This window comes from Rhinopithecus roxellana, chromosome 2 (genome assembly GCF_007565055.1).
Source record: "Rhinopithecus roxellana isolate Shanxi Qingling chromosome 2, ASM756505v1, whole genome shotgun sequence".
Classification (NCBI taxonomy): domain Eukaryota; kingdom Metazoa; phylum Chordata; class Mammalia; order Primates; family Cercopithecidae; genus Rhinopithecus; species Rhinopithecus roxellana.
In genome coordinates this window covers 10,821,467-10,965,645 of record NC_044550.1, presented here as the reverse complement: position 1 = coordinate 10,965,645, position 144,179 = coordinate 10,821,467, and the positions used below count along the sequence as shown (strand labels likewise).

Sequence of the window (144,179 nt, the reverse complement as noted above, 5' to 3'; positions counted from 1 at the left end):
GCTCCTGCAGACATTCTCCTCCTCTTCCTCCTCCTTCTCTGTTGGTACTGTCTTTCTGCTTCTGCAAACATCCTATTTTTCTCCTCCTCTTCCTTCTCTCCACCTCCTCCACCTCCTTATTCTTCTGGGTCAAGAGTAGGCAAAACATCTTTCCTCTCCAGGCCATCAACTTCATCTTCATCTGTGCTATATTCCTTCATTGTTTCAATGCTAACAAAGAGGATGGCTCTTTTTGGGACTTTCTTCTTTCCTCGTATGACTCCCAGTTTTATATTTTCAAAGCCTCTTTTGTCAGTCATCCAATCTCATGTTTCCCCTTGAGATAAAATTTGGTTTATGCTTTCCCTGACATCAACGGTTCCTTTTGGACCGTCTAAAGTTTAAATCTTTTAAGTGGGGTTTTATGGGAACACATCAGAGGACAAATTGACTCAACAAGTCAGAGACGGCTTCATGGAGAATGTGAAAATTAAGCTGAATTCAAAGGCCAAATAAACAGCAAACGGGCAAATATTCAGGTACGTAGAGATTTAATCTGTGATTTAAAATGGAGAGTAGGCGGGGCGTGGTGGCTTACACCTGTAATCCCGGCACTTTGGGAGGCCGGGCCGAGGTGGGCAGATCATGAAGTCAGGAGATCAAGACCATCCTGGGTAACACAGTGAAACCCCATCACTACTAAAAAAAAAAAAAAAAAAAATTAACCAGGTGTGGTGGCACGTGCCTGTAGTCCCAGGTGCTCAGGAGATTGAGAGAGGAGAACCACTTGAACCCGGAAGACAGACATTGCAGTGAGCCAAGATCGCGCCACTGCACTCCAGCCTGGGCAACAGAGTGAGATTCTGTCTCAAATAAATAAATAAATAAATTAATTAAATAAAATAAAATGGAGAGTAAATGGAATGGAGGATGTGCCTGACACTGTCCATTTAGCCTTTGGCTTCCCTCTCCACTGTGCTCCATTCTTCTCCATCATGCTCTGTGCCCTGGGAAGCTTACCTGGATTGGTGGACTTGCTTATCCTCTGGATTCGAGTTGGGTTTAGCTAGCTTGGAGGTAAGAGGGTAGGGAGAGAGTGAAGTATTCGAGATATTTATTCCTTTGTACCCTTCCCTACCATGTTTCCATGGCTCATTCACTCTCTCTACTGAAGTCCACAACTTCTGTCTAGAGTCCTGCTCTGTACACTTCTCTCTCTGGGTCCTGGCAGAGTTCCTTCCCCTCAGCCTTCAAACCTAGATATTCAGTTGTAACAGTCCCCCACCCACCCTAAAGCCAGCCTGCGAATACTATACCATGTCCTGTTGGCTCCCTAAACTTTGCCCATGTTTGTAAATAATTCCCTTACTAAAAATCTCCTATAATTATGCAGGCTAACATGCCACCCATTTCTTGCTGTTACCTTAATACTGTTGCTGTGATTACAGGAATCATTTAACATGCCTCTACATTTTCATAATTGTGAAATCACAATGTATCTTATCAGTGATGCGTAGGTTCCATTGTGCCTCTTGGTCCCTGACCCAAAGCTGTTGTGAAATCAATGGCATATAATCATAATACATAGTCATATAATCAATGGCATGTTAGAATTGAGGAACTGTGGTATATAGTGAAAGATACTCTAGTGAAGGGCTGAAAAGGCCTATCTCAGATTATTGTGGAAAAAAGACCATTTGAATTTTACTCTATAGGCAACGGAGAGCAATTGCTTGGCTTCTAGAACAGAGTGCTGTAATTAGGCTTGTGATATAAAAAATAATAAACTTTCAACAGTATGAAGGGTGGACTGAATATAGAGGTCTGAATACAGGAAGGCCAATTAGGCTGCTGTTGCAGTAATTCAGATGAAAAGCAGTGAAGGTCCAACTAGGGCAATTAGAGTAGAAATAAAGAGGATGAGATAGATATAACAACCTGATGAGCTGCTACAGTTGCAAGAAAAAGTGGTTAAATCATGATAGCTCAAGTATTGGGTTTATAACCTACAGCAAATCTGAAAGGATAGGTACAGACCCACAAAGCTTCCTTCTCCTAGGCGCTAGGAACAATAGCACCATCTATGTGGAAACCAGGGAAGAGTTCTCAATCTTATACCAATAACTTTTTTTTTTTTTTTTGAGATAGGGTCTCTCTATATCATCCAGACTGGTCTCAAACTGCTGGGCTCAAGTAATCTTCCCAACATACCAAGAACTGTGAAGGCCATAAGATAATAACAATTAAAACTGGATGATGGGACGGGCATGGTGACTCATGCCTTCAAAACCCAGCACTTTGGGAGGCTGAAGCAGAAGGATCACTTGAGCCCAGAAGTTCAAGACCAGTTTGGGCAACATAGTGAGACTCCGTCTCTATTTTTAAAAAATGGAAGAAACATAACATTAAAAATGAAACTGGATGATGGGTAAATGAGATTTATTGTTATTCCTCCAGCTTTTGTTTAATGTTTGGAGATTTTTATATTAAAAAATTTAAATAATTTTTTAAACTTTGAGAAACATCTCTCAAATACAGAAGAATTTGTACTAAATTGAAGAAAAAATAGAGAGACAAAAACATTAGAGGTTAGGAACACAGTCTGTAAGCAAGACTGAGTTCATTTCTAAATCAGAAACCAAGACCCACAAAATACTCAATCTTCCCATAGCTTCAGCCCTCTTCCTCTCTCTCTTAAGCCATAGAAGGGGATAATCCTAATTCTAAAACTTATAAAGGCTTGACTATGTACCAGGAACCATTTCATACATCTTACAAGCATTAACTCATTCAATCCTAACTGTATTCTCCTGTTACAGATAAGGAAACTGAGCCACAGAAAAGTTCAGAAGTTCAAGGGCGGCTGGGCACGGTGGCTCATACTTGTAATCCTAGCACTCTGGGAGGCTGAGGCAGGTGGATCATGAGGTCAGGAGATCGAGACCATCCTGGCCAACATGGTGAAACCCCATCTCTACTAAAAATACAAAAATTAGTTGGGTGTGGTGGTGCGTGCCTATAATCCCAGCTACTTGAAAAGCTGAGGCATGAAAATCACTTTAACCCAGAAGGCAGAGGTTGCAGTGAGCTGAGATCACACCACTGCACTCCAGCCTGGCGACAGAGCAAGACTGTCTCAAAAAAAAAAAGAAAGAAAGAAAGAAAGAAAGAAAGAAAGAAAGAAAGAAAGAAAGAAAGAAAGAAAGAAAGAAAGAAAGAAAGAAAGAAAGAAAGAAAGAAAGAAAGAAAAGAAATCCAAAGGCACACAGATGGTAAACAACAGACAAAATCAGACATTCTGGTTCCAGAAGCTGAGTTTGTACACACTGCATATCACAGAGTATAGTGTAGATGTTATTACAAAAAGAATATACCCATTCCTAATATTATGGTACAGTTTACAGTTCCCAGGTAAAAAGAGAGTGGACAGTCAAGCAGATTTCACCAACATTTTTTGGGTGAAAAGCGGATTTGGACGGAACTGCTCATAAATGAACCATGGAAAAAGTCTACTATAATAAATAAGTACACAAACTAAAAGAAAGAAAACATCATGGTACTATTGGATAGTAGTTAAGAAAAAAATAAAGGTTTTTATATAAAAGTTTTTATATAACACACTATATAAAGGTTTTTATATAACACATTAAGCCAAAAAAATTGCTAAACAATCCAAAGATTTAAACTTAAGATCTAAAAACATGAAACTGCATAAAAAATAATTAAATACACACACACACACACACTCAGTGTGCAGATGGGTGGATTAAAAATATATATATATAAATAGGGCCAGGTGCAGTACCTCACCTGTAAGTGCCTGTAATCCTAGAACTTTGGGAGGTTCACAAGGCAGGAGGATCACTTGAGCCTGGAGTTTGAGACCAAGCTAGGCAACACAAGGAGATCCTGTCTCTACAAAATTTTTTTTAAAAATTAGCCAACCACGGTGGTGCACATCTGCAGTCCTAGCAACCCAGAGGGGTGAGGTGGAAGGATCACTTGAGCCCAGGAGGCCAAGACTGCAGTGAGCCATGTTCACGCCACTACACTCCAGCATGGGTGACAGAATGAGACTTTGTCTCATAAAAAAGTATAACATGCATACTTTTATATTATAAATATTTGTATATACTATAAATATATATTTATATACATATATTACTTATAAGATATTTTTAAAATATTGATAATTATTCAAGATTGATATTTGGTATTGAGCATAGCAATGGGAACATGGTGAGCATATTCAGGGAGGTAATGAAAGACAAGAGTTGTTAAAAAATGGAAAGATTACATAAGTGTCTGTAAACAATTATTCTTCATTATAAGAATCAATAACAAGGATGCATCAGCGCAAGGCTGGACAGGCAGTTGCTAGGCAGATGTACTCACAGAAATATTTTTTGTGTACTGTTGTGATGGCTTTTGTGCAAGGTTGTGGTTTTTGCAGTCTTTTTTGGTAGTTTTAATCAGGTATACAAGCGTGACAACCCTCCCTTTGTGGCCTTCTCTGGCTCCATATTTCAGGGATTGACATGAGTGACTCCTTTTTGATCCTGACAACTTTCATATGTCCCCCTTTTGATCAAAATCTTTTTCTACAAGCATTGCTGATCAGTTATCCCATAGTTAGGGTTTTGTTTTGTTTTGTTTCTTCCCACTTTTAAAAAAAGTAGGCCAGGCGTGGTGGCTCACGCCTGTAATCCCAGCACTTTGAAAGGCCAAGGCAGGCAGATCACTTGAGCTCAGAAGTCCGAGACTAGCCTGGCCAACATGGTGAAATCCTGTCTCTACTAAAAATACAAAAATTAGCCGGACATGGTGGTGCATGCCTGTAGTCCCAGTTACTCGGGTGGCTGAGGCAAAAGAATCGCTTGAACCCTGGAGGCAGAGGTTGCCATGAGCCAAGATCGCACCATTGCACTCCGGCCTGGGTGGCAGAGTGAGACTCTGTCTTAAAAAAAAAAAAAAAAAAGGTATAAACAGTGTCTTGATATGTTTCCCAGGCCGGAGTGTCTGTTCATAGGCTCAGTCAATGTGCACTATAGCCTTGAACTGGGCTGAAGTGATCCTCTTGCTTCAGCCTCCTGAGTAACTGGGACTGGAGGCAAATGCCATCACACCCAGCTATGGAGTTAGGTTTTGATTGTCCCTCAATGCCAAGACTTATGTGTCCCAGGTTGTTATCTAGTCCTACATTGGAGGGAGTGACTCATGACTAAGAGTGGCAAAACATTTTTAGCGAGGGAGGTTTGGAGGAAGTGACTCTCGGGCTAAATCCGCCGGGAGTCCATTGTTAAGTTTTTGTGTGTTCCATAAGTGTTGTCTATCATCTCAAAGTGCTGGACCAGCATTATTGTGCAAAGAGTTGTATATCTGCAGAAATGTGACAGGCAGTAAGTACAAAGTTAAAAAGGAAAACACTAAGTAAAATTAATAGTAATATGATAATCCCAGTTTGCATAATGTTTTTAAGCCATCAGCCTAAGCTTAAAGGCAACCAATTGAATAAATCAAATGGCCATGGGAAATTGGATAAGACCCTGGTTTGTTTTTTGTTGTTGCTGTTGTTGTTTGCTTGTTTTTTGAGACTGAGTCTCATTCTGTTGCCCAGGCTGGAGTGCAGTGGCACAATCTTGGCTCACTGCAACCTCCGCCTCCTGGGACCAAGTGACTCTCCTGACTCAGCCTCCTGAGTAGCTGGGATTACAGGTGCATGCCACCACACCCAGCGAATTTTTGTATTTTTAGTAGACATGGTGTTTCACCATGTTGGCTAGGCTGGTCTTGAACTCCTGAGCTCGTGATCCATCCACCTCAGTCTCCCAAAGTGCTGAGATTACAGGTGCAAGCCACCGCACCCGGCCATATGAGATCTGCTGTAACCATGGCTTCTTTTCTTATTTTGTGTATTTGGGTCTCAATGTCCCCAGAAGAATTTATCCTGGTACAGCATGTAGTGTTAGTGTTGATACAGATATCTCTGTTTAGCTAGTAGGTAGCAATCCTGTTAGTTAGCATTCCATGGCTTGGTTAAATTAAAGTAGAGAGCGCCAGTTCAAAATTATTAGCATAATATGAACAGAAAGTTGTATTAGGGATGTTGCTGAAGTTATCCATTAACTAAAGGATTTCTTAGATCAGGTTCTGTCAAGTTACATGCAATAGCTACTAATTGTGAAATTTCCATTACACCTGTCAAAGACAGAAGGTAGGCATAAGCAAAGCAAAAATTAATAGGGATAAGAGTCATTATAATGGAGAATCTTATTCCATTGTCTTGGGAAAACCCATCCACAGTATGAAACTGTCAAATTCATATCCTGGTTTCAGTGTGAATGTTTCTGGTCATGGCACTGGGTGGTCCAGTGAACTTTTGGGGAAGCCCTTACATTAGGCATGAGATTTGTCCCTTAAAAGTTATTTGGTGTTATCTCATAAGTCCTGAAAAACAGAGCAGTTCCTTTTTTTTTTTTTTGATACAGAGTCTTGCTCTGTCACCAGGCTGGAGTACAGTGGCTCAATCTCAGTTCACTACAATCTCCGTCTCCTGGGTTCAAGCGATTCTCCTGCCTCAGCCTCCCAAGCAGCTGGGATTAGAAGCACGGGCCACCACGCCTGGATAATTTTTGTATTTTTAGTAGAGATGGGGTTTCACTGTGTTGGCGAGGCTGGTTTTGATCTCCTGATCTCGTGATCCGCCTGCCCCCAAAGTGCTGGGATTACAGGCGTGAGCCACCACACCTAGCCTAAATTATTTAAATATAACATCCCAGTCAAAATCTTGCTAGTAAAGCCAACATTTTCAATTGTATCCTGTTACAAAGAGAACTTATGCAAACTATTTTACTTAATTTATCTATCATTTATTTGTTTGTTTATTTATTTTTTGAGATGGAGTTTCACTTTGTCACCCAGGCTAGAGTGCAATGGTGCTATCTCAGCTCACTGCAACCTCCGCCTCCCGGTTCAAGCGATTCTCCTGCCTCAGCCTCCGGAGTAGCTGGGATTGCAAAGGCCCACCACCACACCCAGCTAATTTTTGTATTTTTAGTAGAGACAGAGTTTTACCATGTTGGCCAGGCTGGTCTGGAACGCCTGACCCCAGGTGATCCACTTGCTTCGGCCTCCCAAAGTGCTGGGATTACAGGCGTGAGCCACCATGCCTAGCCAAAACTATTGATTTTTAAAAATTTAAACTAAAATACAAATAGTTTCCGAATTTTGGAGGAATCAAGTAGGAAGAAAAAGTAAATTCTTCCAATTTTATTTACAAATGTATGCATTATCAAATTTCCATAAATTATAACTAGTTATGAGAAAAAGTTTCCTTAAATCTGGAAAACAAAACATTTAAGTAAAGAGCCAACAATGTTTCAAATGAAAGTTATAAAAACATTATCCTTTTCAGTTATACAATCTCATGTAATTAATTTTTGTTTTACTTGGTCTTGATGAACAGTTTCATGAACTCATCAGTTTCTTCATTAGAATTCTGTAAATTTTTACTAGAACCATTGATTTTAAAGTTATCAGAAACCTGTATTCAAGAGCATTTGCTAGAGTCTTTCCATGAATTTGATTGCAGATGCTTTTATTTTTTGTTTATTTTATTTTATTTTATTTTAAATAGAGACAGGGTCTTGTCATATTGCTCAGGCTGATCTTGAACCTGTAGCCACAAGTGATCCTCCTGTCTCAGCCTCCCAAAGGGCTGGCATTACAGGCATAAGCCACCATACCCAGGCTGAATGCAGATGCTTTTAGTGAAAAATCAAAACTGTGGATGACAGAGACTTTGAATAACCATGGTGAAAAATCTGACAAAAGTTTAGCAATTGACAAGGAAATTCAGTTATTTCCATTTCATATATCATTTTAAGATAACCAGAATCATGACTGACAGCAACACATCAGGATCATCGGACTTTCAGAAATTTTACATAATCTTCAGAACAGTCACAGTGTTAATATATAGAATATCAATATCATATTCATATAAATATAACTTTAACAAAGATTTAACATCGTTTATTTGACAATGCTTCCCATACAATTTAATACATCTAACAAGCCTAATTATTAACATTTCTACCACAGAGAAATACATTCTTGGAGGCTCTCCAGAGGTCCAAGTGGAAAAATCTCAAAGTTAATTGTAGGTCAAGAAAACTTAATTTAGAAGTTTGACACTGAGGAAGCCTGCCAAAGATGTCAAAAGGTTTAAAACATCTGATCAAAATGGGATCACGTGTCATTGTGAAATAATAGTCATTCACTTAACCAGAATGGTAATTAAAATATTTCAAAAGCAAATACAGAATATTACATAGATGCAAAATAAAAACAAAAACAAAATAAAACAAAAACAAAGGAACTTTAACTCTTTCAAAGCTCAGTTTTCCTACATAATAAAAAACCTAATAAAAACAATATGATACACAGGAAATTATCTTGATAAAACACCAAATCTTTGTTTCCTAGGCCAATTACCAAAGCGTAAAGAAAAACCTCCTGTATTGTGATTGCTTTTCTTTATGGGAAGCACATTCAGATAACCTGGAATTCAGATTTGATATAAAGGTACTTGAATTCAATCAGACACTGGAAGAGTGTATGTCCAAGGTTATGAGTGTACACTGCATCATGTAAGTAAACAAGAAAACCAGTCCCTTGAGCACAGAGAATATATGGCTCTTAGAAAAAGCAAAAGCATGTGAAATTTCTTGATTACATGGAACAATCCAGATACATCAAGAAAAGTCAAGAGTACAGAATCTAGTTGTATTGGAGGAAAGCATTGCTCTCCTAGGCCTTCAAGACAAACATATTCAGTGTCAGGTCACAACAGCAGAGTTAGGACTGGAGAAAAAAAGTTACAATAGCCGACAAAAATGCTGAAGGCAAGAGTCATCACCCCAGCCAAACAAAAAGAGTACCTTCTCAAGGAGAAAAAGAAAAGAAACAGAAGGTAATGATGCCTGACCCGCAAATCACATGCAGTGAGATGTAGCAAAATTTGAACTTCTGAGATATGAATCTGAAAAGCTTCCAAAGAAAAACTCTGTTTTGAGAAATTAAATTACTATTCTAAATGAAGAAGATAGCATTTTTAACCTGTAATTACGGAAATTAAATGGAGACTATAAAACAGAAAAAAGCTTAGTTTAAAAGATGGTTAAAAACTTGAAACAGATTTCAGAATTAGAAATCAAAACCTCTTACAAATTGTATGAAGAGCAGATCAATACTCCAAAAAAAGTTGTTCTAACATAGGGAACTAAAATTTTAGTTTTGTATCCATAACATATTTGTATATATGTATACATATGTAGCCATTTTTATTTAATAATACATATAATTAAATCTAAGTCTTCAGAAATATTTATAAATAATTCTCTTCTAATTTTAGCCAACTTCATCACTTCTCAGCCTTTTTGCTAAAACCAAGTGTAATTTTAGCTAACTTGATCACACACAAAATTTCTTTCGTAAGAGTCATCTTTCAAAAAAATCTGTGACCTACTCAGACCTTTGGTTTTGTCCTATTTATAGTTGCTTTTCTTTAACCACCAGTCATTTTACTTTAGGACAAAATTTACTTTTTTTCTTTTGATTTTGACCACTTGAGATTCTCATACCAAAAAAAAAAACCTCTTCTCTTTTTAACCTCCCTTTCCAAAAATATATCTTTATACCTATAACTTTCTATGCAAGCCTGTCTTCTACCTACTGGTTGCTTTCTGTCTTGCTGCTATCTTCTTTCTAAATTTACTTTTAAAATAACCTTAAATAACCTCTGAATTTAGACAAAACTACTCTTTTCTTTTAAAAAATTCTCATCTTCAAAATTTTTCTCATCAAAACACAACTTAATTTCTTGCATATCTTGCATGCAGAATCACATATGTTAATTAGAATTTTTAACTCTCAGTAACCCTAATTTCTAGTGAAAGCCCAGGAAGCAAGCAAACTCTGAACTATCTGACATACATCAACCTCCTATGAATATGTATTTCATAATCTGTAGAAACCCGTGCTTTCTCATAAAACAATTTTCCAATGTGAAACAGAACGTATTTATCAATAAGCCCAAATACCTTTTCTCTTTCTTTGAAACTTAAAAAGCCAAAAGCAGGCCAGGTGTGGTGCTTCATGCCTATAATCCTAGCACTTGGGGAGGCTGAGGTGAGAGGACCTCTTGAGCCCAGGAGTTCAAGACAAGCCTGGGCAACATACAGAGACCCCCCTCTCTACAAAAAAAAAAAAAAAAAAAAAAAAAAAATCAAAGGCCGGGCGTTGGTGGCTCACGCCTATAATCCCAGCACTTTGGGAGGCCAAGACAGGCAGATCACTTGAGGTCAAGAGTCTGAGAGCAGCCTGACCAACATGGAGAAACCTCATCTCTACTAAAAATACAAAATTATCTGGGTGTGGTGGCACATGCCTGTAATTCCAGCTACTCGGGAGGCTAGGCAGGAGAATCGCTTGAACCTGGGAGGCAAAGGTTGCAGTGAGCTGAGATTGCACCACTGCACTCCAGCCTGGGCAACAAGAGTGCAACTCCAGCTAAAAAAAAAAAAAAAAAAAAAAAAATCAAAAAATTAGCTGGGCATAGTGGTTCATGCCTGTAGTCCTAGCTACTGAGAGGCTAAGCTGGGAGGATCTGCTCGAGCCTGGGAGGTAGAGATTGCAGTGAGCTGTGATCATGCATTTCAGCCTGGGTGAGAGTGAGATCCTGTCTCAAAAAAAAAAAAAAAAAAAAAAAAAAAAAAGCCAGGCACAGTGGCTCAAGCCTGTAATCCCAGCACTTTGGGATGCCGAGGTGGGCGGATCACCTGAGGTCAGGAGTTCGAGACCAGCCTGGCCAACATGATGAAACCCTGTCTCCACTAAAAATACAAAAATCAGCGGGGCGTGGTGGCAGGCACCTGTAATCTCAGCTTCTTGGAAGGCTGAGGCAGGAGAATTGCTTGAACCTGGGAGGCGGAGGTTGCAGTGAGTTGAGATTGTGCCATTGCACTCTAGCCTGGGGGACAAGAGCAAAACTTTGTCTCAAAAAAGAAAATAACAAGCCAAAAGTAAATTAATTTGAATCTATGTTCAGTAATTAATGTTTTTATATTTTATTTTATTTGGCTATGACCCAGACATTTAATGAATAACTATTACTTATTTAACATAACTTTAAGATCTCAAATTATATGAAAAGTTCATTTATAAATGCTTATTCCCTTTTCATTTACCTAATTTATTTTTTAAAATTATACCTAGATTACTTATGAAAACAGATATTACACAGAGCTAATCATTATTTCAAGTTACCTTTCTGTTAGCCATTTTTACAGCATGTGAATGTTAGATGTTCACCTAAAGTAAGAACCTTAAAGTTAATTATATGGATATTTTATTGATAACTTAGAAGATACAGCTGTTTTCACTAAAGTAACAATATTAAACTAGTCTTATTCATCAAAAAGTTGCACAAAAATAGGCTGGGCATGATGGTTCATGCCTGTAATCCTGACACTTTGGGAGGCTAAGGTGGAAGGATCACTTGAGCCTAGGAGTTTGAGACTAGCCTGAGCAACATAGTGAAACCCTGTCTCTATAAAAAAATTGAAAAGAAAAAAAAAGTCCCATCTATTTGGAAGGCTGAGGTGAGAGGATTGCTTGAGTCTGAGAGGTTGAGGCTGCAATGACTCATGATCATGTCACTGCACTCCAGACTGGGAAACAGAGCAAGATCCTGTCTTAAAAAAAAAAAAAAAAAAAAAAAGGAAGGCCGGGTGTGGTGGCTCATGCCTGTAATCCCAGCACTTTTGGAGGCTGAGGTGGGAGGATCACCTGAGGTTGGGAGTTCGACACTAATCTGACCAACATGGTGAAAACCCATTTCTACTAAAAATACAAAATTAGCTGGGCGTGATGGCACTTGCCTGTAATCCCAGTTACTCAGGAGGCTGAGGCAGGAAAATCATTTGAACCTGGGAGACAGAGGTTGCAGTGAGCAGAGATTGCATTATTGCACTCCAGCCCGGACAACAAGAGCAAAACTCTGTCTCAAAAAAAAAGTGCCATAAACTGTATTAGTCAGGGTTCCCTAGAGAGATAGACTAATAGGATACATATATATGTTTACAGATATATAGGGGAGTTTATTAAGTATTAACTTACATGATCACAAGGTCCAACAATAGGCTGTCTGCAAGCTTGAGGAGCAAGGAAACCCAGTCCAAGTCTCAAAACTGAAGAACTTGGAATCCAATGTTCAAGGACAAGAAGCATCCAGCATGGGAGAAAGATGTAGGCTGGGAAGCTAGGCCAGTCTCTCCTTTTCACGTTTTTCTGCCTGCTTTATATTAGCTGGCAGCTGATTAGATGGTGCCCACCAGATTAAGGGTGGATCTGCCTTCCCCAGGCCACTGACTCAAATGTTTATCTCTTTTGGTAACACCCTCACAGACACACCCAGGATCAATATATTGTATCCTTCAATCTAATCAAGTTGGCACTCATTATTAACCGTCACACAAAGATCATTTTGCTTTTAAGGCTGGAATTACAGTTTTATGACCTTTGTGTTGAGTCCTGACACTTTAAAAGAGCTAGAACAAATATAAAATTGTCTGAACAATAAATGCAGGCAAAAATATATGCTCACAATTTTAAAAACATTTCTATTTTACTGACAAATTTAAAACCAGCTTATCTATCAAAGATTCACTTAAGTCACATAAATGAAAAGGCATTTGGGTTAATTACTCCATAATTCAACAGTTTTAGATATAATTTTACATGAGTACCCATTTATCTCTAAGCCAATCTAAATATGATTCTTTAAGGGATTTCTGGTCAATTATGCCAGATTTTACCATGTAGACACCACATATAACACGCATAAACACATATGTTAACAAAGATCTTAATAGCTTTCACTTTTAAATGTATTCATAAGACTGTACAATATAGTAACATAAATTCATTGGTTGGATCTAAGTTACATCCCCATAGCAGTCGGTAAAAAGAAAAAATTCTTTTACCTTTTTTTTTTAAAGCCTCAAATTTAGTGGTTAGTTTCTCAGGTGTTTTTACATTTCAGCTAGGACTCACTGAATTGTATAATGGCTGCTGAGGCATGCAAAAAAAAAAAAAAAAAAGAACTCACCAGAAAATACATGAGGTAAATTTTACAGAAATCAGAAGAGTATACTCTCCAGAAAGATAAAATGTCTTTGTACCAGAAAGGATTTGTCAGAAAAATATGTATTTTCTAGTCTCAAGAGGGATACAAGGTCCTTTATTAAGGCAGCCATTATCCAAAACAAATCCCACAGAAAGTCAAAAGAACTCACCAAAATGAGGGAGTTCAAGAACCTGAGAGGAGATTCACCATGACAGAAAAGGTGAGCTGTAGGATTGGAGAGCTCAAAGGGGTCAATGTGGGAACTTCACGTGATTCCAGGGTCACCGATCCATCAAGGCGAGCTCACTTTGGTTCCACTTCTCAACACCAGATTATGTCAACCTAAATAACAGGCAGAGAGAGACTCTATAAAAGAAAAGGATGGTTTTGGGGACTGAGCATTGCAATGAGAATACAGGGAGCATGTTCTGGGAGGTAAAAGGGTTTTTCAAGGAAAAATGAGGGGGATTACATAACTATTTTGAAACAATTATCTTTGACTACAGAGACCAATAACAAGGATGGTGTCGGTCCAAGGCTGGAGAGGCAGTTGCTCAGCACATGTGCTCACAGAAGTATTTTTATTTTTCACAGAAGTATTTTTTTGTGTGAGCTTGAAGTAGCCTCTGTGTAAGGTCGTGGTTTTTGCTGTCTTTCGTGACAGGTCTTGTAATCAGGCATACATGTGTGAGAACCCTCCTTTCAAGGCCTTCCATTTGCCAGGATTTTACACAAATGATTCCATTTTCATTCTGACATGTTTTGTTATATAAACGGAAATTACATTGCATGTAATATTTCATGAAATCACCAAAGCACAAAAAGTTTGATAACTGGTTTCGTAGAGTGGCTCAAGCCTGTAATCTCAGCACTTTGGGAGGCTGTGGTGGACAGATTGCCTGAGGTCAGTTTGAAACCAGCCTGGCCAACAAGGTGAAACCTCGTCTCTACTAAAAATACAAAAATTAGTCAGGCATGGCGGCCCATGCCTATAATCCCAGCTACTTGGGAGGCTGAGGCAGAAGAATGTCTTGATCCTGGGAGGTGAAGGTTGCAGTGAGCCGAAATTGCGCCACTGCACTTCAGCCTGGGCGGCAGAGCAAGAGTCTGTCTCAAAGTTTGATAATTTATTAATCAGAGTATGAGGCAATAGGCACTATCATATGTTGATAGTGAGAATGTTAATTCAATCTCTGCCCAGGATGTTTTACAATATCTATGAAAATCACATATGCACACCTAATAATTTGTCTTTTTTTTTTTTTTTTTTTTTTTTTGAGACAGAGTCTCACTCTGTCACCCAGGCTGGAATGCAGTGGCATGATCTCGGCTCACTGCAATCTCCTTCTCCTGGGTTCAAGTGATTCTCCTGCCTCAGCCTCCTGAGTAGCTGGGATTACAGGCGTGTGCCATCACGCCCAGCTAATTTTCTTGTGTTTTTAGTAGAGACGGGGTTTCACCATGTAGGCCAGGCTGGTCTCGAACTCCTGAGCTCAAGAGATCCACCTGCCTAGGGCTCCTAAAGTGTCAGGATTACAGGCGTGAGCCATGGCGCCCGTCCTAATAATTCCTCTTCTCAAGTCTATTCCAATGAGTTGTGTATAATGGGAAGTTATGGACCATTCTTTGCATTAGAAAAAATGTTTTTGTTTTTGTTTTTTTAAAAAGAAAACACACACAGAAAAGACTCCAAGATGATGAATTATTCCTTATCTATGAAATGAAATAATTTGCAGTCAATGAAAATAATTAGGCAACTTTCTATATACTTATATGAAAGTATCACCTAGAAATATGTATAAAGAAGTAGCACAAAGCATATACAGTATACTCCCATTTGAGCATGTGTGTTTTTTTTTTAGTACATACATATATACTCAAAAATAAGTGGTAGTACAGAGATAAGATTGTTTTAGGTGCATGCAGGGAAATCATCAGCTCAATAGTTAAGGAGTAAAATTTATTCTATCTCCTACTTTACATTCCTTATTTCTCCATTTCCCCCTCCATGTTGACTGCAGCCAGTTTAAGTATTCACATAAAAACAACTTCTCTCAAGAAAATGCTCTTACTTCCCGTCTACTTTCTCAGGATTGTAGAAACCTTCCCAGAAGCCCTCTAGTGGACAAAACTTTAACACCATACATTGGCCTGTTTTTGGAGACCAATGAAAAAGCAACAGGATTGCCACAAATAGTTCAAACCAGTAGTTCTCAACCTGAGATGATTTCACTGTCTAGGAGTCACTTGGCAATATCTGGAGATATTTTTAGTTGTCACACCTTAGAGAAAGGGTGCACTAACATTTAAAGGATAGAAGCCAGGGACACTGCTAAACGTCTCACAATACATAAAACAACCTCCACAACTAAGAGTTACCTGACCCTAAATGTCAACAGTCTGGTGACTTCTGACTTAGACTAATCATTGTGAGAGACTCTTGTTGAGAAGTCATCCACCATGACCACTACAATAACCTTGACTTGCATAAAGTCAAGTGTCTGCATTCACCCTTTCAGTTATGACTCCTTCTAATTTTCCACCCAGGTCACGTGCCTCCAATAATGGTGTAAGGGGAACCATGAGGCAAGTCCCAGTAGAACCACATGGTTAGAGTGAGAAGGAATAGGTCCCCAAAAGATGAGAATTGCAATTATTACAAAAAGAAAGCTGAATTATAGATCTATAGATGTCCACTACACTAAGACAGTGAGAATGAAGAGGAGAGAGAATATTTGAGAACATAAAAATATGGCCAGACATGGTGGCCCACATCTGTAATCCCAGCACTTCGGGAGACTGAAGCAGGTGGATCATTTGAGGTCAGGGGTTCAAGATCATCCTGGGCAATATGGTGAAACCCTGTCTCTAATAAAAATACAAAAATTAGCTGGCATGGTGGGGTGTGCCTGTAGTCCTAGCTATTCAGGAGGCTGAGGCACAAAACCGCTTTAACTCAAGAGGCAGAGGTTGCAGTGAGCCAAGATTGAGCCACTGCACTCCAGCCTGGGCAAGAGAGGGAGACTCCGTCTTGAAAACAAAAAATAATAATAATTTCTAAACCTTGCTGATTTACTGGATGTGGAGGATGAAAGAGTGACCATCATTGGAGAGATGATGACGAGATTTTAGGAAAAGAGTGACTGGAACATGATTTTATCATTAACAAAGATAAATAATTCAGGAAAAGAAACATATTTGGTGAGGCAGAAGAGAGATTAGTACTATTTTTAGAATTCACTTACCTTCATCAGCATTCATCTGGGAGCAATTATCAGGATTAATTTTATAAGGTTGTCCTTGAGATTGTTTATTTATTTATTTCAAAAAATTGAGACACAGTCTCATTATGTTGCCCAGGCTGGTATCAAACTCCTGGGCTCAAGTCGTCTTCCTCCCTCGACCTGCCAGAGTGCTGAGATTACAGGCGTGAGCCACCACACCTGTCCTGTTCTTGAGTTTTATAACCTATTCAATAATGACAAGTGTCACTAACTTTCTTAGTCTGATATAGGGAGATACTTAGCCCATGAGTCAGCTACCATATTTGTATTCTAGGGCCCTGAGTAGTGCAGGCAACACACAGCCAAATCTTTCTGGACTTTCCTTTTCAATGCGACAGGGAGACTACCACCAATTTCCTTTCCTCTGTTAAAGCACTTTTTTAGTTCAGGCAGAGTATATTGCAACCACACAGTTTTACATTCCTTGGTTAAAAATCACAATCCAATTGTTCTTCCCTAAAATTACACCTTAGTTATATTTATTTGATTTTGGTACTTTCCACTCATTATTGGGGAAGTAGTTTATGTTGTTGCATTCCTTTGAATTAATTAAAAAGCCTAGAAACTCACCAGTTCAAGAGGACTGTCCTAATTCCAAGCTCCTTAGCTGCTGAAGAGAGAATTAGAGAAGTGGACCAGTCTACCAGCAGCCCTAGTTTGCAATTATGCTTTTGTCCATACATTTACATAACTAAAAGCAGCCACTACTGTGAGTCTTCTCAGAATAAAAACATACTAAGGGGAAATTCTGTCTCCACTTAAAGTAGCAGCTGATAGTTTTTAAATTTGTTAAAACAAATATCAAGTTCTACATACCCAGACAACACATTTCACTTACTTGTTCGGTTCACACCTTGCATCATGCCTTGCTTTTAGCTCTGTGAACCACTTAAGTTTACTCACTCCCTTGCAATTTTTGTTATTGTTATGTAAATTATTGACTACAGCTCTATCTCAAGAGACTGGGCCTTAGAAATATTTTAGCTATCCCCAGACAACTTTCTCTTGCCTCAGATTCCTCTAATACCTTATTTTTCCTTATTTATTTAGACTAAAATGCACTTTGTAATTTCATATCAGTACCTTACCAATTTTTTCTTTCTTTCTTCTTCCTTCCTTCCTCTTTCTCTTTCTTTCTTTCTTTTTCTTTTTTTTCTTTCCTCCCTTCCTTCCTACCTCCCTCTTCCCTTCCCTTCTTCTTCCTTCCTTCCTTCTTTTCTTTCTTTCTCTCTTTCTTTCCTCCCTTCCTTCCTCCCTCCCTCCCTCTTCCCTTCCCTTCTTCTCCTTCCCTCCTTCATTCCCTCCTTCCCTCCCTCCCTCCCTCCCTCCCTTCCTTCCTTCCTTCTTTCTTTCCTTCTTTCTTTCCTTCTTTCTTTCTTTCTTTCCTTCTTTCAAAGTAGAGTCTTGCTCTGTCACCAGGCTGGAGTGCAGTGATGCTATCTCAGCGCACTGCAACCTCCGCCTCTTGGGTTCAAGCAATTCTCCTGCCTCAGTCTCCCAAGTAGCCCGGACTACAGGCGCACGCCACCAAGCCCAGCTAATTTTTGTATTTTTAGTAGAGACAGGGTTTCACCATGTTGGCCAGAATGGTCTTCTTGGATATAAAAATGTTCTGGAAATAAATGCTTGGTGCCGCAAAGTGAAACAAGCACTCAGGCAAAAGTTGTCTCAGCAGGGCAGTTTACTTTTGAAGAAGGGTGCCACTTGTGTCAATCAAGATCACAAGAGCACAGAGAATAAAGGAGACCAGGGGGTTTTCATATTCTTAATGCAATCCCTACCTCTTTGTCCCTCCCCGATGGGCTGGGGTCAGACTGCACAATTTGAGCTGACCCAATTGGCTACTTGCAAATATTTGTCTAAATATGGAAGGGAAGGTGGATGTGAGGCACAGTGGTGAAGCATGTGAGACTGTTTGAGACGAGCAGTTTCGGGAGAACAATGGGTGCAGGTAGCCAAGGGAAAAGATGTGAGTTTTTGATTAGAGCTGATGGGAAGGGGTAGGCTGTTTTACAGTAACTAGGGGCAAGGAGGAACAGGAAAGTTGAGTTTGAGAACAAAGGACAAGGATGTTAGCAAGCTAAACCTTTGAGGAGAAGCTCAAAGAAATTCACTGTATCTTACAGTCTGGATCTCTTGACCTTGTGATCCGCCCGCCTCAGCCTCCCAAAGTGCTGGGATTACAGGCGTGAGCCACCACGCCTGGCCAGTACCTTACCAATTTCATCAGCCTGGATGTTATTTCTCTTACAGATAGTCTTCTCCCAGAGAGTAAAACAGCCATTCCCTCTTCATTTCAAATCTACAAAATCAGTGACCACTACATTCTACAGAGTCTGTGTGGTTTTCATTATAGAAGACACATCCGTTGGTTTCCAAGTAGTTGACTCTTAAACAATGTGTGAGTTAGGGGTGCTGAGCCCCCACACTCAATTGAAAATTCACATATAACTATTTTTAAATTTTTTAAAAATTTAAAACACTTTTTTTTTGAGACAGTGTCTTGCTCTGTTGCTCAGGCTGGAGTGCAGTGGTATGATCTCAGCTCACTGCAACCTCCACCTCCCGGGTTCAAGCAATTCTCGTGCCTCAGGCTCCCAAGTAGCTGGGATTATGGGTCCATGACACCATGCCCAGCTCATTTTTGTATTTTTAGTAAAGACAGGGTTTTGCCATGTTGGCCAGGCTAGTCTCGAACTCCTGGCCTCATGTGATCCACCCACCTTGGTCTCCCAAAGTGCTGGGATTATAGGCATGAGATGCCCTGTTGAAAATTCACATATAACTTTTGACTCCCCCAAAACTTAACTATTCACAGCCTACTGTTGACCAGAAGCCTTACCAATAACATAGTCTATCTATTAACACACATATTTTATGCATTCATGACATACTTTTTTCTTAATTTTTTCAGTATTTCTACGCTATGCAGTTTGTGAGTTTTTTCAAATTGTTCTAAATCTCCAAAAAATTTTGCAATATATTTGTATTTAAAAAGTCCATGTGTAAATGTGCCCACATAGTTCAAACACGTGTTGTTCAAGGGTAAACTGTATATAATAGTGTCCTATTAATGTTGCTTAAAACATGTTTAAGGAATTTTGGATCTTCCATTTTTATTTGCTTTTCATGTATTACCTGAACCCCATTTATCCTCACTCAAACAGGAAGGCTAGGATAGTCCTTCAGGCTCTGGGTATCAATGTCAAGTCAAACCTGAGTCCGACAGTATTAGAACTGCTTGGGTGTTCCCCTTTACAAAGTATGCAATTACACAAGTAAACAGCCAGAGATAATTCTGGGGGAAGAACTGGGGAATCATTAACTCCGTTGCTTGCCATAGTTCCTTTCTCCTGGCACCTAACTTCTTCAATGGATTTTGGGTCTAAAAATTGGCTCAGGTCCAGGAACTTGGCAGGAGATTGTGATGTTTTATTGGTACAACTGCCTATGGCCTCCTTATCATCCATCATTTATTTTTATTTTTTTTAGAGGGTGGGGCTCACCATGCTGGCCAGGTTGGTGGGCTCAGGCAATTCTGCCTTGGCTTCCCAAAGTGCTGGGATTACAGATGTGAGTCACTTCACCTGGCCCTTATTTTTATTTATATTTTTTCATAGTACAAATTGAATAGTACCCTTCTTGGCTACCCATCTGTATTGCACCTAGAGACTCCATGTTCTATTAACCATTTCCATAACTCTTCCATATGGGACAGGCCCTTGGCTACTACATACTTTTCAAAACTACATCAGTATTCTTATCAGTCCTTATTTGTCTGTTTTGAGACAGAGTCTCACTCTGTCGCCTAGACTGGAGTGCAGTGGCACGATCTCAGCTTACTGCAATCTCCGCCTCCCAGGTTTAAGTGATTCTCCTGCCTCAGTCTCCTGAATAGCTGGGACTACAGGTGCATGCCACCATACGTGGCTAATTTTTGCATTTTTAGTAGAGATGGGGTTTCTCCACGTTGGCCGGCTAGTCTCAAAACTCCAGAGCTCAAGTGATACACCCTCCTCAGCCTCGCAAAGTGTTGGGATTACAGGCGTAAGCCACCACACCCAGCCCTTATCAATCCTTATTGATTCAAAGATTAACAACTAGAGAATCTATGTGAAGGGTTTATAAGTGCTTGTTGTATTGTTTCACATTTTTTGTAGATTTCAACATTTCCAAAATAACAGGTAATGGAACAAAGGTAAAGGTTGTGAATAAGTAAATATTGAAACTAGCAACAAGAATCATTAACAATACATTCTTAATTCCTTTAACACCCAACACTGATAAGTTGGCTGTGACATCTTATACTGATACCACGCTTTTGAAGAGCAACATGAATTCCATTATATATAAACAGTCATAACTATGTATCCTATAAACTAATTCTATTGATGAAAAATTATCCTGAGGAAAACATCTAAATAGGAAAATACATTTCTCATAAATGTATGCATTAGAACATTATAATAATATAAGATGGAAATTACCTGAATATGTAACCATTTGGAACTGATTAAGGGAACTGTGATATATCCACTCAGTAGAACATTCTGAAGCTACTAATGTTACCAGTGATGATGTGATGCACCAGGAAGAATACAATATTATTTTTGTAGTATTTCTGTCAAAATGACTGAAGAAACTGGCAAAATATGAATATTGATTTTATGATTTTTATTTTAGATAAAACTACTATTATATTTCATGATTTCATTATTTGTATTACGGTGCTGTAAGAAAATGTCTTTATTCATAGAAGTAACATGTTGAAGTATTTAGAGGTAAAGGATCATCTTGCCTGCAACTTCCTCGCAAATGGTTCAGAAGTAATGAGATTAAGAGAGGCAATGCAACAAATCAATAATTGGTGAATTTATAAGGGCTTAGAAGAAGAGTTACTTACAAGTATTCTGTAAGTTTAAATTTTTTCCAAAAAAAAAAAGTTTAAAAACTGTTATCCCATCTATAGGGAATGTCCAAAATGTTTGCAATAAGATGTCATGTGGAAAAAATATAGAATTCAAAATTGTTTGTGCAGGCTGGGGGTGACTCATGCATATAATCTAAGAGTTTTAGGAGGCCGAAGCCGGAGGATCTCTTGAGCCCAGGAGTTTGAGACTAGCCTAGGCAACATAACAAGATCTTTTCTCTACAAAAAATAAAAAAAAAATTAGCCAGGCATGGTGGCACATGTTTGTAGTCTTAACTACCATTCAGGAGGCTGAGGTGGGAGGATTGCTTGAGCCCCAGAGTTAGAGGCTGCAGTAAGCCGGGATTGTGCCATTGCACCCAGCCTAGTAGTAGAGGAAGACCCTGTCTCTAAACAAACGAACAAAAACTCATTGTACCCCATAATTGTAAAAGCATAAAGAGTTGGTACATGGATATATTAGAATAGAAGAGGCTTCCCTTAAAATTTTTTTTTCTTTACTTTTTCTTTTTATTGATTTTCTTTTAAAAATCAAGGTGCCGGCCAGGCGCGGTGGCTCATATCTGTAATCCCAGCACTTTGGGAGGCCGAGGCAGGAGGATCATGAGGTAAGGAGATCAAAACCATCCTGGCTAACACAGTGAAACCCCGTCTTTACTAAAAATACAAAAAATTAGCCGGGCGTGGTGGTGGGCGCCTGTAGTCCCAGCTACTCAGGAGGCTGAGGCAGGAGAATGGCTTGAACCTAGGAGGCGGAGCTTGCAGTGAGCCTAGATAGCGCCACTGCACTCCACCCCGGGTGACAGAGTGAGACTCTGTCTCAAACAAAACAAAACAAAACAAAACAAAACACCAAGGTGCCTTATTAGCCAGTAGGTAGTGCTTCAGTCTCATAAAAATCACCAAGGAAAGAGTAAACAAAAAACTAACTAGAATAATAAAGCAATTTTTTAAATTCCATTTCTGCTCCCATCTTTTAATTTTCAAAATTCCTTGGTCATGTTTGAGCACATCCCATGTTTTCAAGCAATGTCCTGAGTAGGTAATGGGAATTGGTATCTCTCAAACTGTAAAATTAAAGTAAGGGTTCGCAGTGGCTCACGCCTGTAATCCCAGCACTTTAGGAGTCCGAGGCAGGTGGATCACGAAGTCAGGAGTTCAAGACCAGGCTGGCCATTTCTACTAAAAATACAAAAATTAGCCGGGCGTGGTGGTGCACGCTTGTAGTCCCAGCTACTCGATAGGCTGAGGCAGGAGTATTGCTTGAACCCAGGAGGCGGAGGTTGTAGTCAGCCGAGATTGCACCACTGCACTCCAGCTTAGGTGACAGAGTGACACTGTCTCGAAAAAAAAAAAAAAAAAAGAGAAAAAAGTGTTTAAATGAGGCATTAATCATTAATGCAGGTCAAATATTTCAGTGAGCAAGTTTCAGTAGTTTATAACAATTAAAAGAAACCTGTTAAATTTTTCTGGACAATGCTAGTATCTGAATTTTATAAAAATAAGTAAATTTATTATTGATGGCAACTAAATGATATCTACAGTTTTTATCATTCAATAGATTCTATCCATTCACTATACTTTTCTGGGTTGTCCTACAGCAAGTACATGTTTTTAATGGTGTCTATCTTTCGTGCAGTTCCTCTAAGTTTGCTATTAAAATACATTAAGGCTGAGCATGGTGGCTCACACCTGTAATACCAGCACTTTTAGGGGCTAAGGAGAATCACTTGAGGCCAGGAGTTTGACACCAGCCTGGACAATATAGCGAGGCCTCATCTCTATAAAAACAATTTAAAAATTAGGCAGGTGTGGTGGCACGTGCCTTGTAGCCCGAGCTGCTTGGAAAGCTGAGGTGGGAAGATCTTTTGAGCCCATAAGTACAATGCTGCAGTGAGTTATGATCACGCCACTGCACTCCAACCTGGGTGACAGAGCAAGACCCCATTTAAACTATATTTTAAAAGAGTTCCTAATTCACAGGTCTCCAGTGATATAGTTGGAGTACAAAGAGAGGCTCATGGTAATTCCTGGGGAAGGATGGTCAGTTACCCAGACAATACCTATAGGATAGCATTTCCTCAGAGAATCATCACAGTCTCAGGTCTCAGAGAAAATCCAGTCCAGAGGGGCATCTTTCCCTTAGCCAAACTCATAGAGGGTAATTATGACAAGCCAACAAAGCAGAAAACTGAATACCATTTTTAAAATGGACTCTGAGCAATGTAACTATTGTGGTCTGGATGGTTTTGTTTTCTGATCAGCCCTACATGTAAACCAATATGGAAAGATATGTTTATAATATGGTTGCTTGATGAATCTGGAAGTCAAACAAGGTGAATTAGTCGTACAGTTTGTGTCCTCAAGCAACCAACCCCAACAAAGGCCAATGGACCAGAGATTCATATTTTTGTGCCAAGGCACCCTGTCCCTGGGATAATGCTGGAGATGGATTACCAAATATTGTCATTCTAGGTTGTTCTTTTATACATGTCAAGCAGCCAACTCCCACCTATTAACATATTTCTTTCTTTGAGACACGGTCTTGCTTTCTTACCCAGGGTGGAGTGCAGTGGTACGATCATAGCTCATTGCAGCTTTGATCTCCTGGGATGGAGCCCTCCCATCTCAGCCTCCCAGGTAACTAGGACTACAGACATGTGCCACCATGGCTGGCTAATTGCTTTTTATTTTTTGTAGAGACGATGTCTCACCATGTTGCCCAGGCTCATCCTGAACTCCTGGCTTCAAGTTATCTTCCAGCCTCGGCCTCCCAAAGTGCTGGCATTACAGGTATGAGACACTGCACCCAGCCTTGAGTTATTTTTAAAGACTGTCGATTTATCCCATATATTTTATTTTTTCAGAATTTCAGTTTTATAACATAAATTCCTTTTGATAAGTATCTTGTTGGCTCAACATACTACCTACATAATTTTTTTCACATACTTTGCAGATTATTTCTTTCTGTTTCAATGATCTTTCTTATTATAGAGTCCAATTACCATCTAGTTAATAATATATAGTGGTTAAGAGCTCCAACGATAGAATTGTGTTTTTGTGAAAGTCATTTAAGTTTTTTAAGCTTCAGTTTCCTTATCTGGAAAACTAAGTATATCTACCTCAAAATATTGTTTTGAAGATACAATGAGGTACTATAAGTGCATGTAAATGACTTAACACAGCAACTAGCATATAGTAATTTTCCTACTAGTTCCATTATTAGTTCTGAGACTAATCTTTAAAAAAAAATTACATTTGGCCAGGTGCCTGGTAGCTCACGCCTGTAATCCCAGCACTTTGGGAGGCCGAGGTGGGCAGAACACCTGAGGTCAGGAGTTCGAGACTAGCCTGGTCAACATAGTGAAACCCCGTCTCTACTAAAAATACAAAAGTTAGCCAGGTGTGGTGGCACACACCTGTAGTCCCAGCTATTTGGGAGGCTGAGGCAGGAGGATGGCTTGAACTCAGGAGGCAGAGGTTGCAGTGAGCCAAGATCGTGCCACTGCACTCCAGCCTGGGCAACAGAGTGAGACTCCATCTCAGGGGAAAAGAAAAAAATTACATTTGGGTTTTCCCCAAATATTTGATAGCAATCTATCTACAAATCATCAATGAGCTAATATTTTAGTAGTAGAGGCTTTCAACAACTAATTAAATAATGTTTAATAGCAAGTTTAGAGTTAGGGTTATGAACTGGCCTAAAGAAAATCAAAGCAGAGTAAGGGGATAAAGAGTAATGGAAACAGTAATTTAGATAGGGTGATCAAGGAAGCCCTCCTTCAGGAGATCACATTGGTACAGAGGCCTGGATGAAATGAGGGAAGGAAGTATGTGACTCTCCCATTCATTATGTGAATGTGTGCTGGCTGTGGTGCTTGCTAACTGCATCCTTTTGGTTCTTAGTCACACTTCTTTATATGGGTACTGAACTATTTATATTTCTATGACTTAGTACACCAACCAGACTTTACAGTCAGGGAAGGAAGTGCCTGTACTTCCTGTGTCCTTTGAATATCCTCCACTGGTTACATAGTTCCCATTACTAACTTAGTGCTTATTGGATGGTTTCTGGTCAGTTTTGTAAATGAACTTGGAATTACAAGTACTTCGAAGAGCAATAAAGAATAATAGAGAATAAATAGAGAAATAAAACATACAATTTCAGCTCTGTATATTTAAGATTGGCAAAAACAAAACAAAACAACCGCATACATGCATATATAAAAACCTAATCATTAAATCTTTGACATGGTAGAATCTTAAATAGGCAAAGACACATTAATGGTCATAAAACACATGCAACAAAGTATATACAAAAATGGAGATTTTCCTGAAACTCTGTGCTTGAAAAAAATAAAGAAACATTGTTAAAAACTATTTAAAAATGGAAATAAACTAAACCATAAAGAATAGAGCATCCATAAGTATTGTAAAAGTGTGAGTCTTCATTGACAAGAGGGAGTTTTTTGGTCAACAGAAAACTTAATAAAAATGGAAATGTTGTTTAAAAAAAGTTTTAAGAACATCACTAGCTTTCAGTCCTATAGGTATTTCCTTGCTAATCTCATTGATTTTCTGCTGTTATATAACAGCTTCATGAAAATAGGACATCTGGCCAGGAATGGTGGCTCATGCCTGCAATCCCAGCACTTTGGAAGGCCCAGGTAGAGGGACCGCTTGAGCCCAGGAGTTTGTGACCAGCCTGGGGAACATAGCTAGACCCCCCGTCTCTGCAAAAAATAGAAAAATTAGCTAGGCATGGTGGCCCATGCCTAGCTACTTGGGAAGCTAAGGTGGGAGGATCCCTTGAATCCAGAAGGTCAAGGCTGCAGTCCAGCCTGGGTAACAGAGCAACACCAAGAAAGAAAGAAAGAAGGAAGGAAGGAAGGAAGGGAGGGAGGGAGGGAGGGAGGGAAAGAAAGGAAGGAAGGAAGGAAGGAGGGAAGGGAAGGGAAGGGAAGGGAAGGGAAGGAGGGGGGAGGGAGGGAGGGAGGGAAAGGAAGGAAGGAGGGAAGGAGGGAAGGGAAGGGAAGGGAGGGGAAGGAAGAGAAAGAAAGAAAGAAAGGAAGGAAGGAAGGAAGGAAGGAAGGAAAGAGAGAGAGAGAGGGAGGGAGGGAGAGAGGGGAGGGGAGGAAAAGGGGGAGGGAAGGGGAAGGGGGAGGGGAGGGGAAGGGGGAGGGGAGGGGAGGGGAGGGAAAAGGAAGGGAAGGAGAAAATAGGACATCTATGCTGTCTTTTTCTCTTCAAAGAAAGTAACCTGACATCACTTTTAACCAGCAGAAAATAACAATGCGATCAACGGAATTATTTTGAATAGTCTAAGTAACAGTAGATAGTCTCTGTAAGTAGAAATCCACTTATTTGTTTATTATTGTATTTCTTTTGGAGATGGAGTCTCACTGTGTCACCCAGGCTGGAGTGCAGTGGCAGGATCTCAGCTCACTGCAACCTCCGTCTCCCAGGTTCAAGTGATTCTCCTGCCTCAGCCTCCTGAGTAGCTGAGATTACAGGCGTGTGCCACCATGCCTGACTGATTTTTGTATTTTCAGTAGAGACAGAGTTTCACCATGTTGGTCAGGCTGGTCTCAAACTCCTCATATCAGGTGATCCTCCTGCCTCGGCCTCCCAAAGTGCTGGGATTACAGGCGTGAGCCACTGCACCTGGCCTGTTAATTCTATCTACTTTAAAACCTAGTAGAGGTAAGCCCACTAGACAAAAGATTTTATTAATCACTTCTAATATTCAGGTAAACCAAAACATATGAACAGGCAATGACTTTGAGTTCTTATACAGCCTCAATTATGTGTTAGTCAACTCAAGTATCCATTATGTACTCAATAATAGGTATGACACAGCTCTGGACCTCAGTAACACTATAAGCAGACAGGCACAGGCAGCCTGCATACACTCCTTTTCCAGGTGTCAACATTATTTAAAAGCATGGGAAATAGTAATGAGACAGTGTCTTCTTCACTAGAACCTTGGGAATCTGCTAGATTTCTTCATCTCTATTTGTTGTATTAGTAGCCGAACTGTGCAAAAACACGGTCTTGAGAAATGATAGCACAGTATCTTAGAGGGAAAGGAAATGTAGGACGCCAGCGTGGGGACAAATTTCTGATTGCCAGTGACTGTTGTGAGCATAACAATAATTTCATGAATATTAAATCCTCTATTGACGGCAGCTGCAGTTGTAAAGGAAAAAAAAAAAGGTCCTGATCATTTAAAACCACACTGGTGTACATCATAATCAAAGTAAACATAAGAAAAAAATTTAAACTTTGCTAAAAAAAAAAAAAAAACAAAAAAAAAAAGGAGAAGCAGCTGATCTTTAGGAAGGCATGCGGTTGCTTATGATGAATCATTTCTAGAGTCCAGTGCATTTTCAAAGCCGGTTACAGTCATTACAAAGCACACCCTTGTGAGGTAAGTGTATCATCACCTTTGTTTCATAAATAAAAAAGCTGAGGCGCCGAACCACTAAGTCACTCGCCTAAGGAGAATGAGTCAACGTCAAGAGGCATAGTTGACCCGGCCTAACGACTCCAGACCATCAGTCCAGGGCTTAGTCAGCGGGACCGGAGTGGCTTCCCTGGCTGGCACCTGGACTTAGGCTATTTCTGTGCACGTTAAAGCAGAATATTGGAACGGTTGCACAGAACTTCCAAGTAATTTTTACTGCCACCTAAGATTTAGCCCTGAGGTCTTAATCTCAGGATTTGGGACAGTAAAAGCTGTCGTCCCCTCCCCCTCATCCAGCCGGTGGCAAGCGGGTACTGCGGGCGGTTCCGTCCGTCCCCTTTCGCAGAAATGGCAACGAACGACCACCAGCATTAGCGGAGTCAGGGGACGTGGAAGGGTTGATTGCCTAAACGACTCTGCATCGCCGCCTCTTTTTGAAACTAAGAGAAAATGGTGGGAGGTCAAAAGAAAACTAAATAAACACACAGGCAACTTGTCCTGGGACCTCAACTAAGCAAATGAAGCCTTATTGTGTGTGCTGAGCCTGCAGTTCCCAACCTTCCGGGGAAGATGGGAGGACAGGGCGACAAAGGGCACAGTAGGCATGCCTGGCAGTAAGTGTGACCGCAGCTATCCAGGAGGAAGAGCAGAGGACTGAAACCACCCTCCAGCAAGCGAGCGTCCGCCGCGTTGAGAACCGCGCACCCTACCCATCAGCCACGTGACCAGTCATTTTTAAAAAAAATTTGCCTTAAAAAAAAAAAAAAAGTGGGAGAGAGACTCCACTTCCCAGAAGCCTCTCGTTACCCACGCAGCCGCAGTCTTGCGCAGGCGCCGCCAGGGCCAAACGGACACGTCCGTCACGTGGCCAGTAGCTGGCCAATCCGGTTTGAATCTCATTTTTTTCCTCTTACCCCCCCTTCTGGAGCGGTTGTGCGATCAGATCGATCTAAGATGGCGACTGTCGAACCGGTGAGTATTGCCTTGGCCCCCACCCCCACGGGTCCCCGCGCTCCGTCTCCCTTCTAACTGGGGGACTCCGCGGGACTGCGTTCCCGGCGCGCACTCTACCCCTTGCCGCCCCCTCCCCCTCATGTTGGACCTGACCTCCCGCGGACAAGTGGGGACGTCCCGGAGGCTGGCCGAGGCGGCGTGTAGCGCACACTTTCTGGTGGGGGCCCGAGAACTGGGGGAGCGGTGTGGGGGAGGGGCGGCATGGCGCCTCCTGCGGAGCCGCGAGGTGTCTACAGGGTGGAGGGTAGCTGGGGTTCTGGGCTAGTTGTGTGGGGATGGTGTCTTCGTGATGGGAAGGCGCGGGGCCGGCTCCCAGCGAGCACTGGGATCCGCAGGCAGGGTGGGCGGCGAGCTGGCCTGGAGTGAGATGGAGGAGGGAGCCCTGGGGCAGCCTTTCTCTCCCTCCAGAGCCCCAGCCCCGGGGCTCGGGTGCCGGGCGCGCGCACGTCTTCTTTAGACCGGTGGACTGTGGAGCTGGTGGGCGAGTGTTGCCGGAGGGTGGGTTAGGCGGGAGTGGTACCGCGGCACGCGCGGAGGAGCTTCGACCTCGCTTAGAGGAGTTGAGAGGGGCGAGCGCCTGTTAATCCAGCGCGCCGGAGTGTTGCCGGTGTTTGCGCCAGGGGAGGCGAGAAAGGTTGGGGTGAGAAAGAACACTCGAGCGTCACGGTGAAGCTCTCCAAGTAGAATGAGGGATAGTGGTGGTGAGAAGGGGTATCACATTGTCCTCGCCCCTCCATGCTTGGGACTGGGCTGTCATGGAGGAGAGAAGGGGGAGGAGCGAGGCCTACAGATCGCTGTAGCCGGTCGGCTTGCCGGCCGGACCTGCTGCATTTCACACGCGCCGGTCTTCCATTCATTCATCCTTTCCGCGCAGTGCGCACGCCTCAGAGAATGCGAATGGGGCTAGATCCCTCTGTTCTTCCGAGTCTTTATCGCCTGGAAGATTTCTGAGACGCAGTTTATTGGAAATAGAAACTTTTACATTTACTTTTCCATTTGATTTTTTTTTTTTCCTCTATGCTACAGGCTTTCCTTTCAATTTAGGCACCATTTTAAACTTAACTGAAGCAAGCTGGTCCCAGGGTAGGTTTGTAGTTAATCTTTAAGCAGAGGGTATATTTTTCATAATTTGAGTTTGCCAGGACTGGCTCACTGAAACTTCTGGGCTCTGTTGCCTGTTTAGAAATGACACAACTAAGTGAAGATATCTTGGGTGCATAATGGAGTTTATTAGCAATCAGAAAACCTTTCACACTCTGGAGCCAGCTCTAGACCTTGGTTGCCAGATACTTTTGTGTATCTTTTCATGGTAGCTTGTGGTTTCGCTAATGGTTTACCAGTTTGCTTTTGACTTTTAAAGATTTTTTTTTTTTTTTTTGAGATGGAGTCTTGCTCTGTCGCCCAGGCTGGAGTGCAATGGCGTGATCCTCCACTCACTGCAACCTCCGCCTCCCGGGTTCAAGCGATTCTCCTGCTTCAGCTTCCTGAGTAGCTGGGATTACAGGCGCGCGCCACCTTGCCCGGCTAATTTTTGTATTTTTAGTAGAGACGGGGTTCCACCGTGTTGGCCAGGCTGGTCTCAAACTCCTGACTCAAGTGATCCTCCCACCTCGACCTCCCAAAGTGCTGGGATTACAGGCGTGAGCCACCGTGCCCAGCACTTTTAAAGACTTTAGTGAAACAATTTCAAAAACTCTTATAGACTACACAAAGGCTTATTTTTCATTGCGTTGGTGTAAACTAACTATCCTTACCTTTTTGTCAGAATTCAAGGCAGCGTTTCTGCTTGCTTGCTTGCTTTTTTATTGGCACCAGTTTTCATTTATGTTCCTGGGAATTAGATTGAAAAACTCTTAAGTTGTTGCTACAGATAACTGACTTTAGAACATTAATGTTACATAACACTAATGAAGGATAGGTATGTAAAATATACATTTTAAACCCCTTTTACAGGTTCTGATGTCCGCTTTTGTCTAGATCTGTTCCTACCCCACTATACTAGTGTCAGTAAAAAGCATTACATCTGGTAATAGGGGCAAGGCTACAAGACTGTAAACTATAAAATAATAAGGAATTCTGTGAAGTTTCTGTCACATTTAGGTCCCTTGAGTTTTGCAGAGTTTATGCAGTTTTATTTCAGGAGCACAGAACAGAACTGCAAAGTGATGAAGGACTATATTTTGAGTTAGTAAATATTAATAGCTCCTGATATATACAGGGTGTTGTACCAAGTGTTCTTTAGGATACAAAGTTATACAAGATGTGACTCTATACCTTGTTGAATGTAAACCCTTAAGGAACTTAATTCCTAGGGATGTGGTCAGTGATACAGTATTTGTTCTGATGCAGACTTTGGGAGATTTGGATGTTACCTTTAAATTTGGGGAGTAGGGGAACCTAAAAACAAAGTGTGCGAAGGTGGAAACCAAAGTATTTTGAGAATATATAAAATAGTATCGAAGTGTTTATTTTTAGTGAGAAATGAATTTTTTTTTTGTTGTTTTTTTGAGACTGAGTTTTGCTCTTGTTGCCCAGGCTGGAGTGTAATGGCACGATCTTGGCTCACCGCAGCCTCCGCCTCCTGGGTTCAAGCAGTTCTCCTGCCTCAGCCTCCCGAGTAGCTGGGATTACAGGCATGTGCCACCACGCCTGGCTAATTTTGTACTTTTAGTAGAGACGGGGTTTCTCCTTGTTGGTAAGGCTGGGCTTCAACTCCCGACCTTGGGTGATCCGCCTGTCTTGGCCTCCCAAAATGCTGGGATTACAGGCGTGAGCTACTGCGCCCGGCCTGAAAAATTTTAGTACTTTTAATAAACCCTTGTCCACAGGTTAGTTATGTAGAATTATTTTCTTTTCTTTTTTATTTTTTTTTTTTTGAGACGGAGTCTCCGTCTGTCGCCCGGGCTGGAGTGCAGTGGCTGGATCTCAGCTCACTGCAAGCTCCGCCTCCCGGGTTTATGCCATTCTCCTGCCTCAGCCTCCCGAGTAGCTGGGACTACAGGCGCCCGCCACCTCGCCCGGCTAGTTTTTTGTATTTTTTTTTTTTTTTATTAGAGACGGGGTTTCACCATGTTAGCCAGGACGGTCTCGATCTCCTGACCTCGTGATCCGCCCACCTCGGCCTCCCAAAGTGCTGGGATTACAGGCTTGAGCCACCGCGCCCAGCCCAGTGGAATTATTTTCAACAGTCTTAAATAGTTGGATTTTGTGTGTGGAGGGTGGAGGGTGGAGGGTCTTGCTCTGTTGCTGGGGCTGGAGTGTAGTGGTGTGATCATAGCTTACTGCAGCCTCACACTCCTGGGCTCAAGAGATGCTCCCATTTCAGCCTCTCGTGTAGCAGGCACTACAGGCGCGGGCCACTACGCCTGGATAATTTTTAAACTTTTTGTAGAGATGGAATCTCGCGATGGTTACCCAGGCTTGTCTCAAACTCCTGGACTCAAGTAATCCTCCCACCTTGCCCTCTCAATGTGTTGGGTTACAGGCGTGAGCCACCAAGCCTGGCCTGGATTTTTTTTTGAAGCAACTGATTAGGATTGGATTGTGCTTGAGATACCCCTCCTGAAGGCTGTGAAAGTCATGTTTTTTCTTACTTCAGCTAGCTTGTGAGCTTCCATAATGCTTTTCTGCTGTGCATAATCATAAACACTTAAAAAGAGCCAATGGGATTTTCTTGCTTATCCCATCATTCATAGGTATCTGGATGATTTTTTTCTATGGACATTGCATAAAATGTAAATTTCAGTTTGATATTATTGTGTGGTTTTCTCTTTGTATGAGTTCAGTTACATGAAGATGTGGCCCACAAATATTAAATTTGTTGAGAAGCTTGAAAGGGAAAATTAAGGGAAACATTTTACCTCTTAACGGATAATTTGGCAAAAATTTGAACATTAGGACAAACAATACTCTGCTGTTACTCTGTTGGCATTTGAATTGTGGCTGGGTCAAAATTAGATTTAATATTAGTCTGTGAAAATGGCAAGGCCATCTTACCTCCAGTGGGTCGTGTTTCTTTGTAGCTTTATCTTCATTCTACATCCTTCATTATTAGAATTTAAAAAGTTTTTTTGACTTGTTCCTTTTGAGGTAAGAGATTAATTTTGGTTTCTTTAGCTTAATTGAGGGTATATAATTTTACTTGTTTTTACATTGTAGCTCTTGAATTTTTTAAAACCACACTAATTTCGTAAGTGAATCAACTTGGACAATCAGCTGATCTAATGCTTCCTTTTTTATACTTTGGAAACATGCTCTGTACTACATAGTTTATTAATAAGAGTAAATAGGGCTTAAATATATGTTAACAAATATATGTTGTGCTATATAATTCATATTAATGAACTATTGAATGCCAACTAGACTGTGCAAATTAGCAGGCTTTTTGCTTAATGAAAGAAACCGCTATATCAAAGTTCCTCGATAATCCACGTAAATTTGGCGCTGGTGTTCATATTCCAAATTTCTTCAATTAAAAGAAAAAAATATGCTGGCTGGGTACAGTGGCTCACGCCTGTAATCTCAGCATTTTGGGAGGCCAAGGCAGGTGGGGATCACTTGAGGTCAGGTGTTCAAGACCAGCCTGGCCAACGTGGTGAAACCCTGTCTCTACTAAAAATACAAAAATTAGCCAGGCATGGTGGCAGGCGCCTGTAATCCCAGCTACTGGGGAGGCCGAGGCAGGAGAATCACTTGAACCTGGAGGTGGAGGTTGCAGTGAGCCGAGATGGTGCCACTGTACTCCAGCCTTGGTGACAGAGCAAGACTCCATCAAAAAGAAAAACAAACAAATGAACAAATTTCATACTTCATTTTATAATCTGAGTTAATAAGCATGATTATTAGACTTAGAGAAATTCAATGTAGACACAGTTTACACACAGAAGTGGCAGAAGGGATAATATGCAAAATGAATTATGTAAGTTTACTCTAATTTGGACAGAAAACTGTAGGGAAAAAACATTTAAGTAAAATATTGTTTAATTTACATAAAGTTAAGAATATGGGCCGGGTGCAGTGGCTCACACCTGTAATCCCAGCACTGTGGGAGGCCGAGGCAAAATCACCAGGTCAGTAGTTCGAGACCAGCCTGATCAACATGGTGAAACCCCATCTCTACTAAAAATACAAAACTTAGCTGGGCGTGGTGATGCCTGCCTGTAATCCCAGCTACTCAGGATGCTGAGGCAGAAGTGCTTGAACTCGGGAGGCGGAGGTTGTAGTGAGCTGAGATTGCACCACTGCACTCCAACCTGAGTGACAGAGTAAGACTCTGTCTCAAAAAAAAAAAAAAAAAAAAGTTTCCTTAATCTATTAGTACTGTTGAGTTGCACCATCTTAGTCATAGAGACTTTTTGGAGGAGTGGAAATGAGCATGGGTTGTAGTCTTATTTTAATATCTGAGTGATCTTGAAGACTGAAATTTCTAAGTCAGCTGAAAGTTGGAATAAGATATCTTACAGTTATTTCGATATTTTTGTTGTTGTTGTTTTTGAGACGAAGTTTCGCTCTTCTTGCCCAGGCTGGAGTGCAGTGGCACAATCTCGGCTCACTACAACCTCCACCTCCCGGGTTCAAGCAAGGAGGTGCCTCCCTAGAAGCTGGGATTACAGGCATGCACCACCACGCCGGCCATTTTGTATTTTTGGTAGAGACAGGTTTTCTCCATGTTGGTCAGGCTGGTCTTGAACTCCCTACCTCAGGTGATCAGACTTCCGCGGCCTCCCAGAGTGTTGGGATTACAGGCGTGAGCCACCACGCTCGGTCGATTTCAATTTTTTTTTTTTTTTTCTTGAGATGGAGTCTTGCTCTGTCACCTAGGCTGGAGTGCAGTGGCACAATCTCGGCTCACTGCAAGTTCTGCCTGCCGGGTTCACGCCATTCTCCTGCCTCAGCCTCCCGAGTAGCTGGGACTGCAGGCGCCTGCCACTACGCATGGCTTATTTTTTTGTATTTTTAGTAGAGATGGGGTTTCACCGTGTTAGCCAGGATGGTCCCGATCTCCTGATCTCATGATCCGCCCGTCTTGGCCTCCCAAAGTGCTGGGATTACAGGCTTGAGCCACCGTGACCGGCCCGATTTCGATTTTTAAATGCATTATTCAAAGGTGACAGTTTGTCAACTGTAAGGGACTAAAGTTGACATTCCACGAATGTTTTACATTCACGTATATTCATGGATTTACATACTATTTTCCCTCTTTTCTAGGAAATTCACATTGCTGCTTTTAAATTAGTAATCCTTAGCCATTAGCAAGAAATACAAAGTCTGTGACTCACAATCCTCAGATGTTCTTCCGACTCCTATCCCTACCATAAAAATCACTAGTGTTCCTTCAAAAGTCCCTAATCATGTCTGCAGAAAAAGAAAGGGGCTGGGCTTGGTGGCTCATACATGTAATCTGAGGCTTTGAGAGATGAAGGCAGGAGGATCACTTGAGTCCGGAGACCAGCCTGGCCAACATGGCAAGACCCTGTCTGTCCAAAAAATTAAAAAATTAGCTGGATGTGGTGGTGCGCCCCTGTGTCCTAGCCACTCAGGAGGCTGAAATGGGAGGATCCCTTGAGCCTGGGAGGTCAAAGCTGCAGTGAGCTGTAATCACACCACTGCACTCCAGCCTGGGTGACAGAAAGAGACCCTCTCTCACCAAAAAGAAAAAGAAAAGGATTCTTGTGTATGTGTGTGTGTATGTCTAAAATACTAATAGTCATTTCTGGGCACTTCTAGAACCTGAGAATGTGGTCAAAAATATAAGTGTTGTTGTTGTTGTTTTTTTTTTCCTTTCCCCAGTTGGAATTTTTGATATATTATTCCATAGAAACAATAGGAAAATGGGCCAGGCGTGGTGGCTCACACTTGTAATCCCAGCACTTTGGGAGGCCAAGGTGGGCAGATCACCTGAGGTCTGGAGTTCGAGACCAGCCTGACCAGCATGGAGAAACCCTGTCTCTACTTTAAAAAATTACAAAATTAGCCGGGTATGGTGGCACATGCCTGTAATCCCAGCTTCTCGGGAGGCTGAGGCAGAAGAATCGCTTGAACCTGGGAGGTGGAGGTTGCCGTGAGCCAAGATCTGCTATTGCACTCCAGCCTGGGCAAGAAGAGCGAAACTCCGTCTCATTTAAAAAAAAAAAAAAAAAAAGAAACAATAGGAAAATGAAGTTTAGTCATACTATATTCAGTGAGTTTCTGTGGAATCATTAAAAATCTAGCCAGCATTGGATTTATAGGGATATGGAATTAAGGGTAAGGATTTATAGTTGTAAACAACTAACTACAAATAAATTCTTATAAACATACCTTGTTTGTAACAGCTATTTTTAATGCAGAAAGATCGTTATTTGTAATTGCTACACATAGCACTTATTCTATGTTAAGTACCACACTAAATGCTTTACCATATATTAACTCATTTAATTCTTAACAGTACAGATGAAGTCATTATGTGACTAACTTGCTCCAAGTGGTGGGGTGGAGTTTAAAGCAGCGGAAGTGCAGAGTGTATGTTCTTAACCAATACACTGTCTTTCCAGTAGGCATGTAATGTGCTTTGCTTGGGTGACTTCAGAAGGGGAGATGAGTTTTGATAAGCTTACTATGTGTTTTTCTACAGCTATAAAATAAAATGTGTGGACATTTATTTTTAGGCCCTGTTATATTACAATGTGAGATAACAAAAACATATAATCTTGAGGACTAAACCAAGCAATTACAGTAACTGATTGAAAACTTTGTGGATAGATTTCTAAAGAAAGCTGATGGACACTTACTTTCTCCCCCTTTCTAATTTGATTTCTGGCATTTGCTCGTTTGTATGATTTCCTAGTTAAAATATTTTGCTAGTGAAAAAGGTTTTAGTACTTTTTTTTTTGAGATGGAGTCTCGCTCTGTTGCTCAGGCTGGAGTGCAGTGGCTCGATCTCGGCTCACTGCAAGCCCCCCCCCCCCCCCCCCCCGGCTTCACGCCATTCTCCTGCCTCAGCCTTCCCGAGTAGCTGGGACTATAGGACTATAGGCGCCCATCACCATGCCCGGCTAATTTTTTTTTGTATTTTTAGTAGAGAAGGGGTTTCACCATGTTAGCCAGGATGGTCTCGATCTCCTGACCTCGTGATCCACCCGTCTCGGCCTCCCAAAGTGCTGGGATTACAGGCGTGAGCCACCGTGCCCCGCTGTTTTAGTACATTTTTTAAAGTTTGTGAATTTTGGATTTATTCTAGACTCAACTACCTTAGTACTTTTAGTAATTTTGGTGGTAGGTCTGGCAAAGGGTAAAACAGTTGTTTTGGAAAAGTTTAAGCTAAAATGTGCACATACATGTTTCTTTGTGTGTTTTAAGCTTGTTACTGTTATACAGAAATTAGTTGTAATATTTTTTTCTGTGCTCTGCTCATTACTGTCATTGTAATCTCTACTGAAAATACAAAAATTAGCCGAGCGTGGTCGTGGGTGCCTGTAGTCCCAGTGACTCGGGAGGCTGAGGCAAGAGAATTGCTTGAATCTGGGAGGTGGAGGTTGCAGTGAGCTGAGATGATGCCATTGCACTCCATTACTGTCATTGTAATGAGCAGAGCACAGAAGAAAAGATTACAACTAATTTTGATATATATGTCAACATATATATATTAGTATTGCCATGAAACTTTGTATGGGGCAGTAGCCTATGTTGGCACAAAATCTAGTCAGAAGTATTAACTAAGGCAAGGAAGTTTGATATTTTAATTGATATATGAAATATACATTTTTTTCTTACAGTTCTTTTTCTAATGAATAAATGAATACTTTATAGGTGAGGAATTCATATTTCAAGTGATTTTTAACTTTCTGCCACAGTCACATAGTTCCTTAAGTGTTACAATATAAAGTTTTGGTTGCTGCAAAAGGAATAGCACTTGAATATAAAATCTTAAAAAAAATTTTAGCAAGCAAGTTCGTTTTATAGAACTCATATTTAACATAAGTGAGAGAGAACTCAAACCTGAGCCTCAAGCTTTATTACTATCTTGTGTAAAAAGAGGAACAAATTCAACCAAAACTAAAATCCATCTTTACCTTCAGTAAAACTTATGTTTGGGTTGATACGGATGCATGGGTATGCAGATAAGTGTAAAGTTCTAACTCTGAAAGAATATACCAGATGGTTTATAGATGGTGGGATTAGGAATGTTAGATTTTTTTCATTTGAACTGGTACACTTTGTTACCATGTTGTGGATTGTAAAATCTCTTTTGGATGTTGGTTTGTAGATCATGATATTTAGCTTTTCTTTTTTGTTTTTTTTCCTTGACTTAATTACACTCTCATGGTCCAAAATAGCAATTTGGTAAAGCCTATAGCCCCTATCTTAGAATGTTTTAAACTGTAGGCCAGGCACAGTGGTTCGTGCTTGTAATCCCAACACTTTGGGAGGCTGAGGCGGGCGGATCACCTGACATCAGTAGTTCGAGACCAGCCTGGCCAAAATGGTGAAATCTCATCTCTACTAAAAATACAAAAACTGACCAAGCGTGTTCGTGGGTGCCTGTAGTCCCAGCTACTCGGGAGGCTGAGGCAAGAGAGTTGCTTGAACCTGGGAGGTGGAGGTTGCAGTGAGCCGAGATGGTGCCATTGCACTCCAGCTTGGGCAACAAGAGTGAAACTCCGTCTCAAAAAAAAAAAAAAAAAAAGAATGTTTTAGCATGTGTTACATAAAATACATAGGTTTACAAAGGAAACCAATTATACTGAAGTACAACAAGGATTGAATTAGCATGAATCATATTAAGGACATTATCTGGCACAGGCTAAGTTCTGTTTAATGTGAAAAACCTATCTCCGGTCTGTCTTCCCCAGCCACCTCATTCCCCTTTCCAAATTGCCCAGTTACAGTTTTTTGAGGATTCTACTAGAAAAAGGCTGTCCAGGAGAATTTTCTGAGGTAATGGAAAAGGTCTTTTTTACTGTCCAATACAGTAGCCACTACATGGTAATTGAGCATTTGGATATTGTGGCTTGTGCAACCAAGGAAATACGTTTTAAACTTTATTTAATATTAATAATGAGCCACATGTAGGTAATAGCCACCAAATTGTGCAGTATGGTCTCAGAATCTAGAAATTCTGGCCAGGCATGGTGGCTCACACCTGTAATCCCAGCACTTTGGGAGGCCGTGATAGGTGGATCACTTGAGGTCAGGAGTTTGAGACCAGCCTGGCCAACATGGTGAAACCCCTTCTCTACTAAAAATACAAAAATTTGCTGGGTGTGGTGGCACGTGCCTGTATTCCCAGCTCCTTGGGAGACTGAGACAGGAGAAGCACTTGAACCTGGGAGGCGGAGGTTGCAGTGAGCCAAGATTGCGCCACTGCATTCCAGCCTGGGTGATAGATCAAGACTCCATCTCAAAAAAAAAAAAAAAAAGAATCCAGAAATTCTGGTGTGTGCAAACGTATGTATGCATATTTTATTTAGTTCAACTTTATAAGGTGTAACTGTGTATGTCCAGTTTGGTTAGATACATTATTCTGTCCTAGAAAAGCTTCTTGTTGCTTTGTATTTTAATCTTTCAAAGACAGTTATTTACTCTTGTATAGAATTAGAATTATTCTATGGGTTAATTTTTTTTTTTTTTTTGGCTAGTCTTTTTTTGTTTTTGTTTTTGTTTTTGTTTTGAGATGGAGTCTCACTCTGTTGTCAGGCTGGAGTACAGTGGCATGATCTCGACTCACTGCAACCTCCACCTCCCAGGTTCAGATGACTCCTGCCTCAACCTCCCGAGTAGCTGGGACTACAGGCGTGTGCCACCACTGCCAACTAATTTTTGTATTTTTAGTAGAGACAGCATTTCACCATGTTGGCCAGGATGGTCTTGATCTCTTGACCTCATGATCTGCCTGCCTCAGCCTCCCAAAGTGCTGGGATTACAGGCAAGAGCCACCACACCCGACCTTTTTGCTAGTTTTTTAAATGTGTGTATAAATAGGCAGTACTTTACGTTGTTCAAAACTCAAGTCTTATGCAAAAGTACAGTCTCCTCAATTTGATCTCTGTCCAGGCAGATGACCTAGAGACAACCAGCATTGTCAATTGTTTAACTTTATTTAATAGAGATTTGTGCATATACAGCAAATACGTATATTTGTAAAAAGTAAATAGTAGCCAGCTATGTGCACTTTTCTGGCACATTGTGTTTTTTCACTTAATATGTCTTGTAGAGCATTACATATCAACACATAAAGTTTTCACTTCTTTTTTCTGATGGTATATATTATACTATATGGTTTTAACATAATTATTTCTATATTAATATTTAGGTCATTTCCAACCATTTACTATTTCAAACATTACTGGGATGAATGAACTTTTCCCTGTATCATTCCATACATGAGATAGTATATCTATAAAGTAGATGTTTCGACAACAAATTGAAAAATTTTAAACTCTGTTGGTCAGATAAAACACTTTTGCAACTATAGTTGGTTTCCCAGCTACAATTTTTTTTAGTGCTCCTCCTTTTTTCAAAATAATGAAATGTTTATATGTAAAAACGAAGTATAAAATAGGTACGTAATTTTTCTTGTATCTTTAATTTTTTTTTTTTTTTTTTTTCCCGGAACGGAGCTTTGCTCTTGCCCGGGCTGGAGTACAATGATGTGATCTCAGCTCACTGCAACCTCCGCCTCCTGGGTTCAAGCAATTCTCCTGCCTCAGCCTCCCGAGGAGCTGGATTACAAGCGCCCGCCACCACGTCCAGCTAATTTTTTGTGTTTTTAGTAGAGACAGGGTTTCATCATGTTGGCCAGGCTGGTCTCGAACTCCTGATCTCAGGTAATCCACCCGCTTTGGCCTCCCAAAGTGCTGGGATTACAGGTGTGAGCCACCACGCCTGGCAAAAAAAATTTTTTTTGAGCCAAGGTGTCACTTTTACCCAGATTGGAGTGCAGTGGCGTGTTCTCTGCTCACTGCAACCTCCACCTCCCAGGTTGAAGCGATCCTCCTGCCTCAGCCTCCTGAGTAGCTAGGAATAGAGGTGTGCGCCTCCACGCCCAGCTAATTTTTGCATTTTTAGTAATGATGGAGTTTCATCATGTTGACCAGGCTGGTCTCAAAACTGCTAGGCTCAAGCAATCCTACTGCCTTGGCCTCCCAAAGTGCTGTGATTACAGGTGTGAGCCATCACACCTGGCCAGGTTTTAGAGTAGTAAACTGAAGACCTGTGTACCATGACCTAGGACATCATAGCAACATTTCAGCTTTTTTTAATACTCCGTGATCACATTATTGTATCTTTGTCCCCTCCTCCATCTTCTTTTCTGATTTTTGAGTCAAACATTCCCTTGCTTTTTGTTTTTTCTACAGTAATCTCCCATATATGTATCTTTCACCTATGTGTTTAGTTTTGAATAAACTAAAAAGCTAGATGTCTAAGGGAAAGACAGTATTGCCACTGTTGATGAAGGCTCATAAAAAATGGTAATCTGAACACAGTTTCTAGTTTATAGTTTGGCTTAAGCTTCCTAGAATTTCTACTAGAGCCCTTTTTGGGGAAACCAGTGGTCATGATCATGAACATGTCCTGGGAAACATAGGATTTATAGTTGTTATCTGGTGAGGCTGTTTTGTGGGCCAGGCAAAGAATCTTCAGTAAGAGAGTGGTCTTTGGGAATATGCTGCTCTGTATCTTGTTTTAAGATTGAATTAAAGCTGAACTCTTCTGGTGTAAAGTTATCTAATATGGTTAGCAGGACATAAAGGAGAGAAGTGGAACTTCATGAACACGTGGTCAAGCAGAGATAGTAGTCTGGGCTGGACACTTGAGCATTTGGGTTTTGTGTGTGTGTGTGTGTGTGTGTGTGTGTGTGTGTGTGTGTGTGTTTAGAAAAGGTAGAATAATAGGCATTTTAATCGTAACAGCCATTAAATCACATTGCTCCAATCACATTCACCTGAATCACACTGCTCCAGTCTGGACTGTTGCCCTTTGTATATGGTAAAGATTTGTCTTCCCTGGATCTCCTTTTACCATGTTCCTGATTCTTTCATTTGACTTTTGTTTTCCACCCTTCCATTTGCTGTGCCCTTTATCTTCTGTTATTTGGTTTCTTGTCTCACTTGGGTGGGCCACCTCTCCAGCAGTTTTTTGAGAAAAAGTACATAGTAAAAAAATTTTTGAGGCCTTGAATATTAAGTGTCATACCTGTAGTTTGGCTGGACATAGAATTTTTCAGGATTCTGAAGTCATGTTTCATGGACTTCTGTTGTAGCTGCTGATGAGTCTGAAATTATTCTGGTAGCTAAAAATTACTTTTTAGTGTGATCTGTTCATCTCTCACCCTCACTCCCTAGAATTCGTAGGCTTTTTCTTGTCCCTATTTCACAATGATACACCTTAGATAAGTTTGTTTTCATCATTGTACTGTGTACTTATTGGGCGTTTTTTTTTTTTTTTTTGGAGACGGAGTCTCGCTCAGTTGCCCAGGCTGGAGTGCAGTGGCACGATGATCTCAGCTCACTGCAAGCTCCGCCTCTGGGTTCACGCCATTCTCCTGCCTCAGCCTCCCAAGTGGCTGGGACTACAGGCACCTGCCGCCATGCCCGGCTAATTTTTTGCATTTTCAGTAGAGACGGGGTTTCACTGTGTTAGCCAGGATGGTCTTGATCTCCTGACCTCGTGATCCGCCCGCCTAGGCCTCCCAAAGTGCTGGGATTACAGGCGTGAGCCACTGCGCCTGGCCTTATTGGGCATTTTAAAATGGCAACTCATGTCTATCACTTCTCATAGGTTTATTAGTGATTCTCCTCTCTTTTCTCTTTGAAACAGTTACTCAGATATTAGATCTCTTGGATTAGTTCTCTGGGAAATTTAATCTATTTTTCAACCTTCATTTTAAATTTCCATTCATTTTGAAATTCCAGGTATTTATTTTCTCCCTCCCGTCCTCCTTCCTTTTTTTTTGGTCCTCTGAATGTTCATTTTTATAGCTTCCTATAATTGTTATATACATGCAAAATCTCAACTTATTGCTTTGAGTATGTAGACATGTTTTTTTGAGACAGAGCCTCACTCTGTTGCCCAGTCTGGAGTGCAGTGGCACCATCTTGGCTCACTGCAACCTCTGCCTCCTAGGTTCAAGTGATTATCCCACCTCAGCCTAGCTGGGATTACAGGCGCCAACCACCATACCCAGCTAATTTTTATGTTTTTAGTAGAGACGAGTTTTCACTGTGTTGGCCAGGCTGGTCTCAAACTCCTGACCTCAGGGGATCCGCCCGCCTTGGCCTCCCAAAGTGCTGGGATTACAGGCATGAGCAGAAGCAAAGTTTTAAAAAGGAAGAGCAAAGGCGAATGGGGAACTTACCATATCATGAAGAAAAACATTGTTAAAGGTAATGGCTGGGCGCAGTGACTCTGTAATACTAGCACTTTGGGAGGCTGAGGCAGGTGGATCACCTGAGGTCAGGAGTTCGAGATCAGCCTGGCCAACATGGCGAAAACCCATCTCTACTAAAAATACAAAAAATTAGCTGGACGTGGTGGTAGGTGCCCGTAATCCCAGCTATTTGGGAGGCTGAGGCAGGAGAATTACTTGAACCCGGAAAGTGGAGGTTGCAGTGAGCCAAGATTGCACCATTGCATTTCAGCCTGGGTGACAGAGCAAGATGCTGTCTAAAAAAAGAAAAAAAGAAATTTACAAAAATACGATATTGACGTAAGAAGGGATGGACAGATTATTGGAATACACTGAGCCGTCCAGGAGTAGTTTCAGATGTTTATTTGGGTTTTAATATAACTTTGTTATAATACATTTGGAATATTTAGTTAGATCAGTGTGAAAAAAAATAATCAGTAATCTCAACAACTAAGTGTTCTCTGAAAGTGAACTTTTTTTTTTTCGTTTTTAAACCATATCCCTCTTCGTACCGTTTCGTTTTTCCCTTTAAATACTTAATTTTCAGCTGGGTGCAGTAGCTCATGCCTGAAATCTCAGCACTTTGGGAGGCTAAGGTGGGTGAATTGCTTAAGCCTAAGAGTTCAAGACCAACTTAGGCAACATGGTGAAACTCTGTCTCTACTAAAAATATTAATACAAAAAACTAGCCAGGTGTGGTGGCATGCGCTTGTAGTCCCAGCTACTCAGGAGGCTGAGGCGGGAGGATTGATTGAGCCCTGGAGGTCGAGACTGCAGTGAGCTGTGATTGTGCCACAGCACTGCAGCCTGGGTGTCAGAGCGAGACCCTGTCTCAAAAACTAACTACTTAATTTTCTTAGAGCAGTTTTAGGTTCAGAGCAAAACTGAGCAGAAATTACAGTTCCTGTAACTTACTTCTTGCCCCTGTGCAGGAACAGCTTTCCCACTGTCAACATCCTGCAACAGAATGGCACATTTGTTAGAATTGATGAACCTAAATTGACATTATTGTCACCCAAAGTTCATACTTTACATTAGGGTTCACTCTTGATGTTGTACATTCTGTGGGTTTTGTCAAATGTATAATGACATGTATCTATGATTATAATATCGTACAGAATAATTTTACTGCCCTAAAAATCCTCTCTGTTCTGCTTGTTTATACCCTCGCCACCAACCACTGATCTTTTTGTCTTTTCCAGAATGTCACAGAGTTACAATCATACAGTATGTAGCCTTTTCAGCTTAGCTTCTTTCACTTAGTAATATGCATTTAAGTTCCTTCTATGTCTTTCTATGGCTTGATAACTCATTTTATTTTAGCACTCAGTAATGTTTCATTTTCTGGATGTACTACAGTTTATTTAGGACTTCTTAATATAGGTCAAAAGCACAAAAATAGTGTTTTTTTTTCCTTTTTCTTTCTTTCTTTCTTTCTTTTTTTTTTTGAGACAGAGTCTTGCTCTGTTGCCAGGCTGGAGTGTAGTGGCGTGGTCTCGGCTCACTGCAGTCTCCTCCTCCTGGGTTCAAGCGATTCTCCCGCCTCAGCCTCCCAGGTACCTGGGATTACAGACACACGCCATCACGCCTGGCTAATTTTTGTATTTTTAGTAGAGATGGGTTTCACCATGTTGGTCAGGCTGGTCTTAAACTCCTGACCTCGTGATCCACCCACCTTGGCCTCTCGAAGTGCTGGGATTACAGGCATGAGCCACCATGCCTGGCTTTTTTTTTTTAAAGTGCTCATTTTTATATGGTTCTGTAATCTGCTTTTCTCCACATTTGTATTAGTTTTAAAGTAATTCTTACAAACATGTTTAGTGCTTACATTATAAATGCCATGGTTTATCTGTTACCTTTTGGGTATATCTGTTGATAGATGTATTGTCTCTTAGTAGAAGTCTAATTACTAGGTTAAATAATGTAGATCTTTTTATTTTAATTTTATTATTTTTCTATTTTCCCATTTAGCTTTGACTTGGAACTCAGTAGATCCTTTTACGTTTGGAAGCTTGATAGTTTATTAACTTAAACTAAGTAAATAGAAGGTTGTATTCCACTCTGTAATCCTGGGGACATAAGAAACTGACTATACCTGGTTTTGTAAATTTTTTTAAGGCATATATTTCTTCAAAATATTTTCTTTTGAAAGGTGATTTTAAAACCTTAGTACATAAAAAGGCCAGCATGGTGGCTCACGCCTGTAATCCTAGCAACTTCGAAGGCTAAGGCAGGAGGATCACTTGAGGCCAAGAGTTTGAGACCAGGCTGAGCAATATAGTGAGACCTGTCTCTAAAAATTATCTGGGCATGGTGGCTCATGCCTGTAGTCCCAGCTATTCAAGAGCATCTCTTGAGCCTAGGAGTTTGAGACTGCAGTGAGCTATGATTGCATCCCTGTATTCCAGCCTAAGTTAACATGATACTCTCCTCTGAAGGCAAAAAAAAAAAAAAAAAAAGAAAAAAAATCTGTCGGATAAGAAGTTGTTACAGAAAACAAAATGACCTTATTAAAGCTACAGTTTAAATTGAAATTATAACCTTTAACTTTTAAAAATGAACACATGTAATTTTTTTTTTTTTGGGTATGGAGTTTTGCTCTGTTGCCCAGGCTGGAATGCAGTGACACTGCCTTGGCTCACTGCAGCCTCTGCCTCCCAGGTTCAAGCAGTTCTCCTGAGTCAGCCTCCTGAGTAGCTGGGATTACGGGCACGTGCCACTATACCTGGCTAATTTTTGTATTTTTAGTAGAGACAGGGTTTCACCGTGTTGGACCAGGTTGGTCTCGACCACCTGACCTCAGGTGATCCACCCATCTCGGCTTCCCAAAGTGCTGGGATTACAGGTGTGAGCCACTGCGCCCGGCCAAACACATAGAATTTTAACAGTAACTGCTCATTTGTTTAAACTGTGACATGTAAAGATTGATTTTTTAAAAAAAAAAACTAGAATTTAATTAGTATCATGAAATTTTAGTTATGTTTTCTAAGTTTTAAAATGTATAAACATTTAAATAGCAATTACATTCTTTAAAAGATTTGCCTTGGCCGGGCGCGGTGGCTCGAGCCTGTAATCCCAGCACTTTGGGAGGCCGAGGCGGTTGGATCACGAGGTCAGGAGATTGAGACCATCCTGGCTAACAAGGTGAAACCCCGTCTCTACTAAAAAATACAAAAAATTAGCCGGGTGAGATGGCGGGCGCCTGTAGTCCCAGCTACTCGGGAGGCTGAGGCAGGAGAATGGCGTAAACCCGGGAGGCGGAGCTTGCAGTGAGCCGAGATCACGCCACTGCACTCCAGCCTGGGCGACAGAGCCAGACTCCGTCTCAAAAAAAAAAAAAAAAAAGATTTGCCTTTCAAATACTTCCTATAAAGCTTTAAGGAATAATTGAAATGGAAATTACCGTGTTACTGCAGTCAACAGTTTTGTGCACTGGTCCTAATGCCGTTTTAATGTTGATACATTTTGAATCATTTTTTACTTTTGTATGATGTTCAACGTATGTAAATTTTTCTTTTCTTTGTGTTTTTTTTTTTTTTTTTTTTGAGATGGAGTCTCGCTCTTTCACCATTCTGGAGTGCAATAGTGCGATCTCGGCTCACTGAAACTTCTGACTCCCTGGTTCAAGCGATTCTCCTGCCTCAGCCTCCTGAGTAGCTGGGATTACAGGCATGTACCACCACGCCCAGCTAATTTTTATATTTTTTAGTAGAGGCTGGGTTTCACCATGTTGGCCAGGATGGTCTCGATCTCCTGATCTCATGATCTGCCTGCGTTGGCCTCCCAAAGTGTTGGGATGACAGGCATGAGCCACCATGCCTGGCCGTACGTAAATTTTTCTTTTTCTTTTTCTTTCTTTTTTTTTTGAGACGGAGTTTTGCTCTTGTTGCCCAGGCTGGAGTGCAGTGGCGCCATCTCAGCTCGCTGCAACTTCCCTCTCCCAGGTTCAAGTGATTCTCCTGCTTCAGCCTCCTGAGTAACTGGTATTACAGGCATGCATCACCACGCCCGGCTAATTTTGTATTTTGGGTAGAGATGTGGTTTCATCAAGTTGGTCAGGTGGGTCTTGAACTCCTGACCTCGTGATCCACCTGCCTCTGCCTCCCAAAGTGCTGGGATTATATGCATGAGCCACCGTGCCCGGCCCATAAATTTTTCTAGTTATTTTAAATTATGAATCTTCTGGTAGCCTTTGGTTTAAATAGTACTGACGTTTAAATTTTATCATTAGCCTTATCATCCTAGTTCACATATCTGTTATTTCTTGTGTCTGTGTTATCACCTCCCCAAACCCAAACTGAATTTGTGATGTTGGCTTAAGCTGCATAATATGTGCAAAGTAATTTGATCAGTAGGTACATATTAGTGCTCCCTTAAGAATGTTCATTTAAAAAATTTATTTTAAAATGTTAAAAGGTGCCCACAAGTCTTTCTTTTTTCTTTTCTTTCCTTTTTTTTTTTTTTTTTTTTGAGACAATGTTTCACTCTCGTTGCCCAGGCTGGAGTGCAATGGCTTGATCTCAGCTCACTGCAACCTCTGCCTCCCGGGTTGTAGTGATTCTCTTGCCTCCACCTCCCGAGTAGCTGGGATTACAGGCATACGCACCACCACGCCTGGCTAATTTTGTATTTTTAGTAGAGACAGCGTTTCTCCATGTTGGTCAGGCTGGTCTCGAACTCCCAACCTCAGGTGCTCCACCCGCCTTGGCCTCCCAAAGTGCTGGGATTACAGGCGTGAGCCACCACGCCTGGCCTCCTACAATTCTTTCTAGTAGTTAAGAATGTGCCGGGTGCGGTGGCTCATACCTGTAATCCCAGCACTTTGAGAGGCTAAGGTGGGTGGATCACGAGGTCAGGAGTTCAAGACCAGTCTGACCAAGATGGTAAAATCCCGTCTCTACTAAAAATATAAAAATTAGCCAGGCATTGTGGTGGGCGCCTGTAATCCCAGCTACTCGGGAGGCTGAGACAGGAGAATCACTACAACCCGGGAGACAGAAGTTGCAGTGAGCGGAGATCATGCCACAGCACTCCAGCCTGGGCAACAGGGCGAGACTCCGTCTCAAAGGGTTAAAAAAAAAAAAAAAAGGATGCATCCAAGTTTTAGACTGGGCGCGGTGGCTTATGCCTATAATCCCAGCACTTCAGGAGGCCGAGGTGAGTGGATCACTTGAGGTCAGGAAGAGTTCAAGACCAGCCTGGCCAACATGGTTGAAACCACATCTCTACTAAAAATACAAAAAAATGAGCCAGGTGTGGTGGTGCATGCCTGTAGTCCCAGCTACTCGTGAGGCTGAGGCAAGAGAACTGCTTGAACACAGGAGGCGGAGGTTGCAGTGAGCCGAGATCATGCCACTGCACTCCAGCCTGTGTGACAGAGTGAGAATCTGTCTCAAAAAAAAAAGAATCTATCCAAGTTTAAAAATTGTTTATTTGAAGATCGAAAATGCAAGTGTGAACTGTTGGGGATTTTTTTTTTAATTAATATGTTTAAGTATAGTTTGCTGAGTATCCAGAAATATAAATCTTTAGCTATAGCTCAACAAACTTAATCATCTCGATTCACTCGTGAGTTTAGTGCTACTTATTAATTTTGATCAAGTAATTAGGTTATTTAAATAAACAGCTATTGAATTTTTATAGTATTTTTGGACACTGCACAATTTGTACACATCATCACAACTCTCCTTTAGTAATCCAGCTACCAGTGATTTTTTGTTATTGTTTAGATGCCATTTTATATTAATTGAAAAGCACTTTAAGAAGTACTGTCTTTTGAATCATAATTGATACATGAAGTCTCAGGGTCTTTTACATGAAAAAATTTTTCCATGTGAGCAGTGTTTTAATGTTGAAAGATTTGTATTTTGCTAAATCTCCATGTGTTGTTTTTTTACTTCAACTTTCTAGTTTAAGGGAGGAGTACAAAAGTCATAGTTTTTACAGGTAAGGAAGACCTGCAAAATCCACAGCCACACTTTCATGAGTGATGCCATATTAGCTGGTATTCCTTTACTATAAATACATGTTTCAAAGCTAAAACCAAAACAGTTTAATAGAAGCAACTTTTCAGTGTTTTACCAAATTTTTTATTCCTTACAAGACAGGTGGTAAGACTATAGTTGTTCTTGTGTACTAGTTAATTAATTATACTAATTTACATATGGGTGAGTGCTGTGAGGAAATGCATGGTTTCTTGAAAAGAACTGCGGACTGACAGCCACCTCCTCCATTGTTACCCTGGCTCTCTGTCCCACCCTTCTCATGGTGCTTGAGGGACCATGGCTAATCCTGGCCTGAGACAAATTAAGATTACTGTGGTGAAGCAGTTGGTCAAAAAAAGAGTGATGCATGAAAAAGAAGCAACACAAGAAGAAGAAGAAAAAAAAATGAAAGCTGAAGATGGTGAAAATGATGCCATTAAAAAGCAGGCAGAAAATCTTTCTAGAATCCCAGGTGATAAGCTCTGATTGCCAGCACAGGTTGGAAGCTGCATAGTTCTTTGGCGGATGTTAGAAAGTGAAAAAAGACTTGAAAGAAGCTGAGGAATATAAAGAACATTTAGTACTGGATTCAGTGAAGTTAGAAGCCTGAAACTTTTCTGTACAGGATGTTTTTTGCATTAAATCATGGGGTCCAGTTTACATTTCATTATTTTTGACCACTGCTGTGTGTTCAAGTGTGAAAACATGGTTCTTTTTATGTGATTGTATACATTTCTTTGCCTAATTTAATATGTCAAATGAAGGACAAAACTGAGAACTGAGTGGATATTAACAAAGGAACAGAAAAGTATGAAGTCTTTACATATTTCTATTAAATAATGTTCTCATTAAAGTTATTTGTACACATAAAAGAGGTTTTTACTTACACTTACCTGTATATGTGAGATATTTGACCAATAGGTATTTAGGGTCCTGTTGTGCATAATAATACAAACTCACTATATAGTTGCTTTTTTTTTTCCTGGTGGTGGATTTTTTTGTGTGTCTGGGAGGAAGGGTGAGTTGTACCATTCATGCCTCTTTCACTAGTTTACTGGCAGTCACATGCATTGGCAAGATGAGCAAAGGTGTTGAGCCTGAGGCTGTAGAGCAGAGCACAGTGTATATTATGGATTTATGTTGCCTAGAAAGATAATCTTTGTAACCATATAATTTATTATTCAATCCTGGCCACCTTTGGGAGTGAATGAGAGTTCTATTAACAATTACACTGAAATAACAAACAGGTAGAACTAGGACATGTGGTGTTCTTAGCCATAAACCCTGGTAGTCCTGGATTTAAATGACATGTTTACTTTTCCAGGACTTCAGATTTGTCTGAAGAGTGGAGGGAATAATGGTTGTTTCACAGGATCATGAAGATTGACTAGACTGAGATGATTTATAGTATGTTGAGGTAGTATGTATGCAAATAATGTAGCACATGGCCTGGAAGTCGCTGCTTAGTAAATGTTACCTATCAAGTAAAAACTCATAGTTTGGATGAGGTGTGAGCTTTTCAAAATCATAAAGCACCACCCTTTTACGTTCTTACTTTGTTTATCTATCCTTCTGCTCATTATTTCATACCTTTATTTAATATAGTGCCTTCAGTTTACTAGAACATTGTGTTAGTACCTTGTAGAAATAATTGCAGCTGTCTTTGCCATTTACATTTCTAGTATGGACACAGCTGGTCTTTCCAGCTTAGCTACAGAAAGTGAAGGAAGGGGGAATATAAGGAAGCGCTACTGAATATGGGTCACCAGTCGTGTTATTACCCATTATTTGATGCTGTAGCATTGACTGAACACATTTATTTTGTGTCATCAGGAAGGGGGAGAGTGTTGGTATCAGAATTATTTAGGTGTGGTAACAGTCATCTGGGTAGTTATTTCTAAGTTAATCACGAGTTCTTTCTCTTTCCATATCCCCACTTACTGTGTATATGATTGGGGGTGTGAGGAAGGTCTGATGTAAGGATTTGAGGATAGATAGAAATTATTGAGCCAGGACAAAAATTTAGAGAGCATACCCTAGGTAGTTTAGGTTACTACTCCCTGTTCAGTATATTACTGGGATATGAATGTTAGTGATTTATCTTCTATTGTTCTTGAAATTTCCTCATCTTAAAATTTAAAGGACTAGCCGAACTTCTTCCAGAGTTTGAAGTCTGGTTCAATATGCCACATTTACTCAGCTCTTACCTTTCTGAACTCTTATATTAATGTCATCTCAAGTACTGATTGCTAATGGTAACCGACAGTTATTGATCACTTAAGTGCCAGACTCTCGGATTGTTGATTAAAACCTACACAGCACTTTTTACAAGGGAAGAAACTGATCCTTACAGAGGTTTTAAGGACTTGCCCTAGATCACTTAAATAATCCCTGTTGTTCTCTGAACATTTTCTCCTATCATACTCATGTTAAGACTTAAAGGACTCATCAAATTGGGGTTAGAGGTGGATCCAGACTGTGTTGTTGAGATACCCATTTGGCAATATGGCTCCTAGTGCACCAGGGATTAGTAAACCTGGGATTGCTTTTTCTGTTATCAGAGGAAAACTGTGATAGTGAAGTCAGAGCCTGGTATACAGATACCTGGTATATATATAGATGATATGTGAATAAATGTGCCTGATATATAATTTCTTTCTTCCTCTAGCCCCTTTTTTTGTGCTTTATTTTGATGCTTGATTTCAATGTCCTTTATACTATTCCTTGGTAATAAATAGTTTAGCTCAGTGTTACATTTTAGCCATTCATGAAGCCAAAGATATGATGCCTTCAGTACAGAAAAGGGGAAATATGGTATCTGGGAGTACCTTTAAAAGTAGGAAAAGTAGGTTTCCTCACTTGAATGTTACTTTAAAATGACTTTATATTGCATGAATCATTGTTCTGGGAGGAATACCTATATCTACATATATCAGAAAAAATTTAGGAAGGAGGAAAGTGATAAATATAATTAAAAAAATTTTTTTTTCTAAAACAAATGATATAAAACAATTCAGCATAGTGTTTGGCCATACAGTTTGCCCTGAATAAAAATTTGCAGAATGGCAAGCCAGGTAACCACTTAAAATTTTTAGCTACTTTATAAAAAGCAATCCTTATTTTGCATTTCCCATGTACCAGACAGTTTAAATGCCTTTGTTTTTTAATTCATTTAATCCCCATGGTGATCCTAGGAGATAAATGTCACAATGCCCATTTTAAGATGAGGAAATTGAGGCCACAAAAGTTACTTGCTTTGAATTTACAGCTGTGAATGGCAGAGCTGGGATTCCAACATGGGGAACATGGCTCTAGTGGGTGTGATCTGAAGCGGTGCATCTTATATTCTGACGACAAACTGGTTTGTGTTTGTTTTTAAATTTTCATTTAATTTAATTTTTTAGAGACAGAGTCTTACTCTGTCAGCCAGGCTGGAGTGCAGTGGTGCTGTCTCAGCTCACTGCAGTCTTTGAACTCCTGGGCTCAAGTGGTGCTCCTCTTTTGGCCTCCTGGGCTCAAGAGATCCTCCTGCTTTGGCCTCCCAAGGTGTTGGGATTACAGGGATGAGCCACCATGCCTGGCCTTTTCTTTTTTTTTAAATTTCTAATATAATACTTTTGTAAAATTATAAAGATGAAGATATGCATACAAAATATAAGCCTGAGTTTGATTAGTTTCAGCAGATACAAAATTGTCAAATTGCTACACATTTCCGAAGTATTTACTTTGCATTTCTATACTTAACCTCACTGTCAACCATAACCAGTTTGTGGACCAGTAGTAGTAGTCTGTGGACTATACCTTGAGTTATTGGTTCAAACCATTAACCAGTGCCTAGGGGGACTACTGATTATTACATACTTCAAATAAGGTGTTGGGTGATTTGTCTTAACCCAGAAAAAAATTTTTTGGAAGTTCCTGTGAGTAAATATTTGTTGAATGAAGGTAATGGAGGACACAAATGTGGTGTTCTGAGGGGGAAGGCTCATCATTATTTCTAGAAGAAATGGTTTCTATGTGTATTTGGGTTGAGAATTGCTGAGAAATCTTGAATGTTCAAAACTGTGGAAAAGCGCATCATGGTTTTGAAATTTCAGCAATGTAGACTTGAACATGATGAGGAGAATCTAAAGTTTAGTCAGATTTATTGAAAACATCACAGAATGATGCTAGATCTGGGAAATATTTACCTGTATAATATTAGGATTGTCCCATAAGATTGATATTATACCTGTGCTAGTTTTTGCAGGATGTAGTAAAAAGCTACCTGACGTTCTTTGCAGCCAATTGTTAGACTTTTCTTGCCCTTGCTTGCTTTTTTTCTTCACTTTCAACTTTCTCTTGTTGCTATGACAGTTTATTCAGCCCTGGGTTTGCTAAATTACAATACTGAACATTTTTATTTGAAGCTGATAAACTGAGCAAATCTTAAACCAGGTTTAATACGTTGGTCTCAAATTGGTTATCTTTTTCTGTTCCCTTACTTGCCGTTTGTATTTAATCTCTTTGACCTTCTAGTTAATGGCTTTCATTGACCCCAAGATGAAAGCTACACTTTTAGCCTGACCTCTGAGGCCTTTAACAATCTCACTCCAACCTACCATTCTAGCTCTGGTTTCACGAACCCTCTCTTTCAGCCACATTGGTTACTACCTGGATGAACACAGCACCATCCCATGGCCTTGCTCTTACTCCCTATTCTGCCTACCTAAAATGTGTTACACAATGCTTTTTCAAGGGAAGATTGCCTATTTTAGGTTAAAAATGTGTTTGATTACTTTGAGATTAGCCGTAATCTGCTAAATTAGCCTTTACTTTTTTGTCCAGGTAGTTTATAAACCTAGAAATGTTGGTCATTTAATTTTTTTCCTTTTTTTTAATTCCTCAGTAGAACCTGAGATTGGTCATTTAGAATGTAATTCCCAGTGAAATTTACTCATTGAGAAAACACCAGTCTAAGAGAGTAGAGAGAGGAATATGGTAGGATTTTGCAGTAGAGTTTTGTTTTTAAACTGAATGCAAACTTAAAACTATTTAGTGTCTATAGGAAGCAACCTTAAAAATAAGGTTATATATCTTAAAATAGAACTTGCTTGTTGAACTGTTTTTTAGTTCCCATATAGATCGTACGAAAACAAGACTGTCTATGCCCAATAAAAATTTTTATGGTATCTCACATCATTTGTTTGAAAATCTAATAAGTTTATATAATTAAAAGTGAAGACTAAAGATTTTTAAATTAGTATACTTACTGATTCATACATACACACACATTTAAAAATGTGTAGCTCCTTTTTTAAGTTGTTGGAAAAGTACAAAATTATGTGTCCTTTTTTGTTTTGTTTTGTTTTGAGACGGAGTTTTGCTCTTGTTGCCCAGGCAAGAGTGCAGTGGCATGATCTCTGCTCACTGCAATTTCTGCCTCCTGGGTTCAAGCAATTCTCTTGCCTCAACCTCCCAAGTAGCTGGAATTACAGGCACACGCCACTGCGCCCAGCTATTTTTTGCATTTTTAGTAGAGATGGGGTTTCACCATGTTGGCCAGGCTGGTCTTGAACTCCTGACCTTAGGTGATCCACCTGCCTCGGCCTCCCAAAGTGCTGGGTTTATAGCACTGAGCCACCGTGCCCAGCCAATTATGTGTTCCTAATATGAAGACTAGTATCAGTTACTTACAGTGCGACTTTTATTTTAATTCAAAATAACGCTTTTAAAATTCTAGGAACTGGATATGTTTTTCCTGAGTGATAACTTGCTTTTAATTCCTATATGTCCAAAGATTTGATGCCATCTTAGTCTTTCATCATTTTCCCAATAATGAAAAGAATGGAATAACATAAAAGAAGGGAAAGTACTACATTATTTTGGACACCATTAAACTTGTAATTAATCATATTGTAATTCACTGTTTATGTGCTGCTGAGGTGAAAGGTTTAAATAAGTGTTGTGAAAGTATGGTTTATAGTGAGGATTTTGAGCTTATGAATAAATATAAGAGAATTTACAGTGCTCTTTAACTTTGAGAAGAAGAATACCTTTTACTGGCATATTCAACATTGAAAACCCCTATATGCCCAACCCTGTGGTAGGACCATCATTATGTGAAACCCCAAAACATATTATAATCATTGCTCCTTTAAACTTACAGTCGTTTATGTAGGATATTTACCTTTTCAAGTGCTTGTCATTCTTTTTGCATCTCCATCTGGGATCTTTTTTCTGCAGGCTGAAGACTTTTCTTTGGTATTCCTCTTTGGATCTGAGAGAGAGAGAGGATTGTTTCTTTTTCTTTCTTCCCCTTTCTTCACTGGGTCTCACTGTATTGCTGAAGCTGTTTTCGAACTCCTGGACTCAAGCAGTCCTCTCGCCTTGACCTCTCAAAGTGCTGGAGTCACAGACATAAGTCCCTGTACCCATTCTACTTACGTTTCACAAATACTGTGCAGTCTCTAGTTTTGGCTCAGCTGTTCTTGTTCTCTGTTAGGCCAACCAGAGTTACACTCTGAAAGTGCCCGTTTAGGAGTTAGCCAAAAACCTGTGAGGGATTTTTACATATATTGAGGAGCCCACTTCTCATCTACAGCAGTTTTTCTCTGGTGCCCTGTTCCCTAAAGCCTACCTGCCTGCCAGTCTCTCGTTGTTTTCATTGAGACTCCCACTGTCTGCCTGGAAACCCATCATTAATTTTAAGCTAGTGGGATAGGAAATGGCATTCAGTAATTATCATCTGTTTGAACACTTAAATTTACTGGTAAGTAAATGTTGATAAAAATGTTTGGTTTTAAGGCATTAATTACTGTATGTCAATTTTCAGGCCTTAACCATTCTATGTAAACAGTTAAATTTATTCAGTTAAGTAATCAAGTCAATAAGTTCCTATTGGGTTAAGTACTGTGATTATTGAGTGAGATCGAGACAGGGTCTCTGTTCTGGGTGACTTTATAGGCTAATAGAAATTCTTATACATGTCATATGTTAATAAGAAAAAACATATCTGTTAGGAGGCCGAGGTGGGATGATCGCTTGAGCTCAGGAGTTTGAGACCAGCCTGGCCAACATAGTGAGACTTTGTCTATACTAAAAATAAAAAAGAATTAGCCAGGTATCGTGGTGCCTATCTGTAGTCCCAGTTACCCTTGAGGCTGAGGCAAGAAGATTGCTTGAGCCAGGGAAATTGAGGCTGCACTGAGCTGTGATTACCTGCTGTACTCCAGTCTGGATAACAGAGTGAGACCCCATCTCTAAGAAACGTAAAATACAGGAAAACCCATATTCTTTCAAATAAATATTTACCACCTTTCTGCTCTCTGAGTTCTTTTAGATAATAAATATTCGAATTACATATCTTGTTATGTTAACATAGATCTCTGTTGTTTGCTGCTTCAGTCTGATATCCAAACACTTGTTGCATTGCCCTTTTTTTGGTATCAGTCTTTGTCCTAGTGCCTTTCTTTGGCTTTTTTCTTTTGTTGACAACAATTTTTGATAGTATGAAGAGCTACATGGAAGAATGTGGTGAACACCTATTTTAAATTACTGTCCCCAGGCTTGTTTTCTTTCTGATATTTTTAGATGACAATGTTAATTATGCCTAGCCTAAAATAAGATTTAAGTTCAAGCCAATGTCCATCTTGTTAGGGCCCACTGAAAATATTAAGCTGCCAAACGTTTAGGTTACCATAGGGTAAACAGTATGCCATGAAGGTAAGACCTGCATATCATTGACTTGATCACTTTACAAAGCTTTTTTGTCATCATAATATAGTTTTGTTTTGTTTGTTTTTGAGACAAGGTCTTGCCATGTTGCCCAGGCTGGTCTCAAACTCCTGGTCTCAAGCAATCCTCCTGTTAATCTCCCAAGTAGCTGGGATTATAGGGACTCACCACTGTGCCCAGTGATATAGTTGTTATACTCTTGAAACTTTAGTTTTAATCCTCTATCCTTCCTGTTACCCCCTTCAATACCATATGCAGTATCTTAATATGATGGTATGTTAAGAAAAATAGCAGATTTTCCCAACTTTGTTGCATAGTCTGTGACCGTCTTCCTGCTATTTAAAAAAAAAGTGCAAGTGGAAGGGTAACTATAAATACCATTACATTTTCAAATTTGAGAAATCCTTTTCTCTTTGCTCTTAATGAAGGGATATGAGAATAGAGAATGGTTCTTTAGAGGTTGGTCTGGGTAGTCTGTTTTATGAAGCAATTTGCTTTAATTCCTTCTTCTTAAAAAATATCAGTGCCGGTCATGGTGGCTCATGCCTGTAATCCCAGCACTTTGGGAGGCCAGGGTGGGCGGATTGCGAGGTCAGGAGTTCAAGACCAGCCTGACGAACACGGTGAAACCCCGTCTCTACTAAAAATAGAAAAATTAGCCAGGCATGGTGGCACACAGCTGTAATCCCAGTTACTCAGGAGGCTGAAGCAGGAGAACTGCTTGAACCTGGGAGGAGGAGGTTGCAGTTAGCCAAGATCACAGGATTGCACTCCAGCCTGGCCAACAGAGAGACTCTTGTCTCAAAAAAAAAAAAAAAAAAATTATCAGCATGTCAGTTCAGGTTTAGTTAGAATATTGCTGTCATAGATGTGTTAAGAAATTTAAAGTAATGTTTTATATTATTTTCCACTAGGAAACCACCCCTACTCCTAATCCCCCGACTACAGAAGAGGAGAAAACGGAATCTAATCAGGAGGTTGCTAACCCAGAACACTATATTAAACATCCTCTACAGAACAGGTAAGCTTTCTGACACCTAGGTTTTCTGAGTTAGGCCACAAGGTAGATGGTGAATAGGGCAAGTTTGAAGGCAAAGTTAGATTATGAGACTAGTTTTAGATATGCTAAGGTTGAGGGTTCTGTTTTTGTTTGGATGACCCATGACCAGCAGACAGTTTCATGTGTGAGTCTTGAGTTCAAAAGGAACTATGTGAGAGATTAGTTTGAAAAGTATTGGTCATAATGGAAGTCACATTAGTAAATAAGTTCCCTTAAGGAGAAGTGAACTTGACTCATGACAAAGACCTTGGATACTAGCATCATATAGGGGGCTCTTGTTGAAGAAGAATGCCTATGAAGGATGGACATACAAAGACAGTGGTGATTGCCCAGCATGGTGGCTCTCGCCTATAAACCCAGCACTTGAGGAGGTGGAGGTGGGCGGATCACCTGAGGTCAGGAGTTTGAGACCAACCTGGCCAACATGGTGAAACCCCGTCTCTACTAAAAATACAAAAATTAGCTTGGCGTGGTGGCAGGTGCCTGTAATCCCAGCTGCTTGGGAGACTGAGGTGAGATAATTGCTTGAACCCAGGAGGTGCAGGTTGCAGTGAACCAAGATCGTGCTCCATCTCACACACACACACACACACACACACACACACACACACACACACACACACAAAAAAAAAAGTGGTGGTCGTGGAAACCAAGAAGCTGGTTTGTTCTAAGATAGGGTGTAAGTTCATAGCACGTGCTAAAAAGGTCAAATGAAGCAAGATGTCAAAATATCCATTGAATTGAACACTTTTGAAAAGTCCCTACCGATTAGGAAAAAGTGTTTTAGTAAAGTTCCATAGAGTAGTTCCATAAAACATGGAAAAAAAGATTAGGGCAGTTTGAAGAGTGAATAGGAGATATACAGATGTATAGAGGAAGAACAGGTGACTTGAAGCTGGACTGAGAATGAGAAACGAGAGCCAGGGAATGTGGAGTTTGAAGGTTGGTTGGTTTGTAACTGAGAGACTAGAGGAAAAGGGTACAGATTAAAATTAGGTAAGTTTTCATAGTTAACAGTGTAGCAGGAAATTGAGTATTCGTTCATTATATGGCTTTTCCCAACTCTTCCCACTCCTTTCCAGTAGGTTTGTTTTTGTTTATTTTCTGGTGTATGTGAGAATTAACTTGAGTTCACTGAATGCTGATGGTGGGAAGAAAATGGCAGTTTAGAAACATTGTAACAATGTAGAGGAAAGTACATTGGAATTAACTTCTAAGGTTCTTTCAATTCATTTCCTTGTCTTTTTTTCTTTTTATTCACTTTTTTTAGGGCAGACCATTCACTCTCTACTTAAGAGTCCACAAATCTATTTGTTATTTAGTTTCATTTATTAAAATTTTTTTTATGATCTTAATTTTTTAAAAATGTTTCCTTTATTCGTCATGGAAGACCTACTGAAATAAATAGTTCAAATATGCTGTATGCAGTTTTCTCATAGGAGACCCTTTGGTTCAGTATATCCTCCAATGAGGAACAAATCAGTTTTTTAGACAATGGAGATTGTCAGCTAGTGGGACATCAGAGGTCAAACAGTCTATAAAGGATAAAATCCTTCCTCAGGAAAGCAATGTACCACATGTATTAGGTTGAACAATTCATTAGTGGCAGTTTTATATAGTTTAACGAAATTTATATAGTTTAACGTAATAGTAGCACCAAAAGCCACATTTTTTTTTTCACTTTTTTCAGTGATATAAAACAAACCCTGTATATCTTCTAGCTGTCTATGAACCCAGTTCTTGGTGTCGCTCTTATTGTGGGGAGAAGTAAACAAGGTGTATATCCCTCACAGCTTGAATGGAGTCTAAGAAGGGATTCTTAAGTGTCCTCATCAGTTTGGGGGGAAAAAAAAAGTTTAAATCTAAAAATGAAATCCCTGGGGACTTCAGTTTCTCTATAAATTCTACTTTTTGTGTAAAATAGCAAGTATCATTTGGAAAAGTGCTATGTTTTATGGCTCCAATGTTGGCAGTTTTCTCATTATTTACTTCTTGCATTTTACTTTTCTTTACTCCCCAGAGTAGTCAATGTTAAATTTGGTTTGTATTCCAGAAGTATTAAATGCACATATGTATACTTTTTCATACAGATGTCTATACGGTTGACTTTTCTGTTTGTATGTGCATATTTTACCTCATAGTTTTAAACTGCCGTCTTATATTCATATACAGCCATGTATTTTATTAGGCTTACATTAATGGCTGTATAGATTTTTCTTTTTACACACAGTGCTGTAATTTACATCCTTATATACTTGTGCACTTGTGTGAATATATTTATAGGGTAAAATTTTAGATCTCCTAGAACAAAGATTACCCTTTAACAACTTTTGCACAGATACTGCTGCATTATTCTGCTTTATTGACTTAGACTTAATAGTTTGAGAGTTCCTGGTTTCTACGTGCTTGCCAACTCGTGTGATTAGTCTTTTAAGTTGTTGCCAATTAGGTCGGTCCCTGTCTGATTTGGGAAAACAATTTCAGTATTTTCAATTTTGCATTTTAAAATTGAAGTTTCAAAATATTTTCATATTGATGATTGGTGGTTTTTATCTAAGGACAGATTATTCAGTTCTTCTATTTTTTTTTTCTTTTGGATTATCTGCTTTTCCCCTACTTTCAAGCTAACAAGTTATGGAATATCTTTTCCAAGTTTATTTCCAAGCATTTTGTATTATCGTGCTAACTCACCCAAGGCAGGGAAGTTGGAGGAGTATTAAGTCGGAAACAGTTTGTCCAAATCATTTGTCTTCTAACATTGACTGTGGAGTTACAGGGTTTTTTTTTTTAGAGGTCTTTAGTTTTCATGTAGGCAAATACTGCTTTTCCTCAGTGGCTTCTGGGTTTCATATCAATTTTAGGAAAACTACCACACAATTAAGCTTTTTTTTTTTTTTTTAAACTTTTTAATAGTTGCATAGTAGTCACTTGCATGGATGTATGATGTTTTATTTAAATCAGCAGTACTCAGATATTTGGTCTCATAGTCCCTTTACACTCTTAAATTATTGAGGACTCTACAAAGCTTTATGTGACTTTTTATCTATTGTTATTTACTACATTTTTACAGTAAATAATGCTAAGGTGTTTTTTCACATTTAAAAATGAATATATAATTTCACCTGAAAAATTTGAGAAATGTAAATTTATTCGTTTAGAAAATTTATCACATGTTAACATAAATGACATTTTATAATGAAAATAATTATTTGAACTAAAAAATATATAATGGAAAGAATGGCATTTTTGCCATCTTTTTTTTGTTTTGTTTTGGTTTTGGTTTTGGTTTTTTGAGACGGAGTCTCGCCCTGTTGCCCAGGCTGGAGTGCAGTGACACCATTGTGGCTCACTGCCACCTCCACCTCCTAGGTTCAAGTGATTCTTCTGCCTCAACCTCCCGAGTAGCCAGAACCACAGGCACGTGCCACCACGCCTGGCTAATTTTTATAGTTTTTAGTAGAGACGGGGTTTCACCATGTTGGCCAGGCGGATCTTGAACTCCTGACCTTGTGATCCACCTGCCTCGGCCTCCCAAAGTGCCGGGATTACAGGCGTGAGCCACTGCGCCCGGCCACATTTTTGCCATCTTAGAAGTCAACTGGATTTTCATAGCTGTTTCTGCCTTCAGTCTGTGGAGTTAAGATGTTTCATTGGAAGTATAAGAAGACAGTACAGCCTCACACAGGTATTTGGTTGGAAAAGGGAGAATAGTTTTTAAAAGCCTTTAAAAATAATTGTTGATATTATCCTTTGATACACTACTAGGTGTCTTCCCTCCTCCCCTTTTTTCCTAGGACACATGCTCAAAGAGATCCTGGGTTTCAGAGATTAGTTGAAATGTAGAATCTGAAACCATATCCAAAAATTTGTTTCTACTTTGTTACATTAAAATCCATTGGTCTGTCTCACATCTGGAATGGATCTCTTACCTGTGTAAGATTTTTAACATCATACATTGCTTATTTGGAAAATAATGGTTCAGTGAGTTATACAGATCTTCCAGATGTTGACACATTTTCTTATATAGTATCAAACAACAATAATTCATTAACATTGCCTCTAAATTCATTAAGCATCTTTGGCACCTGCCACCATGCCCATCTAATTTTTGTATTTTTAGTAGAGACAGGGTTTCACTATGATGGCGAGGCTGGTCTTGAACTCCTGACCTCAGGTGATCTGCCCACCTCAGCCTCCCAAAGTGCTAGGATTGTAGGTGTGAGCCACTGTGCCCGGCCCAAAGGCATTCTTATATGAAACTCACATTATTAGTACTGTGAGAGTTGGTAGTAATAAATGTACAGTGACTACTCGTATAGTTTTGTGTCACTGTCTTGGTTCTTGGTAAGGCACCAGGAGATTTAACTACTATTGCTTTTGCACCATTAGTGCAAATGTGAATACTGAAAAGCAAAGTGACTTCTTAGCATTATTATTAAAATGCATCTTAGGGCCTCCTGCCTGTCTGCAAACCACATTTTGAGAACTGCTGATTTAAATAATTTGTTGTTGATAAGCACTTAGGATGTTTTCACATTTTCCAAAACTAAAAATGTCATTTGTTTGTTTTTGGAGACAGGGTCTCACTCTGTCACCCAGGCTGGGGTGGTGTAATCTCGGCTCACTGCAGCCTTGACCTTCTGTGCTCAAGCTATCTTTCCACCCCAGGCATGCATCACCACCATTTTAGTATATTTTGTAGAGTTGGAGTTGGAGTTTTGCTATTTCCCAGGCTGGCCTTGAACTCCTAGACTCAAACAATTCATCCACCTCGGCCTCACAGAATGCTGGGATTACAGGCATGAGCCAACATGTCTGGCCTTTTTTTTTTTTGGAAGAGACACGGTCCCATTCTGTTGCCCACACTGGGGAGCAGTGGCATGATAATAGCCTCAGATTTCTGGGTTCAAATGACCTTCCTGCATCAGCCTTCTAAGTAGCTAGGTCCATAAGTGTGCACCACCATGCCTGGCTAAGAATTTTTTTTTTTTTTTTTTCTTTTTTGGAGAGATGGGGGGTCTTGCTATGTTGCTCAGGCTGTTCTCAAACTCCTCACCTCAAGCAGTCCTCTCCCCTTCCCCTTCCTTGATAGGGTCTTGCTCTGTCACTCACGTTGGAGTCCAGTGGCATGATCATAGCTCACTGCAACCTCAAACTCTTGGGTTCAAGCAATCCTCCCGCCTTGGCCTCCTGGGTAGCTGGGACTATAGACACATGCCATCATGCCTAGCTAATTTTTGTTTTTTTGAGACGGAGCCTTTCTCTGTCACCAGGCTGGAGTGCAGTGGTGCTCAGCTCACTGCAACCTCCGTCTCCCAGATTCAAGCGATTCTCCTGCCTCAGTCTCCTGAGTAGCTGGGACTACAGGTGCATGCCACAACACCCAGCTAATTTTTGTATTTGTAGTAGAGATGGGGTTTCACCATGTTGGCCAGGATGGTCTCCATCTCTTGACCTCATGATCTGCCCACGTTGGCCTCCCAAAGTGCTGGGATTACAGGCGTGAGCCGCTGCACCTGGCCCGTGCCTGGCTAATTTTTTAAATGTCTAGTAGAGGCGATCTCTCACTATGTTGCCCAGGCTGGTCTTGAGCTCCTGGGCTCAAGTGTTCTTCCTGCCTCAGCCTCCTAGAGTGCTGTTATTGCAGGTGTGAGCCACCTTGCCTGGCCTCATTGATCTTTATGTGTTTAAATGGCTGGGTGCAGAGTTTTTTTTGTTTTGGAATTTATTTTTAAAAATCCAGAGTGTAGTACTTGACCTTTTTGGGGGTTTTCTTGCATTTTCTTTTTCTTTTTTATTGATAATGGGGTGACAAATTGTCAAGTACATATTGAAATGCATCTCATTTTTCTGTCTAGGTGAGGTTACCGAATATTATAGGATTATGAAATATATATTCAATTTGGAAGGCTCTTCAGACAACATTTGTGTTGATGAGAAAATGAAATTTCCCTTTGACTTTCCTTTGGTATTGTAATTCAGAGAATATTCAGTTTAATTCTTCTAAAGGAGAATGGTCTTGGCAATCATCTTGGGATAAAGTGTAACTTTAATGTCCCACGAGTTTATCTTCAAGGCATTAGAGAAAATGTTATACAGGCATACCTCATTTTACTGTGCTTCACAAATCATGCCTTTTCTATAAATTGAGGGTTTGTGGAAATCCTGTGTCAAGCAGTTCTGTTCATGTCATGTTTCCAATGGCATGTGCTCACTTAGTGTCTCTGTCACATTTTGGTAATTCTCACGGTATTTCAAACTTTATTGTATCTGTTATGATCTGTGATCAGTGATCTTTAATGTTGCTATTGTAATTGTTTTGGGATGCTATGAACATTGGCCATATAAGACGGCCAACTTAATTGATAAATGTTGTATGTGTTCTGAATGCTCCACTGACTGGCCATTCCCGTCTCCTTGTCCTTGGGTCTACCTATTCCCTGACACACAACAATATTGAAATTAAGCCAATTAATAACCCTACAATGGCCCCTACATGTTATAGTGAAAGGAAGAGTTGCATGTCTCTCACTTTAAATCAAAAGCTAGAAATGATTACACTTACGAGGAAGACATGTCAAAAGCCAACACAGGCCAAAAGCTAGGTCTCTTGTACCAAATAAGTTAGCCAGGTTGTGAAAGCAAAGGAAAAATTCTTGAAGGAAATCAAAAGTTCTGCTCCAGCAAACACATGAATGATAAGAACACAAAACAGCCTCATTGCTGATGTAGAGAAAGTTCAAGTGGTCTGGGTAGTAAATAAAACCAGCTACAACATTCCCTTAAGACAAAGCCTAATCCATTAGCAAGGCCCTAACTCTGTTCAATGTTATGAAGGCTGAGAGAGGTGGGGATGCTGCAGAATAAAAGTTGAAAGCTAACAGAGGTCAGTTATAAGATTTAAGGAAAGAAGTCACCCCCATAAAGGTACAAGGTGAAGCAGCGAGGGCTGATGTAGAGATTGCAGCAAATTATCCAGATCTAACTAAGGTGATTGATGAAGGAAGTTTACACTCAAAACAGATTTTCAATGTAAACAAAACAGCCTTCTACTGGAAGAAGATGCCATCTCGGTCTTTGCTAGATAGAGAGAAGTCAGTGCCTAGCTTCAAACTACAAAGGACAGACTGATTCTTGTTAGGGGATCTTGCAGCTGATGACTTTTAAGTTGAAGCCAGTGCTCATTTGCCATTCCCCAAATCTTAAGAATCCTTAAGAATGATGCTAAATCCACTCTGCCCATGCTCTGGAAATGGAGCAGCAAAGCCTGGATGACAGTGCATCGATTTATAGCATGGTTTACTGAATACTTTAAGCCTACTGTTGAAACCTACTGCCCAGAAAAAAGTTTCCTTTCAAAATATCACTACTCATTGATGATGCACCTAGTCACCCAAGAGCTCTGACGGAGGTGAATTGTTTTCATGCCTCTTAACACAGCGTACTTTCTGCAGCCTATGGAGCAGCAAAGAGGAATTTTGACTTTCAAGCCTTATTATTTATTAATAAGAACTATATTTCATAAGGCTATAAATGCTGTAGATAGTGATTACTTTGATGGATCTGGACAAAGTAAATTGAAAACCTTCCAAAAGGATTCAGCATTCTGGATGTCATGAAGAACATTCATGATTCATGGAAGGTCAGAATATCAATATGAACAAGAGTTAGGAAGAATTTTATTCCAACCCGTATTGATGACTTTGAAGGGTTCAAGACTTTAGTGGAAGAAGTCACTGCGGATGTGGTGCAGAGAGCGAGAGATGTACAGTAAGAAATGGAGCCTGAAGATGTTACTGAATTGCTGCAGTCTCATGAGAAAACTTGAATGGATAAGGAGTTACTTCTTATGGGTGAGCAGAGAAAAAGGTTTCTTGAGATGGAATCTATTCCTGGTGAAGATGCTGTGAACATTGTTGAAATGACAACAAAGGATTTAGAATATTACGTAAACCGAATTGATAAAGCAACTGCAGGGTTTGGGAGGATTGACTCCAATTTTGAAAGAAATTCTACTGTGTAAAATGCTTACAAACAACATTGCATGCTACAGAGAAATCTTTTGTGAAATGAAGTCAATCGGTGTGACAAACTTCATTGTTGTCTTAAGAAATTGCCACAGCCACCCCAATCTTCAGCAATCACTACTCTGATCAGTCAGCAGCAATCAACAAGGGAAGACTCTCCATCAGCAAGAAGATTACCACTCTCTGTAGGCTCAGATGATCATTAGCATTTTTAGCAATAGACTTTTTAATTAAGGTATGTGCTTTTTGTTTTTTAGACATAATGCTATTTCAGACATAATGTAGACTATAGTATAATGTAAACATAACTTTTATATGCACTGGGAAACCAAAAAATTTGTGTGACTCTCCATCAAGATAGTTCCTTTATTGTGATACTCACTTTATTATGATGATCTAGAACTGAACTCACAATATATCCAAGGTATGCCTCTATATATAATATGTTAGGTATATATAAGCTATTATATATTATGTAGGAATAAAACTATTTTAAGAGAAGTAATCTACAGATATATTAAAACTAGTATACATTATTTCAGTACATATCTATGCAGCATTACTCAGTCTTGATTATTTTCCCAGTTAGGTGTTTGATTAAATATAGAGTCACATTTAATAGTTTCCCCACTCCTGGCACTCATTTCTTCTTGGCTAATTTGTTCCTCTGAGAAATATCCGCCATCCTGTTTCTTGCCTTTTTTTTTTTTTTTTTTTTTTTTGGAGACAGTTTCCCTCTGTTGCCCTGGCTGGAGTGCTGTGGCACAACCTCGACTCACGGCAACCTCTGCTTCTTGGATTCAAGTGATTCTTGTGCCTCAGCTTCGCGAGTAGCTGGAATTACAGGCATATACCACCATGCCTGGCTAAATTTTTTTGTATTTTTAGTGGAGACCAGGTTTCACCATGTTGGCTAGGCTGGTCTCAAACTTACGACCTCACGTGATCTGCCCACCTCAGCCTCCCAAAGTGTTGGGATTACAGGTTTGAGCCACCGTGCCTGGCCCCTTGCCTTCTTTTATAGTTTAAGTGTTTCCGCTGTGTTTTTTTTTTTTTTTTTTTTTTTTTTTTTTTTTTGAGATGGAGTTTCACTCTTGTTGCCCAGGCTGGAGTACAGTGGTGCGATCTCAGCTCACCGCAGCCTCCTGCCTGAGCCTCCCAAGTAGCTGGGATTACAGGCATGTACCACCATGCCTGGCCAGTTTTGTATTTTTCGTCGAAACGGGGTTTCTCCATGTTGGTCAGGCTGGTCTTGAACTCCCAACCTTAGGTAATTTGCCCACCTCAGCCTCCCAAAGTGCTGGGATTACAGGTGTGAGCCACCCGCGCCCAGCTCTGCCGTGTTTTTCTTAAATAATTGTGCTTGCTTATCTCTGTCATAGCACTTAGCACACTGTAGTTGTCTCTCTGCCTCATCTCTATGAATTCCGTTGAGTGATGAGTTTCAGTGTGTCTTGGGTCCCTAGGTATAGCAGAAAATCTGTTATGTAGTAGACATAAAATACATATTTTTTAAATGAAAGAAATGGAGAACTCTCATTATTTGCCACTGTAATAACAACTAGCATTTTACTTTTTTTTCCTAAATTTTTGTGGTAAACATAAAATTTACTGTGTTAACTATTTGTAAGTGTACAGTTCAATTAATGTTAAGTACTTTCTGCAACCAATTATTGTACAACTAATCTCCAGAACTCTTGTTCATCTTCCAAAACTCTAAACTCTGTAACCCTAAACTCCCTTCTCCTTGGCTAGTGGCAATCACCATTCTTTTTGTTTCTATGAATTTGACTTCTTATCCCTCATAAAAGTGGAATCATATAGTATTTGTCTTTTTTTGGAGGGGGCTGGCTTATTCACTTAATGTCCTTAGCTTCCCCTCATGTTTTATCAAGTGTTAGAATTTCCTTCATCAGGGCTTTTTAGTATTCCGTGGTGTATATATATACATTTTTCATTCATCTGTTGATGAACAGTTGGGTTGCTTCTACCTTCTGACTGTTGTGAATAATGTTGCTTTTAACATGGGGATGCAGCTACCATTTTTTGACATTGACTTTTTATTTTTAGATGGGCACTCTGGTTTTTTAAAAATGATAAAAGCAAAACTTGGCAAGCAAACCTGCGGCTGATCTCTAAGTTTGATACTGTTGAAGACTTTTGGGCGTAAGTAACCATTTGTTTTAGGATGTTTGTTTTTTTATTAGTTGTGTAGTTTATTTTTAAGCCAAATTCACAAAATGAAGTGTGAGGTAAACAGTTAATGAATGTTCATCTATTTTTTATCTCCTCACAAAAGTTTGAATTGGTGATTATGCTTTATTAGTTTTACAAAGCTTCAATCTTGTCATTCCTTAGCCCTGATTATTCTGTTTCTTGTCCTCCTGAGATATCCTTAGCTCAAGAATCCTTTATTGCTCTTAGAACTTTTGACAACTAGTTGGAACTTGTTCCTCTCTTGGTTGCCAAGATAAATTTGCCTCATAACTGGGTATTCCAGTGCATTGTTGGGTTCTCATTTCTGCAAACTGTTTTCAGTGCAACATCTGGAATTTCCTGTACCAGATTTTAAGATATCAAAGGTTGAAGTGTTCAGAATTCAGAGTTTGTCAAGGGAATGCCAGTATCTATCATGATACTTTATTCATTTCATTATACTTTGGTCCACCTCAAGAAGAATAGTTGAAATATTTTTGAAATTTTGTTTCTGTTTAAACAGAGTTAAGAATTGAGATCATCAACTTTTGCATGACCTCAAAACAAAATTTAAGGCTGGGCTCAGTGACTCATGCCTGTAATACTAATACTTTGTGATGCTGAGGCAGGAAGATCACTTGCGGCCAGGAGTTCAAGACCAGCCTGGTCAACATGAGTCCCTGTTTCTCTATAAAATAAATAAAATTAAAAATTGTAAAGTCTATTTCAAGAAGTTTTGATTATTGATTCTCTTAAAAGCAAAGTTAATCCAGTGTATCAAATTTACTTGGAGAATGAGTAGGGAGGTACTATATGAGACCCTGAAAGGCAAAACTCTTTAATAAGTGCTTTAAATTACCTAGCAGTTATTTAAATATTCTAACTTGTACATCTTTTTTTAGGATCATATACATGCTAAATTAGTGATGCTACTCTTATGTTTTAATGTAACCCCCTCAAGATATTCTGCTCATACAAAGGAATAGATTGTGGTATAAAATTTATACATATATACATACATCTTCAACAGCAGAAACATTTTTCTGTATATTTCCAGTGCTTGACTTCTAATAGGTATTTTGTATTCATTTGTGTTGCTGAAAAAAGCAAAGCATACAGTTAAAACTATAAACTTTGAGAGTATTTGAGAATATTTATTTGAGAGTAAACTTTGAGAGATTTATTTTTTATTAAAAGCATTACACTTAATAGTAACTACATTTAAGGCCTAATAACTTATACGTGTCTAGTTGTCTAGTTAAACTAGGGTTATTCTTTGCCCGTCATCAAAACATCAAGTAGTTTTTCTTCTCTAATTGTGTTTACTCAGGACTCTTAAATAACTCTTCTGCACCAAAAAAGCTCTTCATTCTCCTGCAGAGGAAAAGGAAGCCTTGAGCCATGTTCCCCAATCAGATTTGCGTTTATCTAGTTTGTTTGGCTTTTACTAGTTTACATAATTGTACCAATTAGAACAGTGCCTCCACACTTCAGTTATGTGTAGTCAGTGTCATTGCATAGTAGATTTTTATACCATAATTTAGAGATATGAAGGATTTTTCAATTTTCTGTGAATGTGTGGGCCACTTCCTAATTTCTGGTTTTTCTAGCAAATTTATTGCAAATAACCATTGAGTCCCTTTGTATTTATCCAGACTGCATAGTCTTAGGATTCTGTTTAGGTGTGCCATTATAAATTCTCATTATGGACTTACTTGAGAGAGCTTTGAGCACCACGGAAGAGAAAGGAGGCAGCAAAAAGAAAAATGTTTTATTGAAGGTCGTTCCCACAATATCCATTTATTTTATGAAATTAGTAGTGCTAATTTTACAGTCACTTAGTATCCAGGCTTTTTTTGTTGCCTAGGGGAGGCTGTCATAGATGATGTAGTTGGGAGTTACCATGAGGTAGTGATTCACAAACCTTATGTGATCTTAGGTTGTCTCACCTAAACTATTATTTGTGTGTTATATTATGGAGTTTCATTTAAAGAATGCCAACTTCTGTCTTAAATTTTTTTTTTTTTTTTTTTTTTTTTTTTGGAGATGGAGTCTAGCTCTGTCACCAGGCTGGAGTGCAATGGGGTGATCTCGGCTCACTGCAACCTCCATCTCCTGGGTTCAAGCGATTTTTCTGCCTCAGCCTCCTGAGTAGCTGGGATTACAGGCGCGTGCCATCACACCCAGTTAGTTTTTGTATTTGTAATAGAGACGGGGTTTCCTCATGTTGGTCAGGCTGGTCTCGAACTCCTGACCCCGTGATCCGCCTGCCTCAGCCTCCCAAAGTGCTGGGATTACAGGTGTGAGCCACTGCGCCTGGCCCTTAAATCTTTACCTGAAATATTCCTAGATGGGGTTAATATGGCACTAGGAGAACCAGACTAAGGATAATAGAATCATCCATGGTCTGTAGACACAGCTAAGTTCCTCATTTCTGCCATCTAATATTGGAGACAGGCAAAAGATTCTTAAGAGTTGCCAATTTTTTAATCAATTTTGCTGTAAAAGACTACAGGAGATCAAATGATCTAAGCCTCCTGCCTTCAGGCAAGCAACTAAGTCATTGCAAATGTTATTCTGTTATTTTGATATTTGGGAAATAGTTTAGAAATACAGACTGCAGGGTTCTATCTCATATTTAGGTGATTATAATCCCAAGAGGTAGGGCTTGGAACTATATTTATTTATTTATTTTTGTAAAATCATTTTTTAAATGATTATTATGTTGACTAACCAGTGACAATTTGTGGTATTTGGGAACCATTGATCTATTTTACTCTTGGATACCCTCGAGGATAATAATAATCTTAACTGTTTCAGTCATGCAATCCTGATGGTCAGGAAGTTCATCTTTTCTGTTATTATTATTTTTTTATGTTTGTGAAAAAACTGTTGATTAACTTCAGAAATTACTTCATCTACTTAAAGCCACCTTATACCTCTCTTCTCAGTTTCTTATATATATATACATATGTATGCACTGAGTTAACTAACATATAAAATATATTTTTGTCAGAGCAGTCACTAGAAATTTTTTGAAAATTATACCTGTCATCTAAAGTTGATTATTTAACTGCTTTTAAGATCTGTTTTGTCCATTTTAGAAATTGACTCCTTAGAAACAAGTAAACATGCACTTTTATCTGTTTATTTTCATCATATGTTCTAAATGTATATATATGGAAGCACCTGAACTCTATATTACATATTCTGTGTTTTTAATTGTTACTTTCTTTTACCTAGTCTGTACAACCATATCCAGTTGTCTAGTAATTTAATGCCTGGCTGTGACTACTCACTTTTTAAGGTATGCTTAATTGGTGATTTTATATATTTATTATAGGACTGGGCCATTTGGTATTCATTAAGAAATCTTGCCATAAACTTAGGAATACTTGATAGTGTGAAGAACAGGCTGATAATTTAATTGGCTGTAGTATGCTTTAGTATCAATATTTCTTACTCTATTTGTTTATAAAAATTGAGAGAGAGTTACTCTGTGGGCACATACTGAGATTGATTTTGATGAGAGCTTTGATTTTCCAGTCTATTCCTTTATATATTTGAGCAGACTAAGTTATCAAGCATTCTTAACCTTAGGAGCATGGGTCCTTGGAATACTTACTATTGGGCTTTGTCAGGTGGTAGGGGGACGGGACATTCATTAACTGAAACTGCATAGTTTTTGCATGTATTTTCTAGGTATAGAAATGTACAGAGCTTCTAAAATATGTTTGCTACTCAAAGTTTAAGAACCTTCAAATTAAGTGAAACTCAAGATTTGATAGCTAATAAGTGTCAAAGTCAGGACTCTAATTCTGCAATGTCATGCCTCTGGCTTTAAGTCTTACGCGCTTTTTAAAAACTGCGTCAATGGCAGTTTTATGGGCAATAAAGTAAGAAGTTGACAGTGTTGTTACTTACTGTTTTTAATGATTATCTCTCAAAGTCAAGGTAACAATATTGTGTAATACTGTTGTCTTCTAACCCTGTAGGATGGTATTGAGCCTATGTGGGAAGATGAGAAAAACAAACGGGGAGGACGATGGCTAATTACATTGAACAAACAGCAGAGACGAAGTGACCTTGATCGCTTTTGGCTAGAGACAGTAAGGTTTTAAAAGTATAAAGCAGTTTTAGAGGTAGTTTGGGAATACTGAAACTTAAGATATGTTATGTTTTACATTTGTTACTTAATTTAAGAGAAGGATGCCCAACACTAGAAAATCAGGGTCAGTAATTGTTTTTGTTCTGTCATGTGACTCCTGTTTATAGTACAGTGAAACATCCTACCACATTATAAGTCAGATATTTTAAGTGATTGGCAGTGTGACTCTCACCACAATAAGCTCACTGTGGTCATTTCATTAACCTCGAAATTATAGAATCTTACATTTTATACGATTGAGGTTTTTGCAACCCTCTTACAGCATTGCTATATGTATACTAAACTTTTACATATTTGTATTTTTAGAGTAAGGGTCTTGCCCTGTTGCTCAGGCTAGAGTGCAGGTATTTATTTATATGGCTCACTTCAGCCTCACCTTCTGGGTTCAAGTGATCCTCCCACTTCAGCCTCTTAAGTAGCTGGAACTACAGTTGCATGCCACAATGCCCAGCTAATTTTCTAAATTTTTTCCTAGAGATGGGATCTTGCTGTGTTGCCTAGGTTGGTCTCAAACTCCTGACCTCAAGTGATCCTCCCATTCAGCCTCCCAAAGTGTTGGAATTACAGGTGTGAGTCACTGTGCCTGTCCCACTAAACTTTTTAAATCAGTGAAGCAAACAATAAAATTGCTGTGTACTACCATTCAACCTACATGTTGTGCTATTAACTTGAACTTTTGGCTTTACAATACAAATTAAATAATGAGATAATAGGCATTTTCTGTCAACAGAGGTTCCAAACCCCAAGCTTATAGGAGCGGGGTTTGTAGTCTCTTTTGTATCCCTAGCACTTGAAACCGTGCCTTGTTTATAGTTGGCACTTGTTGAGTTAATGTCTTTAAATATTTGAATAAGTGACTATTTTGTTTTTTTAGAGACAGGGTCTTGCTGTGTTGCCCAGGCTAGAGTGCAGTGGGGCCATGATAGCTCACTGTAGCCTCCTGGGTTCAAGCAATCATCCTGCCTTAGCCTCTCAAGTAGCTGGGACTACAGGTGCATGCCAGCATACCCAGCTAATGAATGAATGACTTTTTAAGAAGAAAATTCTGTTTTTGAGGGCGAAGATCATCAGCAAATATGATTTTGGAATTCCACATTAAAAAGTCAGGATATTTCCATTTTGCAGTTAAAAAAAATGTTCTGGAGATGGATGGTAGTAGTGATGGTTGTACAACAATGTTGAATGTACTTAATGCCACTGAACTGTACACTTAAAAGTGGTTAAAATGGTAAATTTTATGTTATTTGTGTTTTACCACAATTAAGAAACCCGTTAGGGCTGGGCTCACACCTGAAATCTCAACACCTCAGGAGGCTAAGGCAGGCATTTCACTTAAACTCAGGAGTTCAAGACCAACTTGGGCAACGTGGCAAAACCCTGTCTCTACAAAAAATACAAAAATTTACTGGGTATGGTGACATGTCCCTGTGTGTATGTATGCCCAGCTATTCAGGAGGCTGAGGTGGGAGGATCATTTGAGTCCAGGAGGTTGAGGCTGCAGTGAGCTGTGATGGTCCCACTGCACTCCAGCCAGGGTAACAGAGCAAGACCCTGTCTCAAAAAACAACAACAACAAAAAACCAAACCATTAACAAATACTCATAAAAAATAAGAACAAGAAGAAATTAATCTAACCATGAAGAGCTATTTTTGTTATTCTATTAATATTTGTTTGCTCATAAATATAAGCAGCAGCAGAGCAAATGAATATTAATAAAATCAGCTTTTATGTCTGCCACAATATTAACTGCCAAATTTGCTGAAAAAGGTGAAGACAGCTGTTAATGATTTGATAGTAAATAAATGAATGAGTAAGAGTCAGGACAGATCTATGTATGCAAATAAAATTTACACATTAAAAAAAAAAAAATTAACTCGATTTAAAAACTGTCTTTAGTTATCTACACAAATATAGAAGAGAAATTTGCAGTGTAATAAGCTTGTTTATAATCTATTAAACGTAATTTGGGATTTTCTTTTAAGCTGCTGTGCCTTATTGGAGAATCTTTTGATGACTACAGTGATGATGTATGTGGCGCTGTTGTTAATGTTAGAGCTAAAGGTGATAAGATAGCAATATGGACTACTGAATGTGAGAACAGAGAAGCTGTTACACATATAGGGTAAGTTTTGCTCTTTGCCTACTTATTTTACAATATTAGGATGGCTAAAACCAGAAGTTACTTTATTTGTAGCTTTAGAAATAAATACTTTGTAGATCCTGTTTTCCTTGTATTGTTTTCGTGAACACTTGTATAATTTTGAACAGCTCAATTGGTGCGCAACGTCTTGTTCATATATATCTAATCTATATCTATATCTATCTATGTCTATATAGATATATAGATATAGATGTTTTGGAGGGTTTTTTCACAGCTATTTATATATTTAGAGACAGAGTCTCACTCTGTTTTCCAGGCTGTAGTACAGTGGCATGATCTAGGCTCACTGCAGCCGCTGCCTCCCGGGTTCAAGTGATTCTGATGTCTCAGCCTCCCAAGTAGCTGGGAATACAGGCGCATGCCACCATGCTCAGGTAATTTTTGTATTTTTAGTAGAGACCAGGTTTCGTCATGTTGGCCAGGCTGGTCTTTAACTCTTGGCCTCAAGTGATCCATCCACCTTGGCCTCCCAAAGTGCTGGCATTACACGCATGGGCCATTGCGCCTGGTCTTGTTCATGTTTTTTATTTCTGTAAAATTACTTTTTCTTAGCAGTGAAGTATATAACCACTAGAACACTCTGCTTTGGCATGTAGCATTTTTTATTCATTCACAATTGAGAATGTATTATTTCCTACTTTGAAAGTGCTGTTTGAAAAAAGTACTACTTTGAAAAGAGCTAATGTACGCTCATAATAAATAATTCAGTGATTATTAGCAAATAGTGTATGTACATTTAAAGCATGTGTGTTTACTACATATCATTTTCATTAAAATTTAACATACCTTGGCTTTTGTTTGATGTTTAAAACCCACATGTAGGGTTTTATTAAACCTTTTTTTGTAAATTTTATTCTTTGCAAAAATGGCTTTTTTTTTTGAGGCAGGGTCTCACTGTGTTATTCAGGCAAGAGTGCAGTGGTGCAGTCACTGCTCACTGCAGCCTCAACCTCCTGGGCTCAGGTGATCCTCCCACCTCAGCCACCCAATTAGCTGGAACTCAGGTGTGTACGACCACACCTGGCTATTCTCTTGTATTTTTTTGTAGAGAAGAGGTTTTGCCATGTTGCCAAGACTGGTTGTGAACTCCTGGACTTGATCAAGCCACCTCAGCCTTTCAAATGCTGAGATTACAGGCATGAGCCACCATGCTAAACCAGCCGGCATTTTTTTTCTAACTAGGATTTCTTTTTACCTCAATTATATTAGTAATATTTAACACCGGGCGTGGTGGCTCATACCTGTAATCCCAGCACTTTGGGAGGCCGAGGTAGGCAGATCACGAGATGGGGAGATCGAGACCATCCTAGCTAACACGGTGAAACCCCGTCTCTACTGAAAATACAAAAAAAAAAAAAAACATTAGCTGGGCATGGTGGCGGGTGCCTGTAGTCCCAGCTACTTGGGAGGCTGAGGCAAGAGAATGGCGTGAACCCGGGAGGCAGAGCTTGCAGTGAGCCAAGATTGGGCCACTGCATTCCAGCCTGGGAGACAGAGTGAGACTCTGTCTCACCAAAAAAAAAAAAAAAAAAAAAATTGACTTAACAATTTTATGTTAAAATTAAGTGCTGGTCAGTCAGTGGTCACAAAATGTTTGGTTTGTCCCTTTGTGATTTTTCAAATATTATTAATTTTTCTTTTTAAAATTAATTTTTGAGACAGAGTCACACTCCGTTGCCCAGGCCGGGGTGCAGTATCGTGATCTCGGCTCACTGCAACCTCCACCTCTTGGGTTCAAGTGACTCTCTTGCCTCAGCCTCCTGAATAGCTGGGACCAGAGGCCTGAGCCACTACAGTATTTTTTGTAGAGACAGGTTTCGCCATGTTGACCAGACTGGGTCAAACTCCTGTGCTCAAGTGATCCACCTGCCTCAGCCTCCCAAAGTGCTGGGATTTCAGGTGTCATCCACTGCTCTCAGCCATGTAAATTTCTCTGTGAACATAATTTATTTCTGGATCAAAAGGTATAGGGATTTTCTACATTTCATGCTATATGGGGTTCCATAAGAGAAAGGAGGTGATTTGTCATCATATTTTAATGTTTCTGCCAGCATCAAAACCTAATTTTGGAGGATTTACTTTTTTTTTAAACAGGAGTTAGATTAATTAAGAATTTTTTTCCTATGGAAGTTTTTTATTTTTGTCACTATTAAATGTTTTTGAGTCTATATTAAGACTTCAGATTTTCAAACAAAGATTTTCTTTTTTTAACCCTTCCAATTTGCATGACTCAATGGTTGTGCCTTTTGGTATTTTTAATAATTAAGTATAATTGAAAGGAATGCATTGCATTATAATGCAAATTTGATAATTATCACTTTAGTTACCATAAAATTACTTTTTAATGCCTTATTTTAGGGGGAAGGTAGTAAATCTCCTGAAAGGTATTAAAAAAATACTATCCTAGTATCATGTTGGAGGATTTAACTCCATTAATGTTTATTCCTTTATTTTTATTTGATTTTGCTTATTTTTCAATTTTTACTATTTTTTTCTTAAAGATTCAGATTTTTAAGGTGACCTATGAAGTTCTCTGTGATCTTTCTCTGAAACCTTTTCAGCTTTATCTCATATTCACTTTACTTATGAGCCATAGTCACACAGCCTGATTTTTATTTCTCAGCTTTCAGATGTGCTCATTATCTTAACATTATCCTTTTTGACCTCGTGATATTTAAAGGGGAAGACTTCTCTAATTTTGTAGATGAGATTAGAATCTCCTTGTTATTACAGCCCTTGTATTTACTCTTTGGCACTACTGACAAGTGCCATTTTATTCTTGCTATAGAGTCATGTCTTACTTGAAAATTAGGTTGTAAAGTTAGTATGTAAAGCAGAAATTACTTTCTCCCTTGAAGTGTTTCATTTTAATCTCCCTCAAAGTGTTTAGTTTTTGTTTGTGCAATCTTATAACAGGTATGGTAAATATAATTTGTGTAGTAATATACAATCTTTGCTAGGGTTCAGATGTGAAATGTAACATTTTAGATCAAAGAATGAAAATAAACATGTTTGTTATACAGATTTCTGTTTAAGTATGCATGTAATACAGGTCCATCATATGTATTTGTGATTTTTTGATTGTGTTTACTAGACTATAAATACAGTGAGCTCAGGGACTTGTCCTTGCTTTGTTCACTATTGATTTAGTAATAATTATAGTATCATAATAAATAACAGTATAATAATATAGTAATGCTCCTGTAATTTAGTAATAATAAACCCGACTGGCTCTCAAATATTTTAAAAGTAATTAACCAAGAATATCGCAAAAATGAAGAGTAAATTGTGCTAAAAGGAAAAGGGTGTATAATTAATTTCCTATTGTACTCTCATCTATATTTTTTAGTACAAAGACTAGTAACCCTAAAATTTTGAATTTATTTACTTCTTATGAGTAAAAATTAATGGCTACTTTTTTCTTCTTTTTTTCTTCTAGGAGGGTATACAAGGAAAGGTTAGGACTTCCTCCAAAGATAGTGATTGGTTATCAGTCCCACGCAGACACAGCTACTAAGAGCGGCTCCACCACTAAAAATAGGTTTGTTGTTTAAGAAGACACCTTCTGAGTATTCTCATAGGAGACTGCGTCAAGCAATCGAGATTTGGGAGCTGAACCAAAGCCTCTTCAAAAAGCAGAGTGGACTGCATTTAAATTTGATTTCCATCTAAATGTTACTAAGATATAAGAGAAGTCTCATTCGCCTTTGTCTTGTACTTCTGTGTTCTTTTTTTTTTGGCTAAAGTTTCCACTATCCCAATCAAAGAATTACAGTACACATCCCCAGAATCCATAAATGTGTTCCTGGCCCACTCTGTAATACTTCAGTAGAATTACCATTAATTACATACAGATTTTACCTATCCACAATAGTCAAAAAACAACTTGGCATTACTATACTTTACAGGAAAGAAAATTCTGTTGTTCCATTGTATGCAGGAGCATATTTTGCTGGTTTGAAAGATTATGATGCATACAGTTTTCTAGCAATTTTCTTTGTTTCTTTTTACAGCATTGTCTTTGCTGTACTCTTGCTGATGGCTGCTAGATTTTAATTTATTTGTTTCCCTACTTGATAATATTAGTGATTCTGATTTCAGTTTTTCATTTGTTTTGCTTTTGTTTTTTTCCTCATGTAACATTGGTGAAGGATTCAGGAATATGACACAAAGGTGGAATAAACATTAATTTTGTGCATTCTTTGGTAATTTTTTTTGTTTTTTGTAACTACAAAGCTTTGCTACAAATTTATGCATTTCATTCAAATCAGTGATCTATGTTTGTGTGATTTCCTAAACATAATTGTGGATTATAAAAAATGTAACATCATAATTACATTCCTAACTAGAATTAGTATGTCTGTTTTTGTATCTTTATGCTGTATTTTAACACTTTGTATTACTTAGGTTATTTTGCTTTGGTTAAAAATGGCTCAAGTAGAAAAGCAGTCCCATTCATATTAAGACAGTGTACAAAACTGTAAATAAAATGTGTACAGTGAATTGTCTTTTAGACAACTAGATTTGTCCTTTTATTTCTCCATCTTTATAGAAGGAATTTGTACTTCTTATTGCAAGGCAGTCTCTATATTATGTCTTCTTTTGTGGTGTCTTCCATGTGAACAGCATAAGTTTGGAGCACTAGTTTGATTATTATGTTTATTACAATTTTTAATAAATTGAATAGGTAGTATATATATGGAATTAAATTGATGTGGCTATCTTTGTTTTTTTATAAAGTAAGGCACAGTCCTTCAGTCTTAGGTAAATAATGTACTCTTAATATGTTAATACTCATGAAAATTGGGATCTGATGCATCACCATTTGATTGGTAACAACAGTGGTTGTAAAACTTGGTTGCTGAATTGAGTTGTTTTTATGTAAGTGTCAAAATGATAGTGTAGGGAAAGTACAGGTGGTGGGAACATAATGCATTAAGAGTTTTGTTAGTGTTGCAATCTAAATAGAATGGAATAAACAGGTATTAAGACATTTATAGTGGTAAATTGTTGTAGTGTGGTGTTCTGTAAACTTGAAAACTTGATCTACTCTTTGTAGGTATCATTTGAAAGCAAACTTGAAAATGTTTTGTACATAGTACATACTTGTATAGTCCTGTGAAATGAAGTATGGCTATCAGACCAAAGGATAAGCCAAACTGTAGGTAGCAGAATGGAAATTATTAGTTTGAGAGGAAAATTTGTCTTTTAATGGTGATTATGACTTAATCATTTTAAAACTGATAAACTTGACAAAAACCCTGTATGAAATAAACATGAAATTAATAGCACTGATTTCATTGTAAAATTTTAAAGCAGTTTAAAGGGTACCACAGGTTGTCACAGTACTCTCAATGCCACAAACACCTCTTGTTCAGTATTCTAGAAATACTGAATCTTCTGTGTTTATTATAATTATAATCTCAGCATACTGTATGTAATATCTGCTAGTTAAACTTGGAGAATTGGTTAAGCTGACTTACTGTCTACATTAATATGTATAGTTTTGAGTACTTCAAGAGTTTGCTTAAAAGTGATGGTGTTAGTGGTATGTTGGCAATGGGTGGGACCGAAGTGGTGTATCTATTATAAATTAATGATCTATTTTCTTAATTCTAAAATGAAGTCCAATTTTAAGAAACATCAGCTTTTAGGTGCAAAGGAGGAATAACACATTAAATGTATACAGTTCTAAGTTTTTGAAATAACTAATTTGTAGCATTTGATTATTGTTATTAGCATTTTAGAATCATGATTTCATTTTAAACCTTTTTCCTAGGGACAAGAAGGGATAATAAATTACTCTGAATAACTTTTGGCAGTTGCCACTTAAATAGTACAGTGATTTGCAACTTTTATAACTTTATTAGCACCTTCTCTAAATATAAAATTAGGCTATATATTATTTTCCAACTTTTTTCTCTCTGTTTAACAGGATATTATAAATAGATTAAGTAGATAAATTTTCTTTTCTTTTTTTTTGGACCGAGTCTTGCTCTGTCGCCCAGGCAGGAGTGCAGTGGCACAATCTAAGCTTACTGTAATCTCCTCCTCCCGGGTTCACACCATTCTCCTGCCTCAGCCTCCCGAGTAGCTGGGACTACCGGCGCCCGCACCACACACCTGGCCAAATTTTTTTGTATTTTTAGTAGAGATGGGGTTTCACTGTGTTAGCCAGGTGTCGATCTCCTGACCTGGTGATTCGCCCGCTTTGGCCTCCCGAAGTGCTGGGATTACAGGCGTGAGCCACCGCACCCAGCCCAAATAGATGTACTTTCATAATAGAGAATTGAAATAAGCTTTAATGGGCGAAAGCAGTTTATTGTAGGAATGTGACATTTTATTTAATGAATTCAATGTTTATTATCCCAATTCTACAGAAGGATTTAATACATACTATGCAGTTAAATAATTATAACACTTACATAGTAATAATTTATGTGCCAGACAGTAGTTTAGTCACTTTACGTGCACATTAACCTGCAGAATAATCTTTTGAGATGTAAGGTGCTGTTACTGAGAATTTAAGTAACTTTTGCTTGTAAATTACAAAGAGTGAATTTGAATTCTGGAAATTTGGTTCCAGACACAATAATTATATAACATTTTCTCCATAGGGTACAGCCTAACAGGCTATAGTAAATCACCTCAGCTTGTTATAGGTTGGGCAAACATTTCTCCATTTTACTTCCTTTGGTAATGAATCTAGTAATAGATGGAAAATTTCCCTAGATTCACTGTGTTAGTTGGGGAAGTTTGGAGGCAAAGGTACAGGAGTTTACGGTAGATAGTGTTAGTAAACATAGTCACATGCCATGTAAGGAAGTTTTGGTTAGCAGCAGACCACATACAGGATTGTGGGCCAGTAACATTGTAATACTGTATTTTTACTGTACCTTTTCTATGTAATGTTTAGATACACAAATAGCCTTATGGAGTATTCAGTATGGTAACATGCTATACGGGTTTGTAGCCTAGGAGCAATATTTGACTGTTCCACGAAGCCTATATTTGTGGTAGGTTATACCATTTAGGTTTGTGTATGTACCCAACGATATCACCTAATGACCCATTTCTCAAAACGTATTTCCATCATTAATCAATGCATGGTCGTGTTTTCATATACATTTTAAGCTTCTGTATTCTAATCTAATATAAATGGGAAAATAAGGCAAAATGTTCAAACTAATAGGCATTGAGATTCTTAAATGCTAAAGTTGCATTCAAAAGGATAATTTTAGGCGTTGTGACAAAGCAGTGTTGTATTTTAAAGTTAATGACAAGGCTATGCACCTTTTATCTCTGTTTCTTACAGAATGTTTTTATTATCGAGTAGTAAAACAATGTCAGATCCTTTTTACACAAATTCAAGAGTTTAGGCCAGATTGATGTTGATAAACAAAACTTCAGCATATTTCTCGAGGTCAAATTGTATGTGTCTGGAAACTTCTATAGTAATTTTATATTACTGTGACAATATGTGATCACTTTTCTAGTAATGTTTTAAAAAATATCTTACAGGCCAGGCATAGTGGTTTATACCTATAATCCCAGCACTTTGGGATGCCAAGGTGGCAGGATTGCATGAGTCCAGGAGTTCAACACCAGTCTGGGCAATAAAGTGACACCCTATCATTACAAAAAAATTAAAAAATATTTAAGTACGTGTGTGTGTGTAATATATTATATATATATATAAAACAAAACATATATGTATGTGTATATATAGTATGTCTGGCAGAGTACAATTTAGGGGTTAAGACTGGTCCCTCACATATGGTGTGAGAAACTGTTCTCAGGTTGCTTTGCCCATTAGCCCAGGGGAACTCATTTGCCCATCATTCCCTAAAACAACCAGGTCTGTTAGGTCTACAATTTTCATCTTCATACATTTAATATATTTGGTGTCAAAAACTTTGGTCCTGTTCTCCTTTTACCATCTTAAACTGTTGTGTCCTGCTTTACTATGAATTCCGAAGTAGGCATTAGGTAGCCTTCCTACTACCATGGTTTAGAGTTCAATATTATTACCATTCCACTGGTAGAAGCAAAAAATGAAATTTCAGGCATGTGGTCACATGTGCCTATGGTGCTGCCTTTTCCAATTCAGGGGAACTAATTTTCATATTTTAATCTTGCAGCTTTTTTTTAACGTCATACATTGTGATTTTTCATAGTTGTGCACAGAACTCACTTTCCTACCTTTTCTGAAAAAAAGTTATGTATACACACATATATATGTATTGAGCACTTCTATTTACTATGTTCCACGTGCTGGGCATATAGCAAGAACAATGGTCTGGGACCCTGCTCTAAAGTTTTAAAAGCAGAGACATATATTAAAAGTGCATTAGTCTGACCGGGAGCGGTGGCTCATGCCTGTAATCCCAAGCACTTTGGAGGCTGAAGCAGGTGGATCACCTGAGACCAGGAGTTCCAGACCAGCCTGGCCAACATGGTGAAACCCCGTCTCTACTAAAAATATAAAAATTATCCGGGTGTGGTGGCGTGTGCCTGTAATCCCAGCTACTTGGGAGACTGAGACAGGAGAATCACTTGAGCCTGGGAGGTGGAGGTTGCAGTGAGCTGAGATCGCGTCACTGTACTCCAGCCTGGGTGACAGAGCAAGACTCCATCTCAAAAAAAAAAACAAAAAACAAAAAACCAGCACGTGTCTGTTCTACAAATAGCTTTTGTTACTGAAAATAGGAGTAGAGTTTTATTACTGGGGATTATGTAGTCTAGAAGTAAATATAAAGTGAGGTTTTTTGTTCTTTTTTTTTTTTTTTTGAATTTTGAGATGGAGTCTCGTTTGCCAGGCTGGAGTGCAGTGGCGCGCTCTCAGCTCACTGCAACTTCCGCCTCCTGGAAGAAGGCTCCTGGGTTCAAGTGATTCTCTTGCCTCAGCCTTCCGAGTAGCTGGGACTACAGGCGCGTGCTACCATGCCCAGCCGATTTTTGTATTTTTAGTAGAGGTGGGGTTTCACCATGATGGCCAGGATGGTCTCAATTTTTTGACCTCCTGATCTGCCCACCTCGGCCTCCCAAAGTGCTGGGATTACAGGCGTGAGCCACTGCACCCGGCCGTGGTTGGTTGTTCTAAATACCCTTCTAAGCTCTAAAATACTCTTCCAGCTCTAAAACGTTGATTCTAAACAGATCACATTCCAGGAGGACTCTAGCAAACCAGCATATGCAAATTATAGCTTTTGCAAGACCGTTTCTACTTTTATATTACTGAACTCTATATGATTTTCCAAGTAAAGTTTTGTGACTCTTTTTTGAGTATGTGATTGTACTTTAAAATTTTTTCACCATTCATTTAACATTTTTTAGCATACTGTAGTATTTTTGATGCAATTGTGTTTGCGTTGGTGTGGCTTTAGAGGTTTCTCCAGCCACCTTCCCAAAATACTGATCTGTGATTTTTTTCTTTAATGTTTGGCCAAACATAATACATGTTGATTTTATTTTTCATCCCTACAGAAAGGTAGAAGGTGAGAATTCCGTCTCCTATCCTACTGTTGTTTTTAAAGGTGCCACTCAAATTTCTTGTACATGTCTAGAAACTTGTGCATACAATAGATGTACAGTGTGGCTGGTCATGGTGGCTCATGCCTATAATCCCAGCACTTTGTGAAGCCGAGGTGGGTGGATCACCTGAGGTCAGAAGTTTGAGACCAGCCTGATCAACATGATGAAACCCTGTCTTTACTAAAATTAGAAAAATTAGCCAGGCGTGGTGGTGCGTGCCTGTAATCCCAGCTACTTGGGGGGCTGAGGCATGAGAATTGCTTGAACTTGGGTGGCAGAGGCTGCAGTGAGCCAAGATCGTGCCACTGCATTCCAGCCTGGGTAACAGAGCCAGACTCCATCTCCAAAAAAAAAAAAAAAAAAAAAAAGATGTACAATATATGTAACTTTTTTCATTGGACACAAAATTCTGTTAGTTTTGTTTTCTCATTTTTACTTGTCATGATGTATGTAGAATGCATTATTTTTAGTGTCTGCTGTTCCATTTTACAGATGTATCTCTTACTGGTTGAATCTTTGCCTTCAGAGACCCTCAAGTTGTATTCGTATCATTTTACACTAAGCAAAAAGAAGACGGATTCGGGCTGGGCATGGTGGCTCGTGCCTGTAATCCAGGCACTTTGGGAGGCTGAGGCAGGTGGATCACAAAGTCAGGAGTTCGAGACCAGCCTGGCCAACATAGTGAAACCCCGTCTCTAAAAATAAGAAAAAAAATTAGCCGGGCATGGTGGTGCACACCTGTAGCCCCAGCTACTCGGGAGGCTGAGGCAGGAGAATCGCTTGAACCCAGTAGGCGGAGGTTGCAGTGAGCAGGTTGCGCCACTGCACTCCAGCCTGGGCAACAGAGCAAGACGCCGACTCAAAAAAAAAAAAAAAAGATGGATTGATTTTTGTCAGCAGTATCAACTGGCACTTACCATCTACCCCTTCAATACCCAAACCATTCTAATCTATGTATACAGACCATCATCTGTTTTGTTATTGTATTCTACAAGGCAGCTTTGTGAGTTATACAGTTTTGGTCCTTGTGATATTTTTCTGATTGGTTTTTAATGTATTTTCCTCTAACGAGCCAACATTGTTATACACGTACTTTATTTGCTAGATTGTACTCTTTCCCAAAGATGTATGAACTGTATCTTTGGGAACTATAGTATCCCAAAGATACTATGAACTAGTGTCTACTTTCATTTTACCTATTTACCTGTAAACATTGAAAAAACTGAATCAAATGCAGTGATATTGGACCTAGTTTTATTGTCATGCCTTATAATGAATTTAACTTCACAGCTAAAATGAGAGCATTTCCCAAACACGTCTTTATGGTCATAACCAGTTTCCCTTGGCATTTCATTTATTTTTATTTTTTGAGACGGAGTTTCGCTTTTGTTGCCCAGGCTGGAGTTCAATGGCGTGATCTCGGCTCACTGCAACCTCCACCTCCCAAGTTCAAGCGATTCTGCCTCAGCCTCCAAGTAGCTGGGATTAGAGGCATGCACCACCATGCCCGACTAATTTTGTATTTTTAGTAGAGATGGGGGTTTCTCCATGTTGGTAAGCCTGGTCTCGAACTCCCAACCTCAGGTGATCTGCCCGCCTTGGCCTCCCAAAGTGTTGGGATTACAGGCGTGAGCCACCGCATCTGGACTGATTTGTTTTTAAGGCCATTATTTTTCTGGTTTATTTTGTGACTTCAACATTTGACTCAATTTTGGGTGAATGGTTTGTGTGTGATGCCTGACATCGTGTTTTGATGTGTAGGATATGCCATAGGATATGTGAGACATACGATCTATCCCAACTTGACCTTGTTTCGTATTGTTTATGTCAAGGTGCTGAGTATATTAGATATGCTGTTGGGGCTCTGTGTTCTAGCTCTGCCTTTTAGATAATTACTATGGTTAAATATTGCAATGTCCTGCATGTCTCCACACGGGTTTTGTAACTGAGTCAGAATGATAAGTGATTATTAAGCACATTTTTTCTCCTTTCAGGAAACCACTATTTTCCTCTTCTACATGCTGTTTTGTAAGTAGCACTTTTATGAAGGTTGTCTTCAAATGTTTGCATCTTCCATTTCTACTGCCTGTGGGTTATCCATCCTGTCATTTTGTGCCACATTTTTTTTTTTTTAACTTTTAAGTTGAGGGGTGCAAGTGTAGGTTTGTTACATAGGTAAACTTGTGTCATGGGGTTTGTTGTACAAATTATTTCATCACCCAGGTGTTAAGCCTAGTATGCACTAGTTGTTTTCCCTGATCCTCTCCCTCCTCCCACCCTCCACCCTGTGAAAGGCCCCAGTGTGTGTTGTTCCCCTCTATGTGTCCATGTGTTCTCATCATTTAGCTCATTTAGCTCCCACTTATAAGTGAGAATGTGATGTTTGGTTTTCTATTCCTGCATTAGTTTGCTAAGGATAATGGCCTCAAGCTCCATCCATGTCCCTGTAAAGGACATGATCTTGTACTTTCTTATGGCTGCATAGTATTCTGTGGTGTATTTGTACCACATTTTCTTTATCCAGTCTATCATTAGGCATTTAGGTTGATTCCGTGTTTTTGCTATTGTGAATAGTGCTGCAATGAACATACGTGTGCATGTCTTTTTATAATAAAATGATTTATATTCTCTTGTGTATATACCCAGTAATAGGATTGCTGAGTTGAATGCTATTTCTATCTTTAGGCCTTTGATGAATAGACACACTGTCTTCCACAATGTTTGAACTAATTTACACTCCCACCAACAGTGAATAAGTGTTCACTTTTCTCCACAACCTTGCCAGCATCTGGTATTTTTTGACTTTTTGACTGCTCACATCAAAACTTTTTGTAAATAAAGTTTTATTGAAACATGGCCTTTACCCATTTGTTTACATATATCTATGGCTGTTTTTGTGCCACAATGTCAGAGTTGTCTTAAAGTAGACAGAGACTATCTGGCTGCAAAGCCTGAGATATTTACTAACTGGTTCTTTATGGAAAAAGTTTGTTGACCACCTACTCTAAACGTTTGGTAGTGATGGTGGTGTTGGCAAAAAACCAAATAGCTTACTCTCTTTAAATTTCCCTTTTACTTCCTACAAACTCCTAACACCATTTACGACTTTGTCATCAATATGGTCAACTAAGTATGGTTTGCATGGCTGTACTTCCTTTCACCTTCCACTTAGGCAGTGTCTCCAAGTCCATTGCAGTTTCTATTTGTCTCCTGACTGTCCCTGTCTCAGTTCTTATCCTAAATGACATAACAACTGATCTCCCTACTTTTTGCCTATGCCCTCAAATGTGCTCATTGTTGATCTCCCTGTTAGGTGTTCTTTTTCTACTCTTTAGAAAGCAGTCAAGGAAACCAGGGTTCTCTCAAAGTGGAAAATACTAGAACTTATGTACTGTTATCATAATGATAGTTGGTGTTTTGAATTATGAGAATGATTCCAGGTGGTTTCTGAATCATCCAGTAAAGCTGTATTCACTCTGTAGGACTGTCTTAGTATTTCCTGCATTACCTAAAGCAGCGTGTAGTGTGGATTTATTTGTTCATTGCCTTATTGCAGGAAGTAAATTTAAAAATGAAGAAAAGACAGAATGTGAAAAAAGATTAAACCAAAAGTAAGTTTAGCATGCCAAATGCATTCCATAAAGCCCATTCTAAGTGACTAAGTGAAGCAATTTACTCAAAGATGCTGATGTCGTGCTTGGGCAACTGTCATTTGTGGGATACAATTTTTGCCCTAAGAAATCTAGCAGGCTATGCCAATGGAAGACAAGATCCAATAGATATATATTTTATGGTAACATTAAAGAAAAAGTAGCCACCCTCTCCAGAAAAGTGAGTGCATGTTTGGGAGGCAGACAACCTGAGTTCACATTCTAGTTCTGCTATTAGCTGTATAAACTTAGTCAAAGTTAATTGAGCTTTCTAAGCTAGTTTCCTCATTTGTGAAACAAGGAGTAATACCTGTATCAGAAAGTGGTTGTGAGATTTTATAAATGAATTCCTGGGTGTACAGAATGTAATGTATTCCTTGGTGTGTAGTGAATGTTTAATGGTTGTTAGCCTTCCCTATGTCTCCATGAAGGAATACCTATAGTGTGAGTAATGCAGTGACTCTGTAACTCTTTTGTTTTTTTTTCTTTTTGTAGAGTTCATCATTGTAGGTTGATTAAGTGATACAAATTGCAATTGTGTAAATGTAACTGGGTGGCGATCCACAGTTTGAGGCCCAAGTTTACAGTCCAGCCTAATTTATACAGTCTCAGGGTGTAATGTATGGTTCTTAATCTAATACTTCCTGATAAAGTTATGTGTTCTTCACCCCATGGTGGCAACACCTTGATGATTATCATTTAATACATATACATCAAATTGTGTACTACTGAGGACTTTATAGATCTCCTGAAGCTGCACTCAATAGAATTCTTAGCTGAGGATCCTTGTACGGTATTCCCAGATTAAGGACCCCTGATCTAGAGGGATGGTAATAGGTGCATAAATCTTTAAATCAGTGGTTAAGTCTGTTAGACCCAGCACCTCATATATAAAATCAGTGCACACTATTATCCTGAAGTGAAATTCATGTGTATATAACTTACTTACCTACTTTTTTTTTTTTTAAAGAAAAAAGTCTTAACTGGAGAATAATAGAGAAAACAAAAGAAATAAGAGGGAAGTTGTTGTAAATAAAATATTTGTTTTAGTTCTAACATAACTACATAATGAAGTAGTCTGGTAACTGAACCTCTACCTTCATGTGCACATGACAACTTTTAAGTGTAGGCTATTAAATAAGTTTTTCTGAAATGAGGCACAACACTTAGTAAAAGTTCTGGACAAAAATACATCTTTTCCTCAATTTACATGTGGTATTCCTGAAACATTCAGAATATATTAAAGTTGCACAAAAAATACTTGGTGCTAGATAATGTTAGAAAATTGAGTTCAATTCAAATGTTCACTATTATGAATAGATTATTTTAAAATTACATACATATTTGGCAAGATATTTGAATGCCATTTGAGATGCCAGCTCTTAGATGTGTAGTAGTGCCAGAAGCACTTCACCAGTAATTGTTCCAACCAAAGTGTCCCATAAATTTCCACTGGTACAGCAGTGCTCACTGGTTCTGTGTCCATTGAAAACCAGTCCTATAGATCAGTGCTTTTCAAATTCATTGTGCCCATGAACCAGCTGGTCACTCTAATGCTTGCAGTCAGGTCTGTGATTCAGCATTTCTAAGAAACTCCCAAGTGATTCAGATGATCCTTACAGTTCATGTACCACATTTTAAAAACCTATTTTTTGTTGATAATTGTACATATTTATGGGATATGTGTGATATTTTGATACATGCATACAATGTATAATGATCAAATCAATGTATTTAGGATATTCATCATCTCAAACATGTAGCATTTATTTCTTTGTTCATGTACCTACATTTTGAAAGTATTAAGGCATAATGCCCTGTATCTATGCTATCCAAAACAGTAGCCACTAACCCCATGTGGCTATTTAATGTTAATTAAATAAAATTCACCAGTTCCTCATGCTAGCAACATTTCAGGTATTCAATACATGTGGCTAGTGGTTATTATGTTGGACAGTGCAGGTATTTCTACAAAAGTTCTATTGGACAACTGTGCTGTATGCATTTTTTTCTCAGGTGAGCTTTTAATGTTTCAAATGGCAGTGCATTTTACTTTTGGGCAAGTATCTGAAGAGCAATCACACGCTTTGAGAGCTGAGCTTAAATAAGATTGTCGTTCTTTTTGTTCAGTCTGATAATGAAATGTACCTGATTGGAATGCCACCAAATCATCCTAGCAGTGGGTCAAAGTTCTGCTGCAAAGACTTCTAAAGCATAAAGTGTTTTTCAAAAAGTTTCTCACTGCAACCTACAGTAAGAAATACATTCTATTTTGTGGCTCAGTTTATGTAGATATATGTATACACCAAAACAAAAGTTTCAGTAAGTGGTTCTCAGTGTTACCATATGGAATGCATTTTGAGATTTTCTATGCTAGTCCATTTCATTTAAAAATTTTTGAAAATTTTAGAGACAGAATCTCACTGTGTTTCCTAGGCTGGAGTGCAGGGACTATTCACAGGTGCCATCATGATGCGCTACAGCCTCAAATTCTGGGCTCAAGCCATTTTCCCACCTCAGCCTCTCTAGTAGCTAGGATTATAGGTGTGCACCACCCAACTTCTTCTTCTTCTTCTTCTTCTTCTTTAATGCTGGTCTCAATCCTCTTTATCTAGTCAGTCACAATTTGTAGTTTGAAAAAGTGCCACAAAAAGTATCTGTGGTAATGTGGGCCTATGAAAATTACAAAGCAATTTGTAACAATTGGCCACCTTGGTCATAAAAAATGCTCTCTGAAGCCTTCATTGTTTGTTTACAACTGATTAATTTTACTTCAAGTTATACTCAACATAAATACAAAATATATCCCTAAATAACTGAATGAATCATTTTGCTACATGGCACTGTTAACTATTAATCAGCTAAATAATCTGTGAAAAGTGTAATGCTGGTTTTAGATAGGTTCTCTGTGGAATATGTTTTGCAGGGGGTAGGGAGTCAACGATGGAACATTTAATAACATTGCCAGACTGGTTGCCTATTTAAGGTCTCACAATTCATGACCCTAAGCCTATGTCATCATCTGCAATAACATGAATACTTCTCTTTGTTGTGTATAGCAGAAGAGCCTATATTCACCTAACCCAAATGTGGTGTCACGTTACAAATTAAAAAGAAGGTGGAGGGAATATGTACATTCCTTTTTTAATACCACTAGAATTCTGACCCATTAAAAGATGTTTTTATTCAATCTCCCACAAGTATCAAAGAGCAGACTCAGCCAATCAACAAATATTTATTGAGCATCTGTTATGTGTTGAATAGATAGTAGAGAACAAAATAGGACATGGTTTCACCCTCATGATGATTATCTGTAAATTTGTGAAATGTGTTCAAATCTCTACTACATTTTGTTAAATAATTATTATATGCCAGGCACCTCTTAAGTGCTGGTTTACACTAGTAAAAGAGCAGGACAAAAACATCTCCCCAAATGAAGCTTTTGTTTTTTGGGGGGTTTTTTGGTTTGCTTGTTTTTAAAAAAAATGCAGTATTTCTCTGTTGCCCAGCCTGGCTCAGTGGTCCTTCTGCCTCAGCTTCCCAAGTAGCTGGGAATACAGCAACATCACAGCCAGCTAATTTTTAAATTTGTTTGTAGAAATGGGGTCTCACTGTGTTGTCCAGTCAGGTCTCGAACTCCTGGGATCCAGTGATACTCCTGCCTCAGCCTCACAAGTAGGTAGGATTACAAGCGTAAGCCACCATGCCTGGGTTAAAGCTTTTGTCGTAATGGATTTGTAGATATGCTCATTTCCTCCTTGTATTTCTAAGAGTTTTTGCCCTATACAATTCAATGTAAAGTTATTTGATGCTAAAATATGGCAATTTTTATTGCTGACTGTGGGCTTTATTACACAGAGAAATGTCTAATATTTCTCCAATGCAATGTGTATCCCTGGTATTATCTGTGTGAACTCCTTGCCCCTAGGAACTATAGCTTCTCTCTAACCCCTGAAATCTAACCTTTAGTGTAGGTTAGAATTGTAAATGGACAGGTTTCACTTTCGACTAAGCATTAGAATTATCTATGTGTAAATTCCAGGTACTTTTTTTTTTTTTTTTTGAGACGGTGTCTCGCTCTGTGCCCCAGGCTGGAGTGCAGTAGCGCAATCTCGGCTCACTGCAAACTCCGCCCTCCGGGTTCACGCCATTCTCCTGCCTCAGCCTCCTGAGTAGCTGGGACTACAGGCGCCCGCCACCACGCCCGGCTAATTTTCTTGTATTTTTAGTAGAGACGGGGTTTCACGTGTTAGCCAGGATGGTCTGGATCTCCTGACCTCGTGATCCGCCCACCTCGGCCTCCCAAAGTGCTGGGATTACAGGCTTGAGCCAGCGCACGCGGCCTTTTTTTTTTTTTTTTAAATTGAGACGAAGTCTCACTCTGTCGCCCAGGCTGGAGTGCAGTGGCGTGATCTCGGCTCACTGCAAGCTCCGGCTCCCGGGTTCACGCCATTCTCCTGCCTCAGCCTCCTGAGTAGCTGGGACTACAGGAGCCTGCCACCACGCCCGGCTAATTTTGTATTTTTAGTATAGACGGGGTTTCACCGTGTTAACCAGGATGGTCTCTATCTCCTGACCTTGTGATCCGCCCACCTCGGCCTCCCAAAGTGCTGGAATTACAGACATGAGCCACCTCACCCTGCCTGAGCCACCGCACCTGGCCAATTCCAGGTAAATATTTTTTTAACTTTACATCTTGACATAATTTCAAAGTTACATACAAATTATAACAATAATACAGGAATCCTTTTTTTTTTTTTTTGAGACTGAATTTCGCCCTTGTCACCCAGGCTGGAGCGCAATGGCGCCATCTTGGCTCACTGCAACCTTCGCCTCCTGGGTTAAAGCGATTCTCCTGCCTCAGCCTCTTGAGTAGCTGGGATTACAGATGCCCACCATCACGCCTGGCTAATTTTTGTATTTTTAGTAGAGATGGGGTTTCTCCGTGTTGATCAGGCTGGTCTCGAACTCCTGACCTCAGGTGATCCACCTGCCTCAGCCTCCCAAAGTGCTGGGATTACAGGCGTGAGCCACTTTGCCTAGCCAAGAATACAATTATTTCCAAGACCACCCTTCACCCAGATTCATTAAATGTTAGCATTTTACTACATTTACTTTATTCTTTTTTAAAACTTTATAGAGATGGGATCTCATTATGTTGCTCAGGCTGTTCTCAATCTCCTGTCCTCAAGCAACTCCAGCCTTGGTCTCCCAATGTGCTGGGATTACAGGCACAAACCACTACACTCTGCCTATTCTTTCTACGTAAATTTTTTTCCGAACTATTTGAGAATAAGCTGACATGATACTCCTTTAGCCCCAAATATTTCAGTGTGTATTTCCTAAAATCTTTGTTTCCTAAAACCAAGAACATTTTTTATTTTTTATCTTGAGACCAAGTCTCTCTCTGTCGCCAGGCTGGAGTGCAGTGGCACCATCTGGGCTCACTGCAATCTCCGCCTCCCAGGTTCAAGCGATTCTCCTGCCTTGGCCTCCTGAGTAGCTGGGACTACAGGCACCTGCCACCACACCGGGCTAATTTTTGTATTTTTAGTAGAGACAGGGTTTCACCGTGTTGGCCAGGATGGTCTTGATCGCCTGACCTTGTGATCCACCCACCTCGGCCTCCCAAAGTGCTGGGATTACAGGCGTGAGCCACCACACCTGACTTTCAAGAGCATTTTTTCACATAACCATAGTATAATGATAAAAATCAGGAAATTAGCATTAATACACTCAAGCATTTTATAGGCATTATTCAGATTTTACCATCTGTTCAGTACACCTCCTACTCTTTCTTGTTTTGTTTTGTTTTTTGCTTGTCAGTTGAATTTCAGTTGCCTAGCCTGATGAAAATAGCCAGTTTATTCTTTTTTAACTATGAATTTTTCATATTCTCTGCTGTATTTTCTATCTGCTGGTCAGTTTTGCTGCTTTTTCGTTTTATTTCTATTATTATTATTTTTCGTAGAGACAGGGTCTATGTTACCCAGGCTGGTCTTGAACTCTTGGACTCAAGTGACCCTTCTGCCACAGCCTCCTGAAGTGCTGGAATTACAAGTGTGAGCCACTGTGCGTGGCTCATTTTATTTCTGATATTATCTTTGATGTGCCATTTTTAAAAAGTTAGTTAGTGAGGCCAGGCACGGTGGCTCATGCCTGTAATTCCAGCACTTTGGGAGGCCAAGACCTGCAAATTACCTGAGGTTGGGAGTTCAAGACCAGGCTGACCAACACTGAGAAACCCTGTCTCTACTAAAAATACAAAATTAACTGGACGTGGTGGCACATACCTGTAATCCCAGCTACTTGGGAGGCTGAGGCAGGAGAATCACTTGAACCTGGGAGGTGGAGGTTGCGGTAAGCCATTGTACTCCAGCCTGGGCAACAAGAGTGAAACTCTGTCTCAAAAAAAAAAAAAAAAAATTAGTGAATTGCAGTTTGAGTGTACTTCTCTGGTATTTCTCACATTTTCTGTTGCCAGGCCTCCTTGGTACCATCTAGTCTTGTATGCCTCGCTGCCTCTGTCAGTCCTGCTCACTTCTGTTTTTGCACTGCTTATAGCAAAGAAGGATATACATTTTAGGGTGCATGTGTATTTTTCTAGTGCTCTCTGAGATTTGCCATCAGTGGGCTGTCCCTATTCTGTCTGTACAATCTCAGGTGCTTTCACACTACTTACCTATGTTTTGGCGTCCATATTATACTTTTCCTGTGTTTCCTTGAGAAAGGTCATATGTTCTCCCCTACCCCATATTCTTGTTGTTTTCATCCAGATTCTGTTATATATAAAGTTTCAGTGCAGCAAAATAAACAGCACTCGAATATAAAATTTTCTTTTTAATTCTCAGCAAGGCAAGGTACTTCTATAGAAGGGTGCGCCCTTACAGATGGAGCAATGGTGAGCGCACACTTGGACAAGGGAGGGGAAGTGGTTCTTATCCCTGAGGCACATGACCCCTGCTGCTGTGTCTTTCTGCTATTGGCTAGGGTTAGACCGCACATGCTGAACTAATTCCAATTGGCTAATTTAAAGAGAGTGAGGGAGTGAGTGGTTGGTGGGAAAAATGGTTATGACAGAGCAGGTAATCGGAATGAGTCAGGGTGGAGCAGGTAATGGAAAAGGTTGCTTTATGAGGAAGTTAAGTTTAAAAGTAGAAGGTAAAGAATTGAACATACTGACATACCGATTCTTTGAAAAGAAATTTAGAACTTATATCTAACAGTTCTAAGAGGAGAAAGTAAAAGATGCTGATTTGCACAGCTATTTCACATCAGAAGTCCTTATTCCTATTCACTGTTATTTCCTTATGATTTTTGGCAAGGAAGGGAGACAAATTCATCTTCTGCCTATTATTTTCAATTGGAGGCCAGAGTTTGGTCATTTTTAACTTTTCAGATCATCCTTATTTACTGTACAAGATTAATTTGTCTTTATTGTTATAAAATATATCTTTGATTATAGTCATCTTTTTGGTTTTTAATTTGTATTTATTTTTAATTTTTTCACTTTTAATTTCTTTTTTTAAATAAAATAGAGACAGTTTCGTTATGTTGCCCAGGCTGGTCTTGACCTGCTGGTCTCAAGCGATCCTCTCACCTCAGCCTCTCACAGTGATGGGATTACACGTATGAGCAACCCCAACCTGCATTTTTAGTCTTTTAAATGCTTGATTGCTACTTCTTTTTCAGTGCTTTGCTTTAAACTACTTTCTTTACTTTTGTATTTCTAAAATATGCAAATTTTGTATTTGATTCATATAGTGGATATTTTAAGTCTCCAAAATCATTCTTTAATCTGTGTTCTTTAATTGCCAGTGTCAACCATGGCATGACATGTAATATTTTTATTAACTCCTCTTATTAAAAAAAAATTCAACTTTTATACTTCTCAGTCTTTTTTAAATGCCCAATTATTTTAAATACTTTTAAAAACATCATCTCTTTTCTCATTGAATAGTAACTTTTGGACAGTTTGTACCATGTTTTTGTTTTTTGTTTTTTGTTTTTGAGGCAGAGTTTCACTCTTGTTGCCCAGTCTGGAGTGCAATGGTGCAATCTTGGCTCACTGCAACCTCCACCTCCTGGGTTCAAGCAATTCTCCTGACTCAGCCTCCCAAGTAGCTGGGATTACAGGCGTGTGCCACTACGCCTGGCTAACTTTTGTATTTTTTTGGTAGAGACGGGGTTTCTCCATGTTGGTCAGGCTGGTCTCGAACTCGACCTCAGGTGATCCACCCACCTTCGCCTCCCAAAGTGCTGGGATTACAGGCATGAACCACTGCACCTGGCCTTGTACCATGTTTTATAATCACATTTACAGCATTTAAGTTTATCTCTAATTTATCTTATTTATTGCCTGACTCTAACGTCATTTTTTAAAATAATGAAATCAGCTGTATTATTTTGATTTCATTATTTTAAAATAATGAAATTATGTGTAATAATAAAATAAAATTACTGTTTTGAGCTGATTCTATAAAGAATATTTGCTCATTAAAGATCCAAACAATTTATAAAAGTATGAGGATTAAATGAAAGTTACCTGCAATTTCCTTCCATCTCCCTGATCCAAGATAAGTACTGTTAATATTTTGGTGATAATTTTTTTTTTTTTAATGTTTTTATTGAGACAGGGTCTTGCTCTGTCAGTCACCCAGGCTGGAGTGCAGTGGTACAACCTTGGCTCACTGCAGCCTCAACCTCCAGGGCTCATGTGATCCTCCCACTTCAGCCTCCCAGGTAGCTGGGGCTATAGGCCCGCATCACCAGTCCTAGCTAATCTTTGTATGTATATATATTTTTCTAGAGATAGGGTTTTACCATGTTGCCCAGGCTGGTCTTGAACTCATAGGCTCAAGTTATCCACTGGTCTTGGCCTTCCAAAGTACTGGGATTATAGGCATGAACCACTGCGCCTGGCCTGGTGGTCAGATTTTTGTGGATTCGTAACATTCACATAGATACGGGGTTAGTTAAGATGTTGGGTTACAACTGACCCAAATACTTGACTGAAAGTAGTGTCAACAATAGAAATGTATTCATTAAATATATAGCATGTAATAAGAAGGCTGGAGATGACAGTTCTAGGATTGATAGCAGTTTAGCAGAGTCAGGGCTTTGGAGTGACTTCTGTTGGTTTTGCCTTCCTGGCATAGTCGCAGGATGGCTCTACCAGCTCCAGTCATAACTTCCTCAGATAACTATGTTCAAAAGCTAGAAGCAAGGAAATGAGCTGCTTCTCTTCATACCTCTCTTTTCAAAGAGAAACAGTATGCTTCCTAGGAGACTCTAGAAGATTTTTAGTTCCCTTTGGTCAGGTTACATGGTCATCCTTCAACTACAAGGGAGACTGGGAACAAGTGTTTCTGACATTTTCTGCTACTATATTGAGAGGTAAGGTTTGATAGCAAAGAAGAATGATCAGGAGTGGCTGTTGGACAGACAACCTATCGTATCTGCCGCACATGTATAATTGTACATAATGGGGACTGTATCATTTGTGTTGATTTTGGTGTGGACATTTCTTTTTTTTTTTTTTTTGAGACGGAGTCTCGCTCTGTCGCCCAGGCTGGAGTGCAGTGGCGCAATCTCGGTTCACTGCAAGCTCCGCCTCCCAGGTTCACGCCATTCTCCTGCCTTGGCCTCCTGAGTAGCTGGGACTACAGGCACCCGCCACCACGCCTAGCTAATTTTTTGTCCTTTTAGTAGAGACAGGGTTTCACCATGGTCTCCATCTCCTGACCTTGTGATCCACCCGCCTCGGCCTCCCAAAGTGCTGGGATTACAGGCGTGAGGCACCGTGCCCGGCCAAGTGTGGACATTTTTCAAAAGAGCATTATTTTTTTCCTTACCTTGCCCAAGCTCCATGTGACCATTATCAACGCGGGTACCTCGCTTTCACTAGGCTAATATATGTATATGTATAGAGTGGAGGTTTAGTCATTGTTTCATAAAATGGGCTCACAGTATAAACACCTGAATCTTGCTTTTCTTGCTTAATATGTAGTACAGATCCTTCTAAGAAAACAGGCATTGATCTAATTTCAATTCTTTTAAAGCCTGCATAATCTGCCCTGTGTATGTACCACGTTTTCTTAATTATATCCTTATTGCTGAGGATTCATTCTTGTTTCTAGTTTTTTCCACTGTAAGTAGTGTCGTTATAGGCATTCTTTTACATTTGTCCTTATATTTGGAACGTTATTTAGATTATGCAGATGGTGACCTACTGCTCAGTTAAGGGGAATATTATCATACATATGTATCATTTTACAGAAACTCAGAAATGCTATTATAAATCTACATATTCTCCATGAATATAGAAGAGTTCCATTTTATTAGTATCCGTTCTAGTGGTCGGTGTTTGTTTATTGCATGTTTGTTCATTCTGTCAGTGTCTACTGAGTGTCTGCCATGTTCCTGGCACTGTTCTAGGTGCTAGAGTGAAAAAGTTCCTGTCTCCTACTAAGGGAGACCTACAATAACAAATGCAATAGAGTAAAATAAGTATTGTACAAATACAATAAGCAAGTCAGTTATGCTAGGTAACTGATAAGTGTTGTAAGGCAAATAAAGTAGGGTTAGCACACGGAGCAGTATGGAAGGAGCATTATATATGAGATTGTTGAGTGATCATGGCAAATTTCTGAGCAGTTGACTTTTGGCCAAAGACCTGAAGTAAGGAGCAAGCCAGAGTCATATCTAAGAAATGAGTGTTTCAGGAAGAGTGAGCCGTGCTTTGTGTGAAGGTCACTAGCTGGATAGTGTGACTGGGGTGGAGTGATGAGGGAGGAGTAGAAAGAAATTAGGTCAGAAGGGATGGTCTGGGTTTGGATTACATTAGGCTCTATAAGCTATAGTAACAACTTTGGTAACATGTTAACTAAAGCTCTTCATTCTTGATAATCTAATGGATGTAAAGTGATTTGTCATTGTTACTTCATATTTCTCTGCATAGTAGTATTTTGAACATCTTTTCATGTATGTATTTGTATTTACTCTTCTGCATATTTACTTCCTTAGGACTTTTTTCTGTCAGGTTGCTTTTTTACTGTTGTTTTCTAAGAGCTATTTAACTATTTGTTTTGCATTATAAATACTTTTGCAAGCATATCGTTTATTGACTTTAGTTATGGTACTTTTCTCATCCAAAAACTGTGATACAAATCTATCTATGTATGTTGTTAGTTCATACAAGTTAATGACCATTATATCTGCATGAATTGCTACTTTATATGATGCCTCTCTTTATTCAGTTTGTGGCTTTTAATATTAGATGCACATGGACTGATAGTAACAAAGAGAAATGCTTTTACCACTTACTAGCTTGTGACCTTGGGTAAGTTTCTTAACCTCTGTACTTCCATTCTGTTAAAATGGGGATTATAACAATCTCATGGGATTGTTATGAGAATTAAGAGGGTTAACATTTCTAAAGTGCTGAGAAGAGTGCCTGGCACATTGTAAGTATTATATAAATGTCTGTTACACAGCCAAGATATCCTTTACTTGCTGAATGAAAAATAATTTCCAGATACGGAAATATTCAGAGACCATACCAACCACCTACAGCATTTTAGCCAAATGTTCAAGAAAGGACTCAAACTTGATTAAGAAAGAAATCTTTTTTTTTTTTTTTTGTAGGAGTAAGAAGATGACTTTTTCTCTCTCTTATACTCTCTTTTTCTTTCAATTTGGAAGCTTGTATTATTTTATCCTTGGAGTACAGAATTTTATGAATCCATGTGTAGGTGTGTATATTTTTTCTGACAATCCTAACTGGGACTTAGTGGACCCCTTTAATTTGCAGACTTCAGTTTTCTTTTATTAGTTTGTTTAATTATTGCCTTTCCTACATCTATATTTCCTTAACTTCTCTTGGCACTCCTGTCATTTTTATGAGAGATGCTCTGGATCTGTCCTGGCAGTTTTTGTTTTTTCTCTCATGAGTTTCAATTTTTTGCCTGTTTGCTGAATGCTCTGAGCTAGGCCTTCAACCTGACCTTTACATTTCACCATTTGAAATCTAAATAGTGACCTTTCTCTGCTTCAATTCATCTACTTATTTTCTAAGTTTAAAATCCATGGTTTGTGATTTGTAATCAGGTTTTCTTAAGCACTTGTTTTGGTTTGTTCAAGATGACTTCTTTGTCCTCTAGTAGTTCTGTTTCAGGAGGTAATAGCGGTTCTGCCTGTTCCTCCTCACTCTGGCTGCTAGGTTAGGGGTCTTGTTATTTTCCTTTTACTCTGCATAGCTACACCCTTGCTCAGAGCTAAAGTCCTGATGCTGGTGTTCCTCTAGTGCAACTCCACTAGTTCTGAGAGGCACTGTCGTTTTCTGTCTTGCAGCCCACTGGTACCCAAGCCTGAAGATGTTTATTCACTGCTGACAATGCTCTATTCCCTTGGCTTCTCAGATTCTGGGCAGCAAGGATTCAATCTACCTGTCAGTTTTCCACAGGTCCCCAAGGGCCAGATATTCAAAAAGAAATGTTCGTGAGACCTGGTATGATCTTATATCAGTAACATTTTTTTCTTTTTCTTTTTCTTTTCTTTTCTTTCTTTCTTTTTTCTTTTCTTTTTTTTTTTTTTTTTTTTTTTTTTTCCTTTTTTGAGATGGAGTCTCCCTCTGTTGCCCAGGCAGGAGTGCAGTGGTGCAATTTTGACTCTCTGCAACCTCTGCCTCCCAGGTTCAGGTGATTCTCATGCCTCAACATCCTGAGTAGCTGGGATTACAGGCACCCACTACCACACCTGGCTAATTTTTGTATTTTTGGTAGAGACAGGGGTTTCACCATGTTGGCCAGGCTGGTCTCAAACTCCTGACCTCAGGTGATCCACCCTCCTCAGCCTCCCAAAGTAGTGGGATTACAGGCATGAGCCAGCCAATCATATATGGGTGACTTTTCAATCCTTATCCTAAGGCTCTTGTTCTTTTTACATGTCCCCACATCTTCATCTGGCCTGCAGGGGAAAGTCCTAAGTTCCCTCTTTCTGAAAGGATCTCAGCAGACCTGAGGGTTAGCTCACGTACTCCATATCTGCCTACTTGGGGAAGCAGTTGTTACTGGGCTAGAGTAGAGAGAGTTGAATGGCAGGAACACATTCATATGGCCATCTTCCTATGAGTCTGAAATCTCCTAATCTTGAGCTCTGTATTTTGGGATGTTTGGTCTTTACATAATTTTTCCAAGAAAGATTCGTGGATGGTATATTTTTCAGCCTTTGAATATCTGAAATGTTCTTTCATTTCTCTTACATGTTCAAGGAAACTTGAATGGGTACAAAGAATTTAAAATCCTTTGATTGCAATGTTTTTCTCTGAAAACTTTATAGATATTGCTTAATTAATCTTGGCATTTAAAAATTGCAGTAAGGCCCACCCCCTAATGTTTGCAGCTGTAGAGCCCAAGGCAAGAGTTCACATGAAGATCCACATATAATATGTCTATTTAAAATATTTGAATTGGCTGAGCACAGTGGCTCATCCCTATAATCCTAGCACTTTAGGAGGCTGAGGCGGGAGGATCGCTTGCGCCCAGGGGTTTGAGACCAGCTTGGGCAACAAAGTGATGCCCTGTCTCTACAAAAAATCAGTTGGGTGTGGTGGCACAGTCCTCTAGTCCCAGCTACAAAGGAAGCTGATGTGAGAGGATCACATGAGCCCTGGTAGGTTGAGTCTGCAGTGAGCTGTGATTGTGCCACTGCACTCCAGCCTGGGTGACACAGAGAGACACTGTCTCGAAGAAAAACAAAGAGAAAATAAAAAATAAAATAAAATATTTGAATCATGCTAGCAAACTTCAAATATATTCCATCTTCTTACCTTGGCAAATAACTTTTCATTATAATGATATTAAGAAAGATATGTAACATTGTGGTTTGTACATGACACAGTGCAAAATTATCAAAGATGACAATTATTGTACTTATCCAGATGTTTAGCAGCAATGTTTGAGTGAGTGATGAAAACATATGTTTGGTTAATATTCATTTTATTCAGATATCTTTTTCAGGAACTCTGCTTATTTTGATTCTGTTATCTATATATTTGGCTTTTCTTCCATTGTTTTTATCTCTTCTTATCTTTTCAAATCTTCATTCCAAGAAACTTTCTCAGTTTTGTCTTGCTTTTATCCTAGCAAAATCATTAATTTAATTCTGTGTGTGTGTGTGTGTGTGTATTTTTAGAGACAGGGTCTTGCTCTGTCACCAGGCTGGAGTGTAGTGGTGCAATCATAGCTCACTACAGCCTCTAGTTCCTGGGCTCAAGCAATCTTCCTGCCTCTGCCTCTAAATGAATTTTCTTATTATTTGTGTTCTGTTGGCAGTAATATAAAAGATGTATTTCAAATGTATAATATTTACATACATTTCATTGAAAATGAAAAGTAAATATTAAAAATTATTTTCATGTTTTCAAAAAAGTGTCTTTTAAAATATTCAAAATTATTTTTAAAAGAAAATATAAATATAATTCTCAATTTTAAATAAACATTTAAATAAAACTTTAAATTTAATTTTTGAAACTTTAATAAAATGTTGTTAAATGGTTTATATAAATAAAACTCTGTAATTCTAATGTTTAATGTCCTCCTTGTTGCCAGTGTAAAAAATCAGTAGCACATTTCACATATTACTTCTACAACTATTTATACATACATTTAAGAGTAATAATGAGTTGGTTAATATTGCACAGTGTTGCACTTTGGGTACCCAGTATGAATATTTTGTTATTTGTATCATTCTGTCTTTTAAAAATCTAGTCTTATTTAGTCTCTTATAAGTAGAACAGCTTTGTAATTTTTTCCCCATGACATTTCCTATTTGAAGAAACAAGATCAGTTTTGTGGGATGATCTGCACCCCAGATTTTTTAACTTATTCCTCTACCTTCACCCAGTTCTAAACTGGAAGTTCAGCCTAATGGCTTGACTAGAATCATGTTAAATATTTTTGAAGAGAGCTTCATGGCTGCTGCTGTGTATGGCATATTGTTTCCCATCAGTAAGCACATAATGTCAAGCTTGAACACCTAGCTAGGATGATAATATGAGATCTCTACATTGTAGTGATATGTTTTTCCTTTGCAACAAGCAAGTTATCTGCAGGTGATACTTTGTTTTTGTTTATTTTGAACTCAGCTTCAGAATGGGGTGATACTTTGGTTCCGTGCCAATATTTTCTTCTCCAACAACGTTGTATCTAATGGTCTTACATCCTTGTCTGAATTATTTTACTGAGATTTGCAGAAAGATTTTCCAAGTAAATTCCTCTTCATTTATTAACTGACATTTTTTTCTCAGTCGGAAAGAATGATTTTCACTCATCAGCTGCAGATAAATTTTAGTTTGTCCTCAGAGTTTAGTTCTTTCCTTTAAACTACCAGCTTTCAGAGTAAGAAACAGTCACCTATAAGGAATGAAGACGGGATGAGGAGAGGACAAGGAGAGAAGCAAAACTTCTCTGAGTATAACCTTTTCTATAGTTTTGATTTTCTTCTTGCCAACGTGTTTTAAATGTTTTAAAAATTAATTTAGAGGTGTAAAAAGCAAACATCCAAATTTCATTCAAACAATTAAAGGACCTGTTTTTATTTCATATTGTTAGGATCTGTACAGAGAAAGTAATGATTCCAAGTGACTGTTGAATATAGTACTCTACTTGTACGTCCTTAATAGGATACATTCTAAGAAAAAAAGGAACTCAAACTGTGCTAGGTAGTTTTATTGCTGATAGTAATATCAGTATTGTAATTAACAACCAAGATTTTCACTGCCAGAGAAAAGAGATGCAAATATCACATCAAAAGTTCAGAAAGATCATTGTAGTCTTAAACATGAATTATAAATATCAACATGAACTTCTTCAAATATATTTAAATAATTTCCTAGTTTTGTGCACTGAAAGAACCTAGATCTGATGATGCCCCAGTTGGTAAAAATAAGGTTCCTAGGTATATATGATCTTAAGCACAAAATTCATGTTTACCCTACAGTAAAACTGCAAGGCTGGTTAAATCCAAGTCTCCTCTGAAAGAAGTGCCTGTGCTCTGTGCAGCAGAATGTAGCTGGAGAGAAGCCCACCCACATGAACTTCCCTGCCCTGAACCTGCCTCGCGAGTGTAGTCTATATCCCTAGTCCATTCACTGTGCTCCTGTTCTAATTATCTCCCGCTGCTCTTTCTCCATACTTCCAAGTCACTTCCTCTGTCCTCACTCTGATGATTTTTGCTTCCTAATTCTCTGAGAAAATGGAGGCAATCAGAAGAAAACTTCCTAGGCTCTCATTTCATCTGCTTACATAGACAATGACTCACAGGTATTCTGGTCTCACCTCTGCTCCTATGGAACCCATTGTTGTTGTTTGCTTGTTTTTTGTTTGTTTTGTTTTTTGTTTTGTTTTTCTGAGATAGAGTCTCTGTCACTCAGGCTGGAGTGCAATGGCATGATCTTGACTCACTGCAGCCTGAACTACCTGGGCTCAGGTGATTCTCCAACCTCAGCCTCCCGAGTAGCTGGGACTACAGGCATGCACCACCACGCCCAGTTAATTTTGTATATTTTGTAGAAGCAGGGTTTTGCCAGGTTGCTTAGGCTGGTATGTAACTCCTGGGCTCAAGCGATCCTCCCACCTTAGCCTCCCAAAGTGCCGGGATGACAGGTGAGAGCCCCTGTGCCTGGCCTTAAAACCTCTTTCAACTCCAAGTAAGCACACTGTCTCATCACCTCCCACCCTGCTCTGACTCCGTCATTTTCTCTCTCTATCATCATCAGTTGTCCTTTGCTATTTAATTATTTTTATCAGCATATAAATACATGATTTCTTCATCCTCTAGGAAACTTCTCCTAACCTCACTTCCTCTGCCAGCCACTGCCTTCATTCTCTGCTTTACAGCAAAATGCCTGAGAAGAGTGATCTGCACTTTCTAGAGGATCCATGAAAACTATCATCCATATACATCTATAGAACATTTCTGTCTCCTCAGGTTTTCTCATGTTCATCCTGGTCCATATCACTCTTAACAATCACTATTCTGATTTCTGTCATTATTCATTAGTTTTGCCTGATCTCAAACTTCATATAAATGCATCATCCAGTATGTACTGTTGTGACCTCTTTCACTTAATACAGTGTCTATAGTATTAATCTATTTTGTTGCAAGTGTCAAGGTTTTTGATTTTTTTAAATTACTCTGTACTATTCCATTGTAAGACCATACCATAACCGATTCAGTCTATGGAGGCACATTTGAGTGGCTTCCTTTTTTTTTTTTTTTGAGACAGAGTCTCGCTCTGTCGCCCAGGCTGGAGTGCAGTGGCGCGATCTCCACTCACTGCAAGCTCCGCCTCCCGGGTTCCCGCCATTCTCCTTCCTCAGCCTCCCGAGCAGCTGGGACTACAGGCGCCCGCCACCACACATGGTTAGTTTTTTGTATTTTTAGTAGAGACGGGGTTTCACCGTCTTAGCCAGGATGGTCTTGATTTCCTGACCTCGTGATCCCCCCGCCTCGGCCTCCCAAAGTGCTGGGATTACAAGCGTGAGTCACCGCACCTGGCTGAGTGGCTTCCAGTTTTTTAGTATTATGAATTATGCTGCTGTGAACATTCTTAAAGATATATTTTGGTGGACATGTGCATTTATCTCTTGGATATGTGTCTAGAAATAGAACTATTTTGTTTTAGTACATAGTGCCATCAATTTTTCTATTGCCAAATCATTTTCCAAAGTGGTTGAACAAAGTTATCTTTCTCTTTTTCGAGACAGTTTTGCTCTTGTTGCCCAGGCTGGAGTATAATGACACAATCTCGGCTCACCGCAGCCTCTGCCTCCCAGGTTCAAGCGATTCTCCTGCCTCAGCCTCCTGAGTAGCTGGGATTACAGGCATGCGCCACCACGCCTGGCTAATTTTGTATTTTATCAGCAATATATGAAGCTTCCAATTGTTGCTTCATAGCCACATTTATATCTTATATTGACAGTCTTTTAAATGTTTACCATTATGGTAGGTGAGTTATCTCATTGTAGCTTTTTTTTTTTTTTTTTTTTTTTTTTTTTTTCCAGCAGAGTATTGCTCTGTCACCCAGGCTGGAGTGCAGCGGCACCATCTCAGCTCATTGCAACCTCTGCCTCCTGGGTTCAAGCGATTCTCCTACCTCAGCCTCCTGAGTAGCTGGGACTACAGGTGCCCACCACCACACCCAGCTAATTTTTTATACTTTTAGTAGAGATAGGGTTTTGCCATGTCACCCAGACTGGTCTCAAACTCCTATCCTTAAGTGATCCACCTGCCTCAGCCTCCCCAAGTGCTGGGATTACAGGCATGAGCCACTGCACCCAGCCTCGTTGTAGTTTTAATTATTATTTCTATGAAAATTAATTATATTCAACACCTTCGCATATTCTTGTTGGCTACCTGAATAGCCTCTTTTGTGACGGACCTGTTCAGGTCTTTTTACCATTAAAAAAATTTGGATTATTTGTCATTTTCTTGCTGTTTTGGATATGAGCCTTTGTTGCATATACATGCCATGGAAATCTCTCAGTTTGTGGTTTGCTTTTTTAATTCTAATTTTAAATATAGTTTAGATGTAGAGATGGAGTCTCACTTTGTTGCCCAATCTGGTCTCAAACTTCTGACCTCAAGTGATCCTCCCACCTTGACCTCCCAAAGTGCTGGGATTACGGGTGTGAGCCACCATGTCCAGCCTGTTGACATATTTAGTTCTGTCTTTTGATGAATTTTAATTTTAATTTTGGTGAAGCTAGTCTTTTATGGTTAGTATTCTATTTAGGACTGTCTTGAAGATGTTCTCTTGTTTTAAATGCTTTATTGTTTTATACACTTGAAACTGTGATACATCTCAAATTAATTTTGGCAAAGTATGATTGGGAGGGGTCAAGTTTCATTTTGTCCTATAAATTCAATTGTTCCAACACCAATTATTGAAAAGCTATTCATTCCCTTACAGAGTTGCACTGATATCTGTCACAAATCAGGTCTTTTTCTGACTGTTCTCTTCCACTGGTCTATTTGTACATTCTTGTGGCAATCCCACACTATCTTAACTACTCTGTGCTAAGTCTTGAATTCTGGTAGCATAAATTCTTCTTCAAATGTATCTTTTTCAAGCTTGATTGAGCTTTTCTGATGCTTTTTTTTTTTTTTTTTGATACCTCACGAAGTAATACATATTTATGGGTCCAATGCAGATAACATCAATTTTAGGTTATCAGCAATCAGTTGGTAGAAAAAAAAGTCTCTTCTATGATGCTTGAGGCAAATATTTTGAAGAGCCTCTGATGGTAAAATCTCACCACTGGTGTTTTAAGTTTCCATAGTCCAACTTCACTCATTCCTTTATTCTCCCAGGCCAATCGTGTGCAGAAAGGTACCAGTTGCTAAAATGAGGGTCCATAATATTCATTTTGGAATAGTGGTAAGAAGTGGAAGGTTAACACTGATATCCATGACATAAATAAATCAGAGAATAAAGATATAGTTAATAAATCCTCAGCTTCTTTCCATATATTATTGACACCACCAGGATCTATTGATAATGAATTGAGAAATTTTATTTATTTACTTATTGAGACCAAGTCTCGCTCTGTTGCCCAGTCTGGAGTGCAGTGGCGTGATGTTGGCTCACTGCAACCTCCACCTCCTTCGAGTGATTCTCCTGCCTCAGGCTCCCGAGTAGCTGGGACTACAGGCGCCCATTACCGTGCCCAGCTAATTTTTGTATTTTTAGTAGAGGTGGGGTTTCACCATTTTGGCCAGGCTGGTCTTGAACTCCTAACCTCAGGTGATCCACCCACCTCAGCCTCCCAAAGTGTTGGAATTACAGGCATGAGCCACTGCTCCTGGCCAATGAATTGAGAAATTTTACATTTAAATCAGTGGTTCTCAACTGGGAGTGATTTTTGAACCCTAGGGGACATTTGGCAATGTCTGGAGTACTTCTGTTTTGTTGTTGTTGTTGTTTGTTTGTTTTTGTTTTGTTTTGTTTGGTCACAATTGGGATGAGGGGAAAGCGGGGAGGAAGGTGTGACTAGCATCTTGTAGGGAGAGGCCAAGAATGCTGCTAACCATCCCACAATGCACTAGACAGCACCCCTCACCACCGAGAATTATCCAGCCTCAAAAGTCATAGTGCCGAGGTTAAGAAACCCCGATCTAGATGATTACATCTTTCTTTAAAGAATAATCTGCTGGCAAATAACCCACCCACTTAATTCTGCTATGGGATTTGCAAAATAAAGAGAACAGACAGCACATGACTTGATGAGGGAATATGGTGCAGGAGTGGGGAGGTAGGATTTAAATATTAAGATAAACCACATGCAGTTTACCAGAAAATAAAATCAAGAATGCAAAAAAGAAATGGTGGTAATGCGAACTCTGGGGTCAATAGCAGCTCCCCCATGGAGGCTGGAGAAAAGGCTGGCAAACCCACTCTCACTTCTATGTGAAACCATTCTTTCCTGATTGTAATTGTAGCATTGGTTATGTGGAAGGGGAGGAGATATGCCACCCTACTCTGAAACTTTCCAGGGGGAATGGTATTTCTGGCAGCTATAATTCGAAACTAGTGTTTACATAAAAGTCTTCTCAGTGACCACTCTCTATCAGGCCCTACTATCTTTCTTGCTCTTCTCCCTTCACCCTCTTGTACTGATTCTTTTCCTCTCCCAGAGTTTAGAATCCTAGGTTTTGGGAACCACTGCTACTTTACTCTCTATCGTGTCATTTCTATTCGTATACAAATATCTGTTTATCTCTACCATCTTAAAAAATAAAACCTTTGCTTAAATCATTTCTGTTTCCTTTTTCTGCAAAACTCAAAAAGGTTGTGTTTCCTTGTTGTATCCAATTTAATTCTTCCAATTTTTGCCTGAAGTCACTTTAATAAGTCTTAGCTTACCTTCTAACTAGTCTTCCTACTTCTATCCTTCCTTGTCTGTTATATTCTCGGCACAGCCAGATTGATTCTTTAAAATAATCCTTTAAAAATGCAATGTGCATGCCCAAAATGCTGTAATAGCTCCTTATTTCGTGTAATAAAAGCCAAAGTCTTTCATATCCCATAGACTATGTGCTCTGGCCCTCTTTACCTCTTCTTTTTCCTATCACCTAGTAATCTCCTACTTGTTCATTCCACACCAGCCACGCTGTTTTCCTTGATGTTTCTAGAATATTCCAGTCTCAAGACTTTTCCATTTTTCCCTCTGCTTAGAGCTTCTTCCCTCCAGATATCCATATGGCATATTCCCACTCCTCCTCAAGTCATTGCTCATTGAACTCTGCCTTGACTCTGACTCCTCAAATTGTAAAAACTCCGTGTTGTTTCTCAATCTTCCTCACCCAGTTCTATTTTCTTCACAACAATTATCCACTTCTTCTCTTCTCTTCTCTTTTCTTCTCTTCTATTCTCTCTCCTCTCTCTCTTCTGTCTCCTTTCTCTCTTTCCCTTCCTTCCTTCCTTCCTTCCTTCCTTCCTTCCTTCCTTCCTTCCTTCCTTCCTTCCTTCCTTCCTTCCTTTCTCTTCTCTCTCTTCTCTTTATTTCTGGCTTTCTTTCTGTCTTTCTTTCTTTCTGTCTTTCTTTCTTTCTTTCTTTCTTTCTTTCTTTCTTTCTTTCTTTCTTCTTTCTTTCTTCTTTCTTTCTTTCTTTCTTTCTTTTCTTTCCTCCCATCCCCTCCCCTCCCTTCCCTCCCTCCCTCTATTTTTTTTGAGACAGGGTCCCACTCTGTCACCCAGGTTGGAGTGCAATAGCATGATCATAGCTCACTGCAGTCTGGAACCCCTGGGCTCAAGCAATCCTTTGACCTTAGTCTTCCAAGTAGCTAGAACTACAAGTGCCCTCAACTTCTAAGTTTTTCATTCCTTCAATATTTTTTGATTACCTACTGTGTGCCAGGCACAGTACTAGTTTCTGGGAATAAGTCAGTGAACAAAATAGACAAAAATATCTGCCTTCATTGAGTTTATATTCCAGAGGAGGGAGACAAATCAACATAATTAGGAAATCATATTTTTTTAAGTAGAAGAATAAATTGTCAGTGTCTCCTCAACTTGTGAGATGCAATTAAAACACTATTTAGAGGAAACTTTACATTAGAAAAGAAAACGGCTGAAAGCTAATAAGCATTCGTTTTAATGCTAAAAGTTAGAAAAGAAGTAAAAAGAAAGAAGTGTTAAAGATAAGAGAATGAAAACAAATTTGCAGCTCAGGAAAAGCATGGAAAAAAGATAGGAGAATGAATGAAACAGAAAACAAATCTACAAAAGCAAGGACCAACCAAACTAAAAGTGGGTTCCTTATAAACATTAATACATTGGATTAAGTTGTTCAATCTGATCATGAAAGAAAAACGAAATACCCAGAAAAGAAAGCAAAACGAAATACCCAAGATCAGGAATTTAAAGAAAAAGGTCACTTCAGATTCTACAAACACTCAAAAGATAACAAACTTTTTTTAAACACTTTATGCCAATACATTTGAAAGTTTGATTTAAAGGGACAAATTTCAACAAAAATGCAACTCACTAAACCTATGAAAGAAAGAGGAATAAAATCATATTACTATTAAAGCAACTGAATTAATAATTAAAAACCTATCACACACGTACAAAAGTATCCAGGCCCAGATGGCATCAACTATAAGTTTTTCCAAACATTTAGGCAGAAATTATCTCAATCTTGTAAACTCTTCCAGAGAATAGATATGAGGAAAACTTCCCACATCATTTTATACATCTAGCAAAATCCTGATACAAAAATCCAACAAAGACAAAATGAGAAAAGAAAAGTAAGGCCAATTTTATTTATGAACATGTATGCAAACATGCTAAATAAAATAATTTCAAAACAAATTCAGCAATATATTAAAAAATAATATATCATGACTGACTGCTCTGCCTGTGGAGTAGCCATTTTAAAATTTACTTTCTTAATAAACTTGCTTTCAATTTACTCTACTGATTTGCCTCAAATTCTTTCTTGCATGAGATCCAAGAACCCTCTCTTGGGGTCTGGATTGGGACCCCTTTCCAATAACATCTTCCTGGCAAACCCCAAAGGGACTATACTGAGGAGACCCCCGACCCAAAGGAAATAGACTACAACACGGATTTGCCGACTTTGGGTAAGTGGTAGGGTACCTGGGTAAAGGATGGGATTGGGTTAGAGGCCCAACTTAAGAGAGTTAAAGTCTCTCCTAAGACAGAATAGGTTAAAGGTGCCTCTTAAAAGGCAGGGACGCTCAACTGCACTTGCCTTCAAGGCCTGTCTTAGGAAGGTTAGAGTCCTTCCTAAGATTTAGGGAGTTAGAGATCCCTCTCAGTAAAGTCCCACAGCTAAGAACGGGTTTGGCACTACAGGATGTTAATTGCTATTCTTTTTGGTTTAATCTGCCTTGCACTCTTTGCTGATGGCTGTGGGTGACAGGAATAGACATGTACAGAATCATGGAATGTGGGGAACTTTTTTTCTCCCCAAAGGGGGAATCTTGAGAGCTGGTGGGACTGCTGGAAAAGATTCCTTCACTACCAACAGGCAGCTGCCTGAACTTTTGAGTTAGTGTCATTGCAATGAGTGGGTCTTTCTCTGGCTTCCCTAAACTCCTCGCTTTCCCCACTCTGCTGCAGGCAATGCTTTTCTCCCTTCCTTTGCTTTCTCTTTTCTATCTTTTCTGTTATTCAGGACAACTGTCTACTCTTTCATCCTGCCCAGAGACCACATGTTGAAGTGTTCTTGGGAGCTTGAGCTTGTAACCACGTGGCAGTACTTCCTCTTGGTCTCCAGCTTCCATAGAACAGGGATTTTGGGGCTCCTGTCATAGTTAGCCCTAAAAATTATCTTGAGCAGTTAAAAGCCTTTGCAAGCTCGAAATTGGCTGCTCTGGACTCTTTCTGGGTCAGGCAATGGAAATCGCCCAATGTTGTAACTTAGAAGCTAAGGCTTTGCCATTTTACAGTGGCAGGTTCAATCCTGATTTAGGGTATGATACTTTCTGGTTGATATTTGAGTGAACTTTGACATTTTTTTATTCTCTTCCCCTCCATGAACCATCTTGAAGTTTCTTTTATCTGAGCACCTGGGAGGTACCTTTGGTAAAGTTCAAAAGCCAGAAATATTGGTGGTTTGGCATGGCTAAAGTCAGGTAATAAGAGATTCAAAAGGATTTTTTTTTTTTTTTTTTTTTTTGAGCGCTACGGTTAAGTCAGCTTGATTAAAAGCAGATATTCAAGTTCTTACAGCCTGAGACTTCTTGGGAAGAACAGAGGAGGCACAAGATCATGTTTTGGGAAAAAACCTGTTTTCCTCATGGAACCCCAGGAATTGAAAGTGGATAGATCCTTCTCAAAATCTAAGGCTTTGTTCTGTTCCACCTGCCTCTGCCTCCCAAAGTACTGGGATTACAGGTGTGAGTCACCAAGCCCAGCTTCTTTGACTGTTGAAAATTGTTGCATTTAATTACTTTGGAGCATTAGATTCTAGATAAGGCATGGGGACATGTGGAGTCAGCCATGCCCCTAGCTATGCTGGAAAGAGGCAGACCTTATCTGCACTTCTGTCTGATGTCCTAGGCTCCACACCTAGTAAATAATTAAAATCACTTAGTTCTCAGGGTTGTTTTTTTTTTTCCAAAAAATAAACATTTCTAAGAGTTAACTTTATAACATATAATTGAGGCTATTGAAGAAATAGTTTTACATGCTAGGTATATAAGGAAAGAGAAATGTGTTTTTGGTAAACGATTATAAGAAATCATGGGAATGTGGATCTTTCTTGCCTAAAGTGTTAAAGGATTGTTTCAAGTTAGATAGGAAAAAGCTGAAGGTTTGAACAAGTTGTGAAAGGTTTATGAACAATTAATCTTGTAAAAAAATTGTGTATGAACATATTAGCTAAAGTTAAAGGGGCATTATTCATTTTTTCCATAAATTGAGCACTGGAATGAAAGCATAACAGGGTTTCCTGAGAGCAATGATCTGCTCTTTAACAAAAAAAATTGTAAGGGGTTATAAAAGGTTTATAAGAATCTTATCTTACGATCAAACTGATTAAAATTTGATAGATTTGTCCATAAGGTTTTATTAAAAATTGGGTTTGACATCAATAATGCATTAATGCAAAGGTAAAATTTAGGCTTTCTCTTGAACAAGATTTTCATGGTATATTAAAAAAATGAAAACTTTTTTGTTTACCTTTTGAATAAACTACAGGAAAAAGAAGGGAAAGAAAAGAGACAGACTGTTTGGAAAGCTAAGTCTTCTCTCTATTAATAAGTAAAGGTTTTCCTTTTAGAAAATTTTGAGTTATCATTTTGGCTAAATGAATGGCCTATGGTAACCTCATATTCTATTTTAAAATATCAAGTACTTAAACCTCTAATATTTGACAAACTTTCCAAAATCAAATTATAAATTATATCTTTTTCTTACCTAGTTAATCTTTTATATATTAAGTCCCCTGAAGTCAAAAAATGATGTATTTGGCTTATGTGGAATATTAAAATCATACAGGAAGTGTTATCAAATATGAAATGGTGTTTGGCTTTCTTTGGGCTGTATTTGTATAAATATGTTATTGGTATGTGTTCTAAAATTATGGGAAACTCTTATAATTCTGCTATAACTTAGTGTATAACAGTTATAATTGTTATGTACAATTATTGTATTCCTATTTAATTGTGGCTTTAATAGTGGCTGCCCTAAGACTTTTTGTCATCCACAGATAATTGTTGTCTTGTTTTTATCCTCTTCAAAAGGTGGTTTCATAATCAACTATAGAACTCTAATAAACAAGTGCTCTTGAATGTAGGTTTCTAATAATTTTGGAGATTGTGACATTAGAATAGAGGAAAAAACTTTCAGGGCTCTCCTGGAGAGCTGGAATGTTCATGAATATCAAGCAGAACAGGAGTTACCTGCATGGACTGAACTGATAGAAGACTGAAGTAATCTTTTTGACATTTTGCTTAAAATGTTGCTGATCCTTTGTTTTGTGTATCTGAGCCAAGAAAACTTTTCTCTTGAACTATTTACAGCTTTTAACAGTTGAGCAGGCCGGGCGTGGTGGCTCAAGCCTGTAATCCCAGCACTTTGGGAGGCCGAGACGGGCGGCTCACGAGGTCAGGAGATTGAGACCATGCTGGCTAACACGGTGAAACCCCATCTCTACTAAAAAATACAAAAAACTAGCCGGGCGAGGTGGCGGGCACCTGTAGTGCCAGCTACTGGGGAGGCTGAGGCAGGAGAATGGCATAAATCCGGGAGGCGGAGCTTGCAGTGAGCTGAGATCCAGCCACTGCACTCCAGCCTGGGTGACAGAGCGAGACTCTGTCTCAAAAAAAAAAAAAAAGAAAGAAAAAAAAAAATTGAGCAAAGTATACTCCTGTGAACAAACTTTGGAGCATATTTGTTTTTCTCTAACTGATTTCTCCAGAATTTGGAAACTATTTGTGAGTATTCTTAACTTATGGCAATATAATTATTTGCATAAATGCAATAAGAATGTTTTCTTTCGCAACAGTTCACAATTGGAGAAGTTAGTTATTTTACCAAGGCTTTGCCTGGAATAGTGTGCTTTCCTTTAAGGAATCAAATTTGACTTGTAGAGCCAATAAAAGCTGAAAATTGGCCTCATACCTTGTCTACACAGTCCCTGTACAGGGTTCCTAACTGTGGTAAGTAAATAATGTTACTTTCTGACAGGCCCAGGAGCCCCAAGTTATCTTAGGACATCAAAGGGAGAGGAATTTACCCAATTCACAGGTATTTGAGGGTACAAACCCTTGGCTGGGCTCGACTTCAGAAAAAGTCTTATCTGAGCTTCCTTTTATGGAACAAAGTTCCGTCAAAGCCAATTTTAAAAGCCTATGTAAAAAATAATTATTCTTGCTGCACTTTATACAAATAACCAGGCCAAGTATAATAAAGCAAATCAGTCTTGCCATAATTTGTCTTTAGTAAAAATGGGAAACTGGAAAAAGGAAAAAAATATTTCAAGAACAATGATACATCTGTTATTAGATTCTAGTGTCATCAGTTGTTTTTGAGGTTTTTTTCCAGCAATTGACTGACTGCATATTCCTGTGAACCAACAAGTGATCTCTGGCAGCAGCTCAGAAGAAACAAGGATGGGTAACGTAAAAATCTGGATCAATATTCTAATTCTGGCCACATATTGGAATCAGCTAGCAAACCCATATCAGCTTGGTTTCAATAATTGCCCAGTTCATGGAAAGCCTTCTTATTTAGTTTACTTGGGATAATTTTACTGATTTTGTTTTACTGTTATAGAAAATATTGCTGTTGTATTCTTTGTTTAGGAATGCAGGATAAGTTTACTGAATGTTTTATTAAATTGAACACTTTTTTTTTTTTTTTTTTGAGATGGAGTCTCGCTCTGTCCCCTGGGCTGGAGTGCAGTGGCCGGTTCTCAGCTCACTGCAAGCTCCGCCTCCCGGGTTTATGTCATTCTCCTGCCTCAGCCTCCGAGTAGCTGGGACTATAGGCGCCCGCCACCTCGCCCAGCTAGTTTTTCGTATTTTTTAGTAGATAGAGACGGGGTTTCACCATGTTAGCCAGGATGGTCTCGATCTCCTGACCTCGTGATCCGCCCGTCTTGGCCTCCCAAAGTGCTGGGATTACAGGCTTGAGCCACTGCACCCGGCCTAAATTGAACACTTATTAATCTTCTATATACCACCTTTTGTCAGAACTCAGAGTTATAAATGACTCTCAGCATACAGATATCTTGTGACCGAGCTCCTCTCTATCCTGAATACGAGAGTCCCTAATAGACAGGAATATCATTGCCCCTATTCAGCCTGAAGAAGTTACAGAAAAATGGGTATTCATTCCTCTACAACCCTTAGGATTACAGGTTCTCTTATAAAAGGGAGGGGGAAATATGTCACAGATGTTTGAACCAGAGCAACTCCATCTTGAATAGGGGCTGGGTAAAATAAGGCTGAGACCTGCTGGGCTGCATTCCCAGGAAGTAAGGCATTCTTAGTCACAGGATGAGACAGGAGGTTGGCACAAGATACAGGTCATAAAGAACTTGCTGATAAAACAGGCTGTGGTAAAGAAGGCAGCCAAAACCCATCATATCCAAGATGGTGATGAGAGTGACCTCTGACCCCCTCACTAGCTTATTATGCACTAATTGTAATGCATTAGCATGCTAAAAGACACTCCCAGCAGCACCATGATTGTTTGCAAATGCCATGGCAACATCAGGAAGTTACCCTATATTGTCCAAAAAGGGGAGGAACCCCCAGTTCCCAGAACTGCCTACCTCTCTCTTGGAAAATTCATGAATAATCCACCACTTGTTTAGCATATAATCAAGAAGTAACAATAAGTACAAGCAGTTGAGCAGCCTAAGCCACTGCTCTGCCTATGGAGTAGATTTTTTTAATTCCTTTACTTTCTTAATAAACTTGCTTTCACTTAAAAAAAAAATGTTATATCATGACCAAATTGGATTTATGTAAGGATTTCAAGTTGGCTTAACATTTACCAACATAACTCACCAATTAATAGATTAATGGAGAAAAATTATAAGATTTCTCAGTATATGCAGAAGAAGAATTATACTAAATCCAATATCCACAATTTAAAAAATACTGTTAGTAAATTAAGAATAGCAGGGAACTTCCTTAATCTTACCAAATTTACCAGCATCTACCAAAATTTACAGCAGATGTCATCTTTAACCAGAGAAAGTAAAAAGGTTTCCCTTTAAGAATGGAAGAAAGATAAATTTGCCCACTTCTATTCAACATTCTATGGGAGGTCCTAGAGACATCATGAAATCTGAAAATAGCAATGCACAGGAGTATGAGATAAAAAATAAAATTGTCATTATTTGCAGATAACAGGATTGTGAACTTAGACTTTAGCAGGGTTTCTGGGTTCATAAGCAGTATGTAAATCATATTTTTATATATCATTAACAAGCAGTTACAAAATAAGATTTAACATAGGCAATATTAGCATTAGCATCAAAAATGTCTAATGAAAAAAAAATTTTAAAGACCTTTATGCAGGAAGCTAAATAGATTACTGAAAGAAATTTTAACAGATTTAAATAAGGGGAGATATATGTCATGTTCATGGAATGAAAAATCCAATACTGTAAAGCTGTCAATTCACTCAAATTGCCCATAGAGCTATAGTTTTAATGCAATATTAATCAGAATGGCAACGGAAATTTTGTGTATAAATTAACAGTAATTTAAACTTACATGGAAATAAAAGGCTAAGAATAGATAAGACACTCAATAAAAAAGAATTGTTTTCAGGGAATTTGCCCTACCAAGTGTCAAGACTTATTTTTACGTATTGGGAATTTTAAAAATACAGTCTTTTGGTGCAAAGATCAGAAAATAAGACAATGGAATAAAATAGAAAACCCAGAAATAGACTCATGCATATATGAACACCTGATTCATGACAAAGATGACACTGCATATCACTGGGGGGGAAAGATGGCCTTTCCAACAAATGGTGCAGGAAAAATTAGATATTGCTGTGGAAAAAAAGAAGCTTCAGCCCAAACTCATATCACACACACACACAAAGTAACTCCAGATTAGATAAAGACTACTAATCTGTTTTCACACTGCTGATAAAGATATACCCTAGACTGGGAAGAAAAAGAGGTTTAATTGGAATTACAGTTCCACATGGCTGGGGAGGCCTCAGAATTATAGCGGGGGCTAAAAGGCACTTCTTACATGGTAGTAGCAAAAGAAAATGAGGAAGAAGCAACAGCGAAAACCCCTGATAAACTCATCAGATCTTGTGAGACTTATGCACTGTCACAAGAATAGTACGGGAAAGACCGTCTCACGTGATTCAATTACTTCCCCCTAGGTCCCTCCCACAACACATGGGAATTCTGGGAGATACAATTCAAGTTGAGATTTGGGTGGGGACACAGCCCAACCATATCACTCCGCCCCTCCAAATCTCATGTCCGCACATTTCAAAACCAATCATGCCTTCCTAAACAGTCCCCCAAAGTCTTAACTCATTTCAGCATTAACTCAAAAGTCCCCAGTCCAAAGTCTCATCTGAGACAAGGCAAATCCCTTCTGCCTATGAGCCTGTAAAATCAAAAGCAAGCTAGTTACTTTCTAGGTACAATGAGGATACAGGTATTGGGTAAATACAGCCTTTCCAAATGGGAGAAATTGGTCAAAACAAAGGGGTTACAAGACCCATGCAAGCCTGAAATCCAGTGGGGTAGTCAAAGCTTAAAGCTTAAAAATGATCTCTTTGACTCCAGGTCTCACATCCAGGTCACACTGATACAAGATGTGGGTTTCCTTGGTCTTGGTCAGTTCCGCCCCTGTGGCTTGGCAGGGTACGGCCTCCCTCCCAGCTGCTTTCATGGGCTGGCAATGAGTGTCTGTGGCTTTTCCAGGTACACAGTGCAAGCTGTTGTTGGATCTACCATACTGGGGTCTGGAGGACGATGGCCCTCTTCTCACAGCTCCACTAGGTAGTGCCCCAGAAGGGACTCTGTGTGGGGGCTCTGACCCCACATTTCCCTTTCACACTGCATTAGCAGAGGTTCTTTATGAGGGCCATGCCCTGCAGCAAGCTTTGCTTGGGCATCCAGGCGTTTCCACACATCTTCTGAAATCTAGGCAGAGGTTACCAAACCTCAATTATTGGCTTCTGTGCACCTGCAGGCTCAACACCACATGGAAGCTGCCAAGGCCTGGAACTTCCACCCTCTGAAGCCACAGCCTGAGCTGTATGTTGGCCCCTATCAGTCACAGCTGGAGTGGCTGGGACACAGGACACCAAGTCCCTAGGCTGCACACAGCATGGGGACCCTGGGTCTGTCCCACAAAACCACTTTTTCCTCCTGAGCCTCCAGGCCTATGATGGGAGGGGCTGCCGTGAAGGTCTCTGACATGGCCTAGAGACATTTTTTCTATGATCTTGGGGATTAACATTAGGCTCCTTGCTATTTATGCAAATTTCTGTAGCTGGCTTGAATTTCTCCCCCAAAAATGGATTTTTCTTTTCTACTGCATCATCAGGCTGCAATTTTTCCAAACTTTTATACTCTGTCTTCCTTTTAAAATGGAATGCTTTTAATAGCATCCAAGTCATCTCTTGAATGCTGTGGTGCTTAGAAATTTCTTCTGCTGGATATTCTAAATCATCTCTCTCAAGTTCAAAGTTCCACAGATCTCTAGGGTAGGGGCAAAATGCTGCCAGTCTCTTTGCTAAAACATAACAAGAGTCACCTTTACTCCATTTCCCAACAAGTTCCTCATCTCCATCAGAAACCACCTCAGCCTGGTCCTATTGTCCATATCACTAGCAGCATTTTTGTCAAAGCCATTCAACAAGTCTCTAGGAGGTTCTAAACTTTCCCACATTTTCCTGTCTTCTTCTGAGTCCTCCAAACTGTTCCAACCTCTGCCTGTTACCCAGTTCCAAAGTCACTTCCACGTTTTCAGGTATCTTTTCAGCAACACCCCACTCTACTGGTACCAGTTTACTGAATTAGTCCATTTTTACACTGCTGATAAAGACATACCTGAGACTGGGAAGAAAAAGAGGTTTAATTGGACTTACAGAGTTCCACATGGCTGGGGAGGCCTCAGAATCATGGCGGGAGGCAAAAGGTACTTCTTACATGGCGGTGGCAAGAGAAAATGAGAAAGAAGCAAAAGTGAAAACCCCTCATAAATCCATCAGATCTCGTGAGACTTATTAACTATCACGAGAATAGCACAGGAAAGACCAGCCCCTATGATTTAATTACCTCCCCCTGGGTTCCTCCTACAACTTGTGGGAATTCTGGGAGATACAATTCAAATTGAGATTTGGGTGGGGACACAGCCAAACCATATCAAAGACCTAAATAAAAGGCCAAACAATGAAATACTTAGAAGATAATATCTTCATGGCCTCTGGCCATGGCACAAAATGCACTAATGTTAAGAAAAGAATTAATTTGATTACATTAAAATTACAAGTCTGTATTTCTCAAAAAAAAGACCATTAAGATAGTAAAAAGGCAAGCAATAGAGTGGGAGAAGGAAATTGCAACATATATAGCCAACCAGAATATATAAAGCACTTCTACAGCATCAAGAAGGAAAAAGATAAGAAAACTCAATAGAAAAATTGCCAAAAAACCTAATCAACATTACAAGGAGGATACCCATATAGTTCACAAACCTATGGAAAGGTGCTAAATCTTATTAGTATTTAGGAAAATATAAAGTAAAACCATGAGATAGTACCCCACACCCACCAGATAGGCAAAAAAGTCCTGCAAAAATTGAAAAGCCCAACAAAAAGTGGAAGAGTCAAATATTTTAAAAATTACATTGGTAGATCAAAATCCTACCATAGTAATAACTGCATAAATATAAATGGACTAAACTATTAAAAGGCAGAGATTATCAGAATGGATTAAAAAAGCAAGGCTGACTCAAATGTATACTATCCACAAGAAATGAACTTTAAATGTGAAAGATATATTAAAAACAAATGGACTGAAAGAGATATACCATGCAAATGATAAGCATCAGCATGTTGGGATGGACATATAAATGTCAGTTAATTTACCTGACAAAACTAGTATCACAAAGCAAGGCTACAGGGTAATTGTACACATATCAGTGCACAAACTTTAAAATACTAACAATTAGAATCTAGTAATACAGTTGGGCATGGTGGTTCATGCCTGTAACCCCAGCACTTTGGGAGGCCGAGGCAGGTGTCAGGAGTTCAAGACCAGCCTGACCAACATGGAGAAACCCCATCACTACTAAAAATACAAAATTAGCCAGGTGTGGTGGTGCATGCCTGTAATTCCCAGCAATTTGGGAGGCCGAGGCAGGAGAATCACTTGAACCTGGGAGGCAGAGGTTGCGGTAAGCCAAGATTGCATCACTGCACTCCCGTCTGGGCAACAAGAGCAAAACTCTGTCTAAAAAAAAAAAGAATTTAGTAGTACATTAATGCAGTAATAGTCTATACTCTAGTTGGATTCGTATCAGAAATACAAGAACAGTCACAAAGAAAACAATAATAGCTAACCAGGTTAAGAGATAAGAAATGAGAATGACAGGATTATCTCTGTTGATGCATACAAGCATTTAAAAAATTTCAATATCTATTTTTGATTTTTTAAAAATCATAAGAATTAGTAGAAATTTTCTTAACATTTTTAAAGTCACATATTGGCTGGACTGGGCTTTTATCTAGGGGGAGTAGGGGGCAATCCTTTTCCAACTCCTTTAGGTTGCTGGCAGTGCTTAGCTCTTTGTGGATGTAGGACCGCAGTTCCTGTTTCCTTGCTTGCTGTGCAGCAGGGACTGCTCTCAGCTCCTGGAAGCTGTTAATATATCTCACCACATGGTTTCCTGCACTTCCAAAGTCAGCAATGAAATGTCAAATGTTTCTGACACTTAGAATCTCTCTGACTTCTAGCTCGACTACCAGGTGGAGAAAAATCTGTTTTTATAGGGCTCATATGATTAAATTACACTAACCAAGGTACTCGATCTCTCTATTTAAAGATCAAATGATTAGTAACCTTAATTACATCTGCAAAATATTTTTGCCATATAACTAATATAATCATGGGAGAAACACCAGGGGCCAGAGACCATGGTGATCATCTTAGAATTGTGCCTACAACAGAAGCTTAGAGAAACAAGGACAGGATTGTGAAGGTGTGGTGTACACCATGAATAGAGAGAAACAGCCTTAGGCTGTAAAGAAAATTTAACATGTGATTTTTTTCTCTGTAATTTAAAAATAATCTTAAATTGAGAAAAAATGATTTCATAAAAAGGTAAAAGACAAAGGGACATATATTAAATTGCAAATTTTTTTAATAAACTAGGTTGGTGCAAAAGTAATTGTGGTTTCAGACTGAATTTTAAGTCATTATAACTAGGCTCAAACATCTTTATTAATGAAAATGGGAACCATTACAATCAACACGTTTTTGTCGACGAGAAATAAGTTCGTTTATACCTGTAGCATAAAGATCCTTGCTTTAAGATTTGACGAATGCTTGGTTGGCAAGACGTCAGGTGAATATGGCAGATGAGGCCAAATTTCATAGCCTAATTCGTCCAACTTTTGAAGCGTTGTTGTGCAATGCACAGTCAGTCATTGTTGTGGAGAAGAATTGGACCCTTTCTGTTGACCAATGCCCGCTGCAGGCGTTGCAGTTTTCGGTGCATCTCATCGATTTGCTGAGCATACTTCTCAGATGTAATGGTTTCACTGGGATTCAGAAAGCTGTAGTGGATCAGACTGGCAGCAGACCACCAAACAGTGACTATGACCTTTTTTTTGTGCAAGTTTGGCTTTGGGAAGTGCTTTGGAGCTTTTCATTGGTCCAACCACCGAGCTGGTCACTGCCGGTTGTTATATAAAATCCACTTTTTGTCACATGTCACAATCCAATCGAGAAATGGTTCATTGTTGTTGCATAGAATAAGAGAAGATGACACTTCACAATGATGATTTTTTACTTTCACTCAGCTCATGAAGCATCCACTTACCGAGATTTTTCACCTTCCCAATTTGCTTTAAATGCCGAACGACCGCAGCATGATCGACGCTGAGTTCTTTGGCAACTTTTCGTGTATTTGTAAGGATCAGCCTCAGTGATTGCTCTCAGTTGGCCATTGTCAACTTCCAATGGCTGGCCACTACACTCCTCATCTTCAAGGCCCTGGTCTTTTTTTTTTGAGACAGAGTCTTGCTCTGTTGCCCAGGCTGGAGTGCAGTGGTATGATCTCGGGTCACTACAACCTCCGCCTCCCAGGTTTAAGTGATTCTCCTGACTCAGCCTCCTAAGTAGCTGGGATTATAGGTGCATGCCACCATGCCTGGCTAGTTTTTGTATTTTTTGTAGAGTGCTGGGATTACAGGCATGAGCCACCGTGCCCAGTCACCTTTGTAAAACTTCTCAAACCACCACTGCACTGTACGTTCATTAGCAGTTCTGGGCCAAATGCACTGTTGATGTTGCAAGTTGTCTCCTCTCCTTTACGACTCATTTTGAACTCTAATAAGAAAATTGCTTTTTGTCTAACATCATTTCCGTAGTCTAAAATAAACATAAAGTAATAAGTTATTAGCCAAAAAAGTGAGAAATACCCATTAAAATGATGTATAACATAAACACATTTATTTAAGGATGTATTCCAATATCAAATAGCAAATTTTAACAATGCAAAAACCACAATTACTTTTGCGGTCACCTAGTATTATTTTAATTTCAGCACAGTGCTGAGCACACAGCTACTGTCCCCAACCACTTCTGTCATTATTTAAATGAAGACTACTCGAACATTCTGTTCTCTAATCATCACAAGATTTTTATGTGGGATAATTTGGAGATGGATTTCTTTAATTTTTTTTCAAGATAAAGAACTATTAAATTGGAAGTGTGTGTGTGTGTTTTTAACTCATTGTATGGCATGGATCACTAAGGCCTGTTTTAAAGGATTAATGGAAGTTATCCAGGAACACTAAAGTTAACCACCGCACAATATTCCAAACTAATGGGAAATGCGTGACTAATTCTATTCTGATATGGGACACCAATGCTACATAAAAATTATTTCAAAATTTTTAAAAGGAGCATTTTTTAAAGTTAATGTTTGTTAAATTACCTTTAAGCAACTTCTAGATAAAAAAAGAAAATCCATTTAAAGGTGTTAGAGATTACTAAATAAGCACGAACATATTTTGTGGAGAACTTATGTTGTACAGTGTATTAGTTTGTACTCCAAACATCAGTTGTCAGAAGCATGCCCAAAATAATCTCTGACACAAGGTATCCAAGTTCATACTGCCTAATTTGTATAACTTGATTCTCAGAGAGGGCTTCGGTGTGTTATTTAGAAGCTTACATCTTTGTCTCAACTTTTCATACATGCAAATATATAATTTGAATAACAGCCTGTGGAAAAAGCAACTTCCTCACATCATTCACCAATCACAAGCCTCCCTTCTTCCTTATATATGGACACACTTAACCTTCAAGTTTTATTTATTTATTTATTTATTTTGAGATAGAGTCTTGCTCTGCTGCCCAGGCTAGAGTGCAGTGGCACAATCTCGGCTCACTGCAACCTCCACCTCCTGGGTTCAAGCGATTCTCATGCCTGGCCTCCTGATTAGCTGGGATTATAGGCGCCCACCACCACCCCCGGCTAATTTTTGTATTTTAGTAGAGATGGGGTTTCACCATGTTGGTCAGGCTGGTCTCGAACTCCTGACCTCAGGTGATCTGCCTGCCTCAGCCTCCCAAAGTGCTGGGATTACAGGCATGAGCCATCATACCCGGCCATCCTTTAAGTTTTTTAAAATGTTATTTTAACAACATCAACTGGAAAAGCATGGAAATAGATAAGAATGCACTTTGTATCCATTTGGATTTACTTTATTTTATTTTGATAGCAGGCTTTTCATCATCACTTCTAAATTGTTTATGAGGTAAAAGAAAGTTGGCATGTCATAGTGCCCTGGGTTAGGATCTAGGGGGCCTGGGTTCTGGTCCTGACTCTACTCTGCTACTACCTACTGGACAAGTCTCTTAACCTTTTACTGATCCCCCTTTTTCAACCAGTAAGACAGGCTGTATTCAATCATTGTTTCCCAAAGTGTGCTTCATTCATGAGTATTAAATGCTAAAGAAAGTTTGGAAATATTGAATTAAGCCAAGTTAAAGATTTTCTTTAATGTAGGATTTCTCAGAAGTTTTAACATGCCAGTGTGTATTGTGGATTTTCAAAGTAGAAATGCATTATGCAGGATCTCCTAAACTTGCCTGACAAAAGAACTCTTTTACTGAAAAGCAGTTTTTAGAAGCACTGTGAAGAATTGCTGAACCCAGAGATCGCTGTTCCAGGCCATTGTTCTAATCCTTTAGGGACTACACTTACATCTTGGTATGAGACTTTAGGTCTACTGTCCTGAAAATTTGTCCAGGAAGCCAGAGATACAAGTAAATGGGTCTAAAATATGTTCAGTAATGCAAACTTGTATCCTAAAATATTTCAGAAGGGAAATACAGATATGCCATTACATGATTATCATTTGTTAGTAAGATACAATTTTTTGGATCACAGGAATGAAAAGCTATAGATTTTACATTAATATTTTCTCTGACTTTACTAAAGATATTAAAATAAGAGTATATTTCTATTTTCTTAAAGGATAATTGTTAAAGCTATTACAGTGAGAAAGCAATTTATAAAGAAAGCAATGTCTTTAAAAACAAATAGAGTTTTAAATGAATTCTTCCTTCTAATTTTTGAAGAGTGATATGTTTACCCTTTATTTGCAATTCAAAAAATTATATGTGTACTTGCTAACCTGCCACATTGTGATTTTTGATATTTATTTGAAGTAAATTCACCAAATTCACCATAATGATATCTGTTTTTTTGGGTTGGTTTGTTTGTTTTAACAGGGTCTCGCTCTGTTGCTCAGGCTGGAGTGCACTAATATTGATCATGGCTTACAGCAGCCTCAACCTCCTGGGCTCAAGAGAGCCTCCCACCTCAGCCTCCCACGTAGCTGGGACTACAGGCATGCACTACCACAGCTGACTAATTTTGTGTTTTTAGTAGAGATGGAGTTTCACTGTGTTGGTCAGGCTAGTCTCGAACTCTGGACCTCAGGCGATTCTCCTGCCTTGGCCTCCCCAAATGCTGTGATTACAGGCCTGAGCCACTGTGCCTCTCCCTTAAGATATATATTCTAAAAATATTGGAGAAGGTGGGAGTTCCTAATCTTTCTTTCTTTTTTTTTTTTTTTTTTTTTTTTTTTTTTCAGGTAGGGTATATTTAAAAGTAACTAGAAAAAAAAAAAAAAAAAAAGCAAAAGCAACTAGCGTCTATATTTCCATAAGATAAAAACATAACATTTTAGCATCAAAAATTTAGGAAAGACAACATCAGAATAAAAAAGTAGAGTTATTTAGGACAGGCACGGTGGCTCATGCCTGTAATCCCAGCACTTGGGGAGGCTGAGGCAGGCGGGTCACTTTAGGTCAGGAGTTTGAGACTAGCCTGGCCAACATGATGAAACCCTGTCTCTACTAAAAATTCAAAACTTAGTTGGGTGTGGTGGTAAAATTCAAAAACTAGCTGCTCCTGTAATCCCAGCTATTTGGGAGGCTGAGGCAGGAGAATGTTGAGCACAGGAGGTGGAGGTCGCAATGAGTCAAGATCTCCCCACGGCACTCCAGCCTGGGCAACAGAATGAGACTCCGAAGAGTTATTTGAACGTTAGCTTCATAAAAGGTCAGCTGCATTGCTCCCTTTTTCATCAGTTTCATGTAGCTTAGGGAAAGCTTCACCACACAACTCCTCTGGTCCAGGGACCAGCCACTGTTTCAATCAGGTGTGACGAGCCTCCTTGCCTGGAAGGCCAAGGTCCCGGGAGTCAAATGTCCCACCCTAGGCAATAGATCTCCTGAGGCCACCTCTAAGCTGCAGTGTTTGGGAGAAAAGTTGGGTTATATTTGTTGATTGGTTGGTTCTGTTTTCAATATTGCTTGCTATTTCTTTTATGTTATCTCTTTCTCTTAACACCCTTTTCTTTCTCATTTTTTCCTTCATTGTTACACAACCTATTCTCCTGAATCCATTACCTTAATCGGAAAACTCAGAACCAAAATTACACAACGCTTTTTTTAAATCGAGCAGAGCCAGTCAGGGAGAAGCTGATTTCTCCATGGGAGGAAGTCAGGGGATGAGGGAATAGAACAAGGTAGAATGGTTGTCCTAAATGCCCTTTTTGAATTTGGCACATTAAATTCTTTCACCATTGCCTCAGCCTTTGCATGCTCAGCAAGGAAGCACTTTGAGTCAATTATTCTTTGAAATGTTTCTTTCAGTGCCACTGTGAGTTGGTGACATTTTCCTTGACCTATTTATAGTTACCTGTTTTAAAAATATGCCTGGTTTGACACTTCAGAGTCTATCAGAAGTATGGGAACATGAGTAAAAAAGGGTATGAAAATTCGCAAAAAATAAACAAACCCATATATGTATATATATACACAACACATACACACATATGGGTTTTATGACTACTCCTAGATTATTTGTGTGTGTGTATATATATATAAAATAGATTTGTGTGTGTGTATATATATGTGTATGTGTGTGTGTGTATAGATATATATATATATAATCTAGGAGTAGTTATAAAAATCTAAATTTCTCTGGTCTTAAATAGCAGAGTCAAGGTGAGAGCTACTGAGCTATATCTCAGTTTCCCCATTTGTCAATGTCCAAGAGGCAAAGAAGAAGGCAGTCTGAAGAGGCACAAAATGGGGACCTACACAAGTTCATTTTGCCCCTTCTGCATGAGCAAACTCACCTATATGACCAACTCCAGCCCTAAGGAGAAACGACTCTCAGAGTATGGAGAAGACATTCTTTAACATTATCAATGTTGGTCAACATAAGCTCTCAACCCAGAACGCCCTTGCCCACATGTTATGAGCCCCCCACGCTGAGAAGGCATTTTACTGATCATATTGCCTTCTCCTCTAGATTCTGGATTTTTCACAGATCCAACCTGTAGCTACTTTCTTCAACCTCATTTATGATCTTTTTCTTTTTGCTTTGAGACAGAGTCTCACTTTGTCACCCAGGCTAGCGTGCAATGGCTTATCATAACTCATTGCAGCCTCAAACTCATCGGCCCAAGCAATCCTCCTGCCTCTGCCTCCTGAGTCGTTGGGACTACAGGTGCGTGCCACCATGCCCAGCTGATTTTAAAATATTTTGTGGAGACAAGATCTCCTATGTTGTCTAGGCTGGTCTCTAACTCCCGGCTTCAAGTGATCCTCCCACCTTGGCTTCTCAAAGTGTTAGGATTACAGGTATGAGCCACTGCACCTGTCACCCCGATCTGTGGTCTCCTGATGGGCAGACAATACATTTCATGCAGAAGGAGCAAAAACATGGCTGGATCAACTATACTTTCTGGGTAGGTTACCTGTGTTTTGGAAACATTTTCCAATTATATCAAGTTAGGTAAAATTCCATTCATTTCATCATGAAGCAAATGATACATGAATTCAATATTTTTTCCTTTATTCTTTCCTTACAGCTCTTAATTATCTGCACAGAATCACTTGGAAATATTTTTATTTATATTTCAATAGGGAATAGAGTCCCCTGGTTCAAAATTTCAAAAATAGAAAAGGCAACCCAATGAATGACCTCTTTCTGTCCACGCCCCCAGCCATCTAGTACCTATTCCCAGAGGCCTTCAGAGTTTCCAGTTTCTTTTTTTTTTTTTTTTTTTTTTTATTATACTTTAAGTTCTAGGGTACATGTGCATAACGTGCAGGTTTGTTACATATGTATACTTATGCCATGTTGGTGTGCTGCACCCATCAACTCGTCAGCACCCATCAATTCATCATTTATATCATGTATAACTCCCCAATGCAATCCCTCCCTCCTCCCCCCTCCCCCCTCCCCATGACAGACCCCAGTGTGTGATGTTCCCCTTCCCGAGTCCAAGTGATCTCATTGTTCAGTTCCCACCTATGAGTGAGAACATGCGGTGTTTGGTTTTCTCTTCTTGTGATAGTTTGCTAAGAATGATGGTTTCCAGCTGCATCCATGTCCCTACAAAGGACGCAAACTCATCCTTTTTTATGGCTGCATAGTATTCCATGGTGTATATGTGCCACATTTTCTTAATCCAGTCTGTCACAGATGGACATTTGGGTTGATTCCAAGTCTTTGCTATTGTGAATAGTGCCGCAATAAACATACGTGTACATGTGTCTTTGTAGTAGACTAATTTATAATCCTTTGGGTATATACCCAGTAGTGGGATGGCTGGGTCATATGGTACATCTAGTTCTAGATCCTTGAGGAATTGCCATACTGTTTTCCATAATGGTTGAACTAGTTTACAATCCCACCAACAGTGTAAAAGTGTTCCTATTTCTCCACATCCTCTCCAACACCTGTTGTTTCCTGACTTCTTAATGATTGCCATTCTAACTGGTGTGAGATGGTATCTCATTGTGGTTTTGATTTGCATTTCTCTGATGGCCAGTGATGATGAGCATTTTTTCATGTGTCTGTTGGCTGTATGAATATCTTCTTTTGAGAAATGTCTGTTCATATCCTTTCCCCACTTTTTGATGGGGTTGTTTGTTTTTTTCTCGTATATTTGTTTGAGTTCTTTGTAGATTCTGGATATTAGCCCTTTGTCAGATGAGTAGGTTGCAAAAATTTTCTCCCATTCTGTAGGTTGCCTGTTCACTCTGATGGTAGTTTCTTTTGCTGTGCAAAAGCTCTTTAGTTTAATTAGATCCCATTTGTCAATTTTGGCTTTTGCTGCCATTGCTTTTGGTGTTTTAGACATGAAGTCCTTGCCCATGCCTATGTCCTGAATGGTACTACCTAGATTTTCTTCTAGGGTTTTTATGGTATTAGGTCTAACATTTAAGTCTCTAATCCATCTTGAATTAATCTTCGTATAAGGGGTAAGGAAAGGATCCAGTTTCAGCTTTCTACTTATGGCTAGCCAATTTTCCCAGCACCATTTATTAAATAGGGAATCATTTCCCCATTTCTTGTTTCTCTCAGGTTTGTCAAAGATCAGATGGCTGTAGATGTGCGGTATTATTTCTGAGGACTCTGTTCTGTTCCATTGGTCTATATCTCTGTTTTGGTACCAGTACCATGCTGTTTTGGTTACTGTAGCCTTGTAGTATAGTTTGAAGTCAGGTAGCGTGACGCCTCCAGCTTTGTCCTTTTGACTTAGGATTGTCTTGGCAATGCGGGCTCTTTTTTGGTTCCATATGAACTTTAAAGCAGTTTTTTCCAATTCTGTGAAGAAAGTCATTGGTAGCTTGATGGGGATGGCATTGAATCTATAAATAACCTTAGGGAGTATGGCCATTTTCACGATATTGATTCTTCCTATCCATGAGCATGGTATGTTCTTCCATTTGTTTGTGTCCTCTTTGATTTCACTGAGCAGTGGTTTGTAGTTCTCCTTGAAGAGGTCCTTTACATCCCTTGTAAGCTGGATTCCTAGGTATTTTATTCTCTTTGAAGCAATTGTGAATGGAAGTTCATTCCTGATTTGGCTCTCTGCTTGTCTGTTACTGGTGTATAAGAATGCTTGTGATTTTTGCACATTAATTTTGTATCCTGAGACTTTGCTGAAGTTGCTTATCAGCTTAAGGAGATTTTGGGCTGAGACGATGGGGTTTTCTAAATATACAATCATGTCATCTGCAAACAGGGACAATTTGACTTCTTCTTTTCCTAACTGGATACCCTTGATTTCTTTCTCTTGCCTGATTGCCCTAGCCAGAACTTCCAACACTATGTTGAATAGGAGTGGTGAGAGAGGGCATCCCTGTCTTGTGCCAGTTTTCAAAGGGAATTTTTCCAGTTTTTGCCCATTCAGTATGATATTAGCTGTGGGTTTGTCATAAATAGCTCTTATTATTTTGAGGTATGTTCCATCAATACCGAATTTATTGAGTGTTTTTAGCATGAAGGGCTGTTGAATTTTGTCAAAAGCCTTTTCTGCATCTATTGAGACAATCATGTGGTTCTTGTCTTTGGTTCTGTTTATATGCTGGATTACGTTTATTGATTTGCGAATGTTGAACCAGCCTTGCATCCCAGGGATGAAGCCCACTTGATCATGGTGGATAAGCTTTTTGATGTGCTGCTGAATCCGGTTTGCCAGTATTTTATTGAGGATTTTTGCATCAATGTTCATCAGGGATATTGGTCTAAAATTCTCTTTTTTTGTTGTGTCTCTGCCAGGCTTTGGTATCAGGATGATGTTGGCCTCATAAAATGAGTTAGGGAGGATTCCCTCTTTTTCTATTGATTGGAATAGTTTCAGAAGGAATGGTACCAGCTCCTCCTTGTACCTCTGGTAGAATTCAGCTGTGAATCCATCTGGTCCTGGACTTTTTTTGGTGGGTAGGCTATTAATTGTTGCCTCAATTTCAGAGCCTGCTATTGGTCTATTCAGGGATTCAACTTCTTCCTGGTTTAGCCTTGGGAGAGTGTAAGTGTCCAGGAAATTATCCATTTCTTCTAGATTTTCTAGTTGATTTGCGTAGAGGCGTTTATAGTATTCTCTGATGGTAGTTTGTATTTCTGTGGGGTCAGTGGTGATATCCCCTTTATCATTTTTTATTGCATCTATTTGATTCCTCTCTCTTTTTTTCTTTATTAGCCTTGCTAGCGGTCTGTCAATTTTGTTGATCTTTTCAAAAAACCAACTCCTGGATTCACTGATTTTTTGGAGGGTTTTTTGTGTCTCTATCTCCTTCAGTTCTGCTCTGATCTTAGTTATTTCTTGCCTTCTGCTAGCTTTTGAATGTGATTGCTCTTGCCTCTCTAGTTCTTTTAATTGTGATGTTAGAGTGTCACTTTTAGATCTTTCCTGCTTTCTCTTGTGGGCATTTAGTGCTATAAATTTCCCTCTACACACTGCTTTAAATGTGTCCCAGAGATTCTGGTATGTTGTATCTTTGTTCTCATTGGTTTCAAAGAACATCTTTATTTCTGCTTTCATTTCGTTATGTACCCAGTAGTCATTCAGGAGCAGGTTGTTCAGTTTCCATGTAGTTGAGCGGTTTTGATTGAGTTTCTTAGTCCTGAGTTCTAGTTTGATTGCACTGTGGTCTGAGAGACAGTTTGTTATAATTTCTGTTCTTTTACATTTGCTGAGGAGTACTTTACTTCCAATTATGTGGTCAATTTTGGAATAAGTGCGATGTGGTGCTGAGAAGAATGTATATTCTGTTGATTTGGGGTGGAGAGTTCTATAGATGTCTATTAGGTCCGCTTGGTGCAGAGATGAGTTCAATTCCTGGATATCCTTGTTAACTTTCTGTCTCGTTGATCTGTCTAATGTTGACAGCGGAGTGTTGAAGTCTCCCATTATTATTGTATGGGAGTCTAAGTCTCTTTGTAAGTCCCTAAGGACTTGCTTTATGAATCTGGGTGCTCCTGTATTGGGTGCATATATATTTAGGAGAGTTAGCTCTTCCTGTTGAATTGATCCCTTTACCATTATGTAATGGCCTTCTTTGTCTCTTTTGATCTTTGATGGTTTAAAGTCTGTTTTATCAGAGACTAGGATTGCAACCCCTGCTTTTTTTTGTTCTCCATTTGCTTGGTAGATCTTCCTCCATCCCTTTATTTTGAGCCTATGTATGTCTCTGCATGTGAGATGGGTCTCCTGAATACAGCAGACTGATGGGTCTTGACTCTTTATCCAGTTTGCCAGTCTGTGTCTTTTAATTGGAGCATTTAGTCCATTAACATTTAAGGTTAATATTGTTATGTGTGAACTTGATCCTGCCATTATGATATTAACTGGTTATTTTGCTCGTTAGTTGATGCAGTTTCTTCCTAGCCTCGATGGTCTTTACATTTTGCCAAGTTTTTGCGATGGCTGGTACCGGTTGTTCCTTTCCATGTTTAGGGCTTCCTTCAGGGTCTCTTGTAAGGCAGGCCTGGTGGTGACAAAATCTCTAAGCATTTGCTTATCTGTAAAGGATTTTATTTCTCCTTCACTTATGAAACTTAGTTTGGCTGGATATGAAATTCTGGGTTTAAAATTCTTTTCTTTAAGAACGTTGAATATTGGCCCCCACTCTCTTCTGGCTTGTAGAGTTTCTGCCGAGAGATCTGCTGTTAGTCTGATGGGCTTCCCTTTGTGGGTGACCCGACCTTTCTCTCTGGCTGCCCTTAAGATTTTTTCCTTCATTTCAACTTTGGTGAATCTGGCAATTATGTGTCTTGGAGTTGCTCTTCTGGAGGAGTATCTTTGTGGCGTTCTCTGTATTTCCTGAATTTGAATGTTGGCCTGCCCTACTAGGTTGGGGAAGTTCTCCTGGATGATATCCTGAAGAGTGTTTTCCAACTTGGTTCCATTTTCCCCCTCACTTTCAGGCACCCCAATCAGACGTAGATTTGGTCTTTTTACGTAATCCCATACTTCTTGCAGGCTTTGCTCATTTCTTTTTCTTCTTTTTTCTTTTGGTTTCTCTTCTCGCTTCATTTCATTCATTTGATCTTCAATCGCTGATACTCTTTCTTCCAGTTGATCGAGTCGGTTACTGAAGCTTGTGCATTTGTCACGTATTTCTCGTGTCATGGTTTTCATCTCTGTCATTTCGTTTATGATCTTCTCTGCATTAATGAGTCTAGCTGTCAATTCTTCCACTCTTTTTTCAAGATTTTTAGTTTCTTTGCGCTGGGTACGTAATTCCTCCTTTAGCTCTGATAAGTTTGATGGACTGAAGCCTTCTTCTCTCCTCTCGTCCAAGTCATTCTCTGACCAGCTTTGATCCGTTGCTGGTGATGGGCTGCGCTCCTTTGCAGGGGGAGATGCGCTCTTATTTTTTGAATTTCCAGCTTTTCTGCCCTGCTTCTTCCCCATCTTTGTGGTTTTATCTGTCTCTGGTCTTTGATGGTGGTGACGAACTGATGGGGTTTTGGTATAGGTGTCCTTCCTGTTTGATAGTTTTCCTTCTGACAGTCAGAAGGACTCTCTGTTGGTCTGTTGGAGATTGCTTGAGGTCCACTCCAGACCCTGTTTGCCTGGGTATCAGCAGCAGAGGTTGCCGAAGATAGAATATTGCTGAACAGCGAGTGTACCTGTCTGATTCTTCCTTTGGAAGTGTCCTCTCAGGGGTGTACTCCACCCTGTGAGGTGTGGGGTGTCAGACTGCCCCTAGTGGGGGATTTCTCCCAGCTAGGCTACTCAGGGGTCAGGGACACACCTGAGCAGGCAGTCTGTCCGTTCTCAGATCTCAACCTCCGCGTTGGGAGATCCGCGGCTCTCCCCAAAGCTGTCAGACAGAGTCGTTCGCGTGTGCACCGGCTCCCGCTACTTCCCCTGTTGGTCTTCAGCTGTGCGCTGTCCCCAGAGGTGGAGACTACAGAGACAGGCAGGCTTCCTTGAGCTGCTGTGAGCTCCACCCAGTTCGAGCTTCCCAGCGGCTTTGTTTACCTACTTAAGCCTCAGCAATGGCGGGCGCCCCTCCCCCAGCCTCGCTGCTGCCTTGCGGATAGATCGCGGCAGACTGCTGTGTTAGCAGTGAGGGAGGCTTCGTGGGCGTGGGACCCTCCCGGCCAGGTGTGGGATATATTCTCCTGGAATGCCTCTATGCTTACAGCGCAGTATTGGGGTGGGAGTTACCCGATTTTCCAGGTGTTGTGTGTCTCAGTTCCCCTGGCTAGGAAAACGGATCCCCTTCCCCCTTGCGCTTCCAGGTGAGGCGATGCCTCGCCCTGCTTCAGCTCTCGCTGGTCAGGCTGCAGCAGCTGACCAGCACCAATTGTCCGGCACTCCCTAGTGAGATGACCCCAGTACCTCAGTTGAAAATGCAGAAATCACCGGTCTTCTGTGTCGCTCGCGCTGGGAGTTGGAGACTGGAGTTGTTCCTATTCGGCCATCTTGCTCCGCCCCCCAGTTTCCAGTTTCTTGCCTATTCTTTTGGGGAAGGGGCTGGGGAAGGACTTCTTTTGTTCATCCACAAGGTTTACCTGAAAAGGGTTTTTTCCCTAACTCTCCTGGCCTCAGCCCCCATCCCTTTCTCCTCTCCTCAGAAAATAATGAGTTATATGATTGATGAGGTTGGTAGAAAAACTGGTGCATGGAGCTTAGTTATCTCCTTCCTGCCCTTCTTTTTTGGAGCCAAGGTGACCCCAGCAAACAGCCTTTTTGCTCTCCAATCAGGTTTAAACAGGGACAAGAGTGGCCCTCACATGGGGAGGGTTGTGGGGGCCCAGCCCAAGTGAATGAGACTGCCTACTTCTTGGGTTTAGTATTGGGAAATCTACTGTTGGCACATACCTGAGTTGTGTTCTCCGACATGAACTTTCTCAATAGTAAAGGTAATATTTTGAATTCCCATTGCCATTCTTTGTTTTCTATCAACCACAATGTATCATTCCAGAGATAAAGACACATGTAATTTTTCCCCTCCTTTCCTTTAAAAAATTAAGTGATGGTGTACTAAATATCTTGCTCTCCATCTAGGAGATCATTTGTTATCAGTACATAGAGAATATTCTCATTTTCCTTTATGAATGCATAGAATTCCCTTGTGTGGAAAGATCATAATTTATTTTATCAGTCCCATATTAATGAACAGTTAAGCTATTTTCAATGTTTTGCTATTACTAACGTGCTGTAATGAATGACTTTGTACATATGTCATTTTCCATACATGCAAATGTTACCTACTTGACAAAATACAATCATTAGAATTGCTGGGTCAGGCTGGGCATGGTGGCTCATGCCTGTAATCCCAGCACTTTGGGAGGCCGAGGTGGGTGGATTGCTTGAGCCCAGGAGTTCAAGGCTGCAATGAGCCATGATTGCATCACTGCACTCCAGCCTTGGTGACAGAGCAAGACCCTGTCTCTAAAACTGAATGAATGAATTAAATAAAAAGAAAAAAAAGAGTTGCTGGGTCAAAAATGTGCATGTGTATTTGGATGCATTTCTGCCTTTGTAATTAGTCCACTGAGCAGTCTACCTTATCATATAACGTCACTCAACTGGCTTTATAGTACATTTTAATATCTACTGTAGTATTTTTTAAATGATTTTGTGCTATTTTTTGCTGTTTAAGTCCTAATCAAAATTACATAAAATTTATGTAACTAGTTAAGGAGAATTGACATCTTAATGAAGCTATTTCTTCATTATGATGCCTTTTTAATTATTCAAGGCTCCTTTTGTGTCTCTTAGTAGAGTTTTAAAGTTTTCTTCATAGAGATCTTGAATAATTCTTCTTCTTTACCCCCAAGTATTTATTTTAAATTTTTTATTTTTCCTTCTTATTAAAAAATTCAAGCTTATCAGAAAGTTGCAAAAATAGTACAAAGAGCTCCCATACTCCTCTTGCTCAGATTAACCAAGTTTTATCATATTGCCATATTTATTTTATTATCTCTTTCTCAGTATAGATACATTTTTTTCTGACCCATTGGAGAGTATGTTAATTTTATCATGCCCCTTTACCCGTTAATTCTTCCATGTGTATTTCCTACAGACTAAATATTTCTTATGTTGTAATAATATAGTAATCAAACTCAGGAAATTTAAAATTGCTATATGCTGTTATTTATTCTGCAGCCCATATTCCAATCTCATTAATTGTCACAATAATGTCATCTGTAGCAATTTTGTTTTTTCTTGGGACAGGATCTGTCACGCATCATTGGTTATCATGACTCTTCACTCTCCTTTGGAGGACAATCCTCAGTCTCTCTTTGTCTTTCATAAGAATATCTTTGTCTTTCATAAGACATTTTGGAGAAGGTAGGTCAGCTGTTTTATAGAATGTTTTTCAGTTTGGCTTTATCTGATGGTTTCTCACAGTCAGACTCAGGTATGAACTTTTGGCTGGAAAACAATATGAATGCTATTGTATTCTTGGGGTATCATATTCACAGGCTCATTTATTTCTTATTTTAGCAATATTAATTTTAATAATTAACTCATTTTTTTCTTTTATTATGTTTTTTGGTTGGTTTGTTTGTTTGTTTTTTGAGATAGCATCTCACTTTGTTGCCCAGGCTGGAGTGCAGTGGCATGATTGTGGCTCACTGCAACCTCCGCCTCCCAGGTTCAAGTGATTCTGTGGTCTTAGCCTCCTGAGTAGCTGGGATTACAGGTGTGCACCACCACGCCCAGCTAATTTCTGTATTTTTAGTAGAGACGAAGTTTCACCACGTTGGCCAGTCTGGTCTTGAACTCCTGACCTCAAGTGATCCACCCGCCTTGGCTTCCCAAAGTGCTGGGATTACAGGCATGAGCCACCACGCCCAGCCCTATTTTGTGCTGTAATTTGTTGTGATATATATATGCATGTATGTATGTGTGTATATGTTTGTACATGTACATACAAATATGTAAATATGTATCTTTTTGTCATTCTTTCTGATATTAATTCTGTATCCAACTATTTGTTTAAAGAAATGGTCTCTCATGTTTCTGTACATCTTGCAAGCAGGGGCTCAGCCTGCCTGTGTCCAGACACTTTTTTCACATTGTTGTAGTGAACAGTCATGGAAGATAGAGATAGTCCCTTCCTCTCAAGCAGGGGAAATGTTCATTTACTATCTGGAATTGTGGTCCTTGAAAGTCACCTGTGTTAGGTACTTGGCCTTCTGAATCACTTGTAGTCTGATATTAATATACTTTTCTTTTTTTTTTATCATAAAAGGGACTATCACAAAATTAGCCACTCAACAATGGGCTAATTGTGAAGAAATTCAATGGACCTTCCATATTCTCTACCATTCACAGGCATCTGGTATCATTGAGTGTTAGAATGGCCTACTAAAAACCTACTCAAAAAGATTTCTAATTCTCCCTCCTTCACCTCCTACCAGTCAACACACCTTAGTGAGGCAATCTGATCAATTAAAGCAGCTGTTTCCCAGAAGGAGTCATTTCCTCTCAGTCACTCCCTGGGTGATGACCAGAGGTAAGGGACTATGTAGACTGAGTGGGATTCTGTCCTGACCATTCTTGGGCATGCTTCTTTCTTTCTTCTAAGAACAACACAGGACCAGCCTGGTTGGCACACCTTCCAAGTGACAACTAGCCCAAAGTGGGCACAGAAGAGTCAAACTTAATTCTGACTCAGGCACTGGGATTCTCTTTTTGTATTGACATGATCCTAGATCATAAAGATAATGACCACTAAGTTGAGCACACTGCTTGTCAAGTCCCCATATAGTGGCCCACGCTGGCCAGAGTGCGTGACTTAATAGGCCTCTGTAAGTTTTGTCCATCTTGCACATGACCTTTTCAAAGAAATGATGAGTGAAAGCAGGGATATGACTGGAAAAGAAGGCGAAGACATAGCTACTGGACAGGATTTTGTAGCAATGGAAGAGAGAGCAAAAACCTTAGCACCTGAAGAGGGAACACCCTAGATCCCAGTGGTATGGGGGAAAGGAGGGACATTAATATTTCTTTCTTTTCTTTCTCTCTCTCTCTTTCTTTCTTTCCTTTCTTTCTTTTTCTTCTTTCTTTCTTTCCTCTTTCTTTCTTTCTTAACCACCCTGGAGCCTTCCCCAGGAAGGAAAATGCTCAAACATGCTCTGCTGTGGCTCTCCTACGAGCAGTGAGAAAGGGATGACAGAGTAGAGATAATTGCTTTCTTAAGTTCTCATTTATCAGAGAGGCTGTGGGGAAGGAAAGAAAGCTAAATTTCATCTTCCATGGTAGGAAATTATTACATGATGCTTAACCCCATAATTTTTGTTAGGCCCATATTCAGGTTTATTTTATTATGACTATATAAACCTTATCCATATATAAGCCAGGTAGTAAACTAGGATTTTTTTTTTTTTTTGCTTTGCAATTTTTTGCAGAATGCCAGAAGGGTTGGGATCCAGTAGACAAATGGAGAATTTGGCCCTAAAATTAGTTTTCTGTACACTTTACACTAATTTAACTCCAAAATCTCCATGATTATCTAAATCTTTTTTCAGAACTTTCATCAGTGGTTATATATACTCTCACTCTGACAAACTTGGTTCATCCATTGTAATTGGAAAGATTCTGGCAGAGTATATGCATATAGATGAAGGTAGATTTGTTGGAGAAATGTCAAAAAAGTTATTTTCTGATTGCAGCTGTTTTCTGAGTGAAATAAAAAGCTGCTTCATCAGTGAGAGTGAGAAAGGGCAAGAGGTTCGAAATTTAAGAAGAGGGAAGAAAGTGTGAAACAGCTGTAGAGGAAACTGAGAATAAACAAACACAGGAAATGAAATTGGATTTTTCAGGCATACTGGAAGCTCTCTTGAGATTTGTGATCACTCATTTAAAGTAATGATCCTCAGCATATTGGGTGGTTTTTTCCAGTCATGTTCAGTTTCTCAAATTTGGGCACAGAGTAGGCAGGGCATTAGACCAGGGCTGTAACTTTGCTGGGCAAGGACAACTGAGGGCAGAGGGACTAGGAGTGGAGTTTTCCTGCAGGAGAATGATGATGATCGTGGTGATGATGATGGATCATGGCTTCTAAGCTGGGTAAGGAAGCAAATGAGAACATGAAGTTTCCTGCCTGGACCTTGGTGTGTCAGAGAAAAAAGAGAGAGAGAGAGAGGGAACATGAAGGGATGGCTGGACAGTGAAAAGGTTGTAGGGTGGATGGACTGGATATTCTGGTGAGGGCAAAGAGTTGCTAGAGTGACAGTAGTTGAGGAAGTCAACTGAAAACATAGAAAGTACCAGAGCAGAACCATTGAAATCAAGGATTAGATGGTGATGCATTTGTTGGTAGTGGCGGTGTCTATATATGGCCATAAATGAGGTCAAGATGGCAAATGTGGCAGGATCCTACAACTGCTTGATTTATAGAGCAAAGGACAATGATGGCATTTTAAGAACATTTGCTTGGTGTTGGCTAACTACCTATTTTAATGAGGAATTTCATTTATAAATTGGTTGTAGATAAGGTAACTAAAGGAAAAAAAGCAACCTACCTAAGTTAATGTTGAAGCCGTTTTAAAAAATCTTTAAAGATCTATCAACAGATAAATGGATAAATAGAACATTGTACACCCATAAAATAGAGTATATTTTATCAGTAAAATGGAATGTTGATACATGCTACAACATAGATTAACCTTGACAACAATATGCTAAGTGAAAGAAACCTGTTACAAAGACCATATATTGTATAACTCTGTTTATATGCAATGTCCAGAATAGGCAAATCTATAGATACAATATAGATTGGTGATTTCCTAGGGCTGAGGGAGGGAGGATGGAGAGAAATGTGGAGTGATTGCTAATAGGTATAGGGTTAATGAAAACATTCTAAAATTGTGGTGGCAGTTGCATAACTCTATGACTACACTAGAAACCATTTAATTGTATACTTTCAATAGGCAAACTTTGTGATATGTGAGTTATATCTCAAACCTATTATTTAAAAAAAATATTTAAATAATCAGTAGTGAGTAAGACATCTGAGAAAAATTGAGATTCAAAGAGAATCAATGATTTGCTTAAAGTCTTCTGCTAGAGCCAATACTTAAGCTGGGTTTGTGAGGTCTGGGACCAAACTCCTAACTTTACAATATGTGTTATACTGACACTGCTGATTTAATGTTTGACCTATTTTCCCTGTCTATTGGCTTTTCCTATGTTATGAATAAGTTATTTCAAGGGTAGTGAGAGGACACATTTATGAGGTAAAATGACCATCCTCAGCAGAAATATGCTGGCAAAAGGTAGAGGGGAGCTGAAAGCGAGGCAAGGAGAGTAATTCTCTAAACTTGGAACTGTCTCTTCTAATGTGTGATTGCAATGAATTATTATGTGGCTCACGCCTATAATCCCAGCACTTTGGGAGACTGAGAAGGGCAAAACACCTGAGGTCACGAGTTCGAGATCAGCCTGGCCAACAAGGCGAAACCCCATCTCCACAGAAAAATACAAAACATTAGCCGGGCGTGGTGACACACGCTTGTAGTCCCAGCTACTTGGGAAGCTGAGGCAGAGAATCGTTTGAACCCGGGAGGCGGAGGTTGCAGTGAGCCAAGATGGCGCCATTGCGCTCCAGCCTGGGTAACAGAATGAGACTCTATCTCAGAAAAATAAAATAAAATAAAATAAAATAAAATAAAAATAAAAATAAATAAGTAAACAAATTCTAATGGAGCCATTAGAAGAAGGGTATTTGGGGGTCTTTAGTCTCACTCATTTTCTTTGATGTTCGTAACTGATATTTTCTCAAAATCTTGTAAGGTGAGAAAAAAAAGGCAACTTCAATCCCCTGTTTCCATCTAGTTTCCTTAAGATTCTCTTGGTAGAAAATCTGGAAGCACTCGTCACAAATGCCTTTACAACACTTTGTTGTAAAATAAAGCTAGGTGGAGAAGATAGACCCCCAAAGGGCAGATTTTCACACCACAATTGAGTATCTCTGAGCTTCAGTTTCCCCAACTATGATACAGAATAAATTAGACTGGAGCATTTCTAAGGTACTCTATCAGTTCTTATGATCTTATCACCCTATTAATCATATAATGGTGTAAGAGTTTATAAGCTTAAAAGATCATAGATGGTAGAATAGATAGAGAGAGAGAGGACAGATAGATATTTCTGTATATTGAATCTCCTTTGTACAGATGTATAAGTAGATTTTACTATATTTAACAATGCTAATGTATGCTAAAATCCACAGCATTTCCAGAAAAAGCAACACAAATACTAAAATAACCAACATACTCTTACCAAAAATGTTTAAAAGTGAAAAAAAAAATCAAAAGTTCTGTCTGACAATTTCAAACATTCTCTTTACTAGGAATTGTTTTTAACAAAAGCTTAGGGAAAATTTATTCCATATAGGTTTAGAGAACTCGTGACCTCAGGTGTTTTGCCCTCCTCAGCCTCCCAAAGTGCTGGGATTATAGGCGTGAGCCACTGTGCCTGGTCAACCATTAGAATTTATTATTGTTGTTTGTTTGTTAAAGGTTTTGTTAGTCAATCGTACACCCAATCTCCAAATTTATTTTGTGTTTTCTCATTACAAAAGCAATATACATGCTCATTACAGGAAAATTAGGTAAGGAAAAAGAAAAAACTGTTAGTCCCACACCATTAGAAGCATCCATTTTTAACCTCTTACGTTCACATATTTGTAAGTATACTTTTTTTTTCAACAAAAATGGGATTGTTGTAAACTGCTTCTAAATCTTTCTATGCCAATAGGTATATTTTTGTGCTTCTTGTTGTTTTTTGTTGTTGTTGTTGATTTGCTTTTATTCCGAAAAATACTTCCGAGACAGCCAAGATCTTCACTGAACAATGAATGAGCTGTATTCTTTTATTCAGCAGATGATGGTTACATACTTGGTATGTGCTGTCTGCTATGCCTGGTTCAAGGAAGGTACAATGGTGAACAGGACAGATGTAGTCTTTATATTCTAATAAGGGACACAAGCAATACACTAGTAAACATATCAAATAAATATCGATCAGGTTAAAATATATGAAGCTGATAAAAAGGGAGCTGCAATAGAGTGTCACAGGGCACCAACTTTATTTGTATTTTTATTACTTTAGATTCAAGGGGTACGTGTGCATGTTTGATACATGGGTATACTGTGTAATGGTGGGGATTGGGCTTCTAGTGTACCTGTCTCCCAAATATTTAACATTATATCAAACTGGTAATTTTTCAACCCTCATCTCACTCCCTCCTTCCCCCAGTTTGGAGTCCCCAGTGTCTATTGTTTCCACCTTTCTGTCTGTATGTACCCATTGTTTAGTCTACTCTATATCCATGTGTACCCGTGGTACTCCTACTTATAAGTGAAAACATGCAATATTTGGTTTTCTGTTTCTGAGCTAGTTCACTTAGGATAATGGCCTCCAGCTTTACCCATGTTGCTGCAAAGGACATAATTTCTTTTTTTTTTTTTTTTTTTTTTTGAGACGGAGTCTCGCTCTGTCGCCCAGCCCGGAGTGCAGTGGCCAGATCTCAGCTCACTGCAAGCTCCGCCTTCCGGGTTTACGCCATTCTCCTGCCTCAGCCTCCCGAGTAGCTGGGACTACAGGCGCCCGCCACCTCGCCCGGCTAGTTTTTTGCATTTTTTAGTAGAGACGGGGTTTCACCGTGTTAGCCAGGATGGTCTCGATCTCCTGACCTCGTGATCCGCCTGTCTCGGCCTCCCAAAGTGCTGGGATTACAGGCTTGAGCCACCGCGCCCGGCCAAAGGACATAATTTCATTCTTTTTTATGGAAAATTGGATTTAAAAAAAGACCCAACCATCTGCTGCCAATAAGAGATTCACTTACTAGCTAAAGATACCTTCAGATAGGCACCAAATTTACTAAGAATGACTGGAAGAAGCCTCTGAAGAGGTGACACTACACAGACACATGGAGGATGAGAAGTTTCCTGTTGTGTAATGAGTCTTCCAGGCAAGGGCATTTCATTGTTAAGGCCTTAAGTGGTGGAAAGAGCTTAATGCACCAAAGTTCAATCAGGGAAAAATCATATGGACTGAAAAAATTATTTGAGATGACATCTCATGCATTAATTTCATGAATTTTGGAAAAATCATTTTCATAATGTCGACCTTGACAATACAAGGTGAATGGCAGACAAGCGTCCTCTTACAGCTAAGATGGGACAGAACCAAAGCCATAACTTAGAACTCAGTTCAGGACTTTCTACTACATTAGTTGAATCATTGATTACAAACACAACTTTGGTCAGATGGATTCACCTTTTTTTAATCCCTCATCAATGAAATAGTAGAGAGTGGGTATGATAGAGTCTGGCTTAGGTTTGAATCTCAGCTCCATGCCAGTGTAATCTTGGACATATTATTTAATCATTTTGCATCTCAATTCTCATTTACAAGGTGGCCATAATGTTCCTTGCCTTGTGGAGTCATTATGAAGATTAAAGATGATGTGGACCAGTGCTTAGCACAGCGCCCGGCACATAGCAAACCCTCCAGAACTCTTACCAAACTCATCAGAGAATTTTGCTTTAGATTACACCTATTTATAATCTGTTAAATAAACTTTATTTGCATGTTACTCCCAAGGGTATTGAGGTTGTAAGAAGAAAATTAACATTGTTACGTGACTACGTGACTATGCTTGGAGATACAGGGTATTTTAGAATTTCCTAGTATTTTAAAGCCAAACAGTTACAATGTTTTAGAAGTTGACTCCCTCATAGCAGTTCACAGAGAGCTCCTGGTCCATGTTTCTGCTTTGCTTAAAAGCATTTCTGTCCTGATTGTGCATCAGTAACTGTCCTTTCTGAATCTATTCCCTCTTTTTTCTAAATAGCATACTTTTGAATTAAGAAAAAATATAGTAGAGAGTAGAACAATGGTTACCAGAAGCTGGGAAGGGTAGCTGGGGGTGGGTTGGGGGAAATGGGGATGGTTAGTGCTTACAAAAAAATACTTAGAAAGAGTGAATAAGATCTAGTATTTGTTAGCACAGAAGGGGGACTATAATCAATAATAATTTAATTGTACATTTAAAAATAACTAAAAGAGTATATAATTGGATTGTTCGTAACAGAAAGGATAAATGCTTGAGATGATGGATACCCCATTTACCCTGATATAGTTGTTATGCATTGTATGCCTGCATCAAAATATCTCATGTACCTCTTAAATATATATATCTACTCTGTACCCACAAAAATTAAAAATTAAAAGAAAAGAAAGAAAAAAATCTTGCAATACCAAAAATCTTGAAAGGGCAGGAGTGCTTATTAAGCTTGGTGCAGTGTTCTCTGTGGTCTAGGACACTCTTGCCTTTGAGGGCCTTGCCCTGTTGGGGACGCTGAGAGAAGACAT

At 39.2% G+C, this 144,179-nt stretch overlaps 1 protein-coding gene across 1 annotated transcript; it reads left to right on the top strand.

Moving 5' to 3' along the window:
* The first annotated feature begins 28,726 nt into the window (after positions 1-28,726).
* EIF4E (eukaryotic translation initiation factor 4E) lies at positions 28,727-79,852 on the top strand. The gene is made up of 7 exons (XM_010365530.2): positions 28,727-28,820; positions 57,863-57,969; positions 68,106-68,201; positions 71,475-71,538; positions 72,227-72,340; positions 74,383-74,522; positions 78,001-79,852. Exons 1-7 carry the CDS (start codon positions 28,803-28,805, stop codon positions 78,113-78,115), a joined length of 654 nt encoding a protein of 217 aa, XP_010363832.1. The 5' UTR covers positions 28,727-28,802; the 3' UTR covers positions 78,116-79,852.
* Positions 79,853-144,179: the final 64,327 nt, after the last annotated feature.

What these genes read in the sequence shown, in the direction of transcription:
- EIF4E (XM_010365530.2), top strand. An exon ending in ACTGTTGAAGACTTTTGGGC is followed by an intron (nt 68,202 to 71,474) that starts GTAAGTAACCAT and finishes TCTTTTACCTAG; the next exon opens with TCTGTACAACCATATCCAGT. An exon ending in GTGACTACTCACTTTTTAAG is followed by an intron (nt 71,539 to 72,226) that starts GTATGCTTAATT and finishes CTAACCCTGTAG; the next exon opens with GATGGTATTGAGCCTATGTG.